Here is a 144,179-nt window from a genome sequence, read left to right on the forward strand (position 1 = left end):
TAGAAAGAGTTAAATTTCAATGGCTTCAGATGTTGCGTGTAGAGGTCTCCCAAGACACCCCAAATAAATCACACTTCACACAGAAATGTAAGTTTAAGGTTTTTGGCATAATTTTCGCCACAACTTTATTTAAATACAAAAATGTGAGTGGTTGCTTAGGCATTGGTTCCATCCATCTGACATCCGCCCACCTGCGGAAGTCAGTGTGAGGAAAACATTTTGGGGAGAGAATGGAGACGGGGGTCTGACCCTTCGCCTCTCCCCAAATGCTCCCAGGGGCTCTTGCGTGGCCCTAGCCCCTTGTCGGGGGTACGGACGAAAGCATGGCGAGCCCCTGGATTCCTTTAATAGAATTCCCCGCCCAGCAGCAGCATTGGAGGGGTAGGCACAGCCAATCCCAACCCCTCCACCAGCCAATTTTTTAACCAATGCCTAACTGCAACCTTACAAGTTGTGACGATTTGCTACGCAGTAGGCAAAAACCAAGTGGCACCAGCCAATCAGCCAAATGGGAAAATTCCTACCGGGCCCCTGCCCCAAAGCAGACGACCCCATGACAGGCATAGTAATGTCAAACACAAAAGCCTAATTAAAGGGAGTGTTAGCGGGTGATCCAATGCACTCAGCGAAAGAGAAGGCCCAATGCTGAGAGCAAAGGATATATAGCCTCTGGGCTGTCCATCAAAATTGCAACATATAAAACTCCCCAACAACTCAAAAGGCACCAGTCACAATTGTGGCCATCTAGATGATCCCGCCCATCAGCAGAGGGCTGGACCCCACCACAACACGTGCTCTCCATGAAGGAGAACCCACTATGTCATCAAGAAGGGACAGCTTTGTTTGGAGGTAGGTTGGTTGCAGTAATGCTCTTGAACAAATTAGACCTGTCTCAGCTCTCCTATGTTGTATCCATGCACTGTGTACACATGTACATTTATGCCGCTCCATCTATACATGAGCACTTTTAGTTTTATGCCTCTGAAGTCTATCTCATTGCTTCCTGTTCAGATTAGTGGGTGCTTCTTGCACTGTGTGTTTTCCTCACTGCTCAGTTAGTACTTCCTGACCCTCTGTGAGTTCACATGACATCTGTTTATCTACCTGTGCGCGCACCTTTAATTTTAAAATTGTTTGTGGCCCTGCTTTGCTTTGGCAATTTGCAGATTTGAGTAACTGAAAATTGGTCACATCACTTTAAGCTAAATAATCATTGCAAGGAAGATATCTCCCTCCCTCCCATTCATGCATACTCTATGCCTATGTGGCTCTTAATGCAGCTGTTTTGTGCTATAACAATTCTGCAAAATAAATAAATCTGTTTATATTTTTTCACAGCATTGTTTCCATTGGACTGATGGAATAAAATGGGAGTATGGCGTGTGGTGATAGACAGCACCCCCAACATTTCATCACACTCACACAATATATTTAAGAGCATCCACACGTGGCTAATGTATCTAGGGGATTGGTTCATAATTGTATCTAGGGGATTGGTTTATAATTGTGTGTTCTGTTTGAGTTGGTTTATATTGATGTAAGAAAAACAATAAAAATTACTTTTAAAAAAACACGTGGCTAATGTAATTTACATTGCAAATACAGTCATACCTCGGTTTAAGTATGCTTCGGTTTGAGTACTTTCAGTTTAAGTACTCCGCGGACCCGTCTGGAACAGATTAATCCACTTTCCATTGCTTTCAATGGGAAAGTTCACTTCAGGTTAAGTATGCTTCAGGTTAAGTACAGACGTCCGGAACCAATTGTGTACTTAAACCGAAGTACCACTGTACTTCCTTACTGGATTATCCCTGGATCAGGAAAATCCAAATTTAATGGAGGGAAAGTGCAGGCTGACAGGTAGGTGAGGATGATACTATGTGGGTGACACAGAGAGGCATAAAAAGGTAAAGGTCCACTGACCATTAGGTGCAGTTGTGACCGACTCTGGGGTTGCGGTGCTCATCTCGCGTTATTGGCCAAGGGAGCTGGCGTCCAGCTTCCAGGTTATGTGGCCAGCATGACAAAGCCGCTTCTGGTGAACCAGAGCAGCACACGGAAACGCCGTTTACCTTCTCGCTGTAGCGGTACCTATTTATCTACTTGCACTTTGACGTGCTTTCAAACTGCTAGGGTGGCAGGAGCTGGGACCGAGCAACGGGAGCTCACCCCGTCGCGGGGATTTGAACCGCTGACCTTCTGATCGGCAAGCCCTAGGCTCTGCGGTTTAACACACAGCGCCACAGCTTCAAATCCACATTAAACTCCCCTGGGATGAGCCCTTAATAATATTGCAGTGATGAGAATTTTGTGCCCCTAAACAGTCAGCTACCACTCTGTTGTCAACTGGAACGCCTCTATCTTGAGGCAGCCAGCTCCAGCTCATTTAGGGCATCTTAAATGTAGCAACCAGCAGCTTGCTTCAGCTAGAGAGCAATGAGCCAATGTAGCTGCTGCAGAGAACACTGGAAGCAGAAGCCTGCAGGGCACTTTATGGTTCAGTTCAGCTTTAAGCTCTTGGGAAAGAGATTAGCCTGAGGAAACTCTCAGCTATGATTTGAAGAGCAGAAATGACTCTCTGGGGTTACACTGAAAGGAGACAGGAGGGAGGAATTTATGAAAGTGCTTTGTTTTTTTCTGACATTTGTTGACAAACATTTTGCTGCACTGACACCTTTAAATATGGGTGTCTGAATCATCTTTCACAAGCCTTCCTCAAGCAGCTGCTTTCCTGAAGTCTGTAATTCACAGAGCTAAAATTAGCAAAGGGAGCTGTTTTAGGCCTTGTTCAGTCCAGTCACAGGGTGTGCTATTAGGGGTTCTTGATCACAACATTCCACAACTTATCAGTGCAAAAAACTATGGTTTGAGCTCCTCTTCACTCTCCTTCCAACCTCTATCACCCTGCCCTCTAAATTAATAACTTCCCATACATCCCCACACTTCCCAAAAGTTCCTCTTTGGTATTTTCATATCAGTGACAGCCATTTCAACCAAATGTTCCAATTCCATCTTGTTTTCTCCTGCTCCAGTGGCTTCAAGTTACAAGAAATGAGATTCCAGTTAAACTTCAGGAAGAATCGTCAGACAGTAAGAGCTGTTCGACAGACTCCCACAAGAGCTGGTGGATTCTCTTTCCTTGGAGATTTTAAAGCAAAGGTCGAATGGCCATCTGCCATGTATGATCTAGTTGAGATTCCTGTATTGCGGGGAGTTGGACTAGACTAGACAATGCACGGGGTCCCTTCAGCTGTACAATTCGATTATTCTGTGGTTTGTAGACAACCCTCATCCTACCAGTCTACTTGTTCCCTAGCTTTAATCCTGATCTCAAAGCTGCCATACCCAGTATGGACACCCCCACATCTCTTACATATTCAGACAGACACAACCTTACCCCTGAACAGTGCCTCACGATTTGCTAGATTGAAATGGGGGGGGGAGAAGAAGCAAGGGAACAATTTCATGCTTTGCATTAAAAAATAATGCTCTGAAATAAGGAAAAATATTTTAAAATATATTCCTAAACGTAATGAGCAGGCACAACTAGCCTAACTTGGAGAATAAGCCTCAGGAAAAAGAGTTATTTGAAAGATTCAGGATGAAGCTGGTTTTTTTTTTTGTGTGAGGGATTCCAAACATGAATATGTGTGTCTTTGTGAGTGTGCTGAGGGGAGAAGGTTTGCAGAGGAGAGACAGAGGAGACTTTGTGCATGGTGTTGGCTCTGACATAGCTCAGCCTGTTCGCTCTCTCTGTTTTTCATTTCTGCCTTCACAGGAACATGCAGTGGCTCCTCATCCCCACCATCCTTATAATCACTTATGCTCAACAGGTAAGTTTTCTAGAAAAAAATCCTCGTCAGAACAAAGGCTGAAACTTAAGCAAGTGAAATTAACTTAAGGGAATAAATTGTTTGTGCATAATATTGAATTGTTCCTACTTGTGGGTGATTCTTTTTTCTTTTTACATAACTTGCAGTTCTAACACAAGTCACTTGATTAGGTTATTATGAAATTATGCTTTGATAAAATTCTAAGAGCCTTTCTTTGGGAGTCTCTAGAAATTTTTATAAATTATTTTCTGCTACTACCTGTATGTTTAAAGCAAACATATTTCCCCTTTTTAGGTCCATGTTGTCTTTCATGGTACAATCTGCTTGAGTTACAAATAAATTTGTTTTTAGAAAACTGCTTTAATTTTATTAACTAAATCTAGTCATTTTTCATTGACCAATACAAATGACCAAAATTACATGGAAATGGGATTTGTAGAGTACACAAGCAGTTTCTTCCCCGTCCCCATTTTTGTATCTAGTTATTTTCCATAGTTTTATCTTTCTTCCTAGCCATAAAGTCTTTTAGGACTGATTATCTCCTTTCCACTTAGTTAAAAAAATAACATTGCAAGGTTACTATTGATTCCTATCGCAAAAAAATTGTTCAATAGTACCAGGCTTTGCTGCAAGAGATTGCTACATACCCGTGTTTCTCCGAAAATAAGACACCGTCTTATATTTATTTTTCCTCCAAAAAACACACTATGGCTTATTTTCAGGGGATGTCTTATTTTTTCCTCCTCCTCCTGCCACGGCCGGCATTGCCGCTGTGCCTATCACTATGTCTTATTTTGGGGGTATGGCTTATATTCCTTGAATGCTTAAAAATCCTGCTACGTCTTATTTTATGGCTACGTCTTATTTTTTGGAGAAACAGGGTAATTTTCAGTTCTGCACTCCACTGTTTTTACTTGGTGGGAAATGGTTAATTGGTCCTAAAAGGCTTTATGGATAGAAAGAGAAAACTGTGGAAATCAACTTGATACCGAAAAATGGGATTATTTTTTTTAAATACTTGCCTTGTATTTTGATACACTCGTGTTTTATAATGTTGATTATCATTCTGATATTTTGTATTAATTGCTTTTATGTTTATGTTAGCTGCTTTGGGATTCTCTTTGGAAGGAAAGGCAATTTATAAGTAATCAGTGAAATGAGGATAGCAGAACTGTTCAATATTAGCTGTACACTTTTTCCAGGATGGTTTGTTGTTGTTATTTAGTCGTTTAGTCGTGTCCGACTCTTCGTGACCCCCATGGACCATAGCACGCCAGGCACTCCTGTCTTCCATCGTCTCCCGCAGTTTGGTTTCCAGGATGGTTACCAGATAGTTTTAGAGTAGAGCAGAACTAGTTTTTCTAAAGATTACAGAAATTTGCACTTGGTAGAGTAGAGTGGGGAAAAATAATATTCCTATGTATGGATCATGTTCCCATAAAGATTCCTGCAGCTTGTTTTGTAGGAGTGCCAATCTGCTGAATATGCATGTACGCATGTGCTGTTTTTGAAAGAAATCCTTTGCTGGCAGACCTTCATTTTCTTTCCTCTCGTTGGATATTATTGAGGCTCTTCCAGCTATGTGCCCACTGCCCAGTTTTCAAATATTTGACCTGTGTGCGGTATGCACTGCCATTGGACGCAAGAATTTACAGGTGCTCCCTTGCGCCTCCAGAATAGCATATCCCGAGTAAGTTGCGCAACCTTCTGAGTAACGTAAATAGTGTCATCGGTTAGTGGCATGGTGCTGCACCTATGAACGTTTGCACAGGAAAGGAAAGAAAGGTTCTGAACACCTTTTCCAGCCTCCTCTCCCCAATGCTAATAACAAGCTCAGGGCCCCTGGGCTGGATCAGGGCCACAGTGGGGACACACAAACAAAGGGTGAAAGCCCTCTACCCCCATGCCAGGATCCCAATCCAAATCAGGGCCTTCCGATGCTTGTTGTTCACTTTTAAGATGTGATCTACAATTGCTAACTATGTGAACAGTTTCAGGTTTAGTTGATCCTAAATTGGCAATTGAAGAAGGAAGCTGGCTAAACATTGTTAGCCAAGCCCCACATCGAAAGCTGTTGTTGTAAGGATACCAGGATTGCACCATAGCCCTGAAGATATTTATAGTTGTATAGTTTCTGTGCCACTGTACCAACTGGGTTACAGTGCCATTTACTTGGCTCAATGGAGATGTGTGTGCATGGCGTGTCTGTAGATACCTCTGACACTTGCCTGGCTAGAATGTAGACTGCTGTACAAAGAGAGGCAGTCATACCTGACCAGACTGAATACATGCTCGACAAATGCATTGTACGTACCAGTGCTTTTTTTCTTATAAAATGTTTAGGGGTACGCTCATTTTGACTCAAGAAAATCACCATTTTATAGTTCAAATCGGGAAAACTAAATACAGTACAAAGATTCACAAAATGTTTAGGGGTACGCATCCCTTCATCCCCCCCAGAAAAAAGCACTGCATTATAAAATACCAATTAGGACAATGGTAAACAAGATTTACTTTACAAGGGAAAATATTTTGGTGTTGTATTGTACATAATTGTAGCTTGCCACGATCTCTTGCGCAAAGGGGAAATAAAAATAACAGCAGTGTGTTTGTGTGATACACACACACTTGCCATTTTTGTTGGAAGTTTTCCAGCTCTCAGGTAAGTCCACCTATATGAAAGCTTTATTGCAGGGTGCAAACCAACAGGCAGAAGCAAGGAAAGTCTAGAGAAAAATCTGCAGAGGTTCATCAACGCAGAGAGCTATGCCACTGGCCCTGCAGATGCCCAGTGGTACCAACCTGCAGTCCTGGGGTGAGCCTGGTGAAGGATGGCTGCGGATGCTGCAAGATGTGTGCCAAGCAGTCAGGGGAAGCATGTAATGAAGCTGAGGTCTGTGACCCCCACAAGGGGCTATACTGCGACTACTCTGCAGATAAGCCTAGGTATGAAAATGGAGTATGTGCATGTAAGTCCCTCATTTTTTTCTATTTTCTATCACTTGTATAGTATGGGAATAGGGAATAAAATGTAACACCATGACGTTTATTGCTTTCTTCAGTTTCACACCCATTTTCTTTCAAAGGAGATGCAACCCTAAATGATGATTAAAAAACGCATTTTCTTGATGTCAATGGGCCTTAAATTTTTAAGAAATCTATTCTTGCTGGTGTTTAACGATTTGGAAATTAAAGTATATTTCTAAATTGGACTCTGCTAACTGATAGGAACTCAGGCACCCAGCGAGCTTTGGAAAGGAATATTGTGGCATTGCCCTTTTATAGAAGTTTTTTGGAAAACAGCAAATAAGAGAATGGTTGTAGCAACTGTGATATTATATCCTGCTGTCATAGTCAATGGTTATACTACAGGAGGTGCAAAATCTTAAGCAGTCTGAATTGTGGATTTTTAAATAGTAAATTTATATATGCAAAATAAGGATATGTAATTATTTGAATACTCTAAAGGACCCATAAAAGCTAAACTCTACTGTTATTAACTAATGTTGCCTAGGACATTTGTCCATTTGTCCACTTACAGGGATCCACACAGGTTTACTTGGTTTTTTTCTTCACTATTCCCAGATATGATAGCAGTAGGTTGTGAGCTCAATGGGGTGCACTATATCAATGGCCACAACTTCCAGCCCACTCCTCTTTACAAATGTTTGTGTGTGAACGGTGCAATTGGATGTACACCTGTCTTCATCTCAAAGCCAGCACCTAATGAATGTGCAGCACTGCAGAGCAGAAAGAAATCTGGACAATCCAAATGTGTTTCAGGACAGCAGGAGCAGCAGTCAACCAGTTACAGATTAATGTCAGGTAGGCAAGGCTAGATAGATATCTCCTTCATGATAGATTTATTTTTTTAAAGAGGTGTTTCCTTATTATTTGAGGCAGATAAAGTTATTTGCATTTCCCTTTTTTAAATAGGTAACAGAATCCTATGGTACTTGTAGGGCAGCTTTATAATTGAATTTATAATTGTTAGATTGGGGTAGAGTAGGTGCTTGTCTCCTCTTGTAGGTCACTGTTGGGTTCTGGGACAGGATTGGGAAACCTTCTTTGTGTCAAGAGCCTCAGAGGTAATCTTTTGGGGGCTCTGTGTCAGAGCCAAGAGTTGTGGCTGGGCCACAACTTTAGTTCTGCCACTCCTTTTTCTCTCTTTATGCCCCTTCCCCCCTCCTGCTCCCCTCCACAAGCTGCCGGAAAGAATGGGAACAGCTTGCTTTGGAAGGACTGTCCCCCCCACCTCCTTCCCTGACTCCATATGTTTGAGCTTTCTCCATTCTTCCCTCTATCACCCCAACTGCATGAAGTTACACCGAGGGGCACATGCGGGACCCAGAATGCAAGTTCCCCACTCCTGCAATGAGGATGGGATTTCTCCCTTTGTTTTAAATGCTTATAGGCCTTCCAGATTTTTCAGCTACATTATCAATATAGTCAGAAGTACACTAGGGGTCCAAAACAAAATGACTTGTGTAACATAGAAAACCTTTTCACAAGATAGCAACACTCACTGGACGTAGAACATGCCCTGTAATGTTGCTTGCAAGATATTAGGGCAATACTAGGCAGCAACTAGAGAAAAGTTGAAAAACGCAGATTAAACAAAACAAACAGTTGCAATCTTACTTCTATGAAAATGCTGAGAACCTCCAAAACAATCCAAGCAGCTTATGATTTATACACTATTAATGCATGGTCCGCATGCTCTCACAATTAATTTCGAAAACTAAGGGTTTTTTTCTTCTGTATCTTGCCGAACAAGCTTAATTTTAATATTTTACTATCTTTCCTTCTTTCTGCGTGCACTGCCCTAGTTAACAAATCCCTGTTGTAAAAGCAATGAAATTATTTTATGTACAACAAATATATATAAACCCACAGCTTTGTAACCTTGCTTTATTTATTTCAGATCTGTGCCAGGCTTTTAAATTTGCTTCCTGCGCTGTGATTTTTAAGCTGCTGCTGCTTATTTCCCAGGTACCCTCATATATCTGCTCTGTCCTCTTAAACTGTGCACATTTCAAATCTGGTCAGTCATCCTGTAGAACTCCCATCATCAGGATTTGCTATGTGGAGATTGTAAAAAGCAGGTTTAAGATTTATAGCTATTAATGCTCTAAATCTTTGGAATGTGGGGATAAAAGCCCTCAACCCCAATCCTCTTAAAGAAAACTAATTTGATACGGAACTTTCAGCATATGTATGTTGATAAAGCCTCGCCTAGGTGCTCCATATCCACTTTAACAGGTATTTCACATAGCCAGTCTATTTTGTAAGAGCTCTTTCAGGAAAATGTCTTACTTTCTAGGGCAGACTTGAGTCATGGCATTAAGAAACAAACAAACAGCACAAGCAAGATATAAAATCAAATCTTTGGAGATTGAGGTGTTAAATGCCTATACAGTATAAGTTAATTGAACTTGTGGCAGCTATTTCTTAAAATCTAAACCCAATTTCTATAATTTAAGCAAGTAAAATACAAAAGGTGATCCTGGCATGCTTAATTCTCATGTTCCATGCTATTTTTTGGGTTGCCTTAGTAGAACTGATCTGAATTAAATGGCATTTAAAAATTTAGCTCAAGATGTAATATAATTCTGCCTTTTAGCTTTCAGAAGTGTACCGCTTGTTTTAAAGAAGAAATGCCTGGTTCAAGCAACTCCTTGGACACCTTGTTCCCGAACCTGTGGCATGGGAATATCTGACAGAGTGACTAATGAAAACAGTAAATGTGAAATAAGGAAGGAAAAGAGATTGTGCTACATTCAACCATGCCAAGCAAAATTTCCAAACAGCATAAAGGTAAACCACATTTCAGAGCACAATTTCCTCTTTAGGCTGAAAGTATTAACTGCTAGATGTATGATTTTTTAAATAACCATGGGGTGGTGGGGAGGGGAAGAGAAGTTATGGTCTTGCTGTCCAATTGTGGATTTGAAAATTAGGGAGACAGGAATAACAGATCATCTCATAGAAACTTGTGGAATGTTTTCAACATTGCACATATGGCACATAACTAGCTATAGAGAATTATTGGGCCCTTCTTTGCACCACTGGTGTTCAAGGAAGATTCTTTCAGGTCCCATCTACCCTATTCATTTAAAGCAGTACTGTATTATACCACTTAAAATATTAATTGCTTTCCTCCAATGAATCCTGGGAACTGTAGTATATTCAGGGTACCGGGCGTGGTTAAGAGACTCCCTATTCCCCTCAGCACTACAATTCCAAGAGTGATTTAACAGTCAATCTCTTCCCAGCAAACACTGTGACTTGCGGCTACTTGAGGGGGACTAGAAGTCCCTAGGAACTCTTAGAACCCTGAATATACAGAACCCAGGATTCTTTGCGCGAAAGCCTTGGCTATTAAAAGTGGAATCATGCTGCTTTAAATATATAGTCCATGTCTGTTAGCACTGGTGCTTGCTGACTGCATCCCCCAGTTGTCACATGTTTATGTTAGCCCAAATCAGGGGTCCAGAAAGTCAGGTGGTAAAGTGCTGGGATGAATCTCACAGGTCACTGATTAAATTTCCCACTCATATAGTGTCACAGTGGTCTTGAAGGTGGCAGGATAGTGAACCTGCACTGTGTAGAACTAGGTTATCAGCACTGCACAAAAACCATGCAATGCTAAACCTATATTTTAAATTTGCATGCACTGTAAGAGTGGCTAAAAACATGGCTTCAACACTGTTATTTCAATATGCATGTAATAAACTTCACTTGAACATAATAACAAGATTTTACTTTTATTTATATTTCAAGATACCTAAAGGAAAAACATGCAAACCTACATTCCAGCTTGCCAAGGCAGAGAATCTAGTATTTTCTGGATGCACAAGTACACAAAGATATAGACCAACCTTTTGTGGAATCTGCCTGGACAAGAGGTGCTGCATACCCAACAAGTCTGTAATGATTACAGTGCAGTTTGACTGTCCAAAGGAAGGCTCCTTTAAGTGGAAGTTGATGTGGATTACATCTTGTGTTTGTCAGAAGACATGCAATGAACCAGGAAACTTATTTTCTGAACTCAAACTCTTGTAAGTGGCAACACAGGAAAGAAAATGGTCAAATATTCCCATGAAAAGTTGCTCATGCAACACCACTGACAGGTAGCTGTGTTTGAAATTAAGAGGTTTTAAATGAATTCACACAGCGATCCTTTCATCAAAGACAGAGATTGCCCCTAATGTGTTTTATATTGAAAAGCAGAATGTGTGACTATTTAAATCCAGTTAAATACTGTAGCTACAAAGTATTTTCTTAAATATTTTAAAAATGCAATACTTAGATAATTTATATGGAAGTATACCAATCCCATAGAAAAATGACAGGTTTCATGCATAAAAATCCAATCAAATTAGTTACCTATACACAACTGATTCATATGGATGTTTGCCCAAAGATGCATGTACAAGCCCCACCCCAACATCCAAGTGCTCAATCCCTGATCATCTCCACACTGAACAGGTCTGCAAGGGACCTCATAAAGCCTGCATGAGATGTTCAGCTGAACATGAGTGAAAGCTCCATGAAGACCTTCCCTGTTCAGTGCAGGTATGGTTAGAAATTCAATTAGGAATGTGCAATGCATGGACATTGTGTGTCACCCCTTCACTTTTCTATAAATTTGTGCAAAAGCAATACCAATATTTCAAAGTTGTAAAGTGAACAGTATCAGACTGCATGCAAAAGTATGAATTCAAAACCCATAAAATCATTCATCCAAATAGTTTGCATGCATGTGCTTAGTGTTAACTTGTGATTAAGAAGATCACTCACCGTTGAACTCAATGGAGTTTACATCTGAATAGAAACATATAGGATTGTACTGCACCTGTGTGAAAATGTGGTGGTGTGTTGTCACCCAAAACAGTGATGGGTACCTAAACTTCAACACATGCATCTCCTCAGATAGATCAGGGTGACCGAGGGAGTGAACACAAAACAAGGATTTGGGCATTTATGTATGAGATTTACAAAGCATGACTGTATGTATCAAATTGCATATTTCTTGATGATCGATAGTGTAGTGAAACACCTTTGTTTACTGGAACCAAATCCGTTTTCTAGACAGGCAATTTTATATGGAACAGTCTTTGATATTGATCTCCCAGGTTAATATTTTCTCTTCTCTTCAACAAAAAGAACAAAATAAAGCAGCCATGCAATTTAGCAGCATTTCTGTATGCCTCTTAAAAATATTGTATCAGAGCCTGCAAATCATTAAGAATGTAAATGCTCAACTTGTGAACTGGATGATAGAACCTTTTTGTATGCCGTTTCACAGATAACTGCATTATTTAAAGTTACCGAGCTTGCTTGGAAAATCTCTATAACATATTTTTCTCTACAACATAAGCTTCAGAAGTATGTACTGAGTTTACAGTAGTAGATATATCAGGTCTTGTATTGCTGTTTAGAGCTAGTAATGTTGTTAAACTGCAGTTGGTGCTCTAGACTAGTTGATAACCAGATGTATAACAGTTTGGGGCATGTAGTAGATAAGGATTCACAGGGACAAGGCCAAATTTTATGAAATTATACATTTTATTATGTAAATATCTTGTAAATAAAATTCATTTATGACAAAATCTGATATGGTCAAATTATATTAAAAGTGTTTGTTTTCATAATCTACATATAAAAGTATCTTCAAAATAGTGCTTAAGTTAAAATTACATCGAGAGGTAGACCATAAGAAGGTATTATAATTCCTTTTACTTTTTTTGAGATATGTAATCCAGCATCTGTGCAATATGAGAAATATGTGAAACTGTCATTTAAACTGAACAGTTCCACTATCTTTTGACAATGGAATTTACTAACCCCAGCCAAAGTAAGTTCATACCAGGTTATTTTTAACTGGATTGCGTGAGCATAATTTGCTGATCTAAACTTTAACACGCACCCCGTAACAAGTGCTACATTGCTATCTTCAGTCTTGGTGGATCTATAGCAGGTTGACAGTTAGCAGCATCTAGCTGATTATAGTCTTCTATTAAATCAGACAAAGATGAGAGCGCTTCAGAGAAAGAGCACTGCTCCATCCCATCAATATGTAGGTAATGGTGAAGGTGAGCCTGCAAGAGTAGATGTTACATTAGTCATATGCTTCCAATTCCACGTGCAAAACTGGTTATAACTTTAATGTAAGGATCTGTTGTGATAATTTTTGGATTAAGGGTTAACAATAATAATAATTATAAGAATATCACGCACAATCTATCCACCATGTGTGTATTGTGGTTCGGTATGTGAGGGATTTGGCACAGGGCAGAACAGACTTCCTACTTTCGCTCTCTTTTCCTCCGGTTCATGTCCATGTGCATTTGCACCACAGCCACCCAACCATTTCTTTAACTCCAAACTGTATTATAACCCCTTCTAAGTCCAAGTGAAGCATGTGGAGAGGCTACCATTAGTGCAGCATATTTCCACATACCGACTGTAATACAAGTATAACTGAACTACCTCTATTGACAATATTACTTCTCATTATGTGACATACCTTTTTCTTGTACAGCCTTGTGAATCTTTCCTTGAGCTCTACAAAAGTAGATTTCACACAAGTGTTATTTGCTAGTGCCAACAATGAGTGGGAATGACCCACAGGTGGTACTGAACAGAGGCCAGTTTTCCATCCTTCTTGATTCCAGGAGACGAACTGAAGTGAAGGTTTCAACCTGCAATATGAAAGTATAAGACTGACATGAAGGCAAGCAGTAAAATAAAGTACAGAAAACATGAATGCTAAATGCACAATTGACTCCGCCCCCCCTGGTGTTTTCATGTGCTTTCAGCTACAGCTGTGGAACCGATCTGGCTGAATCCCAAACGTAATCGGACCAATTTCTACCAAATCTAGATTGGCTAAAGGTAGCTACAAATCATTACAGAGTGGGTTGGGTTGATCTGAATCAATCTGAACTAAAAACAGCTTCTAAGAAAGCCAGTCTTGCAATTAAATACAGGTACCCCCCCATTTTTGCGGGGGTTACGTTCCGAGGTACCGCATGCGTCATTTAAATAGCATATATTTGAAACCACTGAAAAAGCCTGCAAACACCCTGTTCTGCCCATGCCTTGCCCCTTTTTGTGATGTTTTTGGATCATGATGTATACATGTGCAGTTGTGCACATATTGAACATGCGTAAATGGGTGTGAGGGAGCTAGACTTTGCTCGTTAAGACCTCCAGCTTCCAATCCAGGATTAGAATCTCATAAACAGGCTGTCATGGGTTTGTGTCAATAGGTCTTGTGAGACAAATGTATCATAGCAAAAGCTTTGAGCAGTCACCCTGCCCTGCTACTTCACAGAAATCAGTGCCAGACTGACTGAGCTGAATTACTATACTATACTGAAATGCAGCTGAACAGGCCAAAGAGCATGAGAATTGGCAGGACTGAGCACTCAACTGTCTGTACAGTCTTCCATACACAAACACGAACATCTCTCTATGTGTGAGTATGTTTAGAAAAAGCAAACTTTAAAAGGTTGCTAGCACAAAATCCCCCTCATCTACCTGTTCAACATTTAGCAAGGAGAGGCTGTTATGCCTCCAAATTTCATGCACCTGTGACAAAAAACAAAATGGTTGTGGTTTTCTAAATACAGTGGTACCTCGACTTACGAACGACTCGACAACCGAATTTTTCGACTTATGAATCCAACATCTGGAAAAAAAACCGCGGCGGTTTCAGATAGGATTTTTCGACTTACAAATTTTTAGATAGGGTTGCTTCGACTTACGAATTTTTCCGTTTCCAATGCATTCCTATGGGAAATCGTGTTTCCAATGGCGTTTTTCGACTCACAAATTTTTCGACTTACAAAGGTGCCTTCGGAACAGATTAAATTCGTAAGTCGAGGCACCACTGTACACATGAATGGGAGTACCAAATATTTGAATTTCCAGATCCAGTCAAAATGGGTCTAGACTGATTTCTGCCAGATCAGGGCAAGATTTGGATTACCATATCCAGCCCCACGTTCAGCAATAACAAACTCACTGCACTGTTACATACACATTTTTATTAATTAAATGCTCAGTTAAATAGTATGTGATAGTGTTAATACCTATTTTCAGGCAAATATGTTGTGCTACCTTAGCATTTAAAAGCATTTATTTGATAAATTATATACATATGTACATAAATATACCTATGTGACTAATTTTTCAAGTCTCTGTAGGTTACTGAGAATTTGGTCTTTCCCCTCTCCCTCTGGATGCAGCTGTGGCTGCAGGAGTGGATCAACATAACCTTAATAAGCTCACTAAAATTTGATCCTATAAATGAACACCAACTGGGAAGATTTGCTGTATGAGCAGTTAGCAGTTAATCTTCTAATGTATGATGTTTGCAAACCTTTCAATGTTTCTACGAAGGTCTGAAATCTGCACGTTTCCTCTTACTAACAGGGCACAGGCAAGGTACAAACTGTGCTTTGGGTCAGCTCGTAACAGTTGGTGATCTTTGCTAAAAGCATCTGAAAACATTTGGTCCAACCTAAGAGAAAAAGAGAGTATCTGAGAACATGTAGCTGAGAAAACTTAGCAAATGTTAACAAAATCATAATTTGTCAGCAGAGTAATTTTAGATATGCATCAAGTAAAAATAGAACACTATTTCAGTTGAAAAGTATGTTGAAGATTTAAAAATAACAAGAGAGTACAAGATTTCTGTCACTTTATCATTTGTTACTAAACACATTCCATTTTATCTTCATGTAGTGAGCAACTATCATTCACATGTCAAACAAGGTTACCCACCTTCGAGAGGGCACATTAACATCAGCCAAAGTATACAGAGGTGTCAAGCTGGAAACAAGATAATGAAGTCGAGGAAAGGGAACCAAATTCATGCTGATTTCATTAAGATCCATATTAAGAGATCCTTCAAACCTAGCAGAGCTGTATACAGATAATGCAAGAGTTATATATAAAAAAGTTTGGACACATATATTGTAGCATACAAAATCACCCTTTTGAATATTTGTAAGTTTACACTGTGAAATGTGTTGCAATCATTTTATTGTAAAATTTACACTTTTCCAGCTTCAAGTAGGGCAAAGTCCCTTAGCAATACAGAAAGAAACAACACCCTAGGGGCTACAAGAGTATTGCTTGCTGTGTTCAGCTGCTGCTACAAGAGGTTTTCCTCTTTGTACTAGGGAAGCAGGGCTATTCATCTCTACTGTGCTCCCCTCCCACATCATACCGTAACAGTTGCACTACAAGCTTCTATTCAATTATGGGGTGGAAAAGGAACGTCTCTTAGTATGCTACAATAATGGGTGCAGGTAGACTAAACGTGAGAGAAGCTGGGTCTACCAAACAGAAATGAAAGGGGAGCATAGACATTTTACGACACAAGCTAAAGGTGACATTCATTGATTTCAGTTTTAGCAACTACTTCTTACCTAATGAAAATTTTCAGAAGCTCACCTTGTCAAGTTCAACAGTAAGTTGGCCACAATATTGTTCATAGCATCAAATGGTTTCTCCCGAGAACACTTTATTCCACCTGCACTTGAAGTTACTAAACTGGCTGGCTTTATGGTTGATCCTAACTTTCCACAGTTGGCCATCTGATTAATTTTGCTAACAATGTCAAATAAAGACTGGAAAAAGCATAGGTGAAAAAGCTGGTAAAATTTTTTGAATGCAAAGCTATCCAACTTACAACAGACACCTAGGCATGACTACTCAGAAAGCCTGCTGGATTCAATAGGGCTTACTTCAAGGTAAGTGTGTATAGGATTGCAGCTTTAATATTTTACTCAGTTGTTTCAGGTACCGGTAATTTTAAAATGAAGAATATGAAGAATAAACAAAGAAACATTGCACTTAAAACTGTAATCTAGAAAGACTTTGCACCAAAATAGATGTTTAGTGTAAGGCATAAAAGCATATTTTTTGCATGATATAATATGGTGTACATGTACAATGTATAATATTGCATAAGGCATAATTTTATTAATTACACAAAATGTAAGCATTTAGTACAATTTATACCTAAGTAATTAAGTATAATGTGAAGTTTTGATGCAACACATAATATGAGCGGTGTTTTATTGTTTAATGTTTATGTTTACTTGTTTAGTACACCGTTTGCTTAATTGTTCCATATAATTTGTTCATGTAAATTATGAACATGTTTTATCTTAAATAAATAAATATTGCAGAAAATAATAGTATGCAACTATTATTGCTCTACATAAAGTTTAAAATTTTTGTTTATTAGTTCACAATTTAACATACTGAGAATAAATGAGTCAAATTCCTATGTTTTCATCACTCGTAGTGAGGCAAAATATCAATTTGTAGGAGCAGGGTCTAAATATTAACCGAGTTGCCCAAATATGAAATTTGACTATGTTTATACCATACGCCTGATATAAGATCAAGGGAGGAAACATGTTCCAAAAAAAGTTTTTTATGACCCACCCTAGTGGATATAGCACAATACTGATCCCCAACCATGCTGTTATTTTATAATAGCAGGGAGCATTAACAGGGAAAAAAAATAAAAGGTGGCCACATCACACTCTTCTCTCTTGCACATACAGCATACACAGACACAGGTGATACATATGGGCAACTAACAATTTACGCGGGGGTTACATTCCAAGGCAGCACACGTTATAAGTGAAATCACATATTTTGAAATACCACTGAAAAAGCCTGCAAAGACCCCAGCCCACCCCTTTTTGTGATGTGTTTGGGTCACTTCTGGGTTTGGCAAGATGCCTATGTGTGTAGTCGCACATATATCACACACAGCTAAAATATTCTCTGCCTGTACATCCACCCTCTCACATGCTCTCATACCGTACTTCACATATACAAAGTCACACATACATTGCTCCTTTCTCTGCCCAACTACACCTCTCCTTCTCTCAGACCACACACATACTTCCCTCCCATCTCACAAAATCTCTCCCTCTCCTGGAGCACACCCCCTCCCACTTTCTCTCACATGGTCGACACACAGATCTATTTCTTTTGAGTCAAGACTTAAAATGTTTTTATGAAAAAAAGGACACAAACCTTTTTTCCTGCTCAATTTAAAAGCAGTAATTTAACTATTATTGACTACAAACGTCTATAATGAAGATGTCATATATGAGGTATTACTTAAAATTTACTTATTGTAAAGTTTATCATTATATGAAAAATAAATGCAAAACTGTACTTTTTGTATAACAATACGGTATTATAAATTCTTACTTCATTTTCAATTGGCAATACACAGTCTGCGTGGTCACTGAGTTCTTTCATAGCCAATACACTGTTATAAGGAGATGTAATGACATCATCCTCCTGGGAAGGATAAACTGAAGTAACAAATCTATATACTTCTGGAAATTCATCCTCAAGAAGCTTTAGTACAAATGTACCAAGACCAGATCCTGTCCCTAGAAGCAAGAATTCAAATAGTTACAACGACAAAGAGTACATGAAAAAGTCCTGTGTGGTATTCAACTTCCTTTGGATTTTCTTACGTGAGACAGGTTTTTATTTTTATTTTAAAGTTCACCAATTGAAAGTCCAGATTTGGAGATGCAAAGATTGTCTTCTACTGGAAAAATTATGAGCGCTTAAGGTAGCAGTTCACCAATATCATTCCTTTTGATAGTGAGATTGCAGTATGGACTGCAATCTCAAATGGTATCCAACATAACCCAGATTTGAAGGCAGTATTTCCTTGAGACTTTCTAATCATGACTAGCTTATTATTTTAAGCAAAAGCATTCAACATCATAAGAACTATCCAATTTACAGTATGTTACTGAGCAAATACATTATGTTGTTTTCTGTTTTTCTGATAGAAATATACTTCTTGCGGAAAGACACGTTTTTTGGTCAGATTCCAATGAAAACACATTATATTGCTCATTTAGAGACTACGAATGTATTCTGTACATTACAATGTTGTCCTCCAAAGAATCTTCTAGCATAGGGTACTATTATTCACAGATCATAGATTTCAAGGATAATCACTTGCCTATGGTCACCTAACGAGTTTATGACCCAAGTAAGATTTGCAACTGGGAGTCTGGCTGCGCAAGAACCATGCTCTTCTCATGTAAATTACAAAGATGCTGACAAAAGAGTTTTAGTGCATAACATGCCATTATGCAGCAGAGCTTTAAGATGTATTATATATTTTCTGATAAGGAGGTCCACAATTCAATCACCAGATTTCTATTGGTTATAGCTTTGATTCAGGAAACGTCTACTTGCCTGCCCCAAGCTCATTGCATAACACAGCAAACACAAGAGGTCAAAGGGAACTCTTGCTTGTGCTGGGTTGGAGACAGACAAACCCTCCTCCAAGTCTTCTAGGGAGAGGCGAGGGTCCCATCTTTGATCCTGTGCAGGGTTTTGGAGCACTAGAGGTGGTCCTTAAGGTCATGAACTCTTAAGCTTCCGTTTCACCTTTTATCATACTTACCCCCTCCCATGGAATGAATGACAAAAAAGCACTGCAGACAGTCACAATGTTCTGCAGTCTTTCTCAGCTTTTCAACAATATCTTCTCGGTATTGACACCCATAAACTTTGTGACCCACAGCCCTGTAAATAGGAAACATTTAATATGCTACTCTTCTAGTTCAACTCTTGACAATTCTAGCTTATTTAAAATGTTTTAAATTCTTCAAGTATTTTTATGCCTACACTGAGTTCCCCCCACTGAGTTTTTTAGACTTAACAGAGCAACAATGTAGAAAGTTTTACGACTTAAAAATGAAATGTAATGAAACTTAGGAGAATTTGAAAGCAGCTTCAATTATGCTGGAAATAGCAGGCTGAGCCCCATTAAAGTCAACCAGGGGAAAGGCCTTCTGGCATGTACAGGGCTGACTCAGCAGCTCTGTATCCATGGACACTCTTTGCCTCCCTAAACAAAAAGATAATGGATTCATGTTAAAAGAGCCAAGGGATGGGACGGGACAGGGGGAGAACAGTGAAACAGCATGAAACAAAATAATATACTACCAAAAGCTTTTTACCGAAAACAAAAAGATCAAGAAAATAAAGGCTATAAAGGTATAACCAAACCATACAGTGTTCAGTGTGACCAGGATAGAATTTTAAATAACTGCCTTGTCCTTTTTCTCTTGGCCTTCTGCCGCCTGGTTAAGACATTTTTATTCTAAGTGGAATTTGACCTGTCAAGCTGAGGTTTAGTGGACTGATCCTTTGTCTTAACTTGTTTTTAATCTGATGTCTATCTATTTTAGTATTTTTACTGTCAATGTATTATTATAGAATTAATTTACCTGTTCACACTTTTCCCCCTATTGACTGAATGACTTATTAGAAGTTTTTAGTACTTCTTTGTGGTCATCAAGTTTGATCTTCTGTTCAGAAACTCCCCTTTCATTATATAATCATTCAAAGGCATTTTTTAAATAAAGTTTAGATTTCTTTGACTTAAATTTCCATCTGTTTCCCTTCTTCTCTTTAGTCAGCTGTTCATATCTGTAATTAGATTACCATTTGACCTGAATGAACAACAGTAGGAGTAGAAGAATATCAACACAGTAACATGATACATCTGTTCATGGAAATTCACAAAATTGGTTTTTTAGAAAGGGTAGCTATGTAGATATAACATACTGGCAGAATAGTTACTAGTTGTGTTTTCAAGTTTTCCTAAAGGTAACAATAAAATAAAATATTAATGTGACCATTTATTCAAGAGATTGCAGGAAGTAAAAAGACAGAAATGTAGGAGTTCTGCTTTCAATTTCCATCTAATCTGTGTAAGAAATTTTTGTAGAAAGATTTGAGGGGGGGGAATTCTATCCTCACCAGTTGTTCCCTGAGCCAGAAACATCTGTTATCAGCTGCTTGCTATCAAAGACATCTCTCAATGGTCCCTGCAGAATTTCATTCACTACACCCTCTTCCATGTCAATCAGGAGAGCCTTAGGGAGCAGAACAAAAAGAATTTGGACTTAGAATGTCTGTATTTAAAAACATTACGCAAAATAAATGAAAAGAAAAAGATAAAAAACGCTTTCTTTACTTTAATTTCAGCACACCCTTGAAATAAAAAAGCAGACTTCAGAAGAATATCTCTAATTTATTTGCCTCAGGATGAAATTTAATAAAGGATCATTTCGGCAACCCTGATTTAGTGCAACTCAAGAATTAAAATGCCCATATGCAACACATAAGGAAACATGCTCTTGCTAAAAATAAACAAATTGGAATGACTCCTATTATGTCTCAGCTAATTTCCTTTTCAGAATGGTACAAAACTTTTAATATTTTCTTATTATTTATTTCAATCTTTTCTCCCCTATATCAAATGCTCTTGTGGCATATTCCACAAAACAGGTAGCAGAATAAAACATCTTAAAATCACATCCAACAATAAAATTAACTACTAGATAGACCCCACTATAATTAGCACAACCAAAATGGCAACTTGAATACCCATGTTTTTAACTTGATGCTAAGCGGCAAGGGGATGACATTCTGTAACCTGAGAGCACTACAGCAGAAACCAATACACTATTGTATATGCTTTCTAACCCCTTTCTCTTAGTTGAATTACAGGCAGCGACCATTTTGCCCGGGGGTTCCGTTCCTGACTCCAGTGTGCATCCGCAGATCACGTAAGCCCGCCCTGCCCTGCCCGTTCTGCCTTCTTCAAAAGAACATATGCCAATTGGACACGTGCAAAATGGTCGTCACCGGTATTTCCAATTTAAACAATGACATTGAAGCCAACAGTACTTTATCACTAGTTAAATGTACTTAAAATAAAATGGCACTGCTAATGGTACTTTGATGTTAACACACCACAGAATGGCATTTACTTTCCTTTACCGTGTTTGGAGAAGCAGCAATTGTGCCATTAGCTATCTGATAAAGAGCAAATTATTAAATCTAGCTTACAAACTTGCTCATCTTCTGATGAGCTTTTACTTATTTTTCTAACTGGGCTCTTTAAGTGTGGAAATGCTGGTTGGATTGAAGGGGGAAAACTGTGCATACGCAGCTCAGAAGGTTTGTGAGGCATGATGTGTGTTTCACAGCTGGATCAGTGTCAGTCTCTAAGGAACCTGCAACATTCCTATATTCCTTGTGCTTGCAATTTGTTTATTTTACTTGGTTTCTCGTTTGTTAAAATATACGTTTCTGGAAGCCATTATCTTTAGTTTACCATTTACATTTGTTTTGAAACAAATAACAAAACATATACCCAAGTGCCCACACACATAGATATAATAAAACCTAAAAATTCAGACATTTCAGAGGCATACAAAGTATAAGAATTGACAGAACCAAATATGTTTCCCCCTTACGCGTGCTTTTAAGGAATAGATTTTTCCTCTGCAGTCAGTGCTATCATCATCTGTCCTAGAAAAAAGCAAAATTAATAAAAATCAAGGACTACACCTAAGCTATCAGAGTATTACAATTTTCCCCTTTCACTGAGATTTTCACATTAAATTGAAAAGCAGAATAACAAGAACTAATATAAAGACTGTACACTTTATGAACTTCATTGCTCTTGCTCATTTTATGGAAGCCTGCCATGCAGAAGTCAATTAGGCTTTTCCTAGCCTAGTGATGGAAAAAGCATCACCTGCTTAATTTCTGCAGTTGTGTAGACAAAGGAGAACTATTAAATAAAACCTGGAATGCCTACCAATTGTAAGCAGTTATATATTTTATATCTTGGTTAAAGCAAACTGCAAAAAATGAGGGGTTAACAGTTTCATGAAGGCAAAAAGCAGATTCAGATTAAGTATAAAGCACTTTTCCTATAGTGAAACATAACAAGCAATGGTATTAAAGAAGGGCACAACATTAGTAACTCAAACTGGAGACTGATGGGCTCAGGATGTGAGGACAACACTGATCACAATCGTATTGAGGCAAGTTGATACTGCAATATGTGAATTACTCTAAAACAATGAACACCAAGCACCAAAGCCCATTCAGTACAGGTCAGACATCAGTAACTGATTATATGCTGACATGACTGGACACAAGATCCTACCCACTGACACACATGGTATCTACAAACCCCAAAGGGAAGGAGAGAAATAAAACATTTTAAGTGGGGCATAAACTGAACAAGAAATCCACAAAGTAAATGCTGGATCACTGCAATTTTATTTTTGTGACGCAGCACAAGATGCTAACTAACTTGCCTGCAGTAGTGCAAGGTATGATGAAGCAACATTTCTCTACAGATCCCAAATATTGTGTTGTTATTTATTTTAAGGACATTTTTAATAATTTAAGATTGTTCATAAAAAGAAAACTTACCTGGTATTCACATTTCTAAAGAAACTGCTTAATGCTTCATCGTAAATTCCTTTCTAAAAAAGAATCATTCAGTAAGCAAAACTTAGTGTGGCACTTGTGCTAAGACTTAAAAGTATGCATTCTTAAAACTATTTAACTCTTTTGAGATTATACATGCTCCTAATATAAAGCCTCATGTATGCCATTAACGTGCAAGTAGAGCTCAAAAACATGGAATCCACAAATTATTTCATATCTATAGTGGAAGAGTATGATTCTATATAGAGAGAAGATCCTATTGAAAAGGAAAGTTGCATCATAGTATAGCAATAGTTTTGGGTTTTCTTCAGGACGAATTCATGCTTTAATGCACATCTGGACTTAAAGGCTCTCAATATTTATTAGTAAAATTTGGAGTGAGGTTGTCCAGCCTGCTCTGGTAACCCCTCAGGCATCTGATTGACCCCTGTGAAAACAGGATGCTGGATAAGATGGCCACTGGCCTGATCCAGTAGGCTCTTATATTCTGCAAGCAGAGCAAGTGACTGGGATCAACTCATCCTAGACCAGGGGTCCCCAGACTTACCGGCGTTTGGGCCGGTTCCCACCGCGCCGATTGCGTGGCGGGCCGGAGGACGGGGGAGCGTGCGCCTGTGCGGGCCGGCGGGCGGGGGAGTGCGCGCCCGTGCGCATGCGCACGGGTGCTTGCTGGCGCGGCGGCGCGCTTCCAGGGTGGAAAAAGCGCCGAAAATCCGTTGTGCGCATGCGTATGGGCCTCCCCCAACCCAGAAGTGCACCAGAAATGACATCTTCCGGGTCGGGGGAGGCCCATACGCATGCGCACAAAGGATTTTCGGCGCTTTTTCCCCCCGGGCCATAGTTTGGGGACCCCTGTCCTAGACTCTTCTCCTCCTCTGCAAGAAAATGACAGCTTTTTCATCAGTAGTCTGGTGACCCAGGCAGGTGACCCATTTGAATGATCACGCTTGCCCTTCTTAGCTGACAAAGAGTTGACTAGTGGGGTCCAGGAAGTGGTTGCTGTTTCCTCGTTACAGTGGCCTTGAAACAGTGGCTATGCATCTCTAGAGCCTTTTGGATGAAACTGGTTTTAAACACCCATTTCAATTGGGTTTCAGGCCGTTTCGTAATGGAAATTGCCTTGATCATCCTAATGGATGATTAGTTCTTGGAGAGGGCATGTCCCTGTGATTCCCATTGGACCTATTGGCTCCTATTTAATGTTCCAACTAGTTAGCCATCCCTTCTTCCAGGATACTGCATTCCACGATGCATTCTCAGTCCTCACTGAGGCTTTTTGTTGTTGTTCCCTTCAGCTTTTTAAATAAGTGTTCTCTGTCCTTCTACACTACATGTAGTGTCCTGCCACTACCGAGAAGGCCTTCTGGCGGTTCCCTCATTGCAAGAAGTGAGGTTACAGGAAACCAGACAAAGGGCCTTCTTGGTAGTGGCACCCGCCCTGTGGAACGCCCTTCCAACAGATGTCAAGGAAATAAGCAGCTATTGCTATCCTATTTTTAAAAGACATCTGAAGGCAGCCCTGTTTAGAGAAGTTTTTAATATTTCATGCTGTATTGTTTTAATACTCGAGTGGGAGCCACCCAGAGTGGCTGGGGAGACTTCAGCCAGATGGGCGGGGTACAAATAATAAATTAATATTATTATTACAAACCTTGAGGTTCTCTTGTGCATATTCCTGTTCTATATTAATGGTGCCACTTTGGCCACACAAGTGTTAAAAGAATGGTGCTCCTGTGTGGAGATCTTGTGTTCCACATTCCAGCCATTCCCTTCGTCCTTCCAATGCCCATTCATCTTCCCACATTTCCCCCAACAGCATTCCCTGGCCACTGGGTATATTTAGTCCCTCGCCTAAAGCAGGTGAACGAAGACACGGGAATGCCAAGAACAAAGGAAATGGCAGCTATTTCTAAAAATGACTTGAGTAAGAATATGGTTTGCTTTTTTAAACAAGCAGCCATTTTAACTCGTCCACTGCGGAGTTCAGGGACAAGTAGCAGAAGAGCGCGTTAAAAAGCGCGCCAAGGGCACGCCCACAAATTCCAAACCGCGGCGGTTTAACGGACACACCTTTCAGCAGCTCCCTCAGAGGGGCGGGGCAGAGGGAGCAGTCAAGCCGGCATGCGCGTAAAACGTTCCTAACCGTTTGCATTTTACAGAGCATGCGCGAGCTGACTGGCGTTTTAATTCTCCTCCCAGTCATCAGGCGGGGCTTGTTACCTTGTTGACGGCGGCGTGTTCCCGCAGTGCCAGATCCCAGAAACGGCATCCTATCTGGTTGCCACACTGACCCACTGTGAGGTGAAAAAAACGAACAGACAGAGATCAAGCTTCCGAACAGAACAGTGTGAAAAGGGGCCATAGATGTGGAAGGGAGAAGGGGGGGGGAGAGCACGCGCGCGCTCACCCTGAACCACCACGGACTGCGTCATGTCTTCCGTCGGCGTGGATCTAGTTTGAAAGGCCGGCGAGAAGTGTAGCCCCGCCCACTAGGGACGTGCGTGTGGTGACAGTTCCCCGTGTTGTGTGTCGCAGGGAGGACTTCTGGCCGCACGTTTCGCTGCCGAGACGCGCCGCGAACGCTCTTGTTCTTGCTTTGCGCGCATGCGCCGCGCCGCAAACGGTTCCTTCACTAATAGCAGTTGTCCGTTTGCCACGCCTACTTTGGCTCGCTTTGTTCCGACCTCACGGTCGTACTTGATGCAAAGGAGGGCGAGGCTCATGTCAGAGCGGGGATTTCGGCGGGTCGGTCCCGCTAGCCTTTGTCGCCCCCTGCAGGACAACTTATTTTCATGCGGCTGCTAAAAGGTCCGGGAGTCCCCATCGCTCTCCTTTCTTATCTGCCACCATCTGGAAATGACCGTCTGGAAGCGAGTAGAAAACGCGAAGGGAAAGGATCTTGCCGTTAAGCACGTCGCGTATGAATGCAAAAGAGTAACTTTTTTTTAAAAAAGTTGGAATCAAAACGCATTTTTTGATCCTGTGTATGCATTGCAAAGTAATCTGTCCCAAATGCATGGTTCTGTTTGAACAGCGCATCCCTGCCCCTTCCATTTCATAATATTAAAACCAAATTAATAAACGCTGAAAAGGCAGACATTAGGTGACCCTCCTCCTACCATATGCTCCCACCTGGACCATGCGCTGTACAGTACTTGGTGGGCTGGTCTTTGGTATGTTGTAAAAGAGACAAGTTTGGGAACTAAATAGGAACTGCAGCAAAGTGCATCATTATTTGACCCAATTGTGCAAAGGCACACAAATTCTCAATCACAAGGGTCTGGTAGGTTATCACACTTCTTTGACGAGTGCATTGTGCTTTAAAGATCACAGTTTTGCACTGAGAAGTGAGCTGTAATACAGTCACAAGAACCTAGAGCAAGAAACATTTTAGCAAAAAGTATCCAAAATAGTCAATAGAGTTTCATAATGCCTGTGAAAATAATAAAAGCTAGTCTTTTAATTCAAAATGGAATATGAAGTTTACAAACGATCATGCTTCATGATTTTGTAGGTATATTACCTTCAAGTACTAGAACAATTACCTGTTCCATTTTTTCTTCCTACTTGTTTTCAGACCTGAGGATAGGAAGTATATTGCTGACCTTCACCCTTACCCCAGTGCAGAGGGTGAAATGAAGCAGAACCAAAGCTTGATTGCATACACAAGTTGATTGGAAGAGACAGCCTTGACCTTTCATGGTATTCCCCTAAATAATCAACCCCGAAGAAATGCATTAACTCTGTTTTACCTGTATACAGGCTCTGTATCTTGTACAGAAGTAGGATTGCCAGACTCAAATAGAGGACAGGACTTCTGTGCCTTTAAAGGCACAGAAGTCCTGTCCTCTATTGAGTCTGGCGACCCTACACAGAAGCATGAGAATGGATGTTGCTGTGTTTTCCCCCATAACAGTCAAGTGTGTTTCAAATAAAAATGTGAAGCTTCTTTGCTCTGCATGACCGGTCCATCAGTTCAGACTAGAGATTGTTTTGGAGAAGATTCCATTAGGTGTACTCCTACCTAACCCTTGGGAAGCTCATTCTTAGTTCAGATTACCTGTTGGTGGACCAAACAGGATAAATAATATGTTGCACTAGGGAAGATGGTTGGTAAATTAATAAAGTAGGGCAAATGGTTGCACTGTCCCGAGGTACCAGTCATCTTTATAAGGTACTAGTTTCTAGAGATTTAATAACTTAGAAAAAAATCTCCATATTTGATGCAAAATGTATTGCTGCTAATGCTTTATAAGGAAATAATGTATATATAGCAGATATATAATTTAAAGCTTCATTTCTTTATTCTTTCTCATTTTCCTCCTGTTTATATTTCCATAGAGATTATTCTGCTAAGGTCAATCAACTGCCATTGTTTTGGCTTTCATTATAGAGGCTTTCATTATAAAGGCACAAGCATTTGAGGCATGCAATTCTTTTATTTGAAACAAGAATTACACTTGGAATTTAAAACATTTGAAATAGTTTTTAAATGAACACTCATTCAGTGTGCTGAGTACAGCTTGTTTTAAGGTAGACTAGGCTGGAAAATTAGAATTTTTCAAGTGGAAAATGATTGTTCAGGTTTTTTTTCTAGTTTCAGGGATAAGTGCATAACTCTGCCTCAAACTTAGAATGTCATTTTTTCCTTAACTGAAAATCTGATTTCCTAATAAGAGTGCCAAGAGTAAAATCATGTAGCTGAAATATATCTATAAAACTAATATGAGCAAAAAAAATTTAATTAATTACATTTGTCAGTTATGGAAATGAATTACTGTATAGTAAGTTCAACACATTCAAAGGAAAATTGAATTAAATATCAGTTTTCCTGTGATAATTGTTTTCCCCAGTCTAATTGAATGAATAATAAAGAGACCAAACAAAATGATTCAAAAAACAATTGCTTGTGAAGCATGTCCATGACATAGTTTATTTTGTAAGGTACATGTAGCAGATTTATTCAGTACAAACTACAAGCACAGATCCACTCACAGCACAGGCAGAGCACCTGTGCATGAAGGATCCCAATACAGCTTAGAAGAGATCTGTTTTCCCCTCTTTCTCCACCAATGGGTGCATCTAATTATATGCACATGTGGCAACATTCCTCTTGTAGTGTGCCTTGCAAGTTATTGAGGCTTCATGAGGACTCCACTGGGAAGAGCGATAGGACGGGATGAGGATTCTCCATGCATTTGTAGATCCACAGTGAATACAGTTGACTCAGGAGTTATGTTCCAGGGATAGTGTGCAAAGCCAAAATCTTGTATAGTCAAAATTCACGTGCCCTGCATCTCCAAACTCTCTCCCAAGGCAAGTGCAATGGCAAGTGGGATTGCCAGTGTTTTTTTTTCCTGCTGGGAGCTCGCACTCTTAAAAAAAAAATCCTGGCAAAGCACATAAAGCTGAATTCACACAAGTTAATGTGCATAAGTTGCGAGTTGACTGTAGTGACCAAAGGTTGTTTTAGCAAATCTGCAGCATGTGAACTGAAATAAAATCCTATGGTTCTGTTAAACCTTTTAAAAGATTTTAATTTTCTTGTTCGTAGCCAATGAACATTTCAGTGCTCTTAATACACCTAGAAAGGCTTGCTATCCAGATTGACAAAATGCTTTTAAGTTTGGGGGGGGGTCAGAAATCCATATTTGAAGTGCAGTTTCTGGGCAATGATGAGCAAGGCATTTGCAGTGTCACAATAGAAGAAATGAAGTTATCTGTCTGGAGCCTCTTGATACAGATGGGTAGGTTTCTGCTTAGACTCCTTGCTGATTCACACAACAGCTATAACTTTGTGCAGAATTGGACATGCCTAAATCCGTTATTTCAGTGGGCTTGGTGAACCCATATCTGCTTAGAATTAGACTCATAATACTCATTCCCCAGCTGCCCTTATGTCCCTCAGTAATTTGGCACATTGCAACATACAATTTTTTTTGGAAGCAAATTCCCAATGAAAAAAAGAATAATGCTTTATCGTGTACATATAGTGAGTGATATATTTTCATTTCCTTGGTACTAAGAATTGAAGGTAGCACAGTTGTTTTTCTCCCTTGGGGCGGTACAGACCCCTGCAGTTAGCAGTTCATCAAGTGGCAGGACATAGGTTGATGCTCACAGCACCACTGACCAAAGCTGCCTTACTGAAACTTACTGGTCTTTCATCAATCATAAAGTTACGGATGCATCCAGTAAAGGAACTCTGGGTGGTAAGGCTGAATGTCAGGAGAGACTCTGTAGAGAGGTGGGGGGGGGGAAATACATAAGTCGATCAATAACTCCAGTATCAATATAAAATCATGCTAGGACTGGTTTAACTAAAAGAGACAGCTGTGTAAAACTTGGAATGTGGTTTGTTTGAATGGTATTGCCTTTGTTACTGCTATTTACTTTGATTTATTTCAGTTACACACACGTACACACAACATGTGTGTGTGTGTGTGTGTGTATATACACACACACTGTAATTTATAAATAGTTGTCAAATAAAGGTTTTCAATAAGCTAAACTATTTTGGTCTTATATTTGTATTCTGTTATATTGTCAATCACTTGAAATTATTCCTTCTAAAATGTGCACAAAGATGTATGGATTGCTACTCCATCCCACCTCCAACAACAAATATTTATTACAGTCATAGACCAGCATAAGGAGAGAAGGGTACAATCATTTAAAATCTAAAGCCCCCCTTCAAATTACAGGTCTTTGCTAATGAACAGCACAAGGTATGTGACCATTACTTTAAAGAATACCGGTACTTGTTTTTTAAACACACACATGATTAATCTTTGAAAATAATATTAAAATGAGAATAAATCTTACCTGGCACTCCCCCAACAAACACAGGCTCCCTGTGGTCAATTGCTCTTGGATTTAATGGTCCTACTACATGATTCACTTCTGAATCTACATCCAGCTGTACCACATTAGCATCTCTAATAACTGTCATATGAAGCAAGAAAGAATAATATGGATCACCACTCTTCTTTCTGATTTTTCTTGCATACAAACATACTCATAAACATCTGAAAATCCTGAAGAACTGGACTATTTTCCCATGACCTGGATATGCTCTCATATCTGAATAGCTCAGTAGGTCCCAATGTGGATTTTATAACTCCAAAGCCATGGGCAGAACTCACCTAACAAATCCAGTAAGTAGAAGCTGTGCAAGGGCTTCAGATTGCACCATGGGGCTTTCCCCCTTCTGCCTCTGAAATTAGCTGGGAGGGCCAGCATGACTAAGCTGCTTCTGGCAAACCAGAGCAGCAGGGCTGTCTTAAGTATATTTGGTGCCCTGGCGCCGTGGTGTGACGGATCCCTCCAGCGCCTCCGCCCCGCCCCATTTCCCAGCGCGGCGGGCTGGCGCAGCACGCAGCGTGGCGGGCGGGTGCCCCCCTGGCGGCACAGTGCCCTGGCGCCCTGTGCCACCCAGCCTGGCCGTAGGACCGGCTCTGCAGAGCAGCACATGGAAATGCTGTTTACCTTCCTGCTGTAGCGGTACCTATTTATCTACTTGCACTTTGACGTGTTTTCGAACTGCTAGGTTGGCAGGAGCTGGGATCAAGCAACGGGAGCTCACCCCATTGCGGGGATTCAAACTGCCGACCTTCTGATCGGCAAGCCCTAGGCTCTGTGGTTTAACCCACAGCACCACCCACGTCCCATCCTCCCATGCTTAGGACAAATTAAAAGGTAAAGGACCCCTGACTGTTTAGTCCAGGCGCGGACGGCTGGGGTTGCGGTGCTCATTTTGCTTTACTGGCCGAGGGAGCCGGCGTTTATCTGCAGACAGCTTCTGGGTCATTGGCCAGCATGACCAAGCCACTTCTGGCGAACCAAAGCAGCACATGGAAACGCCGTTTACCTTCCTGCCGGAGCGGTACCTACAGTATTTATCTACTGTACTTGCACTTTGACATGCTTTCAAACTGCTAGGTTGGCAGGAGCTGGGACCGAACAACGGGAGCTCACCCTGTTGTGGGGATTCGAACCACCGACCTGATCTGCAAGCCTTAGGCTCTGTGGTTTAGACCACAGCGCCACCCGTGTCCCTAGGACAAATTACATACATCCTAATATAACATGGCATTGTTCCCCACAACCTGTTATGCAAGTAGCAAATGATGTGCCCAGAAGCACGGAAATAGATAATGTGACATTAATACATTGCCCCAGATATTGAAAAAGATAGGAGATTTATTGGATGTTTGCCATTTTCAGTAGCAGCCAAACTCAACCACAGAATTTTGGATACATTGCCACCCTTTTGCAGACCAAGCACTACCTGATTTCCACACATGCATGGCCTTATACAGTAATTCTAAGTCATTTACATACGGTACATGACATGTTTCAGAGCCCTAGCCAGTATGGATAATGTTCAGGGATGCTGGGAGTTGTGCACCAACAGCATCTGGAGGGAGCATCCGATCAACCATCCCTATTCACTCACCTGCAATTCTGTGCCATCGGCCATCACAGAGATTCTGTTTTGGTGTAACTGAGGTTGAGAAGTCTTTGATGCCATTGTTCAGCTTCACAATGACCTGGGAGAACAATGGCGTAATTTGAACCAGGACATAAATTTCAGGATTTTCACCATACCAGCACTACCATAGCCTTCAGATGAAATATTTCCAGCATTTAAAACATAAAGGAGGCTACAATTTGTTTAATAATTAACATAAAATAATTGGCTCTCAGAACCACTTAGCACTGCTACATTACATAATTCACAGGAAAAATGTGGTCTTTCCTAAGCTTGTGCCCAACATAAAATATAGTGACTAACAAAACAGAAATATTAAATTATAGCAAAATGTTTTAGCTTTTACCAAGATCAGTTGCTGTAATAAAAACGATTCAGTTTCTATGGTGGCAGTTATAGAACTTTGAGGATGGACTGCTCAGAAGGACTTCATTTGCTGAAGCTAAGCGATGCTGGTACTATCCTGTAGGCTGAGGCTTTGCCATCCAGAATAAACTTGTCTCAAGGGCCGTATAATGCTTTAATAGCTATCTAGTTCTTGAGATCTTTGACTTTTTTTGTCACTCCCCCTTTATTATTCAAGAACACTCAAACACATTCACAGGAAATGGCTTTTGTGATGCATGCTATAAAGAAATCATCACTTGATCCAAAACTAAAGAAAAATTACCTAGCTAGCTTAGTGGTGCCACCAGGGCCATTCAGCAGACAACACAGCAGGGCTGGTTTATCAAACTACCATCTAAAAAGGGCTTTTCATAAGACCATTAACCTCAAAGTCTAAAATAACCAGGGCTGCAGTCCCAACCACGCCTACTCAGAAGTGAGTCCCACTGAATTCAGTGGGGTTTACACCCAGATAAGGGGGGTTAGGATTGCAGCTTAACTCCACAACTCCTAACCTGCAATCTCTTAGCAGTTACTGGAGACCACAGAAGGGCAGAGTGCTTGTGTGATTGGATCTTAATTGAGGGTTTCTCACAGGCATTTGCTTGGCCACCATGAGAACAGGATGCTGGACTAGATAGGCCCTTGGTCTGATCCTATGTTCTTAGGTAGCAGCTGTAAATTTTGAATTTTTAAGGCAGCAACACAAAAATGTCAATTCCCCCCCTTCATCTTGACAGTGTTTTTAAAAATCGATGTTACAACTGAAGTTTTTTTTAATTGTGTGAACTCTTTATGCACCTGAAACAGAAGAACTACAACTAGTGTAAATTGTGTCTTTTTATGGGTAAATGGGACCCCCTTTTGAGAAATTAGAACCTGTTGCTATTAAGAGCAAATTTTGGTTTGTACACAATGAGCATTTGGAAAGGCATGCATATAAGAATGTAAAGGGAAATGTTAGTCCCCCTTCATACCTGCCCTTGTTTCATGTGCACATTCAGGAATTCTCCATTTATACTGTGTGCATGCATCAGGATTCCTGAACTGCTTCGAGGGCGGATTTCAAAAATAACTTCAAATTTCAGCCCCAAACTGAAGGATTCATCTGTAGGAGAAAAGCATGACAAATCATAGAATGATTTTGTGTGTTGTTGTTTTTTGGCACCAGAGTTAACTGGAAAAAGTCACCTGCTGCAGGACATAAAGTTTAGCTCCCAATTGTGTATATTTCTTAAATAGTTTTCATCTTTGGAATATGAGTCCCCCGCACTTTGATAGCCTCAAGGAATGATGATTAAGAGTCATACTCTTCAATTCTTGCTTTGAATATTTTGCTTTAATTTGTAATTGATGGTATCCAGCTAGCTTAAGAAAGTATCATGGCTTTCCATTTATTTCAATGGGTATCAATGGGTATACAGTGGAACCTCGGTTTATGAACACCTCAGTTTATGAACGCTTCAGTTTAAGTACTCCACGGACCGTCTGGAACGGATTAATCCACTTTCCATTACTTTCAACGGGAAAGTTCGCTTCAATTTATGAACGCTTCAGTTTATAAACAGACTTCCGGAACCAATTGTGTTCATAAACCGAGGTACCACTGTACTGTCCATTGCCACTTGAGCAATGTGCTGGTTTTGTGAGAGGGCTTATCCATTTTTAGGCGAGCAACCACTAGGCACTATTTCTGAATTTATAATTTGTGGCACTGATGGTGACACCCGCAGTTCCTATGCTACAATAAAGCCAAAGACTAATGGCTAATGGCTGGACTTGATCTGTGTCCACTAGCACTCAGGGCTGGCTCTATGGGTAGGCAGGATGGTGTGGAAGCCGTGCTGCGCGCTGCGCCCGCCCACCAGGGAAGGAGCGCCGGAGCGATCTCCGCACCACGGCGCCAGGGCACCCGACATGCTTGAGACGGCCCTGCTAGCACTGCCACCGAAATGACTGGAATCTTTTCCTCCAATGAGGCAGGGTATCTGGAGCAAGGCAGGAAGTGTGTGGAGCAAATGATTCTACTGTATGCTAATAAGGCTACATGGCACCCAGCATAATTTTCAAATAACTGATTCATTTCAATCTAATTATCTCTCTCCCTGCCCCTTCACTAGGCAACTGGTATCAATTCAGGCATCAGTCTGATGGAATAGTCAATGGTTAGTGATACATTACCAAGTATAATGTATCCTCCTTCTGATGAAAAATATGTTCCTTCTTCTGATAGGCCTTCAAAACAAGGAGTTACGCTAAAAGTTTGTGAAGGAGAAGTGACTGGTCTTCCATTGAGCTGTAAACTGCCGAGACAACCACTAAAACTGTAGACAGAGTTGATCTGATAAAACAAAACAGATTAAGAAAAATAGTAAAATAAGGAAAAGAGAAAGCCTTTGGCCTTTCCATTTGCTTAGGTGTACAATTGTTTATGGATACTTTTTCAAAAAAGCAATTTAAGGCCAAAAAATAGTGGGAGTAATAATGAAATGGCCTATGATTCTCACAGTCTGTTTGGTTCTTTTTGTTAGTGTCAAAGAAGCCTAAGTTATTTTCTAATCATATAACTGGAGGTTCTAGTCTAATCTTATTTGATGTAGGAAATTTGGAATGATATCATTGCCAACAGATCCAGAATGTACTAGTGTTAACAGATTCAAATGCAGGATATATTCTGATTCATTGCAAATAGTATCCAATAGATGCAGAGCTTTAAAGCATTTCTGCCCAGTTAATTCCCATGTAGGTAGCCATGTTGGTTTGGATCTTAATATATGCAGGCTTTGTTGTAGAAAAATACTTTTACCTGGATATTTTTGGCAGCTTTTCCTGGTGCTACACCCCCTACGTAAAAGGGTCTAGCAACTTGCCATGCTTTATCAAAAGAAGGAACACTGTCTTCGAGTACCCGGAGACCATCAATTGTCAAGCGGCCAATATTTTTCTCCCGAACAAACATGACCTAAATAAAGGCAGAGGCAAAGTCAACATTAGCATACAGAGACTAGTATATAATATAGCATTGTATAGCATCATATGTATTTTAGAGGAGACTGTTTGATTTATTCCACTACTCTAGAAACTCTTCATCTACTTCACAAGAGGGAGCCTGGTAGTTTATTGCAATAAATCCCAAATGAACCCCCAATTTTGACAGACAGATTTTATGCTTTTTTGGAATAGCACTTATCTAAAGCACATCATGATCTTTTCTCTTCCCGCTTACATTGTGCCATTGGTCATCATTGTACTTCTCCTGGCTTCTAATTCTTAATTTCCGGTAGCCACTGTTGAACATAAAAACCAGACGGCCGTGGGCAATAAAAAGGGTCATGAAATTTTCCTCCTCTTGATCAGAGACATAGAAGATCATTCCATGGGATGAGTGAGTCTTCAGGCTAATGGAAAACTGAGATCTGTCAAACAAAAATGGCACTTTAATACGTGAATGGAAATTGGTGAACAACCTGCCTTGCAGAACTTGATGGGAATATGCATACAGGGAAAAATAGTTGTGAAATGTCAAAAATTACTTTAGTTAGCTTAGTTTTTATTCCTTCAGTTTCGTAAAAATGCTTATCGGCATTTATTTGTAATAATATTACAAGTGTATGCTTAGCTGACTATACCTTTCATTGAAATCCTTTGGTAGGAAATCAAATTCTTGCCGGCTATTTGCTGTTCCTCCAAACAGATATGTATGCTCAGTTGCTTTGGGGCTGCTGGAGAAGTGACAATGTGGGTCCCCTTGAGCAATCTCCTCTTGACCATTTCTTTTAATGTTTGCTGAAAAGTGCGAGGCTGCTATGTTGTCTTTTCCAACCTTCATACAAATATAATTAATAATAATAATAATAATAATAATAATAATAATAATAATAATTGCTACAGAGTTGGCACAATCTTCTGTCTACTTCTAGATGTTACTTCAGATGGTCAGATCTAATCTTCACTGTGGTGCTAATATAAATCAGCTATAATCAAAACTGCACAGGCTCATGGTAAAAACAGCTACCTATTTATTTAAAGCCCTTGGAGAGAGAGACTACGGGATGTGGAAAGACTCCAGCTGCCCTCACTCATATTTTCCCTTTGCTATTAAAATTATATCCCAGTCCTTCTTTATATATGATTGCAGCAGACAAAACAGATCTGCAGTCCATCACATTTGATGGGTTCCTCAATTTCTTTTCCTTAAAGGGAAGCAGTCAAGGTCACATATACCTCATTCCAGATTTGGCACTGAGAACAGAAATACACAGGCTCATCCCTGGAAAACCGAGCAACCTTTAAACTTATCCACTGCACCAGTAGTTCCCAAACTTTTTTCTCTTTGGGCCATTGGAAAATTGCTGATGATTTTTCTGCCTGTTGTAGCAATTGCAATGTGTTGTACTAGATGCTACCGATTTTTAATTGCATTTTAATGCTTCTTTTATTTCTTACAAATTGTATAACAATTTGAATTCCGTAGAACCCTTTCAAGTTGCTGCCTTTTTCTTCTTGCTGCTCTGTCTTTTGTGCTGCTAATCCTCTCCCCCCCTTTCAAGTGCCTCTTCCCCTTCTCACTTCTGCTTTGTCCTGGTCACCTTCAGGATAGACCGGATAGACGGGTCCACAGCTGCTGTGCCTGCCTTTCTTCACAGACACGCTGTGGACCAGCTGAATGAAGCATGCAGACCTCTGGTGGTCCGCAGGCCACAGTTTGGGGACACCAATACTTTCCCCTAAATGAACTAGTATTTTGCAAGTCCAACATTCAATGGTGTTCAAAGTCTTTGTTCCTTCCAAGACATCATTGAGAGCCGGTGTTGAAGGGAACTTGGGTCCTGCCCTCCCTCTTCCCTGGTCTGAAAGTCCCATTAGCAGTTGTAAGTCTGGAGCAGCTCACCCTTTTCTTTTGGCTTCCTTTGGGTTTGGAGGAATTTTTTATTTTCTTATGGAAAAGGGCAGCAGGAGGAGATTCAACAGGACATCCATATAAGGATGCTTGGATTTTCTCAGGATACCGCTGGAAGTCTTCCACCTCAACGTCTTGATCCAACCTATGTGGTTTTTTTAAAAAAAGATAAAGTTGTTATTCCCAACAGTCCACTATGATTGTGCATGTAGGGATTTTCTTCCTTCCCTCAAAAACAAACAACAGCAAGAAATTTTTTAAAAAATCCATGTCTACATGCTCATGGAATAGATTCGTGGAAACTCCGCCCTTTGCCACATGCAGAGAGAACTTTTGCTGCACTTACAGCCAAGCTTTGCTGCATCATTCGTATAATTTTTGTATTATACTTCAAACTGAATGGCTGTATGTTTGTTTGTTTGTGTGTAAATGACTGCAAATGGAACTATAAATGGGGTATATGATCTAGATTGCCTTTCATCCCCAAGGGAAAAGCAGAAACAGAAGAATGTATGTTTGTAGATCAGAGACTTTGCTAACCTTTTAAAACTGCAGGCAACCGACAATTGACTTTATTGAAGTATTCCAGCAGCTTATCTCAGTAGCATATTTTTAATGCATTCATTACATTTTTCAATCCTGTCCCATCCTAGAGGGCTCTTGGTGGGTACCAAACAATTTAAATACAGCATTAGGTAAAATGCCCAATATTAAGAAGATAACTGCTCAATCCTTTGAGTCTGGGTTCAGCAATGACATTAACATTTAAAACATTGCCATTTAGGTCTGCAGGCCCCAAAGACCTAAGCAGAAAATACACTTTTCATGACACACACAAAAATGGCAACTTGAAGAATAACCTATCAGGATGAGTTTGGGACCCAGATACTTGAAGGAACATCTCTATACCAGCTTGCCCGGACTGCTATCTGTAGGGGTGCCCCTTTTCATCATCCCACCAATGAGCTTACCTCACTGTGATGCAAGACAGGGAGGTTTTTTTGTAGTGGCACTCTCTTTTATGCATCTCTCTAGCCTTGGAGGTACACAGAGTTTACATTATGTACTTGGAGGTACATTAATGGGGTTTCAGTGTCAAAATAGGCCTGATATAATCATCCAGGCCTAGACAGCATCTCTTAAAAAGCAGAGACATTACCTTGCTGACAAAGGTCTGTATAGTTAAAGCTATGGTTTTCCCAGTAGTGATGTGTGGAAGTGAGAGCCGGACCATAAAGAAGGCTGATCGCCGAATAATTGATGCTTTTGAATTATGGTGCTGGAGGAGACTCTTGAGAGTCCCATGGACTGCAAGAAGATCAAACCTATCCATTCTTAAGGAAAGCAGCCCTGAGTGCTCACTGGAAGGACAGATCATGAAGCTGAGGCTCCAATACTCTGGCTACCTCATGAGAAGACCCTGGAAAAGACCCTGATGGTGGGAAAGATTGAGGGCACTAGGAGAAGGGGACAACAGAGGATGAGATGATTGGACAGTGTTCTCGACGCTACCAACATGAGTTTGTCCAAACTGCGGGAGGCAGTGGAAGACAGGAGTGCCTGGCGTGCTCTGGTCCATGGGGTCACAAAAAGTTGGACATGACTAAACAACAACAAGGCTATGAGATGAGACCAGCTGTAATTGACATACTCAAATGCCAGAGAAATACAGGTGGTTCATGGTATGGAGTTTTAATTTGTTGTTGTTATTATTGTGCTATAATTGCTTTTATTTTTGTTTTAAACTGCCCTAGGATGGATTAACGGTGGTATAGAAATGCATCAAGTAGCTAAATATACAAGTTGAAATGCACTTACCTTGTGAAATAAGCATTGCTTATACACCCAGTGAAGTTGGCAAACTCAGTAGTGATGGGAGATCCACCAAAGTAGAATTTCTTGGTGCTCACTGGCTTTTCTTCACTTTCATATGCTGAATTATCTACACTTTTCTTTTCTTCATCTACCAAAAGCTCAAGTCTGCAGAACAAAATAATGCATCTTACACAGAGTCTTTTAAATTCAGCATGCGATACCCAAGCAACGTAGCCATTTCGGTGATGTTGAACTTGATGAATGAGTCGCTAGGTGGCACCATCAAACCATGAGTGTGCTCAGAAATGAGAAGCAGCTCAGTAAAACCCCTGGAAATACTGAAGTCACACACATCTTAACTGCAATACCTGGGAGCAAGCCTCGCTGAATTTAATTGGACTTACTTCTGAGTAGAGACAGGTGGGATTGCACTGTAAATCACTGTCACAATCCTAACTATAACAATATGCTTACAGCAGCATTGCAGACAAAGGAAATGCAGAAACTGAAAACCCATTGAGTTTTTATAATATTTCATGTGGCAAGGATGTGAGTGGCATTGTTTTGATATGGAGATGCCATGTCCCCACTCATTCCTTTCGTACTGATATTTCAATCTTTGTGTGTGACCACTGGGCTGCTGTTGTGGAAGGGAGACCTATTTACCATGGCAGGACTGCCACACAGCACCTTGCCAGTTTCAATGTCGCAAAGATATACCAGGCATTTAAAACCTATGCTGCATATTCAGAATATTGACCTATTTCAGGTGCTCTTGGGCTTCCACATATTGCTGAACTACAAGTCCCATCAGCCTTGGCAAACATGGGCATATGTCCAGGGATCATGGGAGTTATAGTTCAGCAACATCTGGAGGGCCAACGGTACCCTGGACTTGAGCATTTTATTAATTGTGTTAAATAAATATATTGTAACACGCTTCTGCTGAGCTAGGGTGTTCCTACTAGTTTTGGGATATATATGCTGACCTTCTTAAAGAAGATATTAGTGTGGAATGGAGTATTGCATTTTGTATTCTAATAAATATATCCAAGTGGAGTAATGAACTGTGAGTGTAATAAGATGTGCAGCGAAACAAAAATAGTTTGTTTGTTTTTTAACAGTTTTACCTTTCTGGTGAGGCAGATGTAATGACAAAATGGGCTTTGCCATCATTATAAGATCTTTCTTCTGCCTGAACTTTGACTCCTTTAGCATTTAAAACAACAGCTCCCTTCTCCAAGGAAATAGAGAACACATCTGACTGAAACACAGAGAAAAACATTGGACCCACAAGTCAAAGAACAGTTAGTAATAATTCTTGTAATGTAGTTGAGCAAAGTAAGCGTACTGAGAGAGAACCAAAATGGATGGGATGTGATCTGTGTGAATGCATTGAGGGGTTAAAAAACCCCATGTTGTAAACACACCTGTTTTGTCTCTAAGTGTTTAAGCATTTTCCCTATCATAGCATTTTAAAAAAAGATGGCGGGGGTGGGGTGGGGAGAGAAATGAGGTCATTTTCTTGGCTGGGATCCAAAATGACATAAAAGCTCTGCATATGTGCTCACACTCCCCCCACCCCAACAGTCTTTCAGAGATTCACAGCTGCTGTTCAAATGCACCATGTTGGGAATTAGGCAAAAGAGAAAGGGTCCTTTGGTAGGAGAAGGGCCCCCTCTGCAACAAGGAGTGGCTCCTTTAATGCAATTGTCCCAGGGCTCTGGATTGACATCTCAGAGGGGGTTTGAAATTGCACTTTCGACTCTGCTTCTTCATAAATGATGCAATACCTATTTATTCCAGAATGCCTTTTTTCAGCTGATTTGTCACCCACTGCTGTAAATTCATTGATGCATTTATATATTTTTATTATGGCTTGATATGTCTTGTTTAACCTGCTCATTGCGTTTTATGTAAGTTGCCTTGGAAAGGCAGCTGGATGTAAATGTTTCAAATAAACAAATAGGGCATAAAGCATTCATCTGGACTGGTGCCATTTCCCCTTTGAACAACTATTATGTCAAATCTTCTAACCGAATCTGAATGTGCAAGGTAGTTTCCAGGAAGTTGTGAAAAGTTCCTCAAAGAAAACAATGAAATTCACACAGAGAACTGGGCTGATTTTTTTTTAGCATCAGTTGCCCAGCTGATTTTTTTTTAGCATCAGTTGCCCAGACCTATGCACACTTTGATTATTTATTTTTTAACACCACCATTTAAAAGTCTGAAAGTGGTGATATTTACTGACCACAAATAAATCCCATCCAAAGTTAAACTACAGTTGTAAAAGTACTATCTCAGATTTTATGTACAGGACATATGTACAGGACATTCACATTTGCACTCACTTTATGTACAGGACATTCACATTTGCACTCACTGTCAGGTCTCAGGGAGAATTAAATACTTTGGCCCCAATTTAGCAAAAGCTGGTTGCACTGAGGTCCACTGAAGTAAGAATAATGTTCCACTAATCTCAATGGGACTTTATTTTGACCATGTTTCTCTGGGTCATCGTCACTGCCATTCAGCCCATGGGCTGCCCTGAAATATATCTACTGATAAAGCTATTTAGAAACAACATTTTCTTTAAAAACAACACAGGTTTTTATTATATTTAATTATATTTAATGGGGAAACTCTACTTACTCCTTCACTACAATAGAAGAGAAGTCCATTAGGCTGTAAAGTTCGGAAATTAAAGCCACCTTCAAATCCGTTAAAGGGGGAGATTTTCTGGCTGGATGCAATGTAGCTTTCTCCATTGAAATATGCTTTGCGGGACATCTGCTCACCAAACAAACAGAACAGAGGTAGTTGTAGATCTTTTTTTTGGTGAAAAAAATAACAATAGAAAAAACAGAATATGCAGGCCACAGGTGGGTAAGTTTTCATGTTCATAAAAGTCCAGCAACCCCCGTGCTTCACGTGTCATTGCTGCAGGATATTGCAAACGCTTATTACATGGGAACAGAGATGCTCCTGGCTCACTTTTAAGTGCTGTTGAACAGTACTACATGAATTGTGCCTCAAGTGGAAGAAAGGGACTGTTTGGATGATACTCCCCACCCCTTGGAACCTCTGTGTTATGGCCTGGAATCAGATTCCCCATTGTTAGGGATGAAAGCAAGGGCTCTGAAGCACAACTGGAAGGCCCCACAGCGCCAGCGCAAGAAGCACTCTCTAACCTGCCATTGCAGGACACCCCACCCCCACCCCCAGGATGTGGCACTGCTGCTTTCTGACTGCAGAAATTGCCCAAGGCTCCCTCGCTCTGTCACAGTAGGAGACTACTGGAGAAGGCTGGGACCTTAAAGTGCTACTGTGCTAGTTCTTGCACAGGGCACTTGCTGATGGGACTCATTAGTTGAATCCTGCTAATAGGGCTGTTAGGCATTGGAAGACAGGCGTGCCTGGCGTGCTCTGGTCCATGGGGTCACGAAGAGTCGGATACGACTAAAAAACAACAATAGGGTTGTTGCTGGTGTCCATCCACCTCAAGAGACAATGGAGTGTGCCTCTGGGGATGAAGTCAAAATGCTGTGTTAGCAGCACCAGTATGACCTCCCTGTGTAGGGAGGTCCTGGTCTGCCCAGACGAGAAGCCCCCCCCCCCCGCCTTGCTGTTGTGCACCAAATGAAAGCAGAATATATTTGGCACCAGCTAGGCTGCAGGAGTTGCTGGAAGGAGGCATACAAGGCTCCATCCAACCACCTTAGAGACTCCACTCTGGATTTGTGTAAGGTTTACTTCTTGGCCTTAGACCTATTGAAATTAATGAACCGTAGTTAGTCATGTCCATTCATTTCAGTGGGTCTACCCTGCGTGGGACTAATATTAGATACAACTCATAATTCTATAAGTCAGTTGTTTGGGACTGAAATTTTACTTGATGGAGAGAAATTGCCCTCATATTTATGCTCAGTTTTGTATTTTGCCTTATGGTTTGTGTGTCTCCCCTTTCTGAGGCTTTGAGGCCACAGAACATTTTTATGTCAGATGCTCCTCTGGTTTCTTCAAAATTCTGCAGCTGAAATTCTACTGTTTGGCATCATACATTTTTGTACTTTATGCCAATTATGCAAATCTGAAGATAAAGAGCTAATTTAAAATATGTATTCTGAAGTAAGCCTAGAAAGATTTATTAAGCTTTCAGATTTCTTAGCGGGTGCATAGTGTTGGAGACCTACCACACTGGGTTTTTTTAAAATCCAGATTTACTTTCTACATTCAATAGCATAAGGAGCACTACATTTCCATTTATGTACTCTAAATGAATGTAATTTATTTTGTGTGTGTGTTTTGCTTTGAGAACATTATCTGTTCCTACCCCGCTAAGTATCACAAGCAGATGGGGAGAAAAATAATAATGCTTTGCACTTTAAAAACCGAGGGAAAACTCAGTAGAGATAGAGGAAAACATCAGAATATATAAATGTTGAAAAACACAAACAGAAGATCTATGTACCATACTTACAAGTGATTCTTCTGGGCATCCATAGCCAATTCCTAGAGTTCCTGGTTCCTCTAACAAGTTGAAGTCCTTCTTTTGGAACTGGAAGCCTTTCATGCATCCTCTGAAGCCTGTGGTGGTGGCTAGGTGTGAGCTCACACTACTGTGAAGACACAATGTTTGTTCAGAGGGAACCAGCTAACCACTCACACAGAGCCACAGCATGCACAGTCATAGGTACAGAAATATTGTGTGATGGATGTCCATTCTACTAGGTTTTGTCTGAAATGTAGCAGCGGTTTGATGCAGGGAGTAGTCCATTGCCACTTGCAGGATGGTCAAAAGGGGAGAGCACTTTTATTACTCCCCACCCCCCTCCAATCATCTTTCCATTCTCATCTCAATTCCTGCCAGAGAACAACTTGCTGGTTAGATACACCACATTGGAATGTTGTAGAAGATTAATCGTCTTAGGGAGGTCTATGAAGGCTGAAATGCAGTAAGATCAGGGGCGTTGCAATGGGGGGGCGATACGCCCCGGGTTCCACTCTGGGACTCCCAAGCCGAGCCTCCAGCTTCCCGGTAAAAAGTCCGCGCCAAGCAGCACTGAGCGGGCTTTTTACCTAGCTGGAGGCGCGCGGCTTTGGAGGTGTGGATACCCCGCCACGTATGCGTTGTTACGTAGTGATGCCCCCCCCCCCAGTACATGGCAATTTGCCGCCCCGGGTGTCGCAGCGCCTCGCCACATCCCTGAGTAAGATAATCACTAGTCCTACTCTTTCAACATGCCTTAAATGCTGCAGTGATGTATCTGGAAATACCAATTGTTCCTATTATGATGGTGCCAGCAAGAACTTGCCTGGCCCCTCACTAAGGGTGAGCAGGTTGGTAAGTAGCAGTGGCCAGGCATTTTCCATGGGCGGTCCCATACCTGCAGAATTCGTTTCCCTGAAAACTTCAGAGCCCTGCCTCTTGTGGCCTTTTAACAGACCCCAAATACTGTTTCTTAATTTATTTATTTTTACTAAGCTGTCTTTTAGTCTTATTGCTGGCCCATTTTATATGCTTTTAATCAGGGTTTTTTCAGCTGGAACTCAGTTACAGCATCTCTCAGGTGGGTTCTGGCACCTTTCAGGTGGGTACCATTGCCCTTCTAAAAGAATAAGGTGAGTTCCGGCACCTCTTTTTCTAGAAAAATGGCACTGCTTTTAATCTTACATTTATTCTTTCTTGCTTTCCCCCCAAATTGTAAACCACTTTGTGAGGGCTTGCTCCAAAAGGCAGGGTATAAATATTTTAAATAAATAATGAAATATACAATGCTTGCAAAACAACATGCCTACAGATATAATTTGTCATATTGGATTAAAAAAACCTTTCCCCCACTGGGTTACATGTTTTAATTTAGCAATGTGGGTGCAGCAAATTCATAGCAACATATAAAATGAAAAATTACTTAAGCATTAATAGTGATTGAATGTGGATTATAAACCAACCTAGATTTTAAAATTTCAGGAGGAGCCCCTCCTATATAGATATCAGTAAAGGGCATGCTTTGCTTCTCGTTCTCCACACTTCTGATATGTCTCCTATCTACCAACAAGATCATTTTCTTGGAGTTGTGGTATATAACAGATATCTGAAATTGGAAAAAAGGGAGTTAAAAACCACAGTTAATATAGTACATAACTACATCTTAGAAAGATTCATTAAAAGTTTGTAAAATAAGAGGGCTTTTAAAATGGAGAAATACACTTTTTTGTCTGTTTACTGTTCATTTGTAATTGTTTTGCAGATATATTTAGTAACTTTGGTGGACTGGAGGGGGCCCATTGGGGCAGTGGTTAAACTAAAAGCATATGTTTTGTGTTCAGAAGATCCTATTTCTAATCTCTCTAAAGAAACAAGCCTCAGAGTTCTTCCTCGGTTCTTACCTGGCAACTGTAGTTAGGAAGACATACTGTACAGTACTCAGTTTGCAGTTTCATTGTGACCATCTCTTTCAGACAGTTTGTTGCTGTCTGTTCTTGGAAACTGTGTTATTTCCCACTCAATAAGGGTTTTTGGTACTTAGTATAATATGTTGCATTCTTTTGCTCAATAATCTGTTCTTGGAAACTGTGTTATTTCCCACTCAATAAGGGTTTTTGGTACTTAGTATAATATGTTGCATTCTTTTGCTCAATAATCTATAGTTATTAACTTATTTCTTATTATTACACCTTGTCTTTCTGTGTAAAGCACCTAAGGCAGATAACTATAGTGATAATAATACCAAGACAACACATTAACTGTAAAATAAAAAGGCAATAAAACCAAATTTCAGAAAGGCAGCAACAAAATACCTCGTGGAATTTTGCATCATTAATCAGAGCTTTCTTCAAAGGATCGTCGAGAATCATAGGGCCACTGGGGAAGCCAAAGTCGTACTGTAGATACAGGTACCCATTCTGCATCTCTAGGCTGAAGAACATACTCTGCACAACAGACACACAAAACCAGTAAGATTTATCTGAGAGGATTTGTGTGTCAGAAATTTATATTTATAAAGATATTTATAAGGTTTCACAAATTGTCAGTATATGACACTACTGGCTATTACTTAAAATTTATAGCTGTAAGTGAGACTTGAGTGTAATAAATAATAATAATAATAATAATATATTATTTATACCCTGCCCATCTGGCTGGGTTTCCCCAGTTACTCTGGGCGGCTTCCAACAAAATATTAAAAATACAATATAAAAATATTTAAAATAGTTCCCTTTATGCAACAACACCTCCTCCTGTCTACTTCATCCACCTTTTGGAACAGCACGGTGTGCTTTTCTACTTACAACAACCATATATGTTCTTAAACAAACTTCTCAGCTTGTCTTTGCTTAGATGACATCATCTCAGCCAGAGCAACTAATGGTTGTAGACATGTTAGTATCTTCAACCTTTAGTTTTTCTAATGAGTCTACCAGACAAATGCCAAGACCAAGGATGACCCTACTATTATTTTTATTGGAAACTAGGAATTATTAGGCATCAGTAAAAGGAAAAAAACAAGACTTTTCTGGATTTTTCTTTTCTTTTCATTCCACTTACTCCGTTAACCATCAGGAGGAGAAGTCCATTATCTGTTGGTGTCCGAACTTCCACATCAAAACGCGTCACCAAGCCAAACCTCCCTCTTCTCTCAATATTCCTCACCAAAGCATAGCCAGAGCCATCAAAGAAATAATTCACAGCCCGGCTCTGTGTAAAGGCCAACTTATTCCTAGGGTGGACAGGAAAAGAGGTGAAGAAAAATCAGAACACTGGAGTCTGAAAGCCCTACATTCTCCAACCTAAAAAGATCATTATGGAAGCAATACTGAAAGGGCAACTCAGGAAATGAGGTCGTTGGCCTAAACAAAATATAGTCAATGCCCAGGCATTATTATTCAGTAAAATTGTTTACTTAAAGTGCTAGCTTATGTAAAATTTACTGGGAGTGTTTGTATTATTTTTGCTTGCACGTTCTGTTGTACTAATCTGCAAACGTGTGAAGTGGGCAAGGGAGTTAAGAAATCAGTACCATCTACTGAGGGGGCTGTATATGATTTTGTGTGTGTGTGTGTGTGTGTGTAAAATAAGGCTAATGTAGTACAGTTATCATCTGGGGAAAGGCTGTAGCTCAGTGGTAAAGTATCCGGTTTGCTTTTTTTTTTTAAAATACATTTTATTCCATTTTCCAAATTCAACAAATTAACAAAACCAATCTTTTATACAAAATCTTATATTCATATCTTTTACCTTGCTCCGCCAAGCTATGACTCCCCCCCTCCCTTCATGCGGGTTTCTTATTAATTCCCTTTTTTGCAGTTCCTTTTTTGTCATATTGGTCAATTCGTAAGGTTTATTTTAATCCTGCGAGAGTTTTTAACGATCTACAGTTTTTCTCCATATAGTCCACATATTTACTCCAGTCCTTTTGAAACCTTGTCTCCCCCTGGTCACGAATCTTACATGTCAATCTAGCAAGTTCAGCATAGTCCATCATTTTTGTCTGCCACTCCACAATTGTAGGTAATTCCTGTAATTTCCATTTTTGGGCTAACAAAGTCCTAGCCGCGGTTGTTGCATACATAAACAGTGTTTGATCTTCTTTTCTAATCTCTCCTCCCATTATTCCTAACAAAAATGCTTCTGTTTTTTTGGAAAAGTATATCTAAACATCTTTTTCAATTCGTTATATAAACTTTCCAGGTAGAGCATCCGGTTTGCAAGCAGAAGGTCCCAAGTTCTATCCTAGGCATCTCCAGGCAGGGGTGGGAATGTTCCCTGGCTGAAACCCTGGAGATCCTCTGCTAGTGAGTTACTGAGCAAGATGGACCAATGGTTTGACTCAGTATGAGTCCTATTTATATAGACAGGGGTCTCAGAAATGCTGGGCAGGAAGTGATGTCGACTGAACTAATGGCTGAAGAGAGGTATACATTAATGCCTGCTAACTTGCAATGTGTAATCAAGCAAAGTAGATACACGTATGAGCAGGCCACTAGGCCAAATGCAATATAGCTAAATCCATCCCATCATGAGAAGTACAATGAATACAGTTCACCCTACCTGGCACAGGGTATGGATTTGGTGACGTTATAGATATTTTTGAAATTGTACAAACTGATGACATCATCATTCAGTGTTGCAAGCTCCAAACAGCCAGTGAATCCAGGCAGAGCCAAGCTTGGAGGGAGCTGCAGAGAGAAGGAAGCAAAATAGATTATGTTCAAGTCAATGCCAAATGAGTTAGCGAGCCAAGCTGCATCTGTAAAAAGGCTTTTTGTAGGGCAGATTTGGGTGACAACATAGAAAACTTATTTGTTTAATACAATACAAACAAGCTGTCTATAAAGGTATTTCCAAGATAAAAGTGCCAGCTTAATAATTATTCCTTCCTATTCTGCTTACCTTAAAATCTGGAGGCACTCCGCCAACATAGAAAACTGTATTTTTAGGTTCCAGATTCAACAGCGCATCATCACCAGGGACTTCTCCTTTTTTGATAAACTTTTCCTCAGCTGTGCTGCTTAGACTTGGTACAGTTAGAAACACTTTGCCATGCTTCCCAATCCTATTGAAGAAGAGTAGGGTGAGAAATTGGACCCAAGGTCATATTTGCTAGCTGAATTACAAAAGACTTGTGAAACAATCAAAAACAAATAGTAAAGTTTAAGTTAATATTTTTGAAGTCAGCAGCAAAAGCAACAGTTGTCTGAAATTCTAGACTTCGAAAGGAAGAGCTACCGGGTAAACCACAGATTCTAGACCAGGCATCCCCAAACTTCGGCCCTCCAGATGTTTTGGACTACAATTCCCATCTTCCCTGACCACTGGTCCTGTTAGCTAGGGATCATGGGAGTTGTAGGCCAAAACATCTGGAGGGCCGCAGTTTGGGGATGCCTGTTCTAGACCATGCTCTTGTTCAGTTTTGTTTCTTTGGAAATGAAGAGCTGTAGTTCTATAGGTAGAAAAATCATTTCAGAATATTCAGAAGTGGTCTTCCTCTCAGATATTATGAGTAAGCCTAACACTTGAAAACTGAATTCAACTGCCAAGCTGCTTATGAGACAAAAAAAGAAAGAAGTGACCTACAGCGAGATTAGTGGTTTTAACTATTGCCATTTGTTTACTTCCATAGATAATGAAATAAAATAGTAGTTTGATCATTATCTCTGTGCACCATTGCATAAAGGAACACAAGTAATCTCTCGGTGGTGCAAGGTGGTGAGCACCCTCACCTTCGATGTACATATAGACAAGGGGTATAATCTTGGGACAGTGGGTTGTGGATGTAGCAAACTGAGGTAACAAACATGAGTTAAGAAAGTCTGAATCTGGTTTGTGTAAACAAGACTTCAATCTCCTTGAAACAGATATTAAGATCAGGCTAGGCTAGGACTGGTAATGCTGATGCATTGAAAAGTATTGGGTGAATGAATTAATTAAAGGGAAGCTGCTTATACAAGCCACAAGCAAATCAGGATGACCCCCTCCGCCCCACTTTTAAGCATATGTGGTGATCAGAAAAAGGAATGGAAACTTTTTCAAACTTACATTCTTTCTCCTCCCTTGTGGACCTGTTGTACTGAAGTACTGATGATAATTAAGGAGATATTGCCATCTCATCACTTTGTTCAAAAGGTACAATTAACATCTTTAAGCTCATTACTCCACAATGTAAGTTTTTTTATTATTATAAAAAACCATGTTTTCCATTTCATCTCGATTCTATTCAACCCATCCAACCACGTTAAAAATGTAGCAGATCAAGATCATATTACCTCTCTATTTTAACAAGGCTGAAGTAGGCAGGCCAGGAGCTGACTGGCTTGGAGTCTAGCGGTATCTCCACATAACCGCTACCCAAATTATAAATGTATACTAAGTTGTCATTCTTAATTGCAAGACCCAGGTAATTTTTTGTCTAGAGAAGGAATGAAAAATAGACAGTTTCAAGATATGCTACAGACAACACATTTGGTTCAGCATAGTATTCAGAGCTGTCCATTATGAATTTGTAATGCAGTCTTTAGGACATGTTTTGCTACTGATTGTGACTACAAGATTTCTGGGGGCACAAGGGAGGCCATGATTGTTTACTAGGAAAACCACAAACTCTTTATCTTTGAACTGGACCACTTGATGTATATACTGCAAGCAATCTACTGCTCATTAAATGTGAACCTTAAAAGCTAAAGTAGAGTCATTTCCTCAATATATTCAATGTCTGTGGAGAGTTGATTGTAAATGTGGAAGCTCAGTATCACACCATAGTTGGTGATGTAACCTTCTATTTGAAGAGACTGAAGAGTACAATGATGAATATGGAAAGAGAATCTGTTCACAGGATGTTTGAAAAATCACTAATTCTGTTCATGCTGGTATTGAAATCTCATTAAAAAAATAGAACCATACTGTGCTTATGAAAAATCCTAAATTACACAGTTCATAAAACATTGCATTTTCTATGAGAACAATTAAATGATGCTTACATTTTTATTTCCTAGATACAGAATGAACTGATCCTGAGGTGTTGTCCGCTCTGCATTGTCCTTTTGAAGCATCATATACAAACTCAAAGATGTGAAAGCCTTTAAGTCTTCCATGTTTGTTTGGGGATTGACTTCAACACCAGACTGACCTTCAAATGACATTGAGACCTGAACCTAGAAGATAAAATGTGTCAGATTTTATGCCTACCTTAGAGACATAGATTATGGACAGTTTGCAAAAAACACAGGCTACTGTTACACCTCATAACAGCATGATACATTGTTAATGAACTGCATGTGGTTTGGTGGCTCACGTGTTTTGAGGGTGTGGGGAGAGATTAACAACTAAAATAAACTAGAAATGAAAACAATTCCAATTTAATGCACTATTCCACAGTCAGAGTTGTAAAAAAGTATTTAAGAAGATTAATAAACTATGGGATGGATCCAGACATAGTCTTCCATGAATGGAAGGTCTCCTGTTTATAGATAGGACTGCAATCCAGTAGACCGCCTGCAGATGGAAGGGGGTGGGGGAGAGAAAGCAATTTTCACTGATTCCCTGTTCTCCCTGCAGCCCTCAGCACCACCTCCCTTTTGTTCTAGAGGGTCCCCCAACCCTCTGGATTAGCTTTCCTGGGGGGGGGGGGGTGTGTGCAGAAGGAAGAAAGGGAAATCAAGGAAAATCCTCTCCGTCCTCCAGTGTGGGTATTTGTTAGCAAAACTTCGCTTGTTAGAAGTCTGGGTATCCAGCCCTGCGAATTTTTCTAAAATGAAAACATATATATCCAATGGCATTTATATCATTAAAAGCAATTGGAATGTTTGCTTTGAATATAAGAGGGCTGCATTTTGGTCTCACACTCAAGTACTTCAGGTGTAGAACATATGCAGTGGAGCTGCATTAATGTAAGACTGTAATGAATGCGAGGACACCCACCCCAAAGTATTTATTCATTTATTCATCAGAATTCATTTTCATGTACAGTATACCATGCAGATTTTTTTTGTCTTGTTAGCTGCACATATAAATCCTTAATATAAAATCCTTAATTTATATGTGGGACATAAATCCTTAAACAAATACAAGTGGATGGAAAACACTGTGATGGGTTTCAATCTGCAGATTTAAATGTCTTTTTGAAAACTCCCCCCCTCCCCCATTGCCACTCTTTCCTCTCTGATAAAGGTGTAACAGAAGAGCTTTAGACCCATTTGGCAAACTCATACTCAGAGTAGACCCATTGAAATTAATAGTCAGTTAATTTCAGTGGGTCTAACTTCGAGTATGACTTAGTCAAATATGACCCTACACCTACACCTACACACACTCTTTCTCATGAGGTTGGAATGCAAGAAAGGCCCCACTAAACCAGATCAAAGGTCTATGGGGTCCAATATCCTGTTTTTCCAAAGTGGTCAACTAGATGCCTTGGGAAACCAATAAGAATCACATGAGGGCAATAGTCGTCTGCTGCTGCCCTCCAGCTCTGGGCATCCTGGAGGTCTCCTAGAGTCCAGGAATTCTGTGGCAGTAAACATTAGCATAGTACCAACACAATTCTACCATTCAGGAGGGATGTGGGTGGCGCTGTGGTCTAAACCACTGAGCCTCTTGGGCTTGCTGATCAGAAGGTTAGCGGTTCAAATCCCCGCGATGGTGTGAGCTCCTGTTGCTCTGTCCCAGCTCCTGCCAACCTAGCAGTTCAAACATATCAGTGCCAGTAGATAAATAGGCACTGCAGTGGCGGGAAGTAAATGGTGTTTCCATGTGCTCTGGCTTCCGTCACGGTGTTCTGTTGCACCAGAAGTGGTTTAGTCATGCTGCCACATGACCCAGAAAGCTGTCTGTGGACAAACGCTGGTTCCCTCGGCCTGAAAGTGAGATGAGAGCTCAACCCCATAGTTGCCTTTGACTTAACCGTCCAGGGGTCTTTTCAGACTGTTAACAGTTGCTATATTGCCAAGGGTCATCCAGCTCAGATGATATAACTGAACACCAAGTTTAAATTTAGGAGATGCTTGAAATAAATAGCCTAATATATTATTTGAACAAGTAAAGTTTCCAGCAGCATCTTTACCTTGTTGGCTACACTCCTTGTCTGTGCAATGAGCTCCCTGACCCTTTGAATGCTGGCAGAGACATTGTTTGCGGGCCACTTCTGTTCCACTGTCCTCAGCTTATCTAGCAGCTGGGGGACAACTTCTGTGAGACTCTTCACTGTCATGGAAAAGGAAAGAAGAGGGTGGGGGAAAAGAAAGTAATGATTCCATTCTGTGAAAAATTAAAAGGTTCTTCTGTGTACATTTTTCTAACCTTGAACTCACAAACACAAGAAAATCTTACTTGTAGCAAAGAGTGAAGTAGCACTGCTCTATCTATCTATCTAGGAATAATACTATTATATAGCAATGGCTCTTTACTCTTTGCTACAAGAAAGATTTGACAACTATAACAATTTATACATTATTTTTGTAGCTGCCGTTTTATCCCTAAGGAGCATGAAAATGGTTCATGCTGTCAGACCGTAACAATATTTAAAGTAATTCTAAAATCCAATAAAACTACAGCAGTTTGGATCCAAAATGAAATATGCCACAGCCCCATATACATGACTGAATAACAATGATGTACTTGTATTTCTGTGGGAAATACATAAAGGGGGAAAGTGAGATATAAATGTAAGAAAACAACTAAACATGTTTTCTAAAGGACATTTTTACTATAGTGCTTCTTCTGCTAGTGCTATAATAAACTGCCCATGTTTTGACACATAGTGTGGCTCAGAAAAGTGGGTGGAAATGGAGCCACTTCCAATCTCCTTTCACACATGCAGTGAAGATGCTGATCTGGATAATCTATGCCAGATCAAGGTGGCTAAATTTTCTTGATCTGAGTCTACATTCACTCTTGGCTGAGCCTTCAAGCCACTCTACAACCTCTCATTGTGCACACATAGAGGCAGATATGAAATCTCATGATCAGAGAGGGGGTGATTTGCGTCCCATCAGGGTGCTGGGCATTTCCCACTCCAGGGTTCAATTATTTTATAATAATAAAATAATAATAATAATAATAATAATAATAATAATAATAATATATTCTTTATACCCCAGCCACTCTGGGCGGCTTACAACAGAAAAATGAAATAAAATAATTAAACATTAAAAGCCTCCCTAAACAGGGCTGCCTTCAGATGTCTTCTAAAAATCTGGTAGCTGTTTTTCTCTTTGACATCTGATGGGAGGGCGTTCCACAGGGCAGGCGCCACCACCGAGAAGGCCCTCTGCCTGGTTCCCTGCAACTTGGCTTCTCGCAACGAGGGAACCGTCAGAAGGCCCTCGGTACTGGACCTCAGTGTCCGGGCAGAACGATGGGGGTGGAGACACTCCTTCAGGTATACTGGACCGAGGCCATTTAGGGCTTTAAAGGTCAGCACCAACACTTTGAACTGTGCTCGGAAACGTACTGGGAGCCAATGTAGATCTTTCAAGATAATGATAATAATAATTTAACTTATACACCACCCTATACCCAGAGGTCTCACAACAAGACCACAACATATAAAATCAAGCCAAAAGCAGTAACCCAACAGCCCCCCCCCTCCAAGCCACATTCTAAAAGGGTGTTGGATATCAATAAGATCAACCAAAGACCTGGTTAAAAAGGAACGTTTTTGCCTGGCGCCTAAAGGTGTATAACGAAGGAGCCAGGCAAAATGCTCTTCCCTGGGGAGAGCATTCCACAGATGGGGAACCGCTGCAGAGAAGGCCTGTTCTCGTGTTGCCACGCTTTGAACCTCTCTTCTCTTTTCTCTTTGCCCAAAAACCTGGTGGGGTTGGGAGGGTACAGCCTCCTGAGATCCCACCAATTTTGGTACCAATTTTGCATACTAGTGTTTCCCATCACCGTACCTGTATCCCTTGTTGTGACTGTGGCACGTTCATAAGCTGCTCTTTCAGGCTTAAAGTTCTTCAGGTCTTGAGACCATTTGCTCACATTCTCAGCCATTGGACTAGTAGTCTGTGTTACTGCTGCTGCAGTATCTAGAGCTTGATCTGTAATGACTTTCAACTGGTTCAGACGTTGTCTTGCATTATCTGTTAAAAGAACAAAAGCAAAAAATGACTCTTAATAGCCAGTAGATAGGACATATACACTGTAATGACAGAGGGGGGGGGGAATTCTCTGTAGTAAGAAATCACTAAAAATTTGAACCTGAGAACTAGGGTGGAGGCTGGAGTGGGGAAAGCAAGAACAGAACAAGATATGGTAGAGAGGGATGCAGTAGCGAGGAGAGAAATGGCAAAAATTGGCTTGCCTCAATTCACCCAAAGGAAAATATTTTAGTGGTATTAGATGTTCTGATCTGCATGCAAGAAGTCCCCCATGTTTCTCCAGGAAGGGCTGGGATTGACCCCCTGCCTGAAATCCTACAAAGCTGCTGTCAGCCAATACTGTACTGACAACAAGTTCAAATTCAGTTCAAGGCAGCTTCCTATTTTTCTGTTTTCTATTATGGCAAAGCTACCATAGGATACAACTCTGTCTTATGCCAACTATTTGCTATGTAGGCATTCAGAGGTATTTCTGCATGGGCACTAAAATGTATTTTAGTATCTAAGTAACTTGGCAGCCTTGCACCATGCTTAACCCTTTTGAACATTACAGAGATTGCCAAAATTAATTGTAAATAGAACTACCAATTACCTTTATGGAGAAGATCCAACAAACACAACAAATCTGAAGGCAATTTTGCGATTCAACTATTAAAAAGAATCAGCAAAAGTAGGATTTGATTTGAATCCTTCCTGACATAATCGCTAAGGGGATTTCTAGTATAAATTTCTTCTTCAATCAGTTTCACAAGATTAAATTTTTCAGTATTTATCTCCTGACCTTGTTCTGACATCTGTATTTTTGAAATGACTTTCAGCAAATAGCTTTTCCAATTATTCTTCCTGGCAACAGTTCCATTAACACGGCGACCTGCGTCAGCAACAGCTAAATAATCTGTAAAGGAGAAATAAAATGTAAGGAACAGTTTTACCACTATGGAGGACTCAAAAAAGACCCAGTTCACACATGTGCTAAATCATGTTATCAGGATGAACCGCAATAAGCCTCATTTGGTTTCCTTCCTCCCCTCTTCCAGTGCAGCTTTGACAATGAGATCAATCGCTTCTGCTTTTGTTTTAGATCAACCACAGTTTTACTGCTGTATCCAATCCCTGTGGCTAATTTTAACTATGGTTAGTGAAAACAAATGAGGTTCATAACCCATGGTTTGAAGTCAGCTTTTTCCAGTTAACCACAGTTCATGACTAACCACAGTTTGCCTAAATTTGGATGTCACCACAAGCTGTGGTTAGTCTTAAAAGGCAGCAAAGTTTCTAAACTCTTTCTTGTGGCAATTCCAGAATAGGATGCGGAAGCATGCAAGCTCAATGCTAACTGTGGCTTATCATTGTAAACACTCTACATCTAGTCTTGGTATTAATTTTATCAAAAAGGCACTCCACCGCATGTATAACTGGTGCTAATCATGACACTATTTAACTAGGAAATATTTAATGGCACACATTAAATTGGCTTTCTCAATAGTCTCCTTGTCAATGCCCAGCAACAATTCCTGATGGAATACTGAATTGTCTTCAGGGACCTCTTAAAAAGAATTTGGCAGATGGTATTCTCTTGAGCTAGGTGACAGTACATTAACATTAGAAAAATAATGCACCACAAATGTGAAAAGCATTTGCTTCTGACAGATTAAAAGCAGTAATTTCCATAGTTTTAAGTTTCAGAAAAAGAAGTACTGGCATCCTGTAAATCTTCTATATGGCCTGGTAATCGTACAGACATTTGTTGCAGTGCAGGTCCCAGAGAACAAGAGATACCAAATGGATAAAGTAATGAGTGTTTATTAGACCAGCGTCTGTTCTACTGAAAATAGACAAGCTTTTAAATTACAGAATTCTCAGTGGGATATAATGATTAATTCTCTCCTGTCAACATTTTTCATTCTTCATGATGCTCCTATTCCATATGCAGAGCTATTTTAGTTCCAGAGAAGTGTCCAAATCAAGAGACAGGATTATATTTACTAGTATGTGCCGTCTGTTCCTGATCACTGGCTTGATGGAGAACTTTTTTGCTTTCTTCTTTATGGTAAGTGATCTGGGTGCCAATTCCAACAACAGCCTACAAATTCATTTTAGAAAGAGAGTCAGAATAAAACCTCATTTATTTCTTTTCATGTTAAGGATTTCTATGCCACCTTTTCAGAGCAACCCCTCCCCCAAAGGCAGCTTATGTCAAAACTATGACCCAACCCAAACATTTAAAAATGACATTAAAAAGGAGCAGTTAAAATAAAACTCAATTTGAAATAAAAAAGGGGTTTCTTTCAGTAGCGCGATATTACTCGTATCTCCCTAGGGAGAGAATTCCACAGGCATAGAGCAACAACCAAAAAGCCTCCTCCCCTCATTTTCTCTCTCTCGTAATTTCTGCAACAGATAGTGGAAGGTTATGAAGCACAAATTGCTATTAAGCCCATAACCTTGGTGGAATCTACACACATATAAAAAATGTTATGAAAATGTTTTTTTTTAAAAAAATAAAAATAAAAGTTTTGAAAAATACATTGAAATTAGCATAGCTCTCTGTGGCCGTCTAGTGTCACTTTTGTATATTGCACTTTACGACACATTAATTTTTTTTATTTTCAGTTGTATACATTGCAGTCCCATGTCTAATAGCAGTTTAAGGTAAGTGACCTGAAATCAGAGGAGGTGCGTAAGACTCAGGCCGCCCCTTCCCCTTTGACACAGCCCTATCCAAATCAGGTGGCCCATACAGCTGATTTTACTATAAAAAAAATTACATTGGGAACTTGAATGCGACATGTGGTTTCTCTCTTTACTTTTAAAGAGGCTGGATGGGAAAGTGGCAAAAAGTCTCTAACTCCACTTTGCCCAGCAAAGGCACCCTGCAACCCAGGTTCCACTCATGGGTGCTCCGAATCTAGCCTATTGTAACTTTTGCAAGTATGCAGAAATTATGGAATTGTTGCAGTAAAAATTAGAAAATGGCTCCAAAATGATTTTTACCAGAGACTGCAACTGAAATGTATTTCCTCTCATTTGGTGAGCTGGGCAATAGTTATGGAAAATAACATTCACATGATTTCTGATGTGTTTTGTATGCAGCCTAATAATTAGACATTACATGTGAAAAATTCTAGAAAAGAGTTTTCAGCAGGCGCTGGAAATATTGCTTCATCCCAATGATACAAGGATCATGGAGTATATATCAGGGTTTATAATGCTGCTACTTACATCACTGACCCGCTCTGTAGTATTTAATGCCAAGGTAGAGATTTGTTCAGCTTCATTAATATAGTTAATGATATTTTCATGAACATTGGAAGCATTTAATGCTTTTTGAACTAATCCGTTTGTATCAACACCATGCAAGGTCCTACAGCAAAGGAGAAAATAACAACAATAAGAATCTGAATTACTTACAGGTGAAAACAGGTGAGTATTTGCCAGAGCTGAATCAGGTAATTGAGAGACAGTGATTTTGCGCACTTATTTTGTGCTCAGTAATGGTACATGCTAAAAGGTGAGTACAGATCTCACCAGCAGCTCAGCTGTCACCATTGCACAAGTCAGCGGCAGTATCAATTGTAGAGCTGTTGCTGAACCTGTCCATGAACAGGGACTGGAGATAGGCTAATTTTTTTGAAACCCTTTATTTGCAATAAAAATAATAAGTCTGCCTCCAGACTGTCATGATTTTGCAGAAGGGATTCTGGAACTTGATGTCTGCACAGTTAAAGGACTCTGTTATAGCGCAGCAAACTCACTTTAGAAAAGAATTGGAGTTTTTATGGTATGGAAAGTGAAATGGATATTCACTGAAAACTATGTGATGACTATTTCTAAACAGCTGCTTTGAAGGAAAGAAAAATACAATGGCAGATTGGATCATCTAGTTGGACCCTATGTTGAGAGTTGGTATACATACGGTAGCACAGTGGTGAAAAGACTATAATGCAAAGTACAATTATTGCTATATGTATTCTACTTTTCTCCCAACCAGCCAATCCTTTTATGGACATTGGACACAATCCAGCCAAAGCAAAGTACTTTTAAGTTCCATTATTTTCAATGGGAGAGTAAACCACACATTTAATTCTATTCCATAAGGCTGAAATGCACTTCACGTTGTCCTGTTTCACACATCACAGTCAGGCAAACCATGGCTTAGTGTGAACAAACAAGTTTTGGGAGAAGAGACAATAGCAGCTTCTCCCCAGTCATTTTGCTGCTGCACCACGCTGAGCTAAGCCATGATTTGGCTTAGCATGTTGTTAGAACCTGGACTCATGGACAAACCACAAGCTGTTAAAACCCAGGACAAGTCTTGGAGACATCACACCAGGAGCAAAATGACCAAGGAGGAGCAAAATGGCAGCAAATTCCTCTCTGGGAGCCTACATACCTGTGGAGTCACATGAAGCCATGGTTTGGCTTAATGTGATGTGCAAACCAGGCTACTGGCTAAATTGTGCCCATTTGTTTGATTTATAGCGCACAGTTAATATGGTATATTAATATATGATATATTAACTGATGGCAGTTTACCTGTCTAGCTGATCTGCAAGAACACCAAGCTCTTGTGCATATTCCATGGCCCTTTGCACCAAATCACCATCAAACCTTGAGAGGTTGGCCAGTTTGTCCTGCAGCTGTATTTTAGCTCCATCTATTTCTGCATAGAGCCCTGATGCATTCTGTTCAAATGAGAGTACAGAGTGGGGAAAAAGTAATTCAAGGTTAATATTTCTAGAAATAGATAATATTTTCCCAGCAGGTGTGTTGTTAATACTTACCAGGAGGGAAAGAGGTATGGGGGCAGGGAGGTTGGCATGGTACAAATGTACTAGAAGGAGCATTGGATGGGCTTTTGCCAGTTCATTTGCACAGCACCAACATCCCCATTGCCCCTCCTCTCCCACCCTTTAAGCAACAGCATCCCACTAACTAGGAAGGTAGTGCAGTGATTCTGCCCCACCTGGTGAGCTGCTTCTGGGCATTGCTGTTGACCATGATTAATGCTATCGGGGAAGTTACTCTTAGTCAATATTTGAAGCTGGTTAGCAAACGCTGGAAAAGAAAAACTGGGTAGTGTTAACCAGTACTTTTTTCTGGGGGTATGCAGGGGTATGCATACCCCTAAACATTTTGTGGATCTACATTTGGCCTTGTTGAGGGGCAGTATTTAAATATGAGAAGGAAAATGAGAGTACCCCTAAACATTTTTAGAAGAAAAAAACACTGGTGTTAAGCATGGGAAATGCTGGTGCTGATGCAACGACTTAACTCTGATTGAGGTCAGTGAGGAATGTGTCATTCACAAGGAAGTTACCTTGATTGCCTCACTCAGTTCCAAGTTGAGTTGCTGAGGTACATCTAAAATATCTCTTGCCTGCAGCAGGGTACTGTTGACACTGTTAATCTGTGCCTCCACTGCTTCTTGTTGCTTCTGTGAGAAAATAGATGAGTGAATGAGTGAATGAGTGAATGAGTGAATGAATGAATAAGCTCCCAGAAATGTTGGATACATTTATTATGTTCTTTTGGGTTAGTTGCCTTGATCTATCCTAAAAATGCACTGCTGAACTTCTGTCATCCAATTAAGATTTGGAAGCTGAAGTTATTAGGAGGTTCTGAATTAAGAAAAATAGAATTTTAAAAGAGAGCAGATAATAGCTAGTTTAATTGACCCCTATTGTGGCAGGTCTCATTTGCACAGTCTGTTTTTAGTCATTCAGCAACGCTGCCAACTTTCTGAAACGCGACTTTCTGAAACGCGACTTGAAACAGTTAATATATCTTAGGCAATTTCTGAGAAAAGATCTGAAATATAGAAAAAGCAGATTGAAAAAGCAGTGGATTGGGAAGAGTTGATACTGGCCTCATTGTAGTACAGTAGTTGCAATAGTAGTTTTACTTACCCACCCTTAACCAGAAAGTCCCAGGGCAGGTTACATCATGTGAGAACACAATAAACACAATTAAAAATGATACCTTACAACACCTTACAGGAAGGACACCAAAATCTGTTCTTCAATTTTCAAAGACCAGGACAAAGAAGTGCATAAAGCTGCACATTTATAGCCAGGGCTTTGTACTGGGCTAATCACATTTCATATCAAGAGAAACCCATTTTGTATACGATCTTTTCTGCAGCCAAACATGGCAGCAACAAAACGCATAGGGCAGTATCCAGCTAAACAGTTCCACCAATGCAAGGACCTCTAGCTGTACTTCCCCTCCCTCCCCTCTGTCCACATGCCCCCTGCGTGACCCTTAAATCTGCTCTGTGTTCCTCCAACCTCTGGAGCAGATTTTGGAATCATGCTGGGAAAGGAAGCAGTTCCTGAAATCAGAGTTTTAGGTAATGCTCAACCATCCTGTCTTTCCACTGTCCTAATCAGGGCAGGAGGAGGGGAATGTTCTTCACAGTACAATATACTGCATGGTACCTCCTGCCTTCGGAACGTGGCGGTGCTTTCTTTATTTCTAGCTTCTGCTTTCTTAATGTCATCAACAGCCTGGTCCAGGGCCTCCTGCAAATCTGCAAGCTTGGTGTTGTAATCCTCAAGCTGGTCCAAAACGACAGGTATCAGAGATCTGGTTTCATTGTATGTCTGTCTCCACTTTTCCACTTCTTTTAGCACTAAGAGAAGATAAAGCTGGTTAACCATTGTGAATGGCCTTGGTTTCTGCAGGAAGTCTAGTCACACATGGTTAGGGATTGACAAACAGTTGCCAATTTCTTTCATTTTCTCATTTCAGTTCAGTTCTTCACATTTCCATATCTGTTTGGAATTACTATTTTTTTTTAGCATTTCAGGGCAAATTTATCCTTAAAAACTGTATTTTGGATGCAATTTTGCCTAATGTACACATTTCTGCAGAACATTCCCCCCAATAGAATGCATTTTTTATATATTATTTCGATGAATATATGCTTTGATACGCACTTTACATTATTGTACACATTACACGGCTGAAGAATTGCATTGCAAAATTCAGAAAAGTGTGAATTTTGAAGCTCCTGCAGCCAATCAGAAGCTGCGGAAGCTCCATTGGACCTTCAGGTTCCAAAAGAATGTTTGCAAATCAGAACAATCACTTCCGGGTTTGTGGCGTTTGGGACCCAGCCAGTGTGGTGTAGTGGTTAAGAGCAGTAGACTCGTAATCTGGGGAACAGGGCTCGCGTCTCCGCTCCTCCACATGCAGCTGCTGGTTGACCTTGGGCTAGTCACACTTCTCTGAAGTCTCTCAGCCTCACTCACCTCACAGAGTGTTGTGGGAGAGGAAGGGAAAGGAGAATGTTAGCCGCTTTGAGACTCCTTCGGGTAGTGATAAAGCCGGATATCAAATCCAAACTCTTCTCTTCATCCAAGGTACGACTGTACTCTTTTATATGAATTGCACGTGATTTTGAATTAATTGGTGCCATCATAGCTGACACTCATAAAGATTTTGGGTATGTATTTCAATATGCAACTGCACTTTTCCAATGCCACAATTACACTGTCTTGACAGAAGGAAAACTCACACTCTTGTGCTGCATCAGATTCTTCATATGCAAGTGGTATCTGAATAGTGAATGGCTTGCGAAGTTGGATGTCCTTCACCATCTCTTCTGCTGCCTTGAGCTTCTGAATGATATCCTCAGGCCTCAGGTCATGTTCAATGCCATAGTATTCCACCTTGCTGCTGACTTCTGTGAACAAACCCCAGGCAGATATAGCAATAATGAATTGTGATTGAACAACTACACAAGTTCCCTTGAATCACGGGTGTCTGACAAGACCCTGAATGTTTCATATCTTTATTGATATGTTTAAAGTCCCTTCCCCCTGAGGCCCTTCAGGGTACCAAACTCATGTGGCCCATGTGGTTCTCTTTCTCTGTATTGTAGAAACAGCCTTTTGGCCAGTTGCAAAAATCATTTGTTGGTAACAACTCATTTTCTAGAATTGCAGACCTGCATTTATAAGAACATTAGATTAGCAGAATTTGTAGTTAGTAGCAAACATCTCATGATACACCAGTGGCATGGAACTTGTGCCTCTTCTGTACTAAGTTGCAATGATTTCAGGGGGCTACTTTTATGCTGCCTCTCTTGATCAATAAGCTAGTATGAATAAATAGCAGTTTTATAAGTCCCGGGGCAGCAGGAAGATTTAATAATTCAACATCTATTGTATTTGGTTACAAATGGAAAGAAGCTCTAAATTCGTTTTTGCAGGTGGTTTCTTTTTCAGTTCAAAATGACTGCACCATTCTTTTGGAAAGCTCAGAGCTAGTTCTCCTTTTTGTATTCTGATAAAGTAATAATAAAAGTTTGGGGTGGGGGTGGGAAAACCAACAACTGGTATTTTGATGGCTTCATAGACATAATGATCTCAAAGATCTCAGTCAAAATATGTCTAGACAGGACTTGGGCATTTCCCCCCATGTTTGAAAGTAACAAACCACAACATTCTGGTGGACTGCTGATTGGCATCAGCACAGGGAGCCTTTTTCACTTCCTGCTACACCCTCACTGTAGCCACATTATCACTGCTCTTACACAGGAAATTGAATGTATTGTTTCAATACACACAGGAAACTTCATCCGACACTCATCCACATGGCTGACCAATGTGTAGCTTGCACAGCTGTTTTCCTTCTCTCAGCGCAAAAATGTATTGGGGTGGTACAAGAAAGCCTGATTACTTCTCCCGCACTTGTAATGCTCCTGTGATGACTTTTGCCCATTGGCAGTCTCGCCATTTTGTTCTCGCCATTTAGATGAACCAAGACAAAACACAGATTTACCTTGGATATTATCTATCATATTTCCAAGTGCCTCCACAAGAACAGCAGCACGGTCAATGCTCTTCATGGTTTCCTTCTGTATCAATTGGCCTTTGCTGGATTCTTGATTTCCCTATGAATAAACCATGCAATTGCGATATTAGATTTTCTTTTCAATCTCCAGGCAAGTGTAGCTCTAATTAGTGTAAGCAAAATCTGTCTGATGAGTGCAGGAAGGTCTATTGAGTGTGTAAATGATATCTGGAAATGTTGGAAGAAAGGAGCTGCATCTCATTAGGTGCTTGGTATTTACAATGCAGGCTTTGGAAACCTGCTCCACATTTCAGTGTCATTTGCTGCACTCAAACTAGTTACAGGTAAGTAGCCGTGTTGGTCTGACGTAGTCGAAACAAAAAATAAAAAAAATGCCTTCCAGTAGCACCTTAGAGACCAAGTAAGTTTGTCATAGGTATGAGTTTCATGTGCATGCACACTTCTTCAGATACACTGAAACAGAAGTCACCAGACCCTTATATATAGTCAGAGGATGGGGAGTGGTATTACTCAGAAGGGTGGTGGGAATGGGTGATTGGCTGATAGGAGTGGTAAACCTGTTGACGACTGTTAACTACTGTTAACGACTGCAATTGGTCTTACAGGAAAAAAGCAAGGGGTGATATGGCTAAAGAAAGCTTTATCATGTATAAAGAGATAAGAATCCAATGTCTTTATTCAGACCAGGTCTCTCCATGGTTTTAAGCTTGGTAATGAGTTGCAATTCAGCAACTTCTCTTGCCAGTCTGTTTCTGAAATTTTTCTGTAATAAGACAGCTACTTTGAGATCTTGTATAGAATGTCCTGGGAGATTGAAGTGTTCTCCTACTGCTTTCTCTGTCTTGTGATTCCTGATGTCAGATTTATGTCCATTTATCCTTTGGTGTAGGGTTTTTTCCTGTTTGTTCAATATAGAGAGCGGAAGGGCACTATTATACATGATAAAGCTTTCTTTAGCCATCTCACCCCTTGCTTTTTGCTGCAAGACCAATTGCAGTCGTTAACAGTCATCAACAGGTTTACCACTCCTATCAGCCAATCACCCATTCCCACCACCCTTCTGAGTAATACCCCTCCCCACCCTCTGACTATACATAAAGGTCTGGTGACTTCTGTTTCAGTGTATCTGAAGAAGTGTGCATGCACACGAAAGCTCATACCTATGACAAACTTAGTTGGTCTCTAAGGTGCTACTGGAACGAATTTTTTTATTTTTTGTTTGCACTCAAACTATCACTTATCTGCTCCAACTCTGAAGCTGAAGTTCATCCTTATGCAAACTTCCCTAGGAAGCAGTTCAATTGAATATAGTGATATTTATATCTGAGCAAATCTTCTGCACAAAATATTTGGCAACCACATATGCAAGATTATCTTGATATTTTTAATAAGCAGGTTCTGAAGGAGGCAGTTTGGAAAAGGAGGAGATGTATGTGTGTGTGGAAAAGTAGATTAGAAAAATGGTGAACAGAAAAAATTGTTCCCTGTTCCCCTTCTCATGTTAATTTTGATTTTCTTTTAAGTCATTAGGCTTCAAACAACAACAACAAACAAACAAAACAAAAAACAAAAAACAAACAAACACACACACACACACACAAAAACAAAACCATACACATGTCTGCATGGCATGTAGTGTCTAGTTTTGTCATATAACATGACTCAGTGTGTCACCTTCTTTGGCAAATCAGTGCTTTGCTTGCTGAAGCACCAGGTGGCGCTTTCAGCCAGTTGGAAAAAAAAGAGAGAGTCTAAGATCACATAGCCGCTTCCTCAAATCATGTGAACAAATCTTCTCCCTTGGGTCCTCTCCTGATACAGTACTGAAATGTACATTTGTGTTTTAGGATCGAAGACCTGAATTTCTTCCTGTTAGTACTGTGCTTATGGGAACCTGCTCTTAGAGGGCTTTTTATGTTAAGGGCTGCATTCCCTCATAAGTGGTCTGTCAGAGGCGGAATACTGGCAGTGGACATGTTCAGAGTCAGAGGGAGTGGGGCAGCCCCCCTTTCTTGCTCTTTCTGCAATTCCCTTCTCTCTCTCTCTCTCTCTCTTTCTGCAATCCCATTTCCCTTTGCTTTCCCCCTCCTTGCCACTCTGATGAAATCAGACTATTTGCCTTATGAAATTATGTGGGGGGGGCATAGATTGCCCAGGCTTATTTTAGACCTTGGAATTTCCAGCCATACTCTACTTAGAAGAGCCTTTTTAATTTTTTTTTAAAAAAAACCATTATTTTGATAGAATTATCAAAATGGGTATCCTGTTTCTGGACCTGTTCCCAAAAAGAAATTTACAGGAACAGTATAGCTGGGAAAAATAAATAAATATATATTACACCAAACAACAGCACTATACACTAAAGTATTTGCTATAATAAGAAATACAGAATATAGGAAAGAAAAGCTTCTTTGCCAGTGTGTTAGGCACAGTCAGTACAGCAAAATAATAATAAAGGTATATGTGTGTGATCACATGTAACATGTATTGGTTTTATTTCAACAGCTACCCCATAGTCTAGGGATGGGGCGTTTCCAGACCACAGGCCAAAAGTTACCCACTAAGGTGTCTCTTTCTAACTGTGCTGCATGCATTTATAACTGAATTTGTGGCATATGTGGTGTGTATGAGAATGTGATGTGAGTGAAGGGGGTTAGTGGTGTGTGTGTGTGTGTGTGTGTGTGTGTGTGTGTGTGTGTGTGTGTGAACTGTGTTTGTACAGCCTTTGACCAAGAGTATGCAGACCTTGAGGGGGTGGTTCTTCAGCTCCACCACAGAGATTATATGATTGAGAACTTCTGATGTGATCTAACAAGTACAACAGGATTGGAGAACTTGTGACCCTTCATATGTTACTAGACTACAAATCAAAATATTCCTGATGCTGGCTAATGGGAGTCCAAGACTATCTGGAGGGCAGCAGGTTCTCCAGGTAGGAGTTGTACTGTTGTGTCTTTTGCACCACAAATATAATTCCACTCATACTGACCCTTCATGATCCACAAAAGATGCCTGATTAGCTCATCCCTACCAGAAAACTATGATCCTTATTTAAGCGCCTGCTACTTACTTTTTTTAAAAAAAAATATTTTTATTAATTTTCCAATTAAAACCAATTATATCACATTCAATATTTCAAATTATACACATATATATATCAATCAAACCGAATATTATGCCAAATCATCTAAAGAATTTTTTATTTGGGTTCCCATGCTTCAAGAAATTGGGAATTCCTCGCAACTGTCCACTGCCGTCTTTTTTCTAAAGTTCAAATCGTCCTCCAAGTTCATAATAATCCAGATCTTCCCCTTACAGTCACGTAGATGTTTTCCACTTTCATCCGATTGTTTCCCAGCCGCTGAGATAAATATCAAACAGAGTTTCACAGATGTTCTTTCTCCTGTGTGAGTTAATCAGTCCAGCCTCCCCATAAATCTTCTTAATGGAGCTCCTTGTTGCGTCGAAGCAGCCCGAAGCAGCGCCATGTCAAAAAGCTCAGATCACTTTCGCTTTCTCTCACAGCCATGAAGATTCACGATCATTATAGAATTTACAGCTTTTTCAGGCAGGAGACCCAAACATCAAACCATAAACTCTTGGTAAATTAATGGATCTCCTTGCCCTATAGCTGAACTTAGCTTCAGGTCGCTGCTCCAATTTAAAGTGCGTCACAACTCATAAATCCTCCGAGCGCGTCCAGAACTCCTTCCGCCCAACTAGGGGGAGGCTTTTCTCATCGGCAACTCCACATCTTTAAAAAAAAATATGCTCAGTAACAACAGTTATAAAATTCAACTCACACAGTCTTTTGCTTCTCTTTCACTCCAAACAAGCCAGGACATCGCGTCCGGGAAGGTACGAGGCAACAATATGAAGGAAAATAAAAAATAAAAACTTCCCTTATCGCTCCGTCCCCATCAATCCTTCTTCCAGATGCAGTACAGTCTTTGACTCCTCTCCTTTCAGCAGCATAAATTTCTCAGCAGTAAACAGCGCTTCTTCCCCTCCTTCTGAAGTATGTCCATAGATTTAAGCCTAATTATCTTCTTTAACCATGGAAATCCCCGCCATGCAGATTAGCGTCCGGGAGTCCTGGCCCTCGTAAGTGCTCAGCCCAAGCTCCCCCCACTCCAAAAACAGTCGGAGTGGGTCTGGGGGCATCGCGGGCCAGCGGCCCCTCTCCGTAACCCCCGGAGAGGGTAGGGGGTTGCCATTTACTCCCCTAGCAACCGCCAAATTCCTTACGAAGGTCAGAGAGATGGAAAACAGGTCCGCCATTCCTGCAGGCGGAAACCGGAACCTAAGCGCCTGCTACTTACTGTGTAAACGATTGCTGCTGATAATTGACAAGCTCGGGGAAGACTTTGAAGTATATTATTGTGCTAATGAAAATGCTATGAAAACTTCCATGCACAGCACCCATAGTTTGAAATATCCAAAAGAGAAAGAAAAGCAACTGAATGTCATTTATCTTGATTACTGTAATCAGTTTAAATTAGAATTTGAAGTAGGCACGCCATATTTCCATTAGGGAAAAAAAGTAGCACCAAGTAAATTACAGACAAGCAGGATGTGTAGGAAGCTGCCTTATGTCAGATTCACCTTATGCTACTTGCCTTATGCTACTTGTTCACCTAGCTCTATCGTAGCCTGACGGGCAGCAAATTTCCAGGGTTCAAACAGGAGTCCATCAAAACCTTTTAACAGATCATGTCAGGGGTTGAAACGGGGACCTTATGCATGTAATGCAAGAGAAGAAAAGCTGTGGCCTTTCAGGTGATCATTGGCCATGCTGGTTGGGGCTGATGGGACTTGGAGTGCAACAACTTCAGGAGAACCACCACATCTGATGTAAAGTATATGTTCTGCAACTGAAGCATGGCCTCTCATAAATGGAGCCCCACATTAAGATATATTTTATGTAGGTTTTGGGGACAAACTCATACTATTATGCCAAGCTTTCTTCTTCATGTGAACGTTCCCCCCCTCCCTCATCGCCTCCCCATGCACACACATTTTTTTGAAAAAATAAAAAAATGTGTTTTGTGTTATGCAAAATTAAATAATTCTTTAGTAATTCATTGCGCTCCTAGGACTCATTAGGGTAGATTGCACAAGTGTGGGAATCATTAAATACTCTTTGGTGGCCCGGCAGCAAGGCAATAAGAAATGTCCTACCCATTCCCAAAATGCTCCTTTGACAGCTTTCAATCAGAAATGCTTCATCCCCATTTACACAAGAAAAAGGGGGAATGGTCAGAGATCTCCAGTGGAAATAACTAACTCTGTATCTGCATCTGATGCGACCTATTTGATCATAAATGTGAAAAAAACCACAATGGCCACAGACTGCCTTTTCTGCATCAGTTGACACATAACCACAACCTGAATAGTTCCCCCCTTTACATTCATGTGTAAATACCTGATTACTTGTCTGTTCCTGTAACCAAGGAATATGCTTTTGATGTGCTGATGACATGAAGCTCTCTGGGGAAGGGGTGAGGGAGGGTCATTGGATAATGGGGCAGGGACTCATGTTTTTGAGTTCTGAATACAGTGTGGTTTTATAGTGTATATTTTTTGTGTCGGAAACTAAAAATATATATGTTAAAAATACCTGATTACTGAGGATCACACTCAATGCATCTGATGTAAATGGGTTCCATGAAAGCTTATGCCATAATAAAATTTGTGGGACCTTAAGATGCCACAGGATTCTGCCTTTTTTGCTGTAAGAGATGAATATGGCTGCCCCTGTGGAATTTGTTAACCTTGTCACTCAGGAATTTGTGGAATTTGTTAACCTTGCCACTCAGGTCTATCCATACATGTAGCATTAATCCACCTTACTACCCAATGAAGTTCACAATGACTTCCATAGAATTAACAAGCTTTATAATAGGTCTTTTCATCAAAGGAAATGAAACCACAAAATGGCAAGCAAACCTTTTCATCAAGTGCCTCAATTGCCTTCAGCAGCTCTGTCATTTCATTCGTAGCATTATCAATCTGGCTCTTCATCAGTACAGAATGGTTATCCTTTTCTGACAATTCTTCCTAACAAAACAAAACAAAACAAAACACAAGGGTTGGTTGAGTTGTTTTTAAAGAAGCATCTTCATTCAGTACAGGTGGAAGCCAATTTCCTTAAATTTTTTTTAGTGAGCATCATCAAAATAACACACTGATGAAGTACTTAGTGAATGTCATAGAATCACAGTGCTGGAAGAACCTCATGGGGCAGCTAGGCTTTAATCAATTTTGGAATTTTTGCAAGAGTTTTTGCTAATGTCAAGATTCGCCCCTTTTTACCTAACTGCTTGCTCAAAAAGAAAGCAGTTAAACCCGAGGGCCTACCAATTACCACGACTCCAACTCCCCTGGTTGCAGACCTAATCAGCTGGATCGATGCCCCCCCTTCTGTCACTGACGAAGGCTACTCATTTGGAGAACTCCATAGAGCATGATTTACTTCTATCCTCTGCCCACCTGCCAAAATCTGAACGAACAGAGATAACAGACAAATTGGATGAGTTGTTGCTCTGCCTCCGTAATTCAGAAGACCATGCCCATATAAATAAGATGACCCCCCACAATTTTAGACCAATCTACTCAAGCCCAAGTGGAGCCTGCTTTAATAATCCCCAATCTTCAATCTTTTTTTAATGAGCATCATCAAAATAACATGCTGATGAAGTACTTAGTGAATGTCATAGAATCACAGTGAATGGCAGCTAGGCTGACCTACTGCAGTGAGGCTGGAGTTACTAGCTCTAAATCGTCACCGACAGATGTTTGTTTAGTGCTTTATTAAAAATGTCCACTGAGGACAATTGCACAGATTCCCAGGGAATTTGTCCTATTGTCTAAGGGAGGATTCACATTCCTGGTCTGGACTTGTTTGTTCTTTTCATACCATACATGCCACTCTGCATACCATCCCAGTGCAAAGTGGCCAGGGGGCCTGACGCTTTTTGTTGTTATGGGGTATAGGAGCACGGGTACAGAGTTACTAAAGTTCAACGCGCTGCTACCTTTTGCGTGTGCACTGCTCTTCTCTGCTGTGGGGAGCAACACACAAACAGAACACAACCCCCAAATTTAAGCATGAATTTGAACTTGCTGTTCTTACCACTGGGTTACAGGATTTTTAAAAAATTGATCACTAAATGGTATAGTTTGTTATACTTTAGGTCCACTGCCCCTTTTTCTGTTCTTAGATGTGAGGGAAAACAACGGTCTTCCTGCTGTGATGGAAAATGGCTCTGGAAAGTACCAAAAGGCAATAGGGCATTGGTCAAGGCCCACAGATATGCATGGTTTGGCTGTCAATTAAGGGAACACTGAGTGCTAGAGTGAGAAGGATGTGGCGAGACCCAACCTCCACACGCACCTACCATTTTGCTTATGAACCTCTTTTATATATCTAAGGGAGGTAATTCCCCTCTCTCATTTACAGCCCCGCCACTTGTTCTACTTTTTTCCTCATAGGTACTGCAGCAGGTAATGCTTCCAAATACCAGTCACTGAAAAACACAGGTGGGGAAACTGCTGTTGTGCTCAGGGGCTGCTTGCATGTCTCCCACAGGCAACTGTTTGGCCACTGTGAGAAAAGCAAGCTGGACGAGATGGGCCGTTGGCCTGATCCTGTTGGCTCCTATGTTCTTAGTTCCAATTCATTAACTCCTTGTCTTCTTTCTTTTTGCACAGAGTACTACAGCATCCTATGCTGCTCTATATTGACATTTTATCCCACATTTCCCCCAAGAGGGCACTCCAAGCGGGCATACGTTGTATTTCCCTTACTTTTACCCTCATTATATAAACATAATAAAACATTAAAAAACTTCCCCACACAAGGCTGCCTTCAGATGGCTCAGGGGTCCCATGTCCATACCCTCCAACATTTTTCTGATGGAAATAGGGACATCCTAAGGAAAAGCAGGACATTCTGGGGTCAAATAAGAAACTGGGACACCTGAAAATCTGGACTGTCCCTGGAGCATAGGTACACTTGGAGGGTCTGTCCCTGCACCCCTGTCCCTAGACAGAGCAGCCATAGCTTCAGGGAATGGCAATTTAAAATAGGAACATGCCAGCAAGTGGAAGGATTAACTTCCTTCCTCAGTCTTGATTTGAGGCGTCCCTCTATCGCTGTTTTTAATTGCACCACATCTACTTTGACTCTGACCTTTCTGCAGCATATTAATGCCGAAGGAAAAGCAGAGACACAACCAAATAATGTACCTTCAGCACATAAGTAGTGGAGTTGAGATCATTCAAGTGTCTGTGAACAGCAACCCCAGTGGAGATGCTCTGCAGGGTTGCTTTGCTTTCATCAATGGACCGAACCGCCAAGCTGATATCATCAGTCAAATCCCAAATGCATTTGTCACAGCCTGGCAATGAAATGAAATGAAATATGGGCAGTTGAATGGGGAATACATTCCTGCTCTGGAATCTTGAAATCCACTGATTTCTCTTGGAAAAAGGAAGTTTCTATTAGCTTTCCCAGTTATGAAGATAAAATTGAAATTAAAAAGACAGTGCCAAGAGGATGAGAGAAAAGCTACAAATAAGGATAACTAATTCATTATGTTGTCAAGATCTCCTAACTTGTAATCCCATATAGCAATATTGTTTTGCATTTAGAAAGGCAGTACCCATTGTAATCTGACACGTTCTCACAACTCTATCCAAATAAATATAAAGATATAGCATAATATAAAGACTGTCCACTATACCAGGAAAGAAGAGAAAAATATTAGGGGTGGGCATTATTAAAAAGTGAACTACACACACACAAATGCAAACTCTGCTTCATTACTGCACACATGTGTTCCAAGGCTGAACCCTGGCACTGAAATAATGATAGGTTCTGGGTTAGAGCTCAAATTAAACCCTGTGCCTATTTTTTTATTTGGCTTCGGTGATGCTTAGATAGACTATTCCCTGCTGTAGCCTAAGCAATAGTATTTTGCTCTGACATCACTGGCCTCATAGATATTAAGGTGTAGCCTTGTTGATATGACCAAACAGAAGATACCAAACATGGCGAAGGGGTACAGTGGGGTTGGGGCAGCTGCTGCTGCCTCTGATCCATGGAATTCAGTGCAGGGACTGCTGCATCCAAATCTGTGCCTCCCTCCAGGAGCTTGGTATCTCCTGTCCAACAGGACATGTGGAGAACATGTATGTCCTACGAGATAAAGATGCTTTGGAAAGGGGGAAACCAGAGGACATTGACAGTGCTGCCAATGTTTCATATAATTGCTATTCTTACTGATTACTGGGCAATCTGTGACTGGAGGAGACATTGGAGGTTCTGCTAGGCATTGCCCTGTTCGACGGTCACAAGGTCCTCCTCTGCAATTGCATGCTAGGAAAGGAGAGAGAGAAAATTTTTTATAGTAATTGTTTAAAACTGGAAACCTACAACCAAATGCTTAACTTCTCTTCTTAGCCCCATCTGGTTCCCCACCTCTTCTGATCCTTTCCTTGAATTTACATTGCCTTCATCTACCATTCACATGGAGTCCCCTTTCTCAGTCTTTTCATAGGTCTACACCAATGGTTCCCAACCTTTTTTTGGCCATGCCCCACCTAAGCATCTCCAAAATCCTGATGCCCACCCCCTGTGAGATATAATTATTATTACTGTATTCAAAAAGTGAACTCCTATTCACATGGAGGAAGCCTGAAAGACCACTAACTTAGTCTAACTCATTCTCGAATTGCCCCACTTAAAAATCAAATTGCCCTCCTGTGGGGTGTGTGTCCCACGTTGGGAACCACGGCTCTACACAGTTCCTTCAGCCACCTTGTCTCTGAAACTCCTGCCTCTTAGCCTCTCTGTCAGGGGTGTCTTAGCTATAGAGGTTACTGGCGCAAGGCGCCAAGTTCTGGGGGCACTTTGGAGGGCGCCTCTGCCATGCCGTGCTGTGCCCGGAGCCTCCTCCCTGCTGGAGGAGCAGCACTCAAGCGCCGCCGGCAGCGCCACCCTCGCCCGCCTCTTCTTGGGCTGCAGGCACCGTTGCAGGGAAGCTGGCCGTGAGCCTCCTGTTGGTGCTGCAGCCAGGGTTGCCCGGACGGCAGTGCCACACAGCCGCTTTGGCCGAGGAGGCGGATCACAGCTGGCAGCGTCCCCTGCCCGTCAGGCTGCCCCCTCCGGTGGCCTGTTGTGCCTGGCCCTGGCTGGCGGAGTGCGAGTCCGGCATCACCGTTGCCGGTTCTGCTCGCGGCGGGCGAAAAGCAGAAGCCACGGCATGGTGGTGTTGGGGGGGGGGAGCGGCGCCTTGGAGGTTTTCTGGCTGGGAAAGGGGGGGTGGGGCGCCGGAGGGATCTCTGAACCATGGCGCCGGATAGGCTTAAGACGGCCCTGCTCTCTGTCTTCTTTCCTGGGAGCTCTTTCCGGTTCTTAGCCTCTCACCCAAAGCTACTGCCCCCATGTGATATTTTGATCTCTGCCAAACTGACGTGCTTTCGTTTGCTCATAAAAAACTTAAATGTTAAAAAAATCAAACTGCTACAGGCAGTAGCTGAATAATTTCTATTCAAAGTAACTAAGTAACATTAAATACATCACTTATGAGGAATAAAATTAAAGCCAGAATTCCAAAGGTGTTTTGCAGTGTAATAACAATATAACAATATATAACATATAGCATTTCTTTATCACATTTGAGTGATAAAATGATAAAGCACAGTCCTATTGAACTAAGACAGAGAAGGTGGAGGCAGATCTCTGTATGTTTTCTGTTACAATTCCACATATTACTGCTATACATGACTGAAGTAAAATAATAGTCCTTCTAAATCTCTCACTGGTTGAATTGTTATTTATTACTGCAGAGATTAAGAACCACAGTATATCACCTACCACTTAGAAATTCTGTGCTCTTCTAAAGTTTGCATTTTCAGAGTACGTTAAAACCTTCTGGCCATTTCATCTTATTATGGCTTCTAAAATTAGCTTTGTTCCCAGGGGTAGTTTGTTTTAAAGACATGTAATGTATACATTGCATGGCTAATGAAACACTGAAAAGCAGACAGGAGCCTTTTATGGTTAGCAATGTGAGCATATTAGTCTGCCTTAGTTGCAATGACACAAAAAGTGGGACAGCTAATGTGGCAAAAAGGGAAAAGAAGCCTCTACCTGAAACTGGCTCCAAAGCAGTGATTGGTATTTCACTGGTTATTAGCCACAACACCAAAATGAAACATCCAGGGCTACAGGTCTCTATGTATTAAATATGGGAGTAAATAACATGGGAAGATGTTTCCTCTGTGCCATTCTTTTCAGTTTTCCAAAGGCATTGTTAGGGCCAGCCTAGATGGGTCATTAGACCTAGTAAGTCATTAGACCTAGTAAGTGCTTTTTTATTATTAAAAAACAACAACACCAAAACCCTGCAAACAGCTTGGGCTGGGAGGGCTAAATCACTAGACTGCTGCCCCAGTCTATCTTGCCCCCTCTTTAACCATAGGCAAGTTTTGCTTGGATCTTAAAAAGGCATAAATAATGACATTGTTATTACTAGTAGTACAGTTGTACCTTGGTTGTTGAACACCTTGGTACTCGTACGTTTCGGCTCCCGGATGATCAAAACCCGGAAGTGAGTGTCCTGGTTTTCGGAAACTTTTTTGGAAGCCAAACGTCTGACGGGGCTTCCGTGGCTTACAATTGGCTGCAGGAGCTTCCTGCAGCCAATCAGAAGCCGCACTTTGGTTTCCGAACATTTTGGAAGTTGAACGGACTTCCGGAATGGATTTTGTTCAGCTTCCAAGGTACGACTGTAGTAATAGCAGTAGTATTAATTAAACATATCCATTAAAAAATTCTCAAAGTGACATACAAGATAAATACACAATTAAATGGACAAAAGCAATAAAGCCATACTAAAATGTACATGGACCAAGAATCAATAACAATATCCTTTCTCATCCAGCTAAAAGGTGAACACTAAGAACAGGCCTAAAATTAAACCAATGTTGGAGCCAGGCAAGCCTCCTTGGGGAGAGCATTCCCAGGCAATGAGCAGCCATGCGAGCCATCTTCAGAGGCAGCCCCACATATACTGCATTACAGCAATCTAACCTATAAGTTACCAATGTGTAACTGCAGCAAGGCTATCCTCATCCAGATAAGAGTCACGACTCGGCTACCATCCACAAGTGACAGAAGGCACTCTGCAACAGAGAGGCGCCTCCAAGGGCAGTAAGGGATCCAGAACCACTCGCCAGCTGTGCACCTGCTTCTTCGGGGAATGCCATGGTGCAAATCCATCCAGAACAGGTTGCACTCCATCCATTCAGTCTGAGGAACCCTCTGTTAACAGAACCTCAGACAGCCATTCTGGAAGGATACCATAGCTGACAGTATTGAAAGCTGCCAAGAGATTGAGGAGAATAATTTTCCATTCAGTCACAGCAGCGTTAGCCAACTTCCTTTCTATAAACCCGCAAAAAGCAGACTGGCAACAATAGAAAGATCTCTGGCCCCAAACCAATGAATGGGCTTAATATGAACATAGCAAATACCTGTGCATATTTTAGCATTCCTGGCATCCCCATAATAACCAGGAGCACATAGTTCACAGTTGAACCCCGTAGTGTTGCGCATGCAGTTGCGACACTGGCCTGTCACTTCATCACAATCCTCAAATATAAGGTTAGGATCTGAATTGCCACTGCAGTCACATTTTTTACAGGAACTGCCAATCACCAAGGGATTTCCATAGTAACCTGGAGCACACCTGGAAGGAAACACAAATTCAGCAATGATTAATGCAATGTCTTGTTAACCCTTTTGCTTGGGGGCATTCTTTGTGGCCAAGTCAACAAAAACATTGTAAGGTGAGGGGTAGTCTGAAGATAAGGAAGTGCTGTGCACCCAATTGTCATGGTCTTATCACGATCTGGTAAACTTTGGATTGGTGGCCATTCTGCCCTGCAGGGATTCTGGACCTGTCCAGATGGTCCACCCTTGGAGACTGATGGGACCTGATAGGTTCCTGAATGTTCAGGTTTTTTCCAGTAGAAAAAGCAGACCATCTTACTGTGGAATGGCAAGATGAGATGGACAGTAGACACAATTGCCTCTTTGCCATTGTCGAGCCCAATGGGCTCGTTGGTAATCTGGGGAGCTATGGACTATGAAGCAAGACGGATTAACAAAGATTAGAGTGCAAGTGGCACAAATCTCACTCTGAAGCATAGCTGCCAAGTCTCCCGTATTCCCCGGGAAACCCCCGTTTTTCAGCCGTTTCCCACTGGCAGCCCAGATTAACCCCCCCCCGGTAAGTCCCCCGGATTCTTACCGGCCCGGGGAGGCTCCTTCTGCACATGTCTGGAGTCTCTGGACATGCGCAGAAGCGATTTCTGGCGCTGTGGCCATTTTGGAAATGGGCAGAGCATGTGTAGAAGCGACTTCTGGTGCTGCTCTGCCCAGTTCCAAAATGGCCGCAGCGCGACTTCTGGTACCGATCCCGGATTTTTCAATCTGGGAGTTGGCACCTATGCTCTGAAGTTGAATAAACACTGGTTAGTGCACATGATTGTGCCTACCATGTGGCTGTGCAGGCAGTGAAGAGGGGATAGATACTGACCCAATATAATGCCTTGCGCTGAGCTGGTGTGTCTTGAACCTGTCAACATGGGGACCCTTGAGCCAAAGGACTACAAACTGGGACCTCTAGAGAGGGTGAGTCTGTACGCCTTAAGGTACTGGGCCCTTCCACAACAGGAATTCTGCATAACCCAATGCTGGGTCATGATACAGTATTTTGATGTGTTCTTTGATTCAAAATTTAAACCAAAGAAGAATTTTAAACCCTGGAGGAAAGAGAATTCCCAAGATCCTAGTTTGTACTCCCATATTCATTCATATTTCTGGATAATTTGGGTAGCTGCATGAGTTGTGGGGAGTTTCTTGCTAAATGAAGCACTGTTTTTCCAGAACTGACAAGTTCTCAGAATAACCTTCAGATGACAGCAAGCTTTCATCATTCCCAATCCAAGCAGGTCTGTCACTGTCACTGACAGCAGAAAGACCTTCTTTGCCCATTTAAAGCAAGGAGGGAATATAAAATCTGTATCTGTAAAAACCAAATGTATATTGTCAAGATAAATGACACAAAGGTTCACACTCCTTAACATTTGCACCTGAAAACGTACTTACCTTTCACAGTTTGGCCCTGCATAATTTTCTTTGCAAATACAGCGTACCACTCCATTTTTTCTGTAACAGGAAACTGCAAAGCTAAGCATACATAAAAAACATCACCAGAGATTATAGTTTATGCCACCATCTACTAAAATATTTTGGGGTGGTTTTTCTATTTATTTATAAAGAACTGTTGTGATCAGTCAATCGTCAGAGGGCAAGGAAAGAATGTGGTCTGTGTATTGTTTCCCTTACAAAAGAAAAAAAGTATCACGGATTCTGGCTTACATTCAGTTTTTTCATCTGCTTTTCTACGAAATTATTCTCCAGGGTTAAAATGAGTGCATTTATTTGCCTTGTTTGGAGACATTTATAGCGTCAGCGAGATTTGAGGTTTTCAGTTTGCAATTTTTGTGAAAAACAATACTCATACACTGCCTTCTGTAACATTTCAATGACACCATCTCAACACAGCTTTAGATATTTTCCCCGTGTATGGGTTAATTTCTTAAGAAACTACTCTTTGGGACACGGTAACAGGCCAAAAGTATTCCTGAGCCTTTAAAAGGAGGTTTCATTACAAAAAGCAATAATAATAATAATAATAATAATAATAATAATAATAAATGGTCTTACAATTCCAAGCGAATAAAAAACCTAAGCGCATTTGCAAGGGTTTGGAGCAGCTGGTATCCAGTTGTTCCAAACAAATGATAGCTGTTTTTAATGAGAACTCTTCCACAAGTTCCCAGGATATCAGATATGGATGGAAATCATTTGGCCAGACAAAAATATTGAAATAAAATCCACACAGATGAATCCCAAGAACAACTGTGTATATAATGAATCTGCCATCTTAGAGCTTTTGATACAGTATTTGTCAGACTTCGTAAACCCATTGGCATGTTATTCATGGGGCTCGTTCCTTTGTTGCAAGCAGAACAGCGAGCCCTATCTCCTCTCAAATTTTCAAGGTATGAAATCTGATTCTGCTTCCATTTCCCTCGCCATATAAAATGAAGGGATGAAGAAAGGGAAATAAATAATAATAATTTAACCCTTTACAAACCCAGTTAACTGACCGGAGAACTAGGCTCTCTCTCTTTTTTAATTACAAGTTCAAGATAATTCTTCTTAATAAGTCTGAAATCCTAGCCCTTGTAATGGCAGACAGCAATGGGTGTTTTGCTAAACTTCTTACTATCTGAGAAAGTTCTTGTTTTGAAGAGAAGCCATTAAGCTATGATGAAACAGAACATGTGGAGTAGCCAGGGCCGGCTCTACGTAGACCGCCGGTGGCGCAGGGCACCATGGCGCCGGCCCGCCAGGAGGGCGCCATGAGCTCCGCCCACCCGCTGGCCGGCTGGTCCGCTGCACAGCTGTGCGCGGCGCCCACCTGCCCACTGCGCTGGGAAACGGGGCGGGAGGGCGCCGGAGAGATCCGGCGCACCATGGCGGCAGGGGCGCTTAAGACGGCGCTGGGAGTAGCTGTAGCTCAGCATACAGATCCCTTCTAAAAAACGGAAAACCCACCGTTTTCTGGGAAGGGATAACAGGGGGACATAAAACAAGCCTACTGGCCAGTGGTCCATTTTGTTTAGCATCCTTGTTTTCACCAGGAAGCCTGAAAAAGGACCTGAGCACAACACCACCACTCTCAACACTCCCAGCAGCTGGCATTCAGAGGCAAGGCTCCATAGCTGCCAAGTTCTCCCTTTTTTTAAGGGAAATTCCCAATGGGTGGTACACACAATGTAGTGAATGTGTGAAGGTAAGGGACAGGCCTTCCCATTGCATAGAAAGGCTAATTTTATAGAGTATCTGCATAACCAGCCATATTGCACATTAATATGAAACCGTGATAAGTGGATATGGATATATTAAAGCAATAGAATTGCCAAGAATCACCAGCAGATGTGCATATTAACCATTCAGAGACTACATAGATTCTGTCATTCATGTAGTACACAGCTTTATGTTTCTTCCACCTCTTTTGGTGAATGCATACATTATGCTATGCCCATGCTCTAATTACGGAGATTTGCTGCAAGTAACATACTGTATACCTATGATAAGAAGGGGTGCTTTATTTTAGGTCACTAGAACATCTGGTACAGAATTGTCTACTCTGATAGGTAGCAGTAGTCCAATGACTTATGCAGGGATCTTTCTCATCCCTTCTACACAAGCTCTTTCATTGGAGAGGGTGAGGACTGAATCTACTAAATTCTACTAAAGAGGTAAATGGGGAACCAGCTGATGTCATATCTCAATGGGGCTCAAAATGGCGCCCACCAGTTGTGTTTGAACAGCAGTCCAAATTGGAGGGATTAGACATGTCAAAGCTGTGCATCTGATCCCCTGTCTATCAGCAATGCCAATGTACAAGCCATCACATAGTTCAAAGTTTAAAAAGAAAATGGGATTTGGAGATAATCAAATGCATTGTACTTCTTTGTGTGCTAGCTGGAATTGCCGGTGTGACTGGAGAAGTAATAATAATAATAAAAAGGAAAAGCTATTGCATTTTCCCAAGCTGACAGTAAAAGCAAATAGGTCAAAATTACTTGTTCTTTTGTCATTTCTCACTTCCCTTAGAAAGTCTCATGGAATCTGGCCATAAAATGACTTAGCAGCACGGGGAACAGCTGCTGGAACCAATAACATAAAGCAATTGAGCATACTTGGCAACCAGTGGCAAGGGACAAGGGCAAGGTTGGCAGAAGCTGGGTGCTCCTCTGGTGACATCTCCCAGGTAGCCATCTGGACATTGTTCACAGTGGTCTCCAGTTGTGTTTCTTTGACAATCCTGCAGTTAAATAGAAAGACGGAGGAGGATGTGAACACCAAAAGAAGGAACATCAAATTCATGCCTAGCAGAAAGCATTAAAATAAACGTCCTTGGCAAGCAGAATGAGAAGACCTTCTGCCCTTTACCAAAACCTTCCAGGAATCGACTGAGTAAACTGAAAGGGCTTGGAATTGGCAGCGCAGTGCCAATGGAAATCTTTTGAACAGTAATGCTAAACTGCCAGAGAATTTTTTGACAAAGCAGCCTACAAGAGCAAGGCTATCTCTGGAGGCATATTTCTAGAGGCAATTCTGGCTCACTCTGTACAACTTTTGTATCTCCTACAGTAAAAGAAGTTGTTAGTATTCAGAATTGTCCGTGGCTGGATATACTCGAAATAAATGATCCTTTTAATTGATACCTCCTCAGTCAAGACTGGTCACTGATGTATATTCTGGTGAACCTACAATTATTATTACATTTAAAAGAGGATGCATACTGGTATGAGAAGTCTGGTCCTTCTTTGTAAAAGAATGATTGAAAGGGAGTCTCAGTGAAAACTGCAGGTTAGCAGTGATTGAAAGGTTGGTGTTAGTCACTTTATTAAGAATTTGCATATTGATTATTCTTAACAGAGTGGTGCATAACATTGTTGCAGCCTTCAGAAAATGAAAGAGAAGAAAATGATCTTTAAAAAACTGTCTAATTTCAACAAAGCAACATGGTTTAGTGATAAGGGAATGTGGGTGACGCTGTGGTCTAAACAACTGAGTCTCTTGGGCTTGTGGATTGGAAGGTATGCAGTTTGAATCTGTGTCATGGGGTGAGCTCCTGTTGCTCTGTCCCAGCTTCTGCCAACCTAGCAGTTTGAAAGCATCCCAGTGCAAGTAGATAATTAGGTACTGCTGCAGTGGGACGGTAAATGGCGTTTCCATGAGCTCTGGCACTTCTCTTGATCCTCTGTGCACCAGTAGCAGTTTAGTCATGCTGGCCACATGACCTAGAAAGCTGTCTGTGGACCAATGCTGGCTCCCTTGGCCTGAAAAGCAAGATGAGCGCCACATCCCATAGTCACCTTTGACTGAGCTTAACCATCCAGGAGTCCTTTACCTTTACCTTTAGTGAAAGCTTTTAGTATTTTTGTTTTTTTTTGTTTTGAAAAAAGAACTTATTTGCTGTTTGTAGAGACTTTATACATCACTTTGCATTTTAGTCATTTGAAAGCGCAGGGCAGAATTTTATGTGTTTGCTACTGTAATACATGTCCATGCCACAAATGTTCCCTGAGTGTCATGTTCAAGCCTTCCAACTACGGTAATAGCTGTGTGACACCTGTACCTATTGCTGCTAAAGTCAGTACAGTGACAAAACTCCTGCGGCAAAGCTCAATTGTCTGCGAGAATCAGGGTCAACCCAACATTAAGGAGAGCAAAGCAACTGCCTCAGGCACCAGATACCGGAGAGTGGGCAGAGGTGACAATGTGTTGGAGAATGCCGGCCTGATATCCCCTAAGCTAGCTAGCCTGCTTCCTTCAGGTGCAATCAGTAGCAGCCACTGAGGTAGCGTTCTATTGCTCTCTTGGCATTCCAACACAGTGGGTTGCTGCATTGGAGAGGGGGAGGGACGAGGCCAGAGTCCCACCTGTGTCACTTCACCAGCTCTATTTGTTCAGCCTCAGGCAGAGAGCAAGAACAAGGTTTTATCAAGAACTGTTAATGATCTGCCTTTTCAGTCCAGATACCATTCATTATTACTTTTGACGAAATATGCATCCACTTACCGGGGAATAAGCCTCACTGCTTTCAGTAGGTCTTAATTCTAAGTAGACATGGTTAGGATTGTGCTGCAAGTAACCAGAAAGGGCTACTTACCAGACAAACACCAGATCCATCAAGGCACTTGTATGCATTGTTGTTGCACTCACACGGGCTGCAGTCTCCTGAGTAAGTTCGGTAAAACCCTTCCTGGCATCTCTGCAACACAAATACAAGAAAAACATTCAGTACGCATACATGATTGAGGTTTTACACAGGTTGTTAAGGGTTTTGGAATTGTGTGTGTGTGTGTGTGTGTTGTTTTTGTTGCAAAACCACCTTGCATTTTTGTAACCCTTTGGTTATAGGAACTACAAGGCAGGCCAACAATATAAAAACACAGGAAGCTGTTTTATATTGAATGAGACCATTGGTCCATCTAGCTTAGTATTGTCTACACTGTCTGACAGTGGCACTCCAAGGTTCCAGGGAGCAGATACTTGGAGATGCTCTGGATTGACTTGGGACCTTCTAAACACAAAGCAGATGCTCTTACCACTGAGCTGCAGAGATGGGGGATGGAGGAACAGATGGTTGAGCTGGTGCTGAGGGAAGGGCAGAGAAGAAGAGACTTGCGAGGAGGTTTACAAGTGAAAGAAATGAGGTAGGGTGTGCACTGGATTTTACCTGTCAGGCCTCTAGTAGACCTTTATTACTGGACATTTCAGATAACAAAGCTTCAGGTAATAGACATTTTTGTACTTCCGTGACCACTTAGTGAGAAGATTAACAGGCTTTCAGGTTCAGTATCATGTAAATAGGGATACAATGGGAGAAGATATGGAAAGTGACAAGCCAGGGGTGCAGAGCTAATATGAATGTAGGCTATTTGTATCCATTAATAATAGCTTTCAGGTGACGTTTACAGTTTAGCAGGCTGTGAAGGAAAATACCAGGGGAAGAACTGACTTCAGGGATTGGGCGGTGACATTATGTGATAACCAATAAAACCCATGAATACAGGCATAGAGCTGTTTAGGATAATACAAATTATCACCTCTCTTCCTCTCTCTCTATATATCAGGAATGAGGAGCATGTGGTCTTCCAGATGTTATTGTAGACTTAGGCTGTGTACACACTCCTGTTTACTCTGCATCCAGTGCGCTCCCATTGCTGGTTTGGGAAGCAGTATACACACAACATGAACCACAATCCATATCTATCCTAAACAAAATAAAAAAATTCCTTCCAGTAGCACCTTAGAGACCAACTAAGTTTGTCATTGGTATGAGCTTTTGTGTGCATGCACACTTCTTCAGATACACTGAAAGGGTAGGGAGGGGTATTACTGTACTGAGAAGGGTGGTGGGAATGGGTGATTGGCTGATAGGTGTGGTAAACCTGTTGACAACTGTTGACTGCAATTGGTCTTACAGGAAAAAGCAAGGGGTGAGATGGCTAAAAATAGCTTTATAATGAGATAAGAATCCAATGTCTCTATTCAGACCAGGTCTCTGATGGTTTTAAGTTTGGTAATAAGTTGCAATTCGGCAACTTATTTCTGAAATTCTTTTGTAATATGACAGCTACATTGAGATCTTGTATAGAATGTCCTGGGAGATTGAAGTGTTCTCCTACTGGTTCCTCTGTCTTGATTCCTGATGTCAGATTTATGTCCATTTATCCTTTGGTGTAGGGTTTGACCTGTTTGTCCAATATAGAGAGCTGAAGGGCACTGTTGGCATTTGATGGCATACACAATGTTAGAAGATGAGCAATTATATAGTCTATTCCCCAGACCTGCTCTTGATGTTGTTGTGTTGTCTACTGATCACAAGGGAGCATGGCTCTTTCCTTGCAATGGATGAAAGCAGAAGAGTTCTGTTGAAGCTTACTAAGTTATGAATATCAGGTCTAGAATGCTATCTTTCTCTGAGGCTGCATCAGAGCATCTGGCTGGCTGAATGATTTGTGTTACTTAATGTTCCTTGGTGCATAAAAGAACTGATTGGTATGTGTATGCAGGTCTGGAAAGGAATCAGTCTGGCAAACTGCCCTTGGCTTTCTTCATTACATGGACAACAATTAACCCACCTCTCCATTCCCTGGCCTGTATCTGAACTTTGGAAACAGTTGGTGGGCTGAAATATCAAGCCTATATTTCAATTGTTTCTTTAGGATTAAAACACTTATTGGCTCTGGAGGTCGGTTCAAGCCCAGGGGGGGAATTCTTTTTCCAGTCTACAAATGAGAAAGCATGTTTATTCAACAGTTGTTTTACTAATCCCAGAAACATATTTTAAGTTGTTTTGACACCTGCATTTATTTATTTTTTGAAGACAGAGTACACCTGCAGTCCCATAATGCCAAAGCAATGGTTGTTGTCTTCCTTTAGGCATTTTGCTATGCCTAAATCAGACAATAAGTGATATTACTTCCTCTTCCCTTTTAGCTTCTTTATCCTGCATTAGCCAGTATTAATGGCATAGAATAAAGCTGTCAGCGTTGAGATAACAAAACATGATATAAAAAGAAAAGGAAGTGTCATGGTGAAAGCAAAAACAAAGCAAACTTCAGCATAAAACAGGATGTGCGTGAACTGGAAAGTTTTTGGTTTTTTTAAAAGAAAGGCTAAGTGTGACAAAGGACTAAAGTGCCTTATGGCCTAACAGAGGGGTAGCCAATGTAATGCCCATCACCCTGATCATTGGCTATGCTGGCTGGGGCTAATGGGAGTTGAAGTTCAACATCATCTAGACATCACCACACTGACTATCCCTGTCCTATCAGATTCCCCATTACAAGTGGCAGTAGCATAGGTTCTTTCTTTCTTCCATATGGTTTTTTTTGCCTTTATTTAATTTTTTAATTTTTTTGCTGCTGCTGCAGCAAGTGATTTGGCATCACTCTGGGGCACTGTGGGGAAAAAAGTAGTTCAGATCTACTTAAGCATCATGAGCACAGTCCCAAAGAATTACTAGATATGCAAATTATATATACTCCCAGAAAGGTAAGTTTGCCTTTAAATGTGAAGTGAATTGAACTTCTACCCCAGGCACCCCCAAACTTTGACCCTCCGGATGTTTTGGACTACAATTCCCACCATTCCCACCACTGGTCCTGTTAGCTAGGGATCATGGGAGTTGTAGGCCAAAACATCTGGAGGGCCGCAGTTTGGGGATGCCTGTTCTACCCCAACCATACTATCTTACAACATCAACTGATTGCAGTAGTGCTGTTTTTGTTTACCCTTCGCTTGTTGCACCCAAAATGAAAAGTGGGTCTAACTTATAGAAGTTCCAACACACATCCAGAGGAAGGGCTGAGAGCTCTGGCAGTACTGTGTTTTATCCTGGGCTTGAATGGTTCCATTCAGTTCAGTGGCATTACTTCTGAGTTGATATGCACAATAAAATCACATAGTGCTCAGAACTAGCCATTAAAATAGATGATATTCTCGAGCTGACAATAAAAAGCACATTTTGTTCAACGGTGAGATACTGAGCCATTATATATGTCTGCAAACATTATATGTGTCACTTCAAGTCAAATAAACCTGTCGTCAGATCCCTGTCTCAGCCTCTTGATCTAAAGTGAAGAGTCCCGAAAGATGCTGCTTAAAAGCAGTGTTGTTCAAGCTGCAAAATTTGTCGTTGGCCATGGAAGCTATAGCAGAAAGCTGTGGGACGGGCTGGCATGGGACATAGCCTTGCCATCACTTGCTCTAACATGTTCGCCTCCAGTCTAATCCTACTAGGGCCGCCCTGGAAGAGCAGCATCCATAGGACTTCTGTTATGCAAGGTGTGACTTTGCATTAACTTTATATAAACTATATTTTCTGTTTGGGCTACAGTCTCTAGCAAAATATATGAAATAATGTATGAAACACATATGAAATCAATTGCATCTCCTTCCTATAAATTCTGCCAGCATGCTCCTCCTCTTCAGGACAGATCACACAGCAGAAAGTTTAAACAGATTCCTTGGTCCTTCTAAAGGGTAAGCAGATCACCACCATGAGCACATGGTTTGGTAGTATTTTTTCCTGTGGGATGAATACATCTGAGCCAGGGGTCTTGAAATGGCACATCATGTTATATTACAGAGATGCCTGCTGGTGGCTGACTGTGGTTACCCCAATAGAACCTTCTGTAATTCTAGTAATTTAATTTCCATTGAATACCAGCTTCTGGGAACTGCCACTACAGTACAACAGCTCCTGCTTCCTATGAACATCTGGTTGGCCACTGTGAGAACAGGATACTGGACTTGATGGGACTTTTGCCTGATCCAACAGGGCTTTCCTTATGTTCTTATGCTATTAAATTGATGTTAGAAATTGCTTTTAAAAATTAGAATGCATCTCATCCAGTTCTACTGTTGAAACTAATGAAATCTGGCTTGGGAAGCTGCCCAAGGAGCTTATGAAAGCTACTCTGAGCTCTTTGTAAGCATTTAACCCATGTAATAAATAGCTTAGTAAAATGAAAAACAGGCTCGGGGTATATGCTTCAGTTACCTTTTGGTAAAACGATGGGAGGGAACAAAATATCATTTTCAGATAAGTCATTTGTGCAGCGGTAGTCAATGTCCAGATCTTGTTCAACTCCAAATCCCACCAGGCCCAGTCAGCATGACCAATAGCCAGGGATGACAGGAGTCGTAGTTTAACAGCACCTGGACAGCACCAGATTGGTGAAGAATGAACATGACCACCATAGAGCCAATGGCATGCAATACTTATCCACATGCACACAAACATCTCGCAGTTGGTGGGGTGAGATCAAGCACTTCACAGAGGGAACCTTTGCTATAATTGGAAGACCCCATATGAATGCACCACAAAGTTTCTATATTCTAATTCTGCCCCAGAAGAAATTCTCTCCATTTTGAGTCAAAAGCTCAGAACTCTAAATGACTAAATGGATTCAAAGGAATAAGACATAGCAGCTGCTTTCTATTTTGTTGGGAAAGGAAGACTCTGTGTAATGGAAAGAAAAGCTTTCCCCTCTGCGTATCTACTTTTATGGTAACATGACTAGCTTATTAAGATACTTTTTCTTTTGGTTCTTTCAAACAAATCATAAGCCAAGCACATTTCCTTCCCAAAGGCAAAGGGGAAAAAAATTCCTCCAATCCCCTTTTGTTCTGTGAAAAAGATTTTGAACATCGGCTCTCTTACATTGCATTGTATAATAAGTGATAAAATGCTCACTTCATCGTAAGGTCAGTGCAGGCAGTTCTAAATTCAATTCTCAGCTCAGGCTTTCCCCACCCATTATGTTCACTTCATGTTAAAGCAGCAGAGGAGCACCCTTGTGGAGCTCCCAGTGCCAGCAACAATTTATTGATACATCATATTTAAAATGATAATAATACAGCAGCAAATGTAAGAAGGTTGCACCTTCAGTACATTTTTGTTGGCATCCATCTGTCTTGAGAGACAGTGGAGTGCGCAGTACAAGGGATGTACTAATTATATCCAGATTTGGAGGCTGGAATAAATCCCATTCTGTGAACAATACTGGAATTAACAATCTTAAATTACACCCACACCCCCTAGCCCAATTCCAGCAGCAATTAAATGGTAACCAGATAACATAACAACTTAAAGCCTCTTCAGTTGTTGCAGTTAGTAGTCAGTGGGGATGAGCATGCTTGCTCTGCATCCCCTCTGCTCAATTTGTGTTACCTTTCAACATGTGGAAGCAGGGAGCTTTTTGTATTCATGGAAAATCAGGGTTCTAAAATGTGGGGAGCAAAGCATTTCCTGATACATTGTCTACCTTCTTCCTCAAGATGCTTCTGGTGTTCTGTTTCTCGATTTCCTCCCCCACAACAACCACTCTGTGAGGTGAGTTGGGCTGAGAGACTTCAAAGAAGTGTGGCTACTAGACCAAGGTCACCGAGCAGCTGCATGTGGAGAAGCGGAGATGCGAACCTGGTTCACTAGATCACGAGTCTACCACTCTTAACCACACCACCACACTGGCTCTCAATGTGCCAAATTAACTGAAAGTTCCAGAGTTATCTTGGTGTCGCATTGACCCAAAATAAAAAAATTCCTTCAGTAGCACCTTAAAGACCAACTAAGTTTATATTTTGGTATGAGCTTTCGTGTGCATGCACACTTCTTCAGATACACTAGAAACAGAAGTGTCAGACCCTATATATATACAGAGGGTGGTGGGGGGTGGGTGGGAATGGGTGGTGGGCTGATGGGAGTGGTAAACCTGGAGATTGGCATTGACCCAATACTATTGCTTAGAAAGGACTAACTAACCACAAAGTTCATGCTCTGGACAGCATCAAACGCTATTTGTAAAAAAGAAAATAATGGAGACTTCTTAGCATCTCTTATAGGATATGAATTGTTTGTGTTGTGTGCCTTTCTTGTTATTCTCATGGATGCTGCACCATTTCAAAATACCATCACATCTTGACCAAAGCAGCAGCTGTCTCAAATTCCAACCAGTACACTGAGTCCAGAAGTGCAGTTTTGCAAACACAAACACAAAGACTCAGTTCTTCAGGAGATTGATGGGAAACAGTTTGCAAAACAACAAGAGCTATAATAACTACTCCCAACTGTTCTGATATTTCTTCATCTTGTGGCTTAAATTTCAAGACCTCGGTTACTCCTCTATTCTTTCTTTCTTTTTAACCACACATTCATGCATCCTACACATATTAATTTATAAAAAATATTTATAGACTGCACTTTCAAAACAATATAGTCAGGCAGTATACTGCTTAAAAAATTACAAGAGGAGAAATAAAAATATTAGCAAAAAGATTAGTAAACAATTTGTACTGGTTGGTATTCACATTGCAAAGGCCCATCTGAGTAACACAGTTTTTAGGAGATGTCTAAAAGAAGGGAGGAATGATTTCTGCCAAACCTTAACTGGCAGTTAAGTTCTACAGGGCAGGGACTGCCAAACTGAAGGCACAGTCTCAGCCTGATCTTAACTTCTTTTAACTACTTATTTTCTGCATGCTGTTGCTTATTTGTTTTTGAAAGTGGTCGTTCCTCATTGATATTATGTACAGCAACCCATTCTTTATCATAAATACATGGAACCTAAGGGGGGTGATCCATCTGTATCAAATACATTCTTCCCCAGGACACAGAGCTCTCCTCAAAACATCTGGATGAACATCTGCCAGCACTTCTATATTTTGTTCATCAGTCTTCAAAGCATTCCTTCATTTTTTCACAATAGCATCTCCAACCATTACACTTTACATTTCATAATGATGTTTCTATCAAGTTTTTCCTTTTATGTACAACTAGATTTTATTCTGTATACCCATTATATGCTGGTTTCACATTCCTGATCTAACTCTAACATTGTCTTGATATATATGTTGCTCAATGGCGGACAGGACATGGTCATGACAGCTACCTATGTTTTACCAGTCACAGGTGGGGAGAGTGCTATTTTGCTCAGGTTCTGCCTCTGGGCTTCCCATAAGCATCCGGTTGGCCACTGTGAGACCAGGATGCAGGACTAGATGGGCCATTGGCCTGATCCACCAAGGCCCTTATGCTCTTATGAATGGGGGTTTGCCTTATTTGGTGCTCACTGTACAGTTCCTGTGTAGTTTGCCTTGGGCACTACAAGACAAGCTACATTATCTCACTGCCATAGCCCAATTAACCAAAGAAAATAAGAAAAGATAATCAAGAACAAAAGTCCTATATAATACTGAAAGTTGTGGAATAAAAATAATCTCGAGCCATGCCTACTTTAGTCATACACAAGTCCATTCAAGAAAGGAGAACTGATGATTATTCCTGCTTATATGGTATTCTTCTAGCATAATTTTCTTCGTATGTGCACAAGACACTCATGCCTTTTAAATAATAACCGGTTTACTTCTGCTGTGGCTATGGAAATTTGTTAAATGCTTTTTCTCCCAAGATACTTTACACAACCACTGAAGTAAATGAATAAGTTCTGCAATGAGGAATCATGCTCGCATTGACTTTAAAGAGCACAAAAAGAAAGGTGGTTATGGGGAAATTACTGCAGAGGAACAGGCCCCCAAAACTGACCCATAAAGCAACGCCTTGTAACCAAACCATCCATGGCAGTGATGAAGCTTGTTTGTTGTTATGGTCTGTTAGTTGGAGGAAGGCCCCACAGCTCAGGGTGGTGAGGCATTAAACTCCAGTCTTCACTTTCTCACCATTCTATTTCAGGCAATTCACAGTTGTTATTTATAGGTTACCTTTCAGCCCTGTCTAAATTGAATGTTTTCCTTGTTGATGAAAAGAGCTTGGATGTCATTTCACATTTCTAACCTCATTGCTTCTGACGCAATGACATTGTTTGTACTACTTGGCTCATCATCAGAGAGGCCCTAAGTTTTCCTTCGGAAAGTGTTTTATTATTATTATGAACAGCCGGTGCCTAATATCTTTTGTCTAGAGACCCTTCCCCCTTTTTCTCACTAGCCAGTTTACTGCATTGGATTCAGTTCTGAAAATTCAAATGTAAATAAGCCGGTACTTTCTGAATAAACACAATCCCACAATATGTATATTGATGGTGGTGAAAATCACTACCGTTTCACAGCTGCAGTGTGCAGTGCACTATTTGGAATGATTAAACACACCCAGTGGTTCTTGCAAGTAATTTTAGAATTAATGGTCTAACAGGAGCGAACTTGTTCGATGATAATGCACATAATTTATGCTGCTATGGAATACTGATATAATAAACATACATACATACTTTTATTTGTATGTCACCTTTCCATAGCTAAAACCATGCTCAAATATAACCATAATAGTCAAAAACAATAAATAAAACACCATATAGTATCATATAGTTTAGTACATATCATAATTATTATATTCATTAGTAACATGAATACTGAATCACTGGATAGGCAAACTCTTAGCCTGTCCAGTGAAATGGCATTCATGGTTATTAACCTATTAATCTACTTTATCAGACCTATTTTACTGGAATACAAAAGGCATTTCTTACAACTTCAGGACATTCCAAATAATCATAGGGTGGAAATCAACACCACACTTTATTGAACGTTTCATCTGTGCAAGCTTATCAGCTTCTGAGACTGAACAAAAGCCCTCACCCTGTGTGCTGTTCTGGGGGTACTCACAATCCCCCAAGGGGTGTGAAGGTGCTCAGGAAGAAGAGAGGAGGGAAGCCTTGTTGTGCAAGCGGTAGCATTTGGGGTTGGGTGAATGCTGCCCATATGATCTACTCTATATGAACTTCATCACAATTATGATGAAGAACGGAAATAACCAAACACTCACATAAGTCAAACAAATCTCCATTATTAAAATTAATAATGAATCATCTAATACCTAAACAGGTAGCTCTTTGGGTTTTCTGTACATATCCTATACATAAATTGTATGAACACATTTGCATAATCTTGGAACCAGGAAAACCTGGATTCTCAATGGTGCATAGAGCTTTTATGTTCATAGGCTCTGTTGAGAAGAACTAGTGAACATGTTAAGGACAGGAGCAAGGTCTGCCACCACAATCGTGCTCAGGGCTGTCTTAAGCATATCTGGCGCCCTGGCACCGTGGTGCGAAGATCCCTCCGGCACCCCCCCACCCCGTTTCTTAGCGCGGCTGTCTGGCGGGCACCGCAGCGCGGCACCCCCCTGGCGGCCTGGCGCCCTGCGCCACCCAGCCTTGCCGTAGGGCCGGCCCTGACTGTGCTCCTTCCCTGACATGTTCAGTCTATCCACATAAGCAGAGCTGATGCCCAACTTAAGGCACAATGCTGCCAATGGGCCCATCACACTCCGACATCCACACATGTACAGACCCTCCAATTGTCCCTATTTTCCAGTTACATCTCTGATTTAGAGAAGCCATCCTGGTTTCTAATTTGATCCTGGAATGTCCCACTTTTCTATCAGATGTCCTTATTTTTATTGGATAAATGTTGGAGGGTATGGAGTTATCTGACCCCCGAGCCGTCTGAAGGCAATCCTTTATAGGGAATAGTGTTTTGTTTTTTGTTTTTTTGTTTAAAAAGTTTAATGTTTTATTATGTTTTTATGTATGTTGGAAGCTGTCAAGAGTGGCTGGGGCAACCCAGTAAGATGTGTGGGGTGTAAATACTAAAATTATCATTATGGAATGGGACGTCCCTATTTTCATCGGAGAAATGTTGGAGGGTATGCATGTGGCCATACTACTTTCTTTGCTGCTGCCAAAGCAGTAACAATGCCACCGCTCACCGCCCTCCCTGCTGCCGCACCCCAGATGGCATTTTAGCACAGTGGGCAGTAAAGCTTTTGAATGTGAGCCAAATTGGCTCCCATCAGTGGTGGCTACCTACCATCTTAATTTATCCAAAATGCAGTGTCCAACATTTTAGTTATATTAAGGGGGCAGGCAGCAACCACAGAGGAAAACAGGTTTTGCTCCCATTCAAAAGCAGCACACCAATGACAAAAGAGCCATGCTGTGGCTCAGTGAGAAGGATGGTGAGAGTCAACATTCCTTGGTCAGGTTGGTGAGGAGCCCTTCTGATCCCCCGGGGCCTTCAACCTATGCCCAACTTGGCTGACTATGGGTGCCAGGCCTGGTCATGACAACAAGGATTCTATAAAAGCTGCAGTGGAAATTTTCCTGCTTGGGAATGGGCAAAAGGTTGCCTTTGTTCAAATCAATTAAGCATGAGCTTATCATTTGTACAACGAGCAAAGTCTGTTTCCTGATCATGAAGTGTGTCACAGCACTTGAATGCAGCTGAACAGCAGCTGAGGAAAAAGCACAAGTCTCTCTCTGTGTGTATATATAGGGTGGGGGTAGCTTTTAAATCAGATCATCTATTGCTATGGTAAAATCTAGTTTTCTTCTGTTGCTGAAGCTTCCACATGGCTGCTCCTCTCCTAGTTCAAATGCAAAACAAAATACCATTCAGCAACAGAGAGTGATTTAGAGATGGGGTTGATTCCAGTATAAACACTTCACAGTTAGGCATTCTCTATAAAAGTGCACACTCATATTTTCCATATACAGTGAGATAGACAAAGCCTTAACTTAAAATGCATTCTTTCCTACGAAGGGGGGGGGCATGCTTGCTCTTTGCAAGATTTCTAGGGTATAAATGATTTCTGGCCTCATAATTTGTTTAATTCCAAAGCTTGCTATCATAAAAAAGGCCATCCATAGCAATGCGCCCTACAAGGTTTGACAGGGTTGATAACCTGTCTTTCTGTTATATGCATTGGGGTGGGGCTTTTCCTTGCTAAAAAATAATATGAGGTGTAAATATATGTCCTTTTCTCTCATGGCTTCAGATGTTGTGCACTGCAGGTTATTTTTCCTCATATCAATTCACGGGCACACTAGATAGAAAATGACAGTTGGGTGGTTTGCATTTAATTAAAAATGCGATTTTCTTAGATGTTGAGCAGCTTTGATGTGAAATAAGAGGAGGAAAATGTAAAAAGGCAGGTAGGCACATTCAATAAATGGCATATTTAATATAATTAAATACCTGTAACTAGGTTTCAAATCAATCTGTGGACTTTAAGCTACCTGCCTCCCACCTTGCTCTCCATCCCTGACTACTTTGGTCTCAGTTGGAGGAATTCAGCGCTCTGCTCTTCTGATCGGCGCAAGCATCCCTGCTTGCTACATGGAACAACCTCCTCTCTCTCCCCCCAAGCAACATTCTGGGCATTCTTCTGACCCCTTTGAGTAAATCTGGGGCAGGCATGGGGGCGTGTGTGTAGGGGAGACTGGGGAAAACCCCATCAGGCAGGTGGAAGCCCTTGCACTGGCTTAGCTGAATCTGAGCCAGCTAAGGACATAAGAAGAGCCTATTGGATCAGGCCAATGACCCATCTAGCCCAGCACCACTGAGTTGTATAATAGCATTTTGATATTGGCCGTTGTATCTTCAATTCATTTTCTAACTATCCCTAAAATGCTATTCACTGTTGCTGCACACTGGGTTGACATCTTTATCGAGCTGTTTACTACTTAATGCTCTCTGTGACAGACAGAGCAATACCACCTTTGTGATGTCCTTCGCTGGCCTTCCTATAGAGCTTATTTCCAGAGACAACCATGTCCTACTGGTTCTCTCCATTTCACCAGGTTACTGTTATACCCAAAATACCAATACCATCCTCCAAGACCAAGCTTCCGTTCCAGTTCACCCATCTGGGCTCGGAAGCTTCTAGCATTAGCATATAAATGCTTGCTTGCAGTCTTTTTCTTCAAGTGTCTTTGGTACCTGCATTTTGTTCTGAAGTGCTTTGGCCCCCTGAATTGCTGTCCTGTGCCCCTACATTCACAACACCTAGTCGCCTGCCACTTCCATTTAAATTTTCATCCACTTTAGCATCTTCATCCCAGGTGGGGAGATTCATTCTGAACTGGAGCCTTCTCAGCTCCTGCCAGCTCCTTTCCCCCTTCAAATGGTTTAAAATATGCTCTGCCACGTTTATGAGTTTACTTGCCAACAGTCTGGCTCCATCTTGGTTAAAATGGTGCCTGTTCCTTTTATACAAGCCCAGCTTGCCCCAGAATGTTTCTCAGTGTCTAACAAATGCAAACCCCTCCTCCCAATACCTCATCCACACATTGAGACTACAAACCTGAGCCCATCTAGCATTTTAGAGAAAGCTACATTGGAGGTCTCAGCTCTCAGTCTCCCACCTAGCAAACTAAATTTGGCTTCCAGCATCTCAACAACTACATTTCCCCATGCACTGGTGACAAACCACTGACTCGTCCTCAGATAACTCTTCATGTTATATAAGCAAAGGGCAACACCAGGCAGGCAACTCACCCTGCCATCCGTATGCCCACCGCACACCCACTATTTATGTTCCTAGTGGTTGAATCACCCAATCTCCAAGCCTCCAGAGAAGTTTCCTCAGCACAAGAGGAGTCCCTCAAGGAATGGGCCCCTTCTAAGGGAATGCTTCATTCTTCCTCAAGGTGACACTCTCTTTCCCTGAGACCTTCAAGCTCCCAGACAGTTGGGGAGCTATGTTTGTGGGAGTGAGACACAGCTTAAATGTCCTTGAAGGCCTCATCCACCACACTCTGCCTCTCTTGCATTTCCCCCCATTATTTACCTTTACCTAATAACGATCACATTGGGAAAAAAGAAATAGATGTACATTATTGGTTGTTCTCCTTAATCTTTCTCTTCTCTGCAGCTTTTCTTGTCTCAAACAGGCTCACATTATATTTTCACCAGAATTAAAGAACAAACTTTTCTAGCTAAGAAAGGTGCATATTTTGTTTAGAATTCCACACTAGATATTTCAAATGAAACATGTTTTCAGCATGGACAGTCTATGCCCAAATCATTTGTAGGAAACTTTTTGTGTGGCATTCATCTGACATGCCATAATTGCCTATGTAAGTATTCAATATGCTTTTCTTCACTATATAGTGCTATATTTTCCTAGTGGTTTTTCAGAAACTGTAGTCCACCTCGGAACATTCTATGAATTGCTTATGTGGTTCTCATGAAACCACCCTTTATAAAAACTGGCACTGCTGAGCATGACTAACAGACTATGTCTGTTTAGGAGAGAGAGGCTGACACAAGCCAATATTTGGACTAAGAAATAAATCAAGAAGGATTTCTGAGTATATATATATATATCTCATAAAATGACTTCTTTCATATACTTTCACATACAGAGCAATCCTGAGCCTGAATGACTTGGTTGAGTACAGCTAGTCATTTTTGTGCAGGGGTGTGCAAAGGAAAAATAGTTTTTAAAGCTGCACTTCTTTCAGTTTAGATGTCTTTGTTTTGTTCTACTTTTATTTTATTTACACTCATTTTTACCTCTTCTATTCTAGTAATTTGGGTATTTCCCATGAATGTTTCATGTAACTTGCATGGATGCTTCCTCAAGGCATCATGCCTGACAAATATGGACAAAAAGTCCATAGTTCAGTGGTAGAACATCTTTTTGCATGCAGAAGGTCCAGGGTTCAATCTCCAGCATCTCAGGTAAGGTTGGGGGTGTCATGTCTGAAACCCTGCAGAGATGCTGTCAACACAGGAAGCATCGACCAGGAAGAGTCCAGAGCAGGAGCAAGAAGCAAGCCAGAAGTTATGCCTAGAGAACAATCAAAGGATACAATATCACACCAAAGCTCATTAAATCTGGGTTGCCCAGGAAAGCTCAGCTGTGACCAGGAAGTCCTCATACCCCTTTCTGTCCATAGGAGTCTAGTTGTTGGTTGGATGAGCAAAGGCTGCCCATGGCCTAGACCAGGCTCCCCCAAACATCGGCCCTCCAGATGTTTTGGACTACAATTCCCATCATCCCTGGCCACTGGTCCTGTTAGCTAGGGATCATGGGAGTTGTAGGCCAAAACATCTGGAGGGCTGAAGTTTGGGGATGCCTGGCCTAGACAGATGTTGCAACCCATGGCTTGGTGTCTCACCATATGAACAGAGACCCCAAACTATCAATTGATGTCATGGCAACTCTTGACACAAAGGAAGGGAGGTTTTCTGTGGTCTACATTAACAGGCCTCCCCAGACAATTTGTGACCCATGCAAAGCTGCAAAAGCATGCAGTGCTCTATTCAAGATGGTGCAATGCACGAGGTGGGACAATAATGAAGTCTGCTGCATTACAACAGCTGCACTACTCAGATTGGTCCTTCCCATTACATGGTTAATTGCCACTGAGCTATAATGGCTGGCAGGTATTTTGCCTGCTGCTTGGTAGCAGTTTGCCTACATTCCATGGGGCCACCTACATGTGGTACACAACTGGTCAGCATAAGGAGATCTTTCCTAAGCTGCACTGAAAAAAAATACTCTGTTTCCTCACTGAAATGCCAATCTAGTTAAAGTACAGAAGATGTGTCCGCATGGTTCTAACCATGTCCCTTAAAGGAAAAAATAAATGTGTTTTGTAAAACCTAGCCGAGTATAAAATGTGGAGCTAGAAATCTCAGATTGCATTCAGCCATCATTTATTTTGTGTGGGCTGAGGAGGGTGATCTCATGCTCTTTCCACTCCTTCCTCAATCCACTGATTATGGGAAAGGTTAAAGCACATGTTTAGTTCCCCCCCCCTTGAATTTTGGTTAGGTTGTGACCACTCTCTGCTCCAAGCTAGCATTTATGTCCCACCCAGGTTACAAAGTACATTTTGATCTTAAATCAAATACTTTATTCACCAAGCAGCAGGTGGTGATCCTATTTCTTAACTATTAATTTCAACAAGCTTCTAAACAGACAATTCCCCTACTGCATTATGGACTGTATTCATGCTCTCTCTTAGGGAATCTCAGACAATTCCATCAGAAACTGAAATGTGAACAGAAATTGCTACAGTTTGCATGTCTGGTCAGGAACAGAGATCATGCAAGCGAATATGAGCAGGTTTCGGTTTTTTAGAACACTAACATTATGTAAATAATTACATCATTTTTTGCAGGTTTTTTTTTTTATAAAAATGTTTTCCTTCCTTTGAAATGCACTTAAATTACTTACATAATTAATTATGCTAGTTTTGGCTATAGCGGCCAGTGAGATGAATTACATATGTTTTAGTGGAAGCCAAACTGCAGAGGAAAAGAAACAGTGCTGATTGCAACAAACACAAGGTGGGATGGAAATCGCTCTCTCCTTACATCCCTAACTCCTCCTCTCCAAGTTACAAATGACCAAGGCTAGCCTTATCAACTCTAGCCTGATCCTGAAGTCAGTGCCCACATGATTCAAATTGCATGGAGAGCCATACCAGTGTCATAGGTGCTAACTCTGCCCTTGGCATTGCACCCTATGCTGGCCCCTACCTGAGGTTGTCTAAGTACTGGCAGAAGGTCTGAAGAGAGGGAAGCCTGCCAAAGGCACACAGGCTGTTGCCATGAGCTGGATTTCTGAGGGAACACCAGAACATGAACAGGGCTACTTTCTAGTTAACCATATTTTACCACCCACCCCAAAATGGTAAGCTTTGAATGATTTTGCTGGACAGGCATATTTACTGAGAACAACATATCAGAACACACCGGAAGGAAATCCTGATGGAATAATAGAATGACAGTTTTGTTTTTGACAAATCCACCCTTAGCTGAATCTTGATTCATCAATATGTGCCAGTGTGGCATTGTGGTCAGAGTGCTGGACTAGGAGCAGGGAGAGCCACATTCAAATTCCCACTTAGGGATGATGCTCATTGGGTGACCTTGGGCCAGTCACCATCTCACAGCCTAACCTACCTCAGAGGCCGGCTGTGAGGATAAACAGAGAAGAATCATGCATGCCGAAGCTCATTGGATGAAAGGCAAAAAGAAAAAAGAAAAAAAAAGGCTATGGTATATATGAATGGCGTGCTATAGTCCATGGGGTCACAAAGAGTCGGACACGACTAAACGACTAAACAACAACAACAACAACATATATGAATTAAATACCAAAAATGCTGAGCTTCAACCAAGACTGCTGTTCATTTATCAGTAGTGTTATGTGTAGTAGTGCTAGTAAATGGAACATGTCATTACTGTGATATTCACATTGCTGTGCTAATCTCTGCTCATTTTCAAGATCTGGTGCCAAGATAGACACTCCTTCCTTTCCCGTGACCTTCTGTGCCTTAATTTGCCTGCTACGTTGAGTCACCTCCACAGGAGGTACTTACTCCCATTCCCATTCCATAACCTCATGTTATGCTGCTCTCTAGTTTGTACTTTTTGTTTTTTCAACATAGTTCCACTCAGCTGCTACCAACCGAGGAATTCCAACTATCTAAGATCTCAAGAAAACAAATGTTGTATTTATTACATAGGGCAGGCACCCCCAAACTTCAGCCCTCCCGATGTTTTGGACTACAGTTCCCATCTTCCCCGACCACTGGTCCTGTTAGCTAGGGATCATGGGAGTTGTAGGCCAAAACATCTGGTGGGCCGCAGTTTGGGGATGCCTGATATAGGGCATTATATGGTGTTTCTAGATGGGATACAGCTGCCATCACCCTTGACCATGCTGGTGGGAGTTGGAGTCCAAAAGAATCTAGATAGCACCCCTTTGGGGAGCTGATATAGGTGGCTTCCAACAGCAGCTGTGTAGATCTCCTGTTCTTCTCCCCACCACTGCAGACCTCTACCAAACGTCTGCTCTGGAAGGTCCCTGTACCCTCCAGAGTATATTTTTTTTGGGGGGGGGATGCATGGGGGAGCAGGCAGGAATCCATTATGCCAAGAATATCGTGTTGTGGATGGATTTGCTAGCTACCTTGTATAATACGTACTTTCCCATACAAAAACCTGAAAAAACTAGTTTAAAACAGATACAATATTAAAACAAATAAAAAACAGTAAAATCGTAGCAATCTTAACAATTTCATTCTATTCCATTCCATTCCGTTCCTGCACAAAGATTAAAGATAGGGCTACTAAGAAACAAATAGCAACCTAATCTGCACTGCCAATTAAAAGCAATCTGAAAAAGAAACACAAATGTCCCATTTCCTGAGGGAAGGAGTTCTGTAAGTGCCATCACCGACAAGGCCCTGTTTCCAATGTTTGCCAGCCTAATATCTCTTCCTGGTGCCCATGCACAGCACTTCTCTAACCACATCGATGCTCTGGAAGGTCCACATGGACACATTAGATAGTCCTTTAAGTGTGTATGTGTGTACACCAACACACACATGAGAGTGGGAACACCTTCAGCATTTCCCGTTTTTTGTTTTTAAATATCACTAAAGTGTTGCCATTATTTTTGGTAAAGTCAAAAGTGTTTTAGGCTTCTCTTTTCATCTCATTTCTGCAGGTGTTTCCTAAGCTGCTTGTTTTCCATTGCTAACTTAGAAGGAAACCCCATGGAATTCTGTGGTAGCTACTTACAAGTCTACAAACAGTTCTAGCTGCACATATTATTTCATATAGATTTCATGCAGGAACTATAGGCTCCTGTATGGCACCCTAACAGAGGCATGCACATCCCACTGAAACCAACAGGATTTGTGGCCATTTCCCTCATTAAGCTTTCAGAGTCATAGGGATGCTCCTACAAGTCACATGTTTATTTAAAATCATAGAGACCCCAATACAAATATTGGTCTGTGCATACAGCAGGGCTCCTAATTCACACCGAGTATATGCAACAGTGAACATGTATCACTTTGTGCATATATACAGTGTACACTTTTACTCGTAGAAGTAAAAGTGTGCATAACCAGAGCTCCTATGTCCCCAAGAGATCGCTGGATGTGGTGATCACCTAATCATAGAATCGAAAGGGGTTCAAAAGGTTATTTAGTCCAACCCCTGGCCAAACTATAAAATCCACTGCCACAACATTTCTGATAGGTTGGCAACCAGCTTCCTATCATGCAAGGACTTCTTAAAAAGTACTGATAAAAGGAGTGAGCTAAGAATCCATAGAAACACATCCAGTGTATATACCTTTCCTACACTACACGATTAAGCATGAGAGGGAATTTTAGGATAGGTGGGCCCTGACAGACATCGATCAATGATTTCACACTAAAATGAATGGGATTGACACATGCCCACCAGCAAAGTCAAAAGCACTAAAATACACCCCATACTTTGTACACACTCTGTTTGAGAGTGCCCCCCTCCTGCCACATGCTGCCCACCCCCATAAAAGCTCCTCCTTTCTGGATACCCAAAGGCATTAAAATCTCAAAAAAAGTAGCAGGTTTTTAAAATGTGCATTGATAAATCTATCCACCTGAAACTCCACTTTGGGGGGACAGACTCGTTCTACTGCTCTTGCATGAAATCCAAGCAAGTGAACATGACTTTATAATACAACAGCCTATTCAAAGAAGGCAGCGTGACATGTACATTTTGGAAGGGGGGGGGGAAGGGAGGCAAGTTTTAGAGTTTCCCTTGAAATGCCTTAAAACCCTGAAAACTCCACAGTCCCACTTCAAAACACCCAGTGGATTACATTCGCTTTAGCCAAATGGAGACACTATGAAAACACAAAGGGGTTAGGGGAGGGGGAGTGTTGGAAACAGTACAAAGAAGGAGAAAGGTCAACAGACAGAAGAGTTACTCTACCTCAGCAAAATGCGGCCAACTTCCAAAAGATACAGATTGTTGCTCCCCTCTGATAAGGGTGTCTTCTTGGCTGCCGACCGCTGAGCTGCCTTCAATGTCAGCATGAAAAATGTTGCCCTCCGTTGAGGCAGAGCTGAGGGAGACATATCCCAGGCAGAAGAATAGAGGAGAAACCAGGGGCCAGGCCAAGATCAAAGCCATCTCCTCCCCTCACATCCAGCAGTGATCCTGCAGCTTCCGAGCACTGATTTCTGCTCCTGCTTTAATCGCACCCCCTTTGGTTTAGTGGCGCCTCAGTTGTTTTAACTTCCAGCTTCCAGAGGTGGCACTTCTAAGGCAGCTGTTCAGCAGATCCTTATTAAAAGGAGTGCCTTTGCTTTCGCTCGCTGCCTTTCCGTGCCTGTAGCTCCTCTGCCTCCCTAGAGGCTCCGGCTGAATAACATGCAGATGGGCAGTGCTTAAACAGAGTGTGTCAAAATGCGGATTGTATTCCAGGAAAGCACCATGAGCTGTGCTGCCACCTTATCTTCACTCTGTCAGGATACAGACTGAGGCTGCATTCAAAGCTCTGGCTTCCTTCAAGTTGTTATTATCATCACTCCTTTTCCACCTTCCTCGCCACCCACTCAAACTTTGCCATTCTCTCTCTCTCTCTCTCTCTCTCTCTCTCTCTCTCTCTCTCTCTCTCTCTCTCTCTCTCTCTCTCTCTCTCTCTCTCTCTCTCTCTCTCTCTCTCTCTCTCTCTCTCTCTCTCTCTCTCTCTCTCTCTCTCCACACACACACACACACACACACACACACACGGGTCAGACTGCTTCCTCTCTTCGAAGCCCCACAATCAGGATTTGATTAATAAGAAGCTTCCCGAGTCAGATGGACTCTCGTAATGTTTTAAAGCACTTTTAGTCACAGAAAACGTGAATTAAAAAATAATATGTTTGCAGTCTCAACAGGCAGAAGAGATTCTTGGCATTCTAAATGCCGGGAGGAGTTGAAGCGCCTTTTCTTTTGACCAAAGGATCAGGTTCACGAGAATCGCAAGACCATATTTTGCGGGGAAATGTGCAGCTGAACACAGTTAAATAGCCTCCTCAGCCCCACTCCGCCTCATCATGTCTGCTCGCAAAAAGAAAAAGAAAAAGAGTATCATTCAGCACTGTTTTGGAAAGGGACTTCATTACGCAAATGCATGAACTTTTATTTACAAAGACCAACTTGTTTTCCTCTTCAAGAGATGCTTTGTGAGGTCCCTGAAACAAGGCTCTTAGTGTATAGACGCCTGCCAACTATACTGGTTGGAATGGACCCTGTAAATTCTCTTGACATCAGCATGTGGACTAATGTTTCCAAGGCTCTTAAGCAGGGTTGTCACCTTTTCCTTTAAGCATTCCAGTTCCTACCTGGATCTTTTCCTCCCTTCTAATTCTCCCCAAAGCATTTCTCCCCTCCCCTAATCAGTTTAGTGCTGTAGATCAGGTGTCCTCTCCCACTCTCTGACCAAGCAGCACTGTAAAAATACTGCTATCATGCAAATATGCAATGCTATCATGCAAAGATGTTTCAGGGAGAGATAGGATTTTGTCCAGACATCCTTCCAGCAACCCTGTAAGTGACAATTGTCACCCATGCCTCAAGTAACAGCCATGCTTGACTACTGCAGCGTGCTGCACATGGGGCTGCCCTTGATAATTTATCAGTAATTTCAGGCAATTCAAAATGCAGCAGCTATATATCTTGTCAGTTCTGTAACATGTTAAGTGGTGCCCTGTTTCCAGGTTCAGTGACAAGTACTGATGTTGACCTAGAAAACAGCCAGGAATAAGGGTAACTGAAGAATCACCTATTCCCATATGAAACTGCCCAAGGTCCTTGTTGGGTACCCCCATCGGCAAATGGGGAATGTGGATTGGACCTTCTCTATGCCAGTTGTGAAAAGCCATCTCCAGGTGAAAATGATTTAATCCACCTTTTAATTTGGCTAGTGCATTATTGCCTTACCTGTCTACTTGTCCCGAACCCCTGGCCTACCTGGTGGCAAGTCAATATGTCAAGTCCCCAGTCTGGGGTTAATCCACATGTCTAAACTGAAGCACAGCCCCACACAGACCCTGGAGCATCCAAGCTGATGTCCATCAACATGAGCAGCTGAGCAGACACAGCTCCTTAGCTCTGCTGCCCTTTTATACTCCATGCTGATTGCAGCATCTGCGCTTGATGAGTCATATGACTCTCAAATGTTCCAAGCCTTCTGCAGCTGAGGAATCACAAGCTCTTCCCAGAGATGGCCAGCTCCACATGGCCAACTAGGGTTTGGACTGTGGGTCCTTGCCTGCTTCAGCCTCCTAGAGCTCCCCTCTCACTGCTCCCTATGCCCTGTGTTCATGGGGCAGGGGGCCCTCCGGCTCTGGTGATGGGTCCTGCTGCTCTGGTTCCTGAGCATTAACCCCCATCCTCTCATCATCTTCCACCCCCACCCCCATAAATACTTCATACACCAACCTCTCCTTCCCCATCCCCAGCTTGCCCCAGTGTGTCCCAGTCCCAGCTACACTTCTCGTTGGAATCCTCTTCTTCCTCTTCCCCCTTGTCCTGCCAGTTCATGACACTACTGCTTTACATGCTCTTTAAAAACTTAATATTTAATTTCAACAAAAATAAAGTTAGATGCTACCTTGAATTTTGACATTAATGCTTTGAATTTTTTAAAATATTGGTTTATAGAGCAATTCTAACCCTTCCAAGCTTGAAGGCTGGTTGGGGGGGGGGTTGTAAGGATCTCCAGGAAGGGCTACCTGAAACCTCGAAGGGCTGCTATCAGCCAGTGCTGACAATAGTGAGCTAGATAGACCAATGACTTGACTCCGTATAAGGCAGGGAGAGGGAATGCCTGGACTCTGGGTGGTCTTTTTCTCCGCTGCTGTCACACCACTAATTTGTAAGGCAAAGAGGGAAAGGGAAATGCCTACACTGACCAGGTTTCACCACCCTGTGCTGAGAACTACCCTAGACAATGGAAAAACTGACAGGCTGGCAAAACACTAGTCAGGTGGCCACTCTTAACACAGTCTGGACTGTGATTTGAATTAGAAGGAAGAGAGTTTTCATTCTAATTTTCAGTTTCTGAATGTTTGTGTGGATATCCACTTTCAAAAGAAACTGGTTTTGATAAGTTCAGGGCCACCTGCCACCCATGATGTGAGGTGAGGTGGTCACCTCAGGTGGCATATCCTCTGCCGCCTGCTGCTCTGCCCTTGCCGCTGCCATTGCTGCTATGGGCGCACCCCCACCATCACCATGGTACAGGAGGCAAAATGTCCTGGCCTGGCCCACTCTACCTCAGAATGAGGTACTTGCCTCTGGTGGCAGATGCTGGTTGGTGGTGAGCAAGTTGGAGGTTAGAGCTGTGACTACCACATAGCCTGCCCTGTGTCCCTGACACTAACCTGCTGCCCTTGAGTATAATATGTTACCTCTTTGCCACAGCTGAACAAAAATTCAATCACTAGTCCAGTTGGCTTCCACAGGTGGGATGTGAAAGGCGTTGAGCTCTGCTTCAGGCTGTAAAATGTCTTGGACATGAAGTGTGTGTGTGTTCCCTTCCAGATTGGTGTTTTATTGTGGGTGCCTTCTGCAACATGTTCTCGACTCATTTTTCAATCAATGCACACACATTGTCATCTTCATATTGTTGGTATGTCATTCTTTTGATGCTTTGAAAGCTGTTATAAGCTGCCTTGTGTTTTGTGATGCATTCTGAAGCCCTTCTTGCCTTGTGTGGAAACTGAGAGCACCTTCCCTGGAACCTCCTATTGGGGAGGGTCTTATAGCCTTGTTTGGTTGCACTTGTGTAGCCAGTGATAGAACACCTGATTGGCATGCAGAAGGTCCCCGGTTCAAGCCTTAGCATATCTAGGCAGGACAGGGAATCTCACACATGCCTTTTTCCATTCTCCACATCTCCTCCAAACCTCTCCCACAATTTCATCCCATCTCTTCTTCCCTTCCAGGACCTGGGACACCAGGAGTCAAATCCCTGCTGAGCCACAAAGCTTGTGGGTTGACCTTGGGCCACTCACTGTCTCTCAGCCTAACATACCTCACAGGGTTGTTGTGTGGATAAAAGGGAGAGTGGGAGAACCATGTATGCCATCTCGAGCTCTTGGAGGAAAGGTTGGATATAAATGTAATAATAATAATAATAATAATAATAATAATAATAATAATAATAATAGGAAACTGGCCATCCGCTGCTCCTTGAATTCCCTTTCAATTTGCCAGCAATTTGCAGAGCCATTCTACATGTGGATCCCGCAAACTGTGGCATGAGACACCCATTTTCTTCTTGGTTTCCTTGATCACAGCATGTGTCTGGGGAAAAAGATAACAAGGGTTGAAAGGCAAGCCTCTATTGCAACCATCAAGCACATGCACACTAAGAGCTTCATTTAATACTGCTTTTAAGAAGCAAGATCTATTTCAAGAGGGCAAAACATAAAAGCTATTAGAGCACTATCTTTAGAAAAAGAAAAGTGCTTAGAAAAATATTGGAACAAGAAAAAAACTTAGGGAAAGTGGAGCAAAGATTGCATTTGATAGTCCCTTAACTGGCCAACCATATATTTGGTGCCTTATAAAATCTTAAAACACGGAAGGTCATGTTACAAAGTGAGAAGAATGAAAGGGGAAACAATAATAAAAATGTTCGCTGTAAGATGCCTATCAGTAGGCTGGCCCTATATGAGGAAGAGAGCGGAAGTTTGACAAGACAAGGGCTGTTTCTGAGTGCTAGGAAAGAGGTTGCTGAGAACTGGCAGCGAAGCAGCAATCAGGCATCTTCCAGACTTCTATTGCCAGATTGGGTGGGTGGATGATTTTTGTCGGTTTCCAGTTCACATGAACCACAGTAAGAGTAATTAATACCTCTGGGAAGCATTGCGAGGAAAAGGAGACTGCAGAGTCCAGTCACACAGAGAATGGCGAGTTTGTGTATGATTGTATGATGTTGTTCTCTGTTTTAAGCTCTTCTTAGCTTCCTAAGCAAAGAGCTTTGCCAGTTGTTACCTTGGACTTTATCTACTAGTTTTATTGTATGTCAAATCATGCCCTAGCAAATTCAGTGGCTACTGTTTATTGATTTATTGTTGTTGTTTTTTTACTACCACTTTCCTCCTACATCCAAAAGGATCTCTGGGCAGCTTAAAAGTGGCACATCCTAAATTCTTCTTCCATTGTTAGTTACCTTATACAGGGCAGTTTCTAGGTCACTTATAACCAAGATAAAAACATAGAATTTGAAACTTTGATTGGAATCTAACATAGTGGCAATGGGGTATGTATGTGCACTGGGAATGTGTTCAGCTCAGGCAAGGGACTTCCCCCTCCAGGAGGTGTAGCGTGGTCGGGGCTCAGGGGGCCTTCAACCTGGTCCCAGTTTTTTGGGGGGGCACATTCCTCACAATGCCCTGCCAGTCCTCGAGGTTGGCAGGGTATTGTGAGCTGTAATGCATCTTTCTGAAGCTGCCCTCCGAGTGGGGACGACGCAACAGACATGCACCCTGCCAGCCCTTCACCGCTTTTGTGAGTATTGCAAAGCAGAACTGGGCTCACAGGATGATATGAGTGTGCCTCTCAAAGCAGGGCCACATCGGCCGTGTTGGCTGGTAGGGTTCCCCGGGCCCAGCCCTGTTTAGCTCTAGTGGGTGGGGATCACTCCAGTGGTGTTCTCCACCCCACACACCCCGCCCCCAGTGCATTTGTATTTGGACACATTTCAGATAGACAAGACAAGACTACAAACAGCTTCCTGGATACGTCATATCATAGTTTATCTAGCCCAACTTTTTTTTGTTTTGCTGGTACTAACCAGATGCATTTGGAAGGTCACAAGCAGGCATAGAGGGGATGGCCACCCTCTCTTCATTCCAGGCAACTGGTATTCAGAAATATAGTGCTTCCGAACCAGGAGGACTTATTTAGATATTATGGCTAAGAAAGTATTGTTGTTAGGGTGTTGTTAGGGTGATTCCTGTAACATGCAGTTTGGCATCTTACATATACATAGTAGAACTATATCGGAATGTCTGGTGTTTCCTCATAGCTTAGATTGTCCATGAAATGGGTACCAAATAATTAGATAACAGCTACAGCAAAGTAATGCTTGGGCCCTTTATATAGCACCAAGGGGAAATATTTCAGGAAGGTAGGAAAGAAGAAGCCTCAGACATTACTGCAAAGGTCCATTTTCCAGACAAGAGCATTCTTGCTCAGGGGCTTGGAATATGCTGCAACTTTTTGGAGCACTTGGGATGTCCTCGAGTTAACTAGGGGTGGAATGTGTCCAACAGCTTAGGCCAACACTCTTGGGAAATAACATTTTCTCTTCTTACTTCCTTCTTCTGCTATCCTTGTTCTTTCATACAAGATTGTATTACTTTCGCCATTTGGTCCGGCTGCTGTGGGAGATGCTGGGATTAATGATGTAGAATGATCCAGCTGGATGAAATAAATACTGCCCCCCCCCGCAATATTTGGAGTTCTCAAGAAGCAAGCAAATAAACAAACAAACATGAGCACATGTTCTACTTTTTTCTTTCTTTCTGATCTTCTTTTGGATGCTTTGTTTGATTGCCCTTTCCCATATGACAGTGTTTTCGCTTTGACATCTCTAATCCTTTGCACTGTGAACTTTTGGCATTTTGCCAGTCTGGTTTATGCTACGTACCAAGCTAGTTTTTCTCTTTCTTCCACCCCTAAGACAAATTCTCTCCCTACAATGCCCTGAAAACATGGCTTGTTTTTGTTTATCTTGAGTATGATGAACATCCCCAGGATGACGACAACAACGATTGAATCTCCATATGGGACAGCTGCATATTCCTGCATTACATAGGGGATTGAACTAGATGATCCTCAGGGCTCCCTTCCAACTCGATGAGTTATTTTTCACTGTGTGTGGGGGAGACACATCTGCACATTGGCAAGAGTTCTCAAAGTTATGATCGTGAGACGGTAAGGAAAAAGGAAGTGTGGACAGTGATGTAGTGCATCTGTTGTGTTACAAAAACTGAAAGATGGGTGGGAAATCATTTATAAGATGCAGATCTCTATGGTTAGCTGCCTCTGATTAGTTATACTGTAGCTGCCTCTGATTAGTTATCATTTAACTCTTTGGGGGAAATAATTAGTATCACACGTCATGTGCATGGAAGTTGCCGAACTTATTTCCATAACAAGTCCCTGAGTCTGAATAGGGACACCAGGGATCTAGAAGGTGCAGGGCTTGTCAGTCCAACCCCTGCACAGTCTCATCAGGGCTGGCCAAATTGGGCCTGTGAGCCACTCCAAAGGCTGCCCCCCCATGCACCAGGACAATCTAGATTGATTTTATTTGTATCTATAAGACTTTGCAGACTTTAGCTGTGAACTGGGGCCCTACCCCCCCCCCAAAATCAAGCTGTGCCCCACTGCTTCAAATTGGGCCCCACTGGCTAACCCCAAGTCTCATAGTTGCTGGGCCTGAGTTGCTCTGCCCTTGCATGAAGTCTTGGGTTTGCAATTTTGGGAGAGGGGAGACTGCGGAACTGGGGAATGGGCAGGCTGGTGAGGCCCCCTAGATTTAGAGGCCTGAGTTGTCCTGCCCTCACATGAAGTACAGTGGACCCTCCGGATAAGAACGTAATTCATCCCGGAGATCTGTACTTACCCCAAAAAGTCCATATAAGGAGGTGCCGCTTCTGCGCACACGCATGGCACGATAGAGCGCTTCTGTGCATGCACGAAGTGTGCAGAGCACTTCTGCGCATGCACAAAGCGGCGGTGAAACCCAGAAGCAACTTGGAAGCACCCAACACAATGGTGGCAAGCAAGAAGTGCCTAATTTTCTCCTTGGACTTGGAGAGTATATTTCATTATGTTTTAAACAATTTATTTTTGTGTTTCTTTCTTCTTGAGCGATCGCTCTATCATAACTATGGTTCCAACAAAAGAAAATTTGTTCACTTTAACTATTTGCAAGTTTTATTCTCCCTAAGCCCACGAAGATTCATACAGGCAGAGGTTTTATATACACCCTGTATAAATGTTTATGCTTGTATAGTCCAGGGGTTTAGAAGGTCAAGTGAATGTTAAAGAAATACTGCCACATATTTTATGTTTGAACATACACTGTGTTTCCCCCCCCCCCATGTAGCAAACTGGCTTTGAGGAATTGGGGAGACATAAATAGAACAAAATCATTGTACAATTATGCTCTCCATCTCTATAGTTCCACTGCAAATATCTTCACTCGTTCTGAGATCATTCGACCACATCCTCCTCTGACAGTGCATTCATAATTTCCTAATCCTCATGTGCAGCTAACTGTGCCAGGCTGAGGCTAAAATAATTCCCCCATTGAAATGTTGCATGCCTTCATGGCTGAGCAACTGCCAAAGGCCCACACCCCAAGACAAGAGCATTTGGACCTGGTGCTCTGAGAGCTGAAGAAACTGCCAATTTTTAGTTTCTCATGGTTTCTCATTTTTTTTCAGTCTTCAGTAGTCCACATTTCCCAATCGGTTTGATTTTTTAAAATGAAAATTCTTACCTTATGCAAATTCACTAGCATTTTAGAGCAAATTTCTCCAAATCAATACATGTTTATATGAAATTTGTCAAATACAGTGCTCCGCAAGCTATCTGATGTGGTGGACTGACAGTTCTGCCCCCCTTCCCAGTGTGCCAGGACTGCATTTGTTCCCTGAAGCATCCCACCCTACGTAGGCTGTGGTGGAGTTCCTGGGAATTAGCAGCTGATGGCTCACTGACTGGTACTGGCCTGTGGACCACTACTTTGAGTAGCACTGGTATAATACACAGTTTCTGCTAATATAATACATATTTACATACTATTTGGCTACATCTTAGGGCAGACCTAAGTCATCGAGCCTGAGCTTTCCCAGCCACTGTCTGCCATTGCCAGGATTGGCAGCAACAGAAGCAGATATATTCTATGCTCATAATATTTTATTCTCTTGTTAATTATGCTGTTTTAAATCTGTGCATTTTATATCTGACTTCCTTTAGTAATGTTTTCTTTTGGAATGTTTAAGATATTTATTTATTTTGTTAACTTTGCTGTGTTAAATGAGCATTCTGTAGTTGACCTTGCTTGTAATGTTTTATTTTGAAATCTTTAAGGTAGTATTTTAGTTTCCTGTTTATTATGCTGCTTTGAATGTATTACAATTGAATTTCTTCAGTAATGTTTTGTTCTGTATTGCTCTATTTGATGTTTCAGTGTGTTGTAGACCACATTGAAATTATTTCCCCATAAAAATATAAAGTGGTATTGTGGTTTCAATTCAACCCTGGATGTGCACTCCATTGTTTCTCAAGACAGATGGATGCCAGGAATAGAGATTAAATGAATAATAATAACAACACTAATTTGAACTAATATATGTATATTTCTGCCCCAGTAGGTGCATCTTTGTACACATTACTTGGCTGGAGAACTTCATTGCAAAATTCAAAGAAGCGCTGTATTTTTTGGGCACAGTTCCCACTGAGCTCTGCTGTGGCTGTCAGCACAGGACTACAACATCTTGCGATAAAATATGAGATGTCCCAGTTTTTCCGGGACACTTGCGAAGTATGCATTGCTCTGTGTACCTCAGTATTGTGAATGCTGTTTGGCTGTGGTTCTCCAGGGTTTTATTCTTTCACAACACCAGGGGTGGAACTTAGGGTCTTTTGCAGATGGACCATGCCACTGAGCAGTGTTTGTTCCCACATAAATGGCTTTGACATGTCTTTCCGTGGCTGTGGGATTCCCAGCATCCTCAGTGTTTCAGAATGGGAACCTCCAGTTCTTTCCATATAACCTCCACTGATAAAAAAAGGAAGTGCACCAGCATCAGACATAGATGTATTTGCCTGAGAGTTCATAAGTCCTGCTCAGCACTGTTTTCACAGCCAAAGAACAAGTGTTTTATGAGGGTGGGGAGGCATGTCTGAGGGATAAACCCCTCTAAAAGCAAGTATGTGTGTGTTGAGGGGGTCATGCAAATATCTTCCAGGCTCTAGCAGATATTTAAATCCACTGGATTTTACAATTGCAGGGAGTGGACCTGCAAGAAGCACCCTTCATACAGCTGCACTAGCTGTTCGTTCTGCAAAGCCGCTGGAGAACAGCAGAAGGGACAGCGATTGTGATTGCTCAAGCATCGCTTCTTGCAGGTGCTGGATGTATCTATTTTTCAAACCAGTTTCTTGAACATTGTGCTCATAATCCCTAAACTCCGACAGAAAACTGAGCAACAAAATGTGACAGAAGGTTGAGGCTGATTTGCTTTTCTGTTAGCAGCCAAGCTGGCTGGGCAGCTGGCTCCCATTCCATTGGTGGGAAATGCTGACAACAACAGCTACACAATTCAGCTGCTAACCTGCTTTGCAGTACATCTTGCGGCCTAATGAAGTGCGTAAACACAACCCAGCCCAGCTTGAAATGAGAAGAAAAGAACAATCCCTCTGGGACTGCTGCTAGGGATATAGATATTTGCACTGTGGAAAGTTTTACTACACTTCTTATCTGATAGTCATTTTGAGGCTGGGAAGGAATTTCCCCCATCTGGTTGGTGAGCCTGGATTTATATTTGCCTTTCCCTATAGCATGGGATTTTTTTCTTTTTACACACATTTATTCCATGGTTGCTATTTTTGGGTGTTATTATGCTGCACCTTGATAGCTTCTTTTCTCTGCTCCTTCGGTCCTGGCATATTATAATGAACTGTATGTGTTGTCACCAAAAAGAAATTAAATCAGCACCAGTAACCAAAATTCTGTGCAAAGAAAAGCTGAACTATGTGATAATTTGCAAATAATAATAATAATAATAATAATAATAATAATAATTTATTATTTATACCCCACCCATCTGGCTGGGTTTCCCCAGCCACTCTGGATGGCTTCCAACCAAATATTGTGTCACATAACGAACTTGTGACGCGCTTGCTTACATCAGAAAATAATGTTGCTTCTGTGAGTCAGGCGTAAGAGATTAGGGCACTGGTGTTCCATTTACTTCGCTCATTTCTAGCTTATGAGTTTTCTTGAGGCATGGGTGAACTGGCCTGTTTTCAGTCTACTGAATGCAGAATACAGAATATGGGTCAGAAACTTGCTTTTATGAGGATGATTACTTCAGTGTCAGACAATATTTTGAGCTTGAATCTCAGTGAAGTAATCAATAGCTCAGCTGGTCAGAGCATGGTGCTCCTAACACCAAGATTATAGATTTGATCCCTTTATGGGACAGCTGCATATTCCTGCATTGCAGGGGGTTGAACTGGATGATGCTCAAGGTCCCTTTCAACTCTAGAAAGGAAGCAACCAAATAAAGGGTAGTCTCTCTACTAGAAGCAAATTGTGGAGACATCAGCATATTTGCCTTTAGGTTCACAGTGGCTCAAATCATTATCCATCTGGCATGTGATAGAATCATAGAACTGCAGAGTTGGAAGGGACCATGCAGACGTTCTAGTCCAAACCCTGCAGTGCAGGAATCTTTTGTCCAATCTCAGGGTCAAACTCATGACCCTGAGATTTAGACTCACATGCTTTACCAAGTGAGCTGTCCCTGACGTGGAAATAGGTTTCATATTAGGATTCCGATTTCAGAAATATTTGTTCTGATCATTCACAATTTATAATCAATTTATTTCAGCAATCCCTTTTAGTTAATATATACTGGAACTGCTACTGGTGAACATGTCTATTCTGTCAATCTCTTCAATGTAAAGTGAGCCAACACACATCTTTCTGTAGTCATGTTCTTAAACTAGTATAGCAAAGTATTGAGTGACTGAACAGCCCTCTTAGTCTATGATGGCAAGCACTGCCTGGAAGTTTCTATTGCATGTATCCTGGGAACACTTCATAAAACCATAGGTGCACGTTAGCAATCCCATTGATTCCAGGATCAATAGGGAGGGGGGAAAAGATTATATTTGACAGCCTTGGTTTAGTGGATCTTTGCACATTGGCTTAAGAAACCTAACAGATCTTTACTTGCCCCCAAGTTATAACTGAAAATAGAGAGAAAAGAAATCCTTTTATTTCTACATAAATGTCAGCCATTTTTTTTTAAGGAACAAGAAATGTGAAAACTCATTTTCTTGGTAGCCACCACTAGCCCAGTAAATTGCCTTCTAGCTGCCAGGAAGTTTTTCACACTTCATCATTAAGAATTATTCTCCAAATGCTTTCCGCATGCTCTTATTTTCTACATTCCTTTTTTACTCACTTGACAAGCACAAAATTAGTTGGGGGTGGATTTATATCCTGTCCTGCTGTGATAATCTTCTGCCTGCTCAGCTCCAGAGCTTGTTAGGGGCAAATGGAATGCTTGGGCTGGACTTCACAGTTTTCTTTCTTTCGAAGCCTAGAGACTGAGAAACATATGAGTGTTTAGGGCAGCTGCAGTGGCTTTATGTTTCTGGTAACCATAGCAGCCAACACTACATTGCAGGGGGAAAATAAAAATCCCGTGTCATATTTAACGTTAAATTGGCCCATGAGGATTTGAATTAATGATCTAGTCTATTGTGCATCATGTACAGTGAAATTGTCTACTTCAGATCATTGTTGAGTTCTTATTCTTCCAAGGGTTTGCTTATGTTGTCTGACTTCTGTTTCCACATTTCTTTATGGCCATTTAGAAAGAAACAAGACTCTGGCCCTAACCCTTTTCCATCACCTCATGGGAAATTTTAACATTCATTTCTTCAGAGAATTTTGCAAGGGGGAAACTCTGAGTGATTTGTAATGTCAACTCAGCAATAGTTTTGCCCAAAATGAAAAACCAAAACTGAAAACAAACTCTTTTTCAGGAAAAAGGGTTTCAAATGACAGAAAGAAAGTTTGACATGGCTAGGGAAAAAGTTTGGATTATTGTAGGTTTTACTCAGGGATATAAATGCCTAATCCCCTATTCGATACATCCGTTCCCAAACAGGACACTGCATTTTATGAGTTTTTTGAAATGTTTAGCAGCTGTTTTTCATATGCAGTATATTATATGTACAGTAAAATTATGCAGTTGTATCTTTCCCTCTCCACCCAGATGAGCTCATTTCCCTCCGTCAATATTAACTCCATTCTCTTGAAGTGGGAGGAGGTGGGGAAAACACAGTCAGCATATGAAACGCACACATTAAACATGTGTTGTGACCTTGGTTTTCTACGTATAACAATCACTGAAAGAAATTTAGGCTGGAATCCAATACACCTGGAAGTATGGTCCACTGAGTTATTTCTGAGTAGAAGCACAAGGGTAGGATTACACTGCTAGGAGTCTTACAGGCCAACCCCAGCATTTAAATTAGGGATGGGGAACCTGTTGCCCTGCAGACTGGGTCTGATGCTAGGAGGAGTCCAACAAAATTTGGAGGACTTCAGGTTCCCCATCCTTGATTTCAATGCTGATCTACTGAAATATGTAGTATATGCAATATCCTTGACTTCCTAGGCCAGGCATCCCCAAACTGCGGCCCTCCAGATGTTTTGGCCTACAACTCCCATGATCCCTAGCTAAAAGGACCAGTGGTCAGGGAAGATGGGAATTGTAGTCCAAAACATATGGAGGGCCGAAGTTTGGGGATGCCTGTCCTAGGCCTTCAGACCTCCTGGAGCTCAGGAGCTTCATCTGTGTAATAAAAGACAGAGATGGTTCTAAAACCCTCCATTGACATTGTTAGTAGGTGGCAGGCAGCCAATCCCTGCTGAGATAGGACCAGTATTGTGATTTGCTAATTGCAGCATTAAGGCGACCTATCACAGGCGGTGTGTGTGCTTTGCCTGGGCCGGCTTAAGGGATATATAGGCCTACTGGGCCAAGTACCCCTGTTTGTCATTCTTGTTCTTGTTCCTGATGCTCCAGTAAATTCTTTTTGAGCTGAATCTCGGTCTCAGGTCATGCCTCAACCCACCTACACTTCAATATTATCTCACCAAACTGAAATGTTGAACTTCAAAGGCAGTGAAAGTCAAATATGCGAGTGTGTTGTATCCCTTGGTGGTTAGGAAATAGGCCTAGCTATGGGAATTTTTTTTTAAAAAAAGGGAAGCTCTGTTAAAGGTTTTTTGGTATCATCACTATAATGTATATTATTTCAGGAAACACAAACACTTGGCAGGAAGGCACTGTTTGCACCAAGCAGAGGGTCACTTTTCACCCAAGAACAAGGCAGATGAGTGACATGCCTGGTAGCGTATGGAGATTAGCAAGCCCTGAATCCCATCCAGCTGAAGCTGCAGGAGTTCTGCAGCTTAATTCTTCATGGTTACACACCCTGAATGCAGCCTTGAACAGTTGTAGAGATAGAAACAGGGGCTACCAAGAGTCTCTCCCTAGCCAAAGATATGGGAAGGCAAAGATTTAAAAAGAATATTGTGAATTCCTGTTGTTTGTAATTATTGTAGCCTATGCTAGAACAGCATAGAACAGCTGAATGTACAAACAAGTTATTTCCAACACAAGCAGCTCCTATCTTCACATACTATTAGGCTAGCACCAAACAGTCTACAGTTTAAGACCTGTTCCTTCATTATTTTCTACAGATTCTCCTCCAGGTCTAGCTTGTACCTGACAAATGAAATATTTTACCCTCTTTAAAAAATGCTTCTTTCTTTTTAAATGAAGAAAAAATATATCTCAGTAAAATTTACAAGTAAAAGGCTCTAGACAGAGAGCAAACCATGAATGAAGTAAACCATGAACGACACAAACCATGAATGAAGTAGGAAACCCTACTGTTACAAATATGTTTCTCTCACACACACACACACAGGTCCCAGATAGCATATACCCCTGCCTTAGAAGACAGCTCAAAGAGATGACAATACTGCAACTGCAACCTAGGGGCATGCATATTCTTTATTTTTTTTTCTGATTTCTCATTAAGCACAGTCTCTTAACACATTATAAACTATTGTTTCATATGTATCCCAGTGCTAAGTGATACATGCAAAACAAAGCAGCACAGGCTAATGAGAAGACCCCGAAACACAATTTTACTATGTGATTTTGAAATGTTTCAAAGTTTGGTTTCCAGCCAAGATATCTAAGCAGAAAGTAGGACGGAAAATGCATAATGAATACTGAAGCTGAAAAACCTCTTATTTTCATTTTCTCTTTTCATTTTATTATTCTCTTGCTTGTTTAAGCAGTTAGGAACATGAGAGGAGATGATGTTGATGTTTCTGCAATTTTTAATTTCTGGGGGAGGAGAGAATCCAAGAAAATGTGTCAGCTAATGTTAGAAATTATTCATGCCTGCCTGCCGACACAAGACATCCCTTCCTCTTTCAGCAAAAGGTCAACAGCACAGCAGACAAAAACTGCTATAGTCTGGAAGCTGTAGTTAAGGAAGGCACCCAGCTTACAAAACGAGCTGCTGTTAGCACTGAGGGTTGTTATGGGCTTGAACCAGGGTTGCTTTGACCATGAGGCAGAGTATCCAGACGCCATTACAAAACACAAAATGGCCTGATATTTATTTACTATAAACAGTGATGATTTGCTTTCACCACAGTCACCCAAATGGCTTGGGATGACTGCCATGAACCATCTGTTCATGCAAAGGGAGTTTGGTTTGCTAATCTTACATGTATCTCAGGTCCCTTTGTGGGCAGTCTTTCATTAGAACACAAGAATGGCCTGCTGGATCAGGCCAAAGACCCATCTAGTCCAGCATCCTGTTCTCACAGGGGTTGACCAGATGCCTATGGGAAGCCCCAAAGCACGACCCAAGTGTGTTAGCACTCCCCCCCCTGTGGTTTCCAGCAACTAGTATTGAGAAACATTTTGCCTCCAACAGCAGAAGTAGAACATAGCCATCAGGGTTCCCAGCCATTGATAGTCTTCATTAATTTGTCTAATTATTTTAAAGCTATCCAAGTTGGTGGCCATTACTGCCTCTTGTGGGTGTGGATTCCATAGTTAAACAATGTGCTGTGTGAAGTACTTTCTGTTGGCAATTCAGGTTCATTGGCTGCCCATGAGTTTTAGTGTTATGAGAGAGCAGGTTGCCCCCAAAATTGAGGGAATTGAGGGCCCCCAGCGTGTCTGAGCGTCACGTGACATCACGGGCATGTCACATGATATAACACATGTCTCCTGACACTGCGCAGGCCGGGGCAGCATTCCGGTAGGCTGCGCGCTGGGCTGCCTCAACATTGAGGTGGCCGGATCCTCTTGAAACAAATATTGAGGGGGCCAAATACACCGTGGCCCCCTAGAGTTGGCACACCTGTGAGAGAGGGAGAAAAACTGTTTTCTCCCCACTTTCTCCATGGCATGCATAATTTTAGGCACTTCTTTCATGTTGCCTCTTCCTTGCCTTTTCTCTAACTAAAAAGCCTCAAATGCCTTTCCTCAAAGGGGAGCTGCTCGATCATCTTGGTCATTTGGGTTGCACGTTCCATAGGAATTGTGGGTTGGGGAAAGGAAGGGAAAAGAAGGAGCTTATGCTCTGCTCTCACACCTGCATCTGGGCGCTTTGCAACATAAGCACAGTAATGTGAGAACTGCCTTGGTGGCTGAGAGCAAAGTGCATCTATCCAGTCTAGTCTTCTGTTTCAACAACAACAACCAGCCACATGTATTTGGTGAGGTCATGAGCAGAGCGTGAAAGTGATGGCCTCCTCCTGCTGTTTGTTCCCAGCATTTTGACACTCAGAGGTATAGCATGAAAGCTTTCCATCTTAAAAAAAGTGAAAGAAAACGAGATAAGAAATTGCACAATAGATAAAGACACTGCAATAAATCAAGGCAGATAAAAACCATTCTGATGTTGCTGCGTGTATCTTGGCTTCTGGGCCAAACAAAGTGGGAAAGAAAAAGCCATTCCCTCTCCCTTCTGCAATTCTCAAGCTCCTTCTGGAAAGTGCAGACTTGTTTATGAGCTAACTGGCTTGTGTTTTCTGTGGTAACCTGCTGCAGAGATGAAGTGAGGAGAGACCACACAGGAACAGCCAATGGCCACTTGACCATAATGTTTACTGATAACAAAAGGATGAGGAAACAGCAAGAGGCAATTTGTTAGTTTTTGAATGCGAGAGCCCTGAGGTCCATTAGAGGTTTCTCAGATTGCTTCAGGAAGCACTATCTGCTGCACTGGGTGTCTGTAGATATAGGATTTATCCTTAAGGCTTTGCAGGTTGCTGCAAGGTCACAACATTAGCCAAAGATCTCACTTTGTATAGTGCTGAATGATGTCTTTGTTTTGAGGGCCAGTTCCTTAAGCTCTTCATTAGTTTTAGTGGTGCTTTGAGGCTCACTGTGTACAGAAAATGCAGAGTCCATCTCAACAATTTGGCACTCTGGATTATCTGTTTATTTATTAGACTCTTATCCTACCCTTCTTCCAAGGAGCACAGGGCAGCAAACATGTGTCCCATCTCCCATTTTATCATCTAAACAACCTTGTGAGATAGATTAGGCCATAGCTGCCAAGTTTTCCCTTTTCTCGCGAGGAAGCCTATTCAGCATAAGGGAAAATCCCTTAAAATAAGGGATAACTTGGCAGCTATGGATTAGGCTGAGATGTAAAGATAAGCTGATAATGCCAAGGTTGCAGGTTCGATCCCTCTATGGGACAGCTGCATGTTCCTGCATTGTAGGGGGTTGGACTAGATGATCCTCAGCGTCCCTTCCAACTCTACAATTCTATGGTCACTTAGTGAGCTTCATGGATGAACAGGCATTTCATTTGTCTTCCTGTTCCTAGGCCAGCCACCACAAACCTAGTGCTCTCCAGATGTTTTGGACTAAAACGCTCATCAGTTCCAGCCCACAAAACTCCAAGTAGAGCTTCTGAAGTAAACAAACTTAGCCATGCCCACTGATTTCAGTGGATCCACTTTGAGTAGTATTTAGTTGGATACCATCCATGGAAAGCAACAAGTGGATATGCACTTATCTGTAGGTTAAAATGAGAAGAATCCAAATTAGCATAGCCTATATTAATCAGATGTGGCTACCCCAAATATCCTAATACAATGCTGGTTTCCTTTAGTGCTGTTTGGGAATCTTTCAATAGATCTGTAGAATTTCAAAATGGTGCCAAAAATTTGTTAACAAGAATTTAGCAAAATGAGCATGAGGCCATAATTGGAATGGGACTACTTCTTTCTAAGGAATAAAATAATTAAACGGCTAATAAAGAGATTTAAAGGCTTTCAATTATAAGGGTGCCTCCTGATGTCCTGTGTATTGTGCATTCAGCCTGACTTCTTCGCAGTGAAGTTAAATGATGTTTCATCAAAGCATTATCCTACATTTTCTGTTGTATTTTCCTGTCACTTCCCTTATTACAAAAAGCCCACTATTTTGAGGAAGCAGGATTTGTTTCGCAAGAGCTTGCAACCCACTGAAACTGTGCAACCTGAATTAGCTGGTATGTGATTAAATCCCATCTGAAAATAGTGACAGTCTGTAAGTGCCCTTTGACCAGCCGTAGATGTGCCCAAAGGGCTGTTTCTTTGTATGTGGATATGCCCAAAGGGCTGTTTCTTTGTATGTTAATATCTTATTAGAGGAAGGACTCACCACAGAATGCGTGGCCTGCTACTATTGAAAATTAATGTGTTTGATAGAAGGTGAGGTGTTGGGAAAGCTCTCCCTCTGGTGTTGGATCTGTGATGGCAGTTTCACACATGTAGATATCTCTACACACTGCTGCTATCAAAGCATCCTTCTGAGAACTGCTATAGAAATTTAAGGATATACTTAAGCACAGTATTGGTGTGAAAGTCAGTGCTGTTAACTTCTTAAGGAAAGGCATATGAAATTAGTTTTGTATAGATGCTGAGAATGTGATTATTATTATTATTATTATTGGTATGGAAAACAAATCATTGGCCAACAGGAAGAACTGACTCAATGGAAACTACCAGGAAATGGCTTTCATATTTATTAATAGTCTTGCCTGCCCAATGTTACAGGGAAAGGAAGAGCAAAGGATGAGAACCATTGCAGACATTTTGAACCCCCTATTGAGCTGGATTCATTTCAAAATAAGGCCCTCAGAATTTTTCTACTTGGGCCAATTGCATTCATCCTCAAGTTTTGACCTTTTTCTTAACTGTATAAGAGTGGAAGTGATTAAAGGATTGGCTGGCTGCTTACCAGTGAGCTATCTCAAGAAGAATAGCTCATTTAATGGGTTTTGTATGGACAGGAAACACTGCTCTCTTTGCCTGTAATCTGTGTTCAGAGCTGAAAATATCTAAGTTAGAACACAGGGAAGGCTATCTTTTTATTAGTCTGAAGTGATGATGAAAAGGACGTGCAGAGCTTTTATCTATCTGTAAGAACTTCTGGCTCAAAACAAAGACCAACATCCTGTTCCCATAGCGACAAATCTACAAGCAGGACATGAGCACAATGGCACTCTGCATTATAGTTATACTCTTGACCTTGCCTTTCTTCTTGAATATTCAGATATACTCATGTGCAGCTTTTCTTCCTCTCATGCAGATGTTTTGGACTCCAACGCCCACCTGACCCAGCCAACATGGCCAACAGTTAGGCAGGATGGGAGTTGTAGTCCAAAACTTCTGACAGACACGAAGCTGGGGAAGCATGTGTTTGTGAATCACCGTCAGAATTCGCATGACAACATTCACCAGTTTTTTGAGATTTCACTGTACCATCCTATAAACCAAATTTAATTCTTAGTAGGGAATGATAGGGGACTTTACAGCTATATATGGAATGATCAGTTATCTTTGTATCTTTAGGTAGACTCCTCTTTCTGCAGTGAATTTTGGCCTTGTCACAGTATCATCTTAGAAATTCCGTTTCTAGTTTATTCCCCTTTAGGCTGGTGCTTTGCTTTTTATGGTGCAGGCTGAGGCCTCACTGCTATAGCACAAGTGGCTTTCATATACTAGGCATATATAATTGCGTCACATCCAAACAACTTTGTACCACTTAATTTTGGAAACATCCAACACCAGCAGATGTGCATACGATTATAGAATATGGATGAACAAATCCGTCAATTTTGGTTTATCTCAGTTTCTCGTTTTTCTTTACAGCATCATAAGTTCAGAGAAGTCATAAATATTGTTAGCATTTTAGAGTGCATTTCTCCTAATAGACACATTTTTGCAGGTAATTTCTCCTAATGTATTGAATTACTGCATGCTCTTTTAAACAAATATATTATTTTTTATGCACACTTTTCCCTATATGCATTTTTTGTATGCAAGTTTTGGTTGGAGAACTGCAACACAAAATTCAGAAAAATGTGAATGTCAAAAGACAGCTCCATTTCAGTGCTAATGGGGTTTGCATTAAAATGCAAATTGAATGGAATTCCCCCCCCCACTAGTTCAGACTATTAGTATGATATTTTAGGGATATAAAAGCATTGTACAGGAAGCACTTTTTTTACAATGTGGTTACCTAATCAAAAATGATGAGTATGAAATCATTTCTTGGATTGGAAATGGTTTAAAGATAATCTCCACATTCCTCCTACTAGCCATTTTGACAATTTGCGATTCTGCTGGGTTTTGTTCCACTTTTATAAAAAACAAACAAGTGCTTATTTATTGTACCTGGCTATTGCCCAGAGTTAGCTTTGAACATCAAAGGAAAAGCATAGGAATTGCATCCCTCAAACTCAGCTTTTCTGCCTGTATTGTTAAAAACGTCAGTCTTTTATTTTTTTCTCTCACCCACAGGAAGGAGTTAAAAAAGAAAAAGCCCAAAGGCCCAAAATAGTTTGAGGCTTGTTTAATAACAATAGCAGATTCTTGGGAAAGAGGAGTGCCTAGGGTTATTTCTATTGTGGGAATGAAATGAACATAAGGCTGTTTATTTCCAAGCTTAGCAAGAGGAACACCTGGTATCCCACCCCCCACCCATGATTATAGATTGTGGACTGTGCTGGAAGGCTGTATGATTCCATCCTCTTGGACCATGGCTTGAGCATGACACAAGTATGTTTTTTTTACAAGAATGGGAGCCCCAGGGTATAACAATTTCTTTTCTTGGGGCCTTTCCAGACAGTCCTTTTTTGCATGATAAATGGAAAATATTGCAGTATTTTGTGGCAGGGGTATAGTATATGTTCCAGATACATCACTTCGCTAGAGCAAGCGTACAACATGTCCCTGTAACACCACCATCAAATACAGTGGTACCTCGGTTTACAAACACAATTGGTTCCGGAAATCTGTACTTAACCTGAAGCGTACTTAACCTGAAGTGAACTTTCCCATTGAAAGTAATGGAAAGTGGATTAATCTGTTCCAGACGGTCCGTGGAGTACTTAAACTGAAGCGTACTTAACCTGAAGCGAACTTTCCCATTGAAAGTAATGGAAAGTGGATTAATCTGTTCCAGACGGGTCCGCGGAGTACTCATCCTGAAGTGTACTTAACCCAAGGTATGAGTGTCATTGGTTCCGGATGTCCGTACTAAACCTGAAGCGAACTTTCCCATTGAAAGTAATGGAAAGTGGATTAATCTGTTCCAGACGGGTCCGCGGAGTACTCAACCTGAAACGTACTCAACCCGAAGTATGAGTGTAATTGGTTCTAGAAGTCCATACTTAACCTGAAGCGTACTTAACCTGAAGCGAACTTTCCCATTGAAAGAAATGGAAAGTGGATTAATCCATTCCAGACGGGTCCGCGGAGTACTCAACCTGAAGCGTACTTAACCCGAGGTATGAGTGTAATTGGTTCCGGAAGTCCCTACTTAACCTGAAGCGTACTTAACCTGAAGCGAACTTTCCCGTTGAAAGTAATGGAAAGTGGATTATTCCGTTCCAGACTGGTCCGTGGAGTAATTAAACTGAAAATACTCAAACCGAGGCGTACTTAAACCGAGGTATCACTGTAGCAATACTTGTTTGCTGAGGAAAATGTGCTTATTCATTCAACTGGTATATTCACGGATGTGTAATACACAAGTGTAACAATGGACAGAGATGTTCTTCTAGATGTGTCTATTTCTCCAAACCCAGTGGCTTAAATTCCAGCTGTGACTTTGGCATGTGGAAATAGTTTCTCTCGTATAGCAAAATGGTTAGCTGTGCTCAGGTGAAGAGCAAAAGGAAGTAGAGGCATGGTGACAGGTCAGAGAAGATTGTGGCCCTTTAACAATATATTTTTACCTACTAGATTTTCCATGTTTAGAAGAAATCTGGATCATATGTAAAGGATAAAAAAGAGGGGAGAGATGCTGATATTGATGCTGATGACATCTAGTGGATGCTGTGAAAAAAGTGGGCATGAGCAGCACGGACTCAGCAATAAACTCCTCTGTGGAATAACTGAATTCAAGTTAAGAGCCAGTCTACAACTTTTTTCGGCCACATGAGCTCTCTGAACTGCACCAGGGTGGCAGCAACAGCTGCAAAATTCAGAGCCATCCATATCATGGCAGTGAAGGCTGCAGAAGGGGAAGCAATTGGAAACACTTTGAAATGAATGGAAGATCATTGTTCCAACCTAAAACATGAAAGACTTAATAGCAGTGAAACACTGTGGATCACAGCCTTCATTCTAAAGTTAATACGGTTTTGTGTCATTTCTTAAAATGTCACTTAAAATGTTCCTAATTTGTGATCATGAAAATGGAAGATAATGACTAACTTAATCTAGAATTGTAAGCTACATGAGCCCTCTAACTAAATTGTCTCTTTATCTTTCCATGTTTCTTTCAGGTCTTGTCCTTCGGAGTTTGAGTGACAGAAAAGTGACTTTGAATACATCCAGAAAACAAACAGGGAAAAGAATAACATGAGAATTTCTGAAGTCCCTAACCTCTACTTTTAGGCATTAAAAATAAAAAAGCCATTAAAACAATTGCAAACCTATGTACGTCTGTGTACATAATACATTCTCCTAAGCATGTCGAAGCCATTGGCTTATTTTTGGATGTCTTCTGGGAGAAGAGATGCATTTATGGAAGTAGCTGCAGTGACTGTTCATCCCATGTGATGTTCCCTGAGCAGTGCAGGAAAGCAGCCACACTGCAGTGGCTCTCATGCTATGGAGGTGATATTGAATGAGAGCCCAAAGACCTCCGAAACAGGAATCTCTGCAAGTGCAGGTTTCTTTTTCTCACAATACTGAAACAGCAGTGGGGGAAAAAAATAAAATAAAAAATGCAATTCAGCCTTCAAGCTTCTATGCAGGTTATTAAGTGTGCATGGGTCCAGCCTAGCACAGAACATAACAACACTGACTTGAATCAGATAAATTGCTCTTCTGACCTCACATCAAGGTTACACTTATCTCCCTTCCCCAGAGTGCATACTTCTTGTTTCTCCTCAAGGGATTTATGGCACTCAACGCAGCTGCCACCAGCAGCCACACATTCTTCCCTAGGGAGGTCTAATCACTGCACCTGTCCTGTGTGCAAAAAGATATCACAAACCATGCCATTATCCTTGACTGGTTGGAGTTTAATCAAAAAGTGTTTTCATGTGCTTCTGAATAGACCAGAAATGAAGTCAGGTGTTTTTCTCTCTCTTAGAATTCGGGGTTTTTTTTGGGGGGGGGGGCAGGGGCGGGCGGGCTGTTAGATAAACATAAGGAAACTGCAATTGAATTTCGGTGGCTGTTGCTGATTGTCTCTGAGTAACCCAGGTACAGTGGAGGCTGAAGCTCTAGGTCTTTATTCATGATGAGAAAGAGGAAATTTAGGCAGAGGCTGCTTGTCAGGCAGGGATGAAATTCTGCTGCTGAAGTGCCTTTGCTTCTATTATGACTTACAACGGTTCAGGAGCCCTGACCTCACTGACATCTAGAAGAATTCAAAGGTAAAGGGACCCCTGACCATTAGGTCCAGTCGTGACCGACTCTGGGGTTGCGGTGCTCATCTCGCGTTATTGGCCGAGGGAGCCGGCGTACAGCTTCCAGGTCATGTGGCCAGCATGCCTAAGCCGCTTCTGGCGAACCAGAGCAGCACACGGAAACGCCGTTTACCTTCCCGCTGTAGCGGTACCTATTTATCTACTTGCACTTTGATGTGCTTTCGAACTGCTAGGTTGGCATGAGCTGGGACCGAGCAACGGGAGCTCACCCCACCACAGGGATTCGAACCGCCGACCTTCTGATCAGCAAGCCCTAGGCTCTGTGGTTTAACCCACAGCGCCACCCACATCCCTAGAAGAATTCAAACGTAGGTGCATATTGGAGGTTGGCTTACCAGCCCAATGCATTTCAAGTCTATTGACTCTTCCTCTGGGCAAAGTGATTTGGCTTTTTCAAAATATGCTTGAGACAGTGTGGTTTGGGTTGCAATCCTAACCCTGGGACTGATTCCTCTTGAATTCAGCAGGACTTACTTCAGAGTAAACATGATTAGATTTGCAGTCTTGATCATGTTCTGAAAGAGTTAAATCAGTTAACCCTGAAGAACAGACAATAGATTTAAAAGACAAATTGGGCTGGGCCAGGAAGCCCTTCATTCTGTGCCTTTGCAGTTTATATAAAATAAAATATAACGATATAAAATATCGTTTATGAAATATGTTGATGGCACCCCCCCCAACACTTTAATGGGATGTGCACTTTGAATATGCCATTTGAGACTACAGCAAATGATATATGCTATGGAAAGGCACTTCCAGACAACTTGCATCATTAATAAAAGTCCCACAGCAACCCCTCAGCTACGAGAAAAGGCATTTCAAAATGATAGGCTGAAGGTTGTCGTTGGTCTCAGTGAAGGAATGAGCAATAGGATACTGAGGGAAGAGAGAGAAAACAGAATGAAATTCAACCTAGACATCTCTTTATACCCACCCTCTTTATCCTTGCTTCAAGGTTGCATTTCCCCCTCTTTTCCAAGGATCTGTGAACTGCTGCACGTCTCCTTGTGTATATGTTTATAGGAGCTTAAATTCATAACCTCTCCACTATATTGCTTGAAACATTAGCATATTACCAAACACCATGATCCTATGCACATTTATGCAGATTCACTGAATTAAATGAGGCTTACGTCTAAAGAAGTAGGCACAGGATTTCAGCCTTAACAGTCATTGGTAGAACACATGCTTTGCATGCAAAAGATTCCAGGTTAAATCTCGGCATCTCCAATTTATAAGGATCATGGCCCAGGAAGAGGGTTTTAGCACCTTTGCAAGATCTAGCGTGGAAGCAGCTTCTGTCTGGAGAAGCTGCAGTGGGCACACCAGCCAAGCTGATGAATGGCAGCGCTTTACCACTGAACATCAACAGGTAAATCAAGCTAGCCAAAGCACTTTCTTCTCAGGAATGAGTTCAATTGATTGGCCTTCATCCAGCCGGTTTCTGATATGAGGTATCAGTTTAGCACTTCATCTGTGTCACCTGAATCTGATGAGAGAGAATACTCAAAGTTTTCAGCAAACTGACATCACCTCACTTCAAATCCTCTGTCCCAGTGGTTTTATGTAAAGGTTACAAAAAGCATGGAGGATAAGATCGAGACCCTGAAGATGTCCATACCACAAAAACCCTGGAGCTGAGCAGTAGCACCTTCTTTAAGTGTTTATTACCACCCTGAGTGGCTAGGGAAACCCAGCCAGATGAGTGGGGGTATAATAATAATAATAATAATAATAATAATAATAATAATAATAATAAATAAATAAATAATTACAGTCACCAATGCAGTGTCCTACAGATGTTGGACTTCAATTCCTATCATCCCCAGCTGGTCAGGGCTGTGGATGACATGGCACTGGCAACCCCTGGTTTATTAATAAGACACACTCCTGTTTTCTCACTACCGGGTTAAGGACTTAATTAGTTCCGGAGGTCCGTCCTTAACCTGAAACCTGAGGTACCACTTTAGCTAATGGGGCCTCCCGCTGCCGCCATGCCGCCGCCGTGCGATTTCTGTTCTCATCCTGAAGCAAAGTTCTTAACCCGAGGTACTATTTCTGGGTCAGCGGAGTCTGTAACCTGAAGCATCTGTAACCTGAAGCGTCTGTAACCCGAGGTACCACTGTATTGCGCTTTCAAGAATGCAAAGCACTGGGTTTCTTTTCTGCCTGTACACTGATGTCATCGCATCACTATGTTAGGGACGACACATGCAATCTTGCTGTCTGTCTAGAGACTGAGGTGCTAGACCTTTTGCAAACTAACAGAAATCAGCAATGAAACTCCTGGAAGAATAGGAACAACAGCATTGTACCCAGCCTTCTCCCACCCCATGTACACACAGTCAAAATGTAAGCAAGTCCCATGTGTCCCATCAGCCAATTAGCCAAGCCAGCAATAAATATTAATGCACCTAATTAAAGATCTGTAAAAAAGAGACCCCAAACCTAGGAAGCTGCTGCTAATGATAATGTAAGCCAGTGATCTCATAAAAAAAAAATCTTAATGAGCCTTGCATTTTTATTTATTAAGCACATTTTCAAGACGCAAGGAAACACTGGTTCGTAATTGTTGTAATGGTTGAAGGATTTACAATGAGTTTTTATTAACTTGTTCACATTAAGAATATTCTACAAATTAGGCCACTGTTGGGGTTTTCATAGCTGCCATTTTATTATCTTTGTGCTGCATCTGGTATGGAGCTCATAAACATATTCTCACCAACACACACACACACACACACACACACAAGCACATGCACTCACATATTGTTTTCTTATGTCAGAAAGAAAGCTACTGTGAGGACAGGATATTGGACTAGATGGTTCTTTGATCTGATCTAGTGGGTCTCTTTTCATGTCCTACTGGAATTATAGATCTACAAAATACATAGACCCCTCTATAGATTTTATAGACCTGTGTTCCTACTGGGATTATTTGTCTACCCATTTTATAAATCTATAGACAAGAGCAGTGCATTTTGGATAATAGCTGGTCTGGTGACCACCACAGATGGGAACCAAGCTTGGATCCCATTCAAAGCAGCAGCAGCAGCAGCAGCAGCACCCGCCCAGCTCTGGGGGCCTAGTGGGGAGGGTGGTAGATTGGGACTTGTGGCATTGCCTTTTCCATGCATGTTTGTCAGCAGGACAGGTGTCCTATCCTTGTTGGTGCCCTGGAGAGAAGGGGCTTTGCTGCCCCCATGCATGATGATAAACAGACAACCTTCCCTGGTTGGCACCCTGCCAGCCTGCCAGCCCACCCTGCCTAAGTGCAACAATTCTGTCTCCATTTGTGATTCCCAGCAACTGACATTCTGATGCACACTTCCTCTGGAACTGGTGGTATAGTGTAGCCATCATGGCTGGTAGCCACTGAGCACCTTGTTCTCCATGAATTCGTCCAATCCTCTTTTGTTTGAAGAGCTACGCTGTCAAATATGCTGGAGGTCCCAAATGCTCATCCGACTATCGTTTTGATTCTGTGGTTTTGGTACAGCAGGCACAATGAAACTTATCTCTTTGAACTTCTTCTGAACCCATCCTAAATTGCCACGGGTGAGCTTCAACGTCCAAAGAATTTGGAAAAGCAAAGCACTGTTGGCTGCCTAAGCAATTATGATGCTCAAAACTATCAGGCTGACATGTACTCACTTGTTCAAGGGTGGTTGCAAAAATTCTGGAACCACCAGTAAAGAGTCCGCAATGAGAATCAGGCCTTTTTCCAAGCAAGCCTGATACTCCAGTGCTTGAGGCTGAGCAAAGGCTGCTTCTTTTCTTCCAACCAGCCCTTGAAACTTGATCAGTATCTGCTCAGAGAGCTGGGCATAGGTGCACTGACTGCAAAGAAATGGGTCACAACTGCACACTGAGGAGGGCCAGAATGAAAGCTTGCTATGGATGGGCAATAGCAATAGCTATGTGATGTAAGGAAATGTGGAAGTTTTCCCTGCTCTGGGCTTTGAGCCAGTGAACTGGTGCTGGAAGAATTCATTCACACACCCACATGTACACCCACATGCACAAAACCCTTTTTGTTTCCCACACTGCGGCATAAAAAAGAATCGGAAATGTTTGCAGCAGATACTAGTAAATCCTTCATTTCCTACACCCAAACTCTGCTAATCACAAATGCACAAATGGTTGATTTCCCTTGAGAACCAATGCAGATAGTTTAAAAGGGTAATTAGGGTTCAACATCATAAAGAATTGTGAGGGGAAAACTCCAACCTTATTGGTTTTGGCTCTTTATGGGAAGAATCCCTGGGAATTGTGAAAGCTTCATTCTGAAAATATGGCAGAAAAGAATTCTCTTTCTGACTGTCACTCAGTCGATTCAAAGATTCACAAATGCACGTAGCCCAGCAGAGGCCCCGGGTTGCCCCCTAGATTGAGGGGGCTGAAGAAACCTCTGCCACCTAGAGTTGGTGTGCCTGTACCATACCAACAGACATTTAATAAGCAGTTGGTGTGTGAGAGAGTCCCATTGATTTCAATGGGTCAGCTCTAAGCAGGATTATGTCTGGATCCGTCCTATTCTTCTGCCCTTTAGGGAATATAGACATTAACGAACACAGCACTCCTAGAATTTGAATTTGAATGCACTATATGTCAGAAAACTGAGGATAACAATAAAACTGAGGATAAAGTATGATTAAGTGGAATCTGGTTGATGAAAGCCTGTTGTTGTTGTTTAGTCGTTTAGTCGTGTCCGACTCTTTGTGACCCCATGGACCATAGCACGCCAGGCACTCCTGTCTTGCACTGCCTCCCGCAGTTTGGTCAAACTCATGTTCGTAGCTTCGAGAACACTGTCCAACCACCTTGTCCTCTGACGTCCCCTTCTCCTAGTGCCCTCAATCTTTCCCAACATCAGGGTCTTTTCCAAGGATTCTTCTCTTCTCATGAGGTGGCCAAAGTATTGGAGCCTCAGCTTCACGATCTGTCCTTCCAGGGAGCACTCAGGGCTGATTTCCTTAAGAATGGATAGGTTTGATCTTCTTGCAGTCCATGGGACTCTCAAGAGTCTCCTCCAGCACCATAATTCAAAAGCATCAATTCTTCGGCGATCAGCCTTCTTTATGGTCCAGCTCTCACTTCCATACATCACTACTGGGAAAACCATAGCTTTAACTATACGGACCTTTGTCGGCAAGGTGATGTCTCTGCTTTTTAAGATGCTGTCTAGGTTTGTCATGATGAAAGCCTATGCTGTAATAAAATTTATTGGTCGTTAAGAAGCTACTATCCTTCTTGTCGTATAACAACGTTTAACCCAAATTTAATTGTGAATTTAGTCAGATTGACCAGCTTTTGCTTTCTTGATGCCTGTTTGTTTTGGACTTCCTCAGTTGGCAGAGACGATTTCTGAGAGGAATCATCAGGGCCACCATGAGACATCCTGCAAGATGAGGCAGAGTCCCTCCTGCCCCATATGCCACCCTTCCCCAGTGCACTGACCTTGTCTCTCCTTATCTTGTCTTAGCCACCAGCACCAGCAACATGGGATGTGTTAAGGCAGTGCCCTTCTCTGACCAATAATAATAATAATAATAATAATTTATTATTTATACCCCGCCCATCTGGCCGGGTTCCCCCAGCCACTCTGGGCGGCTTCCAAAAAAACAGAAATTCTAAAATACAGAAATCCATCAAACATTAAAAGCTTCCCTAAACAGGGCTGCCTTGAGATGCCTTCTAAAGGTCTGGTAATTGTTCTCTTTGACCTCTAGTGGGAGGGCATTCCACAGGGTGGGTGCCACTACCGAGAAGGCCCTCTGCCTGGTTCCCTGTAACTTGGCTTCTCGTAATGAGGGAACCGCCAGAAGGCCCTCGGAGCTGGACCTCAGTGTCCGGGCAGAACGATGGGGGTGGAGACGCTCCTTCAGGTATACCGGACCGAGGCCGTTTAGGGCTTTAAAGGTCAACACCAACACTTTGAATTGTGCTCGGAAACGTACTGGGAGCCAATGTAGGTCTTTTAGGACCGGTGTTATGTGATCTCGGCGGCCGCTCCCAGTCACCAGTCTAGCTGCCGCATTCTGGATTAGTTGTAGTTTCCGGGTCACCTTCAAAGGTAGCCCCACGTAGAGCGCATTGCAGTAGTCCAAGCGAGAGATAACTAGAGCATGCACCACTCTGGAGAGACAGTCAGTGGGCAGGTAGGGACTCAATACAGGTCCTGTCATTTTTGGTTCCTTTCTCTTGCTCTTTTTTTTATTTTCATTTCCATTCTCCATATTTCCACAGCAATTTTTGGGAAACCCATTTTTGTTTGCAGCTTTAATTAATGCAAACATTTTTTTTGCAAGCAATTTTCTCTAATATCTGCATGTTGTTTCCACCAATATACACCCATTTATGCACACTTTCTTCTAACAGACACATTTTTGTACGTATTGATTGGTTGGAGAACCTCACTGCAAAATTCAGAGGAGTGCGAATGTTGATTTCGGTATCATGTATTGGTTCAAAAAGTTCATATTGGGTAGTTTCTCATTAAAATGCAAGCAAAATAGGAATTCTCCCCATCCCTTCTTAACCCTAATCTTTCCTCAGAAGGAGGTGTGGGTGACCTGACCCCATTGGAGAGCACTGTAAGAGTGCTACTGACCACTTTGCTGGTGCTGTTTCAAGAGTGCTAAAAGATGGCTGGCTAGAAAAGGGCATACACACCCACTGTCCCTTCTCAAGCTGCCACCTGAGGCAAAGGTCTCCATGTGACTAATGGATGGGCTGGCCCTGGATATCATGCTTAGCTTGAGTTCCCTCCAGTATCAGCAAATGGAATGGTGGGGTAGTTGTCTTTCTAAAAGAGCTATGAATTTTGAAGTCTCAAATTTCATAGATCTTTGTTTGGAGATAGAAATATTTTAATTGTAGCTTTAGAGCATGTCTGTTTAAGCTAAAGGCACCAGCATAATGATGTAGCAGTTCACCAAAGGTTTGCCAAGTCTTTTGCTTTTTCTGCATGCCTGGCCCTGCAGCAAGACATGGCTAGCATTTATTCAAGACTGGACGAGCTGTAATACCTGGCTTGGTGCAATTTTTATATGTCTGCTCTCCAGGACATATTTCCTCCTGTGCGTTTGGCTCCAAGTTATGCTCCCATGTCTTTTAAAGGTGCTGTGAGAAAGAACAAAACGGATTTCTATTTTTAAAGGGAGATGAATGCTGTTATTCTCCCTTTTTTTGCAGATATCAGTAAATGGATGTTGCAACAGACCAATTATGGACAAAATATGCCACAAATCTTAAGAGACAATATGTGAAGTAATAGAATTTCCCCAGAGGTTTGAGTAGTCTCAGAAGGCCTATTTCGTTGTGCTATGGGGAGATGATTTAAGAACCACACTACTATTTTTACAAGGTCTTTTCCATACTGATTAAAATGACTGCATCTATAAACCCATTGTTTTACAAGATTGTGTTCATATAAGAAAAATGCAGATGACCTGTTTAGTGTCATTGGGTGGGAATAATGAAATTTAATTGTGTGTATCTGCATCATTTTATTTGGCTATTTGCACGGGCCTATTCCCAGTAGGATGTTAACCCTTTGCCAAACAGAATGAGAGTAATCCTCGCTGGTAATTGTATTGCAATTAAATTTAAAATACGGGACTACAGACATCTTATGGCCTGAATTCCAGGCTGCAATTTGGCAGGAGACACAGCAGATGGCAGTATATAACATCAATTAGTTTATCAATCTTATTCCTAAAGGTAACTTGCTGATGGAAACCAGCAAGATGATATCAGTAGGTCCACTTAACCGTTTCCCTTGCCTGAGTGAAACAACTAAGGGGAAGTCTTGCATGAAACAAAGTGAATTCAAATATAGGTCGCATTTAGGGAACAGGAATGTCAAATCAGCAAAATGAATTGTCTCTGATTTTACTGGTTTCAGAATATGACTAACGTGGAACATTATGATGCATGTTTTGGGCGGTGGGTGCTGCTGGGCTTTTAAAACTGGTATATATATATTTTTTTTAAAAAAGAAAAGAAATGAAATTTCCACTGCTCTACTTTTTGCCCACTACTGAGAATTAATTATACCGTAATTTTATAATAATTATTATGGTGAATGATGAATTTAAAGCATTCAGAACACGTTATGGACTTCAGGTCACTAAACACACTGTATGGCTTTGTCCTTAAAAGCGTATAAATTTTTTGCTTCCAGATAGTAGAAGGGGTGTGGGTTGGGGCTGAGAGGAAGTGGCTTGCTTGAAGCCACCTAGTGAATTCATGGCAGGTGCAAGTTTTGAACCAGGGTCTTCTCTTTCATTACACTACACCAGGGTTTCCCAAACTCGGGTCTCCAGCTGTTGTTGGACTACAACTCCCATCATCTCTAGCTAGAAGGAACAGTGGTCAGGGATGATGGGGATTGTAGTCTAAAAACAGCTGGAAACCCAAGTCTGGGAAACTTGATTGGTAGAAGTTTTAAAAAGAAGGCAACTTGGAAGGATGATGCTAATATGTCCAGGCTGGCTCAAGAGAGATTCACACAGCTAGTATTTCACAGGTTAAAGATGCACAAAGATGGATACCATTTCATAGGCCAAAGATGCACAACATGATCCACGACAGCGATATGTAAACAACATTTTAAACAGCAAGTGAATGAGATGAGATGAGTATTCCTGACAAAAAGTCTCTGGCTGCCATGATGTCTAGGAGGCAAACTTCATGATTTGAGAACCTTGGGTGGGATGGCATTCCATCCACAGCTTTTCCATGAAAAACACAGGGATTCCAGCCCAACACCGACCAAAATTGTGTTGAATCACTTACCAATCTCTCCCTACAGCCCTTGTACCCCCTGGAAACCTACTTGATAGAGCTGGGGAGCCCTGAAAAGTGGGGGTTGTGTCATTTAGGCCACAGTGGGAGGGAGGAATGAAGGGCCAGAGGAAACTTTAATCAGTGTGTGTGGGGGAAGAAATATCAGTGGTGCAATCATTTGGAGTGCCATATTTTTCTGTGTATAAGACTAGGTCCCCCCCCCCAAAATAATGTCCAAAATTTGGGGGCGTCTTATACACGGATAGATCCACCCATTTACTTAAATCGGAGTCGCCAAAAATAGGGAGCATCTTATACATGGGGACATCTTATACATTGAAAAATACGGTAATTTCTGAATCCACATAGCACAATCTAGTAGTCACCTGTAGCAGTCTGCCATTAGTCCCTTTCATTGTGCATAGTTTTGCTCTCCAGAGAGCCCATAATACGTAAATTGATATTTTTTAGTGCAATCCATTTTGTAGCAATGCATGGACAGCAGGTCATGGAGGACGATATAGTCTTAGACAGAAGACAGTATATGTATCCTTTCCATGCCACTGACTCCATTTGCTGTTGGCGCATGAAGGATTGTTCCTGGAACATTCATAAGGAGACATCTTCTCTCCTGTCTCATACCCAAGTATCCACTCCATTCTTGTTCCTGCCGACACTAGCCTAGTGCTTGAAGACCTTTTAGGTAACAAGGGACTAAGAAGTTTAAATAATAATAACAACAGTAATAGCAATAATATATTGGGACCTGTAGTTTTTATCTTGTTCATAAATGTTAGGAGCCAGTAATGAATTGGCCAAGTTGGCTGATGATACTAAATGGCACAGGGTTGTTAAAACTAAAATGTACTGTGAAGTGCTCCAAAAGGAGTCAGGGCTGTCTTAAGCATATGCGGCGCTGGGGTGCAAAGATCCGCCCGGTGCTCCCCCCAGGTTGCCCAGTCCCAGGTGTGCAGGAAGGCGGAGCCCGCCGCCCGCCTCAGCATCTCGCTGCCTTGATCGCCCCCGAACTTGCGGCGCAGAGCCGCCCACAGCAGAGCCGCCCGCCACAGCACTCCAACCGACGGATGGGCTCTACCCTGGACTCAACTCTCATGCCCCGGACTCTTGGCCTGGCGCCCCTGAGAGCCTGGCATCTGGGTGCCCCGCACTCCTAGCACCTATGGGTAAGACTGAAAGGAGTGAATGGGCAGTAAATTGGCAAATGCCATTTTACTATAAAATAGTAAAAAAGTGTAAAGTGACACATGTTGAAGCAAAAAATAAATAAATCTTAATCTCACATATATGATTATGGGGCCTGAACTGGCAGTGACTGACAAGGAACGAGTGTTCTTAGTGGATAGCTCATGAAGATGTTGGCTCAGTGTGCCCTAGTTGTGAAAAAGGCAGATTTCATGCCAGCGATGGAAAAGGAATTGAAAACAAAACTTCTAATATCCCAATATACAAATCTGTGCTGTGACTGCATTTGGAATACTGTGTACTGTTCTGGTTGCCTCAGCCCAAAAAGGCTCTTGTAAAGGTGGAAATGGTCCAGAAAATGGCAACTAAAAGGACCAAGGGGGTGGAGCAGCTCCTCTCTGAGCAGAGGTTACAGCATTTGAGACTTTCTAGTTTAGAGAAAAGGTAAGTAAGGGCTGACACAACAGAAGGGTATGCTTTTATGGATGGTATGGATAAAGCTGACCGAGAAGTTTTTCTCCCTTCTCATAACATGAGAGTTTGTGGACATCCAAGGAAGCTGAATGTTGGAAGATTCAGGACAGATAAATTAATCCAGAATGCAGCAGCCAGACTGGTGACTGGGAGTGGCCGCCGGGACCACATAACACTTGTCCTGAGAGATCTACATTGGCTCCCAGTACGTTTCCGAGCACAATTCAAAGTGTTGGTGCTGACCTTTAAAGCCCTAAACGGCCTCGGTCCTGTATACCTGAAGGAGCGTCTCCACCCCCATCATTCTGCCCAGACACTGAGCTCCAGCGCCGAGGGCCTTCTGACGGTTCCCTCACTGTGAGAAGCAAAGCTACAGGGAACCAGGCAGAGGACCTTCTTGGTAGTGGCACCCGCCCTGTGGAACGCCCTCCCATCAGAGGTCAGAGAGATAAACAACTACCTGACATTTAGAAAATACCTAAAGGCAGCCCTGTTTAGGGAAGTTTTCAGTCTGTGATATTTTAATGCAATTTTTTTAAAAAGTTAAAATGAACTTTATTGAATTATACATTAAAAAATACACTCACAGTCACGCCAAAGAAAAACACAAATATCCAAAACATAACTTAGAACAACAAAATGTCAAACAAAACAAAAAAATAAACAAAATTTGAAAAACAAACTTTTCATGAACATAATCATAATTATAACCGTAAATCATAATCATAACCATAAATCATAATCATAAATTAATTCATAAATCATAATTATAAATTAAATCATAAAAACATGAACATAATTATAAATTGAATCATAAAAAAATCTTCAACTAATTTCCTCATTCATTCTTTCTTTCATACCCGAACATCCTTTATCCCCCTACCCCCCCTACTTCCAGCCATTCCTATATATTGAGTTGTTCCGTCCTCGATTGATGCATACTTATTTTCAATTTTTCTCTTTCTTTTCTTTCATTTCTTCACCCTTCATAAATCTGCCACAAGATTCGGTTTTTCTACCTTATTCTCCAAATATATTTCAAAGGGCTTCCAATCTTTCTCTACTTTCTCCTTCCTTATTCCTTTTGAAATCCCATATTTTATAGCCAAATTTTTATATCCCATTAATTTTACTTGCCAATCTTCTATCATTGGAATCTTTTCGCTTTTCCAATTTTGCGCAATTAGAATTCTGGCAGCTACTGTTGTATACAATAACACACATCTATTTTTCCCCTTAATTTCTTCATTTACCATACTTAGGAGAAAAATTTCTGGTTCCTTCCTGAATGTTATTCTAAATATTTTCTTTAACTCTCTGTAGACTTCATCCCAAAATTTTCTTATTTTTTTACAACACCACCAAATATGCATAAAATTTCCAATTTCTTCATTACATCTCCAGCAAGTTTTGTTATTTCCCTTATACATCTTTGCCAATCGCACCGATGTGTGTTGGAAGCCACCCAGAGTGGCTGGGGAGACCCGGCCAGATGGGCGGGGTATAAATAATAAATTATTATTATTATTATTATTATTATTATTATTAAGCTATGGCGCTCACTCCCACAGGGGACAATGATGACCACCAACTTTAAAGGATTAGACAAATTTATGGATGATAAGGCTACCAATGGCTACTGGCTATGATGGTTGTGCTCTGCCTCCATGGTCAGAGGCAGGGATGCTGTTGAATAGCACTTGCTGGAAACTATGGGAGGAGACAGTGCTCTTGTGGGGAACCATCAGGCAAGACCTGAGCACAAGTATCTGGCTGGCTATCGTGAGAACAGGATGCTGGACTAGATGGGCCAGTGGTCTGATCCAACATGCACTTACGTTCTTTTTTTCTGGCAAACACGAATGTGCTTTTTTTGCAGGCTATAGTGCAATTCTTTACTAGTTCATTGAGTTCAGTGGGATCTTCTCCCAGGTAAGTGCTTCAGATGTTTGCCTTAGTGGATATATTATTATGATATGAGGCTAGGTATGTCTCATTACATAGAAGAACCAGCTTGCCTGGGGCTTTCCTAAGCTTCATGTTATAAATAAGATTCCTAACTTCCTCTACCTTTAATGGTTTTGTGAGAATTTCCTTTAGTGGAAGAACTAGCTGGGAGAGATCCTGCCCCTAAACTCACAGCTCATAGTAACCTTATCCTAAATGTATTTTTTTAGAATAATACATTCAAACCGTTACATTTATTTCATTTGGTGTTGTATATACCATATTATGGATTATTAATTATTAATTATTATTATTATTATTATTATTATTATTATTATTTTATCATCATCCTCATCAATTTTTTGCTTTACGCAATAAGCTAGATTTTACCTGGCTTCTCTCCACTCTCCCCTTAGCTCTGGAGCAGATATGCCACTGCAAATTCAGCTCTAGCAGAATGTAGATTATTCAGTTCATATTTCACATGTTGCAACCTTCAAATTTCAGCCTTAGTGGATAGATCATTAGGATGTGAGGCTAGATATTCCCTGAAAAAGAAGGGAAATAAAATATAATTAAAAGTTAACCAGATAAAACTGCCATCTTATTTTGTGACATGACTGTGATTTGCTTATCTTCTTTTTTTGTGTGAACCAAATTAAAAACAACAAATCACTTCATTGCATTTAGCAATGCTGCACATAGTGTCCCTTTGTCAACTCTGGAGTGGCGGGGGGAGGGAGGGAATTTGCCAACAATTTAAATGCCCCTACTCATTCACAGTCCTACTTCCCATTTATATTCATAATTACCCGATGCAGTGCTCAGAATACTAAACATGGAGGGGAAATGGCACCCTGTTAACCAAGGCACTGTCAATTTGGTGACATGAAAACAAGATCAGAAAAATAAGTCGCAGGGCTATGGTTTCTACCTTGGGAAAACAACATTGGTGTTTTACACAAACATGCATAAACCTCTTGTACGAACCAGGCAGTGGCATTCCATAATAACAGTGATTATTTTTCTCAATAGCTCCATCAGGCATGAGCAGTGTGTTTTGAGGGATGTGGTGATCTTGGATTGGAAGCTATGGAAAGCCAGTTAATTCATGCTCTTTGTTACTATGCCGACGGATCAGGGCAGTTCCTGAGGGTCAGCTTCTCAGCTGTAGAGCAGCTTTTCAAAAATGACTTTAGCACAAAAGCATTTTTAAATCTGTCTCTCTTCAACAAAGAGGGGGGGAGGAGGACGTGGTTTCCCTCCCCTGATGGAAGAAAACAACAAAACCAGTTAGTGAGTTACTGTACGTCTCTCGGCAAAATAGTACTTCTAGAAAAGCCATATTTATTCTCTTCTCGTTTCTCTTACAGGCTGTCCTTTTGGTGACCTCACTGAATGAGTTTCAGCAGCTCGGCAAGGATATTGACTCTGTCCCGGGGATGCCATGAAACATAACCGGGTTCTTTCTTTTGCTGTGAATTTTAATGTAATAAACCATGTTTCTTTTAACACTTACAGTTGCAGCTGCCGCTTTCTTCTTATCTTACAGCTTGGCTATGCGAGAACATCTTATTGATCTCGATTAATCTCTAGTGGCCTGGGGTTCATGTCATAAAACTAGTGCTGTGCCAATATATCTGGCCAATGTGTTTTTTGGCCATTCATGGGGAGGGCTGGAAGAGAAATTGCCTCGAAGATTGGGAGGGAGGGGGAGGAAATTTCCCTGAAGATTCCAGGGGGGCGGTGGAGGCTGAAGTGTGTGTGTGTGTGTGTTTCATTTACTTAACCTTATTTTTTGTCAAAGGACTTAGTGACTCCCAAGTTGCTGCTGTGATGAACACTTCTCTTACTCCCCATTGCATGGGGTTGGGGGGAGGGAGTTGCTTAGCTTTAAATAAGAGGCCTGTGGGGAGATTTCTTCTTAATTTTCTAAGCTTAAAAATCATGTTGTGGTGCCTCCCCCATCCCCACACAACCCATTTAAAGAGAACTGCTCCCTCCTATGAGGCAAAGCTCAGCATCTGCCTGAATGCTCAAAAATAAAGTTTAAAATACCCTCCCCAACTGCTTTGGCCAGCTACTTTAAAAACAAAGTAAGTCAAGCTATCATCGGCTAAAACAGTTATGTGAAGCATGTCCCCAACAATTCCTACAAAATAGAAAATAGGAAACATATATACAGTCGTAACTTAGAAGTCGAACGGAATCTGTTCCGGAAGTTCATTCGACTTCCAAAACATTCGGAAACCAAAGTGCCACTTCCAGTTGGTTGCAGGAAGCTCCTGCAGGCAATCGGAAGCTGCGGAAGCCCCGTCAGACATTCGGGTTCCAAAAAACGTTTGTAAACCGGAACACTCACTTCCGGGTTTGAGGGGTTTGGGAGCCAAAATGTCCGAGTACCAAGGCTTTGGGATCCAAGGTACGACTGTACACAGAGTATGTTGAAATACTTTGAGGTCCCAGGGTCTAAGCAGATTGGTTGGTCAGTGCCTGAAGGAAAGTCTGTCTGAAGGTCACTTGGAGATTCATGGTGGAGTAAGTGAACAACCCACCCCCAAACACTTGCTCACATTTTGCAGCTCAAGTATGGTGTTGGTATAATTGATTGTAATGTGTATCACTTTGTATTTCAATTCTTTTCATAAATTAAAAATTTCCTCCTGATACCTTAATGGTCCTTATAGCTGTCTTTTGCCTGTTCCCTTGTTTGGTGGATTTTTACAGTTGATTTTATCCATACTTCATTTCCTTTCATTTCACTTTTAATTTGTATACCGCCTTTTTGTACACAAAAAGGCGGTTTACAAGCTGAAGAAACAACAAAAGTTGCACACCTTGTAACAATACAAAAATGTCATAATGAAAATGTGTTTAAAATAAACAACTTATATAAAATAAAATAATATTCAATAATAATCCATTAGAATACAAATAGTACACAATAAAGTCGATCTTCCCATGACTTACCACTACACTGCAGGAGAGCAGAGCAAAGACTTGCCATGGCTTCCCAATGGACCACTTTCCCTGGTAATGGGGAAAGGAGGCAGAAAGGAACTCAAGATGGATTGGAAGGAGCTGGCTAGGTGGAAGAGAATTCTTCTGCAAGCCAGATTAAAATCCAAGCCAGAGAAGAGTTCATACCTTTGATGAGCATTATGAAGCCCTGACAATTATATTTTGAGGCCCAGAAATACCATATTGATGATATCACTAGCAAAAAGATGCGTTTTTAGATGTTGCTGAAAGATTTAGCAACAAAATTGAGTGCACCTATAGTTGACATGGTCATCAATGTTAAAACCGGCCATATAAACCATCTCTCCATACATGCTTTGAGATTGATTGTGTTTATCTTAACAAATAGTCTCTTAGGATACAGATAACTAAAAGCCAGAGTCCCTTCTCTGATGCCCTTCTCAAAGGTCCTCACCTTCACTCTTTCTCCTACTGAAATTAGGCTTGAATGAAGCCTTCTATTGTAGCCAGTGGAATACATTGCAGCATTTGCTCTGTTGTAGTGTGTTTCCTCAATATGAAAATGTGCCTATAGGCACCCACAAATTAGTGATCCCTCTATTAGCCTGTGGACTGATCTTCCAAGAGAAATATTGCAAGTTTTCAAGTTAAGCACATTTACATACCTGTCTAAAGGGGTGAGGTGGGAAACCACATTTCTGCACATATCAAGGCACAATCTCATTTCACAGGGAGGAAGAGTAGCTGTCCTCTTTGGTCAATGGGCCCAAGTTGACACAATGGGAACTAAAAAGTAACATTGCCATGAATGCTTGGAAATTTGCATCTGTACACATGCAACTCATAAGGAGTTGGGGTGAGAAGAGCATTCTCTCCACATGGAAAAAATGGCATGTTGCTTATATTGAGTTCTTTTTTACAGTGCTTTAACAAGAACACATTTTTGCCTCTTAACACTTTTGAGAACTTTTGATGATGGTAATCAGCCATTTTTTATTGGAATGGAAACCACAAAACCACAAATATGTGTTTAACTTGAAGCAATTAAAAAGTACGTGCATTTCCTTGTCCCTATGAACAAACACAGTTTGAAGAAAAAAATGGACGCTGTTGGCTACTTATTCCCATTTTTTGTCATGGGCGGCGGCGGGGGACACACACACAGAATATTTGAACTCCCCCCTTGCAACAGAAAAAGTCAGTGATGTGGAAAAGTCCACTGTGCATATTTGGGGCTGTATGATGCAGGGAAAATATACAGTGTTAGAAGAGTCTCTTTCGTAAGTGGGATCATCTTTAGAATGGTCCTGGTTGAGGGCAGGACCTCAACCCAGTTCCACCCCCACCCTGGCGTGGGCGGAGTAAAAGCCTCCATGCCAGGGTGGCACCACAATCATCCCAGGCCTATTTGGCCAATCAATTTTGAGCTGGATGATTGTGGGGAGTTTAAAAGCAGCAGCGTGACATGTGCTGAACATTTGCTTCGCGCTGCCGGACACCCACCCTCCCTCCCTGTCTTTATATGTGTGTGCTTTGGCCTTGCTTCGGACTTTGGCTGGTCACCTGTCTTGGGGGCAGGGGCCAGGTAGGAATTTTTTTCCATTTGGCAAATTGGCACTGGCCACTTGGTTCTTTGCCTACCTCTTAGCAATCATCACAACTTTTTAAGGTTTGGCGGTTAGGCATTGGCTCTTTCATTTTTTGGGGGAGGTGAGGTCAGCCATCGCCTGCCCCTCCATTTGATATGGGGTATTCCGTTATAGGAATCCAGGGCCTGGATCCTGTTCGAAGTCCGCTTGAGGGGCTAGGGCCATGCCAGGCCTCTGGGAACACCAAGGTGAGCTGCAGGCAGGTTCCCCCATGTGGCTCCCTCTTGGGTGGTTTACCTTACTTGACTACCTGCAAAGGGGGCAGAAGTCGGATATAGCCTTCGCCAATGCCTAAGCCAATACCACTCCTGTAATTCAATAATTCAATAAAGTTGTGGCCAAAATTTTATCCAATAACCTTAAACTAAAATTCTGTGTCTGTATGAATTATTTTAATAAGGGGGGCTGGTCTGGGGCCTTGCCATGCACGTAACCTTATGGGTGATTCTCAGATGTGGAATATTTCAGTTGCAATCCTATATAAAATTCTGGAAGTAAGACTAAAATAACTCAGTAATATTTATTTATGAGTAGGCATGCATAGGATTGAACTCTTGCAGTGCAACCCAATCCATGTCTGCTCAGAATGCAGTGGGGGTTACTCCCAGGTAAGTGACCATTACAGTCTTAATTATTTAAGACAATGGTTCCCAATTTGTGATCCGGGGACACCAGGGGGGCCTGCGCAACCCACCCAGGGGGTCCATGGCACCATTCACATAACAAAAGGTATCCTGGAGATATCAACATTTTCAAAAATAGGGGGCTCAATCCACCAGCTGTTTCTGGGTATAGGATTACAGCTTTAGTGTTGCGTCTTCAATTTAACTTTTAAAATACATAGTGGAGAAAGCTTACCAAATAGTTACATAATACCAAAGAGAAACAAGATCTAAAAGCACTTCTCTCAGCTTGTAGACCTCTGTAGAGAGCATAATTGTCACATGATCTTCCTTTTCCTCGCCAGCATCTTGGCCATGATCTTCAGGCAGATGCTTAAGCTCTTATAGATCCCCCAAGGACACACTGCTAAAACATTAAAGAACAAAACAAACCTTGCAGCTAAATTTGCATTTTTTCTTGGCAGTTGTGTCTAGTGCTTGAGTCAGAAAAGAGGGGTGGCTAGCCTGGTTTGCAAACTCTGTTGTCCAGGCCACCCACTGTAGAGTTACAGAAAGGCCTTTTGCACTGTTCACGTTATCATATTTTAAACCCCAAATTGTTATCACCACTCGTTTCTCCCTTGTCCCCAGTTTACTAGGAATGCAAAATATAGTTTAATAGCTGAACACAATTAAGTATAAGTTGCTCCTGTAGTTTCAGAGGCAGGTGGAAATGCTTTACTCAAATCCACTATTCAGGCTGGTGCTGAAATTTGAGACCCCCAAGTCCACCACTGTTACAAGTCTCTGAGGGGTACAGTGCATTTCTGTGTAGAAAAAATATGTACTCCACAGGATCTATGTCAGTGAGGGCTGGACTATTAAGTGATAGGATGGGGGCAGCCTTTGTTTTTCTTTCTATTTCTATTTTCTCTTTCTTCTCTTTATTTTTTTTTAAAAAACTACTTTTGTATGTGTTGTAATAATACTAATACTAATAACAAAAAAGGCGGGAACATGCTTTATGTCGTTGCTATAGTATTCTCAAGAGAAAGTATTTACCGTGTCCTAGAGTAGTAAATGGCAACCATTCACTTGTATGAAAGAAAACAAAAGGGTCCATTTGAATGACACCACTGCAATAAGGATGGAAGCTGCTGCTGTGGCTGGTGAACTTAGTTGTTTAGAATCAAGTTTGCATAGCTGCCAAGTTATCCCTTTTTAAAAGGGATTTTCCCTTATGCTGAATAGGCTTCCTCGCGAGAAAAGGGAAAACTTGGCAGCTATGAGTTTGCCCTCTCTGCATTGCTATAACTTGAATGCTGTTTCTTTTGTAGGCATTGCAAAAATAAAAATAAAAATCAATATGGTTATCAAGTTTAATTGGTTAAAAGCACACACTTTTAAAAATAATGTTGCAGTGAAACATGTAGTTTAATAAAATTCCATTGTTAAAAGAGTGTTGGCAGATGAACACTCATTTCTTCATAAGCCCAACACTTCAACATGTCTTTCCAGTGCCAAATCTTGTATTATATTTTGCTTCGCTAAAATTAACAACAGATTCTATAGATCATAACACAGAATACTTTCCTAAATGGTTTTGACTGGATTAATTGCTTGAGGCAGACAAAGAGCAGATATGATTAATGCTATGAAACAACTTTCCTGATGTGAGATCCAACAGGATG

General features: G+C 41.5%; 3 protein-coding genes across 3 annotated transcripts; 1 reads left to right on the forward strand and 2 right to left on the reverse strand.

Moving 5' to 3' along the window:
- Positions 1-3,822: 3,822 nt before the first annotated feature.
- CCN6 (cellular communication network factor 6) lies at positions 3,823-11,023 on the forward strand. The gene is made up of 5 exons (XM_035110584.2): positions 3,823-3,833; positions 6,528-6,802; positions 7,419-7,658; positions 9,457-9,650; positions 10,617-11,023. Exons 1-5 carry the CDS (start codon positions 3,823-3,825, stop codon positions 10,896-10,898), a joined length of 1,002 nt encoding a protein of 333 aa, XP_034966475.2. The 3' UTR covers positions 10,899-11,023.
- A 211-nt stretch (positions 11,024-11,234) lies between these two features.
- Positions 11,235-25,826, reverse strand: TUBE1 (tubulin epsilon 1). The gene is made up of 12 exons (XM_035109110.2): positions 25,585-25,826; positions 25,398-25,471; positions 23,160-23,212; positions 22,187-22,241; positions 20,682-20,797; positions 19,318-19,439; positions 18,090-18,277; positions 16,305-16,480; positions 15,630-15,770; positions 15,226-15,366; positions 13,366-13,540; positions 11,235-12,937 (listed from the first exon to the last, which is right to left on the reverse strand). Exons 1-12 carry the CDS (start codon positions 25,607-25,609, stop codon positions 12,779-12,781), a joined length of 1,425 nt encoding a protein of 474 aa, XP_034965001.1. The 5' UTR covers positions 25,610-25,826; the 3' UTR covers positions 11,235-12,778.
- A 2,254-nt stretch (positions 25,827-28,080) lies between these two features.
- On the reverse strand, positions 28,081-101,586 carry LAMA4 (laminin subunit alpha 4). Its single transcript, XM_035109109.2, has 38 exons — positions 100,959-101,586; positions 82,024-82,125; positions 80,045-80,169; positions 77,376-77,456; positions 75,737-75,951; positions 72,480-72,575; positions 71,444-71,595; positions 69,143-69,253; positions 63,161-63,272; positions 61,893-62,060; positions 60,811-61,004; positions 59,691-59,807; positions 58,907-59,055; positions 57,593-57,734; positions 56,357-56,453; positions 55,152-55,265; positions 54,167-54,352; positions 52,333-52,472; positions 50,252-50,425; positions 49,541-49,683; positions 48,168-48,330; positions 47,826-47,953; positions 46,323-46,494; positions 45,575-45,706; positions 44,726-44,868; positions 43,254-43,392; positions 41,426-41,563; positions 39,904-40,037; positions 38,777-38,938; positions 36,950-37,103; positions 35,688-35,881; positions 35,285-35,474; positions 34,865-35,020; positions 34,240-34,399; positions 33,036-33,166; positions 31,636-31,729; positions 30,003-30,122; positions 28,081-29,414 (listed from the first exon to the last, which is right to left on the reverse strand). The coding sequence occupies exons 1-38, from the start codon at positions 101,157-101,159 to the stop codon at positions 29,269-29,271; spliced, it is 5,475 nt and encodes a 1,824-aa protein (XP_034965000.2). The 5' UTR covers positions 101,160-101,586; the 3' UTR covers positions 28,081-29,268.
- Between the last annotated feature and the right edge of the window lie 42,593 nt (positions 101,587-144,179).

This window comes from Zootoca vivipara, chromosome 3 (assembly GCF_963506605.1).
Source record: "Zootoca vivipara chromosome 3, rZooViv1.1, whole genome shotgun sequence".
Taxonomy (NCBI): domain Eukaryota; kingdom Metazoa; phylum Chordata; class Lepidosauria; order Squamata; family Lacertidae; genus Zootoca; species Zootoca vivipara.

Coding starts and splice junctions, on each gene's coding strand:
- CCN6 (XM_035110584.2), top strand. Junction 6,803..7,418: donor TGAAAATGGAGTATGTGCAT/GTAAGTCCCTCA, acceptor CACTATTCCCAG/ATATGATAGCAGTAGGTTGT. Junction 7,659..9,456: donor CAGTTACAGATTAATGTCAG/GTAGGCAAGGCT, acceptor TCTGCCTTTTAG/CTTTCAGAAGTGTACCGCTT.
- TUBE1 (XM_035109110.2), bottom strand. CDS start 25,609: ATGACGCAGTCCGTGGTGGTTCAGG. Junction 19,440..20,681: donor TCTGGCTCAGGGAACAACTG/GTGAGGATAGAA, acceptor TCCTATTTACAG/GGCTGTGGGTCACAAAGTTT. Junction 15,771..16,304: donor TTACTGTTGAACTTGACAAG/GTGAGCTTCTGA, acceptor ATCTGTATACAG/CTCTGCTAGGTTTGAAGGAT.
- LAMA4 (XM_035109109.2), bottom strand. CDS start 101,159: ATGGCTTTGATCTTGGCCTGGCCCCTGGTTTCTCCTCTATTCTTCTGC. Junction 63,273..69,142: donor TTGAGGCACTTGATGAAAAG/GTTTGCTTGCCA, acceptor GTTTATTCATAG/GGAAATCAAGAATCCAGCAA. Junction 35,021..35,284: donor ATGATGACCAATGGCACAAT/GTAAGCGGGAAG, acceptor GCCTTTATTTAG/GTCATGTTTGTTCGGGAGAA.